The sequence below is a fragment of the Chenopodium quinoa genome, unplaced genomic scaffold (genome assembly GCF_001683475.1).
Source record: "Chenopodium quinoa cultivar QQ74 unplaced genomic scaffold, ASM168347v1, whole genome shotgun sequence".
Taxonomy (NCBI): domain Eukaryota; kingdom Viridiplantae; phylum Streptophyta; class Magnoliopsida; order Caryophyllales; family Amaranthaceae; genus Chenopodium; species Chenopodium quinoa.
In genome coordinates, this window is record NW_018744066.1 from 371,941 (window position 1) to 479,057 (window position 107,117).

At 35.7% G+C, this 107,117-nt stretch overlaps 9 protein-coding genes across 10 annotated transcripts; 4 read left to right on the top strand and 5 right to left on the bottom strand.

Annotated features, from left to right (window-relative positions):
- Positions 1-7,015: 7,015 nt before the first annotated feature.
- Positions 7,016-13,305, top strand: LOC110690856 (homogentisate phytyltransferase 1, chloroplastic-like). The gene is made up of 12 exons (XM_021867742.1): positions 7,016-7,375; positions 8,265-8,539; positions 8,669-8,752; positions 8,857-8,931; positions 9,426-9,509; positions 9,803-9,892; positions 10,460-10,561; positions 10,817-10,912; positions 11,231-11,302; positions 11,397-11,492; positions 12,392-12,496; positions 12,967-13,305. The coding sequence occupies exons 1-12, from the start codon at positions 7,291-7,293 to the stop codon at positions 13,006-13,008; spliced, it is 1,206 nt and encodes a 401-aa protein (XP_021723434.1). The 5' UTR covers positions 7,016-7,290; the 3' UTR covers positions 13,009-13,305.
- Positions 13,306-20,309: 7,004 nt separating this feature from the next.
- Positions 20,310-26,899, bottom strand: LOC110690857 (putative glucose-6-phosphate 1-epimerase). The gene is made up of 9 exons (XM_021867743.1): positions 26,149-26,899; positions 25,585-25,659; positions 23,903-23,959; positions 23,652-23,812; positions 23,356-23,490; positions 22,252-22,354; positions 22,078-22,177; positions 21,427-21,670; positions 20,310-20,856 (listed from the first exon to the last, which is right to left on the bottom strand). Exons 1-8 carry the CDS (start codon positions 26,263-26,265, stop codon positions 21,456-21,458), a joined length of 963 nt encoding a protein of 320 aa, XP_021723435.1. The 5' UTR covers positions 26,266-26,899; the 3' UTR covers positions 20,310-20,856; positions 21,427-21,455.
- A 3,674-nt stretch (positions 26,900-30,573) lies between these two features.
- Positions 30,574-49,879, top strand: LOC110690858 (probable plastidic glucose transporter 1). Its single transcript, XM_021867744.1, has 12 exons — positions 30,574-31,151; positions 31,614-31,743; positions 32,128-32,328; positions 34,847-34,946; positions 38,100-38,212; positions 40,172-40,265; positions 40,346-40,502; positions 41,179-41,325; positions 41,600-41,673; positions 41,933-42,018; positions 48,295-48,409; positions 49,257-49,879. The coding sequence occupies exons 1-12, from the start codon at positions 30,950-30,952 to the stop codon at positions 49,452-49,454; spliced, it is 1,617 nt and encodes a 538-aa protein (XP_021723436.1). The 5' UTR covers positions 30,574-30,949; the 3' UTR covers positions 49,455-49,879.
- Positions 49,880-50,166: 287 nt separating this feature from the next.
- On the bottom strand, positions 50,167-57,002 carry LOC110690859. Its single transcript, XM_021867745.1, has 14 exons — positions 56,753-57,002; positions 56,574-56,662; positions 56,390-56,477; positions 55,676-55,775; positions 55,506-55,579; positions 55,294-55,365; positions 55,076-55,153; positions 54,604-54,728; positions 54,078-54,150; positions 53,858-53,919; positions 53,164-53,541; positions 52,326-52,425; positions 51,516-51,731; positions 50,167-50,476 (listed from the first exon to the last, which is right to left on the bottom strand). The coding sequence occupies exons 2-13, from the start codon at positions 56,654-56,656 to the stop codon at positions 51,531-51,533; spliced, it is 1,434 nt and encodes a 477-aa protein (XP_021723437.1). The 5' UTR covers positions 56,657-56,662; positions 56,753-57,002; the 3' UTR covers positions 50,167-50,476; positions 51,516-51,530.
- Positions 57,003-58,393: 1,391 nt separating this feature from the next.
- On the bottom strand, positions 58,394-75,442 carry LOC110690860 (villin-4-like). Its single transcript, XM_021867746.1, has 25 exons — positions 75,301-75,442; positions 74,975-75,200; positions 71,914-72,039; positions 69,541-69,640; positions 69,299-69,367; positions 68,901-69,137; positions 68,611-68,788; positions 67,190-67,322; positions 66,927-67,089; positions 66,701-66,848; positions 66,430-66,530; positions 65,046-65,201; positions 63,957-64,025; positions 63,791-63,859; positions 63,562-63,699; positions 62,755-62,883; positions 62,309-62,456; positions 62,108-62,118; positions 61,308-61,448; positions 60,187-60,312; positions 60,032-60,097; positions 59,533-59,860; positions 59,252-59,442; positions 58,945-59,122; positions 58,394-58,849 (listed from the first exon to the last, which is right to left on the bottom strand). The coding sequence occupies exons 3-24, from the start codon at positions 71,967-71,969 to the stop codon at positions 59,009-59,011; spliced, it is 2,871 nt and encodes a 956-aa protein (XP_021723438.1). The 5' UTR covers positions 71,970-72,039; positions 74,975-75,200; positions 75,301-75,442; the 3' UTR covers positions 58,394-58,849; positions 58,945-59,008.
- A 5,732-nt stretch (positions 75,443-81,174) lies between these two features.
- On the bottom strand, positions 81,175-82,953 carry LOC110691062 (ribosomal RNA processing protein 1 homolog). The gene has a single exon (XM_021867999.1). The coding sequence runs from the start codon at positions 82,951-82,953 to the stop codon at positions 81,175-81,177; it is 1,779 nt and encodes a 592-aa protein (XP_021723691.1).
- A 1,855-nt stretch (positions 82,954-84,808) lies between these two features.
- LOC110690861 (extracellular ribonuclease-like) lies at positions 84,809-89,903 on the bottom strand. Of its 2 annotated transcripts, none has more exons than XM_021867747.1 (9): positions 89,662-89,903; positions 88,400-88,649; positions 88,263-88,327; positions 88,110-88,174; positions 87,714-87,800; positions 87,496-87,644; positions 87,049-87,154; positions 86,108-86,353; positions 84,809-85,310 (listed from the first exon to the last, which is right to left on the bottom strand). In XM_021867747.1, the coding sequence occupies exons 1-8, from the start codon at positions 89,787-89,789 to the stop codon at positions 86,127-86,129; spliced, it is 1,077 nt and encodes a 358-aa protein (XP_021723439.1). In that variant the 5' UTR covers positions 89,790-89,903; the 3' UTR covers positions 84,809-85,310; positions 86,108-86,126. The 2 variants fall into 2 exon arrangements, with proteins under 2 accessions (XP_021723439.1, XP_021723440.1); XM_021867748.1 differs by having other exon boundaries at positions 87,496-87,626; positions 89,662-89,901.
- A 3,978-nt stretch (positions 89,904-93,881) lies between these two features.
- LOC110691063 (RING-H2 finger protein ATL43-like) lies at positions 93,882-95,344 on the top strand (the record flags this gene model as incomplete). Its single annotated transcript, XM_021868000.1, has 1 exon — positions 93,882-95,344. A coding segment is annotated over one exon (996 nt), but the record flags the coding sequence as incomplete, so codon positions are not given.
- A 9,241-nt stretch (positions 95,345-104,585) lies between these two features.
- Positions 104,586-105,539, top strand: LOC110691065. The gene has a single exon (XM_021868001.1). It carries the CDS (start codon positions 104,586-104,588, stop codon positions 105,537-105,539), a length of 954 nt encoding a protein of 317 aa, XP_021723693.1.
- The last annotated feature ends 1,578 nt before the right edge of the window (positions 105,540-107,117 follow it).

Consider the following 107,117-nt stretch of genomic DNA (forward strand, 5'->3'; position numbering starts at 1 on the left):
GGCCAGGTCTTCACCGTCCAACAGGGCTACAGGGCGCGAGAAGCCATTTCTGAAATCTAGGTTTCACCGTCCGATAAGGCCTCCGCCGTCCGACCGGGCGCGTGAGGGTTCAGGGTTCATCTTCATATCTGCCTGGTCGGGCACGGGTGGTGCCTTGGGCTGATTAGACGGTTATTTCTTTGTTGTTGCTTGTTTATTGCTGCTAGTATATACTTCCTCCGTTTCTATTTAGTTGACTCGTTTGATTCAGGCACATAATATTAAGGAGAGGAGAAAGAGTGAGAGAGAATGAAAAAAAGCAAGTGGGGTACCTTGTAAATGCAAGGTAAAAAATTTACCCCAAAAATAGGAAACGTGTCGACTAAAAAAAACTTCTTAAAAAGGAATATGTGTCAATTAAAAAGAAACAGAGCTAGTATATGTTATTAGAACATATGATGAGGAAAGATTGAAGAAAAGTCGTTTATTTTTCTGCCTCTTGAAACATATTGCGACCCCAATTATCATCATCATAAATTACAAAAGTTTGATTATATTAGATCACAAACATATTACACACTATTTTGATTATATTCGTTGTATCTCCTAGTAATTTTGTGATACCCAGTGTGTATATTATGGTCGAAATATTACTTTAAGAAAGTGATTTTGTTCATGCCTCAAAATCTTAAATTTGTCCATTTTTATTGTATTTTTTTTGACTTTGTAAACCAAATTTCCCAATAACATTAATCTTACGATAATCAATATTTTCCCATTGTATTACACTCGTAAAATTCAAGCTAAATGGGAATTATATTGTAATGCGTTTTGAAAGTTGAAACTATATGCCCTTAGCCCCTTATGAATGACCAAGCACACTGTATGGGGTCAAAGTGTGACATGCCTTGAATAAGGGGCCCAAATTCATAATGTATGTTTGGGCTACAATTTTTATTTGGACATATTTTTTAGCCTATTCCGGTTCTGTTAGCCCCCTTGGTTAATATTCCTTATGTTCTAATACTTTAATCAATATTCCTCATAAATCATTATCGATATAAACTTTGACGCTATTCACTTCACCTTAAAAAAATAATATTCAGTAAAAATAATTTTAGTTTAATAAAATTAATTTCAGTTAAGTAAAAATAAGTTCAGTTAAGTAAAAATAAGTTCAGTTCAGCTAGAATTTGTTATATACACTCGGGTGTACCGTACACCCATCTAACCTAAGATTAGTTTTTGTTTTTCAATTGATGATAAAGTGAATAAAAATCATCAAAATGAGAATAAATATTGATGGGTGTGCGGTACACCATACTGATGGATGTGCGGTACACCCGGGTGTATATAACAATCTCTCAAATTCAACAAAAATGATTTCAGATAAGTAAAATTCAATAAACTTTAAGAAGAAATATAATAGAAAATCTATAAAAAAAAATTCAATTCAGCAAAAATAAGGTGAAGTAAACGGGAACTTCATCGTCCTGATTTTTAAACGTAGTTCACTCATTCTTAGTAAACCACATATATATATATATATTGTTTTATTATTTTTTGTTCACATTTCTTACATTTGTTATAGTCCGGAACATTTGAATATTGACAAACAAATTTATCTCCAATCTATAACTTCCAAAATGCACTAATCCGCAACGAAAATTGATTGGAATGTGAGAAAATCACAAGATTTGATTATGTAACTTTTTAAACAAGTGTTTTACCTTCTCTATTCTACCCAACAATCAATCTGTGACAGTAAAAAATCAATAGTGTTCGGGTGAGCTCCCATAACTGATGTATGGGATCGGTAAAGATTTATCGTCCAACCGGATACCTACACAGTCAACGCGACTAATTTAAGCTAACCCAGGGATAAATGCCCTGATGCCAAAGTCACTAACATGTTAAATATGAGTAAGAAAGGAGGTGAAAGAGAGTTTCGAGAGAGAGGGGGGTTTAGAGAGATAAAATCGTACCTTAGAAGTGAATTATGCGCGGATATTTATAAGAAGATAACCAAGTTGGTGCCACGTGTCAGTTCATGTAGCTGGCATAGTAAGTGTCAAGTGGGCAATGAATATCTACGTGGTCGGAAACAACTCTCTATGTGACTGACAAGAATAGGGAAATATGGTAGAAATAACGATATAGAACAAGATTTAAGGGGAAGTTTCGCTTTTATCGGTATTGATATCATCTCGTACAAATAGTCAATTACCAAACAAAGTTAGCCCATTAGCAAAATTAAAACGATAATATAAGAGGATCGGATAATCTCAAAAATACCATCATGCATATACAAACACAATAATGAAGGAATAATGCATACATCGGAGTACCAAAGTACTAGTACTAGTACTTTAAGTCTGAGATGCGTAGCCTATAATGTTGGCTTTATTGCCTTGGTACGATTACTTGATTGTGGTAAAGCTTCACACAAAAAAAACGGTTGTGCGATGTGTGGTTTTACTTGGGCAACTTGTACCATGTCCATAATATAAAGTATAACAATATTAATGTTGTTTGTTGCATTGAATTTGCAACTTTGGAACCATTCATTGTTAGTGGTATATGTACAAGTGTACAAGCTAGTTCTTGGCACTTTTTGTAGACTTGGGTTATTTCTTTAATTTAGGTTATTCCATGTTCGAAGAATCGATGCCACATTAACCATGTGTTTTTGCATACTTGATAACAATGACAGGTTTAGGATCTCAGGAGTAACACCAATCATCAATTATTTATAGAACAATAAACAATCTCCCCAACCCTCTCCTCCTTTCCGGCTTTCCCTCCTAAAAAAACTACTACTTGTATATTACATCTGTTATTTTGTTCTTTACAGTTTGCCTCATAACATAACTTTTACTTTTTTAGATATAAGTAACTGCAATTATGTAGTAATGTTTTACGATAGCAAAATTTATATTAGTGTAGTTGATTAAGGATCCACTTCCTAATTTTAAATCGCGAGTTTGAATCTTGTTGACCTGCATATACTTTAAGCTATCTAAGGTTCTAAGGTGGATATTCCTCCTTGCCCTCTATTATGATGGCTCCCAAGGTAGCACCCTAAACTCCTAGACCCTTTGTGTTTTAGATTTTTTACTTAGTATTTGTTACTGAATTTTGAACTTAACAGTTATCCACTTATCCACCAGCCTAATTTTATGCTTGCATTGAGTGAGATCTATATATTGCTAATTTTTTTTATTTTTTTTCTTTTTATTATATCATTGTTTGTTAGCAACCTATAAATCTTAATACTTCACCCTCTCTATCCACAAATTATATTCCATTTTTGGATATTGCAATGCACAAAATATGAGAGTAAATTGGTTTGTTACTTTTTTATTTTTTATTTTTAATTTGGGTATGGCAGTATGGGAGGGTATTACTTACAAAAAGATGCTACATAGGAGTACCATTTACGTGTTTTATAAATTTTTGTGTGTAATCTTTCGGATTAATGTATTATTTGACGATTGATATGCAATAATTTTGTAAAGGTAATAAATGGAGAAGTAAACCATTAATAATTTAATATGCTTCAATTTTTCCTAATTTAAAAATTAATATTTAAAAAAAACTGAGTTTTTTTTTCTTGTGTGGTTGGCAACACCGTGTGACCGGTTAATACTCGAGTAACTCCTCGAGTAACCCCTGACCGAGTAACTCCTGACTGAATCTCTAAAGTAACCCTTAACTGAGTAACTTTTGACCGAATCCCGCAAGTAACTCTTGACTGAGTAACTCGAGTAACCCCGGTCACATCATGAGTCCAACCACGTATAAAAATTTGTGTTAAAAAATACTCAGCAGTGAAATTGGATGTGCACTCGTACGAGTGTGATATATTTGAGCGATGTCCTTTACTTTTTTTCATTTTTTTTTTACAAGTGTGATGTTTTTGTTTGTACTTAATAACTTTTCTTATTTTTATGACTTAAAGTTTTCGACATACGAGTCTTTTTCTTTGGAGAAGCATACAATTCATCGAGTAAATTCTTTCGTTTTTGGACAATGAGAGAAAGTTAATGAAGTGATGATCATGTACAAAACAAAAAGTTCACAAAAAGAGGAAATTATGGAAAATTGAATATGTTAGAGAACCTTAGTAACTGATTTGTACTGTAGATTTTAAAAACTGATTCAATGAATCTTGTAAATTGAAACCTTGTTGAAGAAAATCTATAGTATGACTGACCATATGTACTATGAAAAAAAATTGTGTTGAACGGACTCATTGTGAGTCCGCCTCCACAAAATACACACCCCTTTCGCTACCTTCTTTCACCACCCACTTCCACTTTTTCAGCAACGAAGCTTTTAAATTGAAGAAAATATATGGTACGACCAACCATATATGTGCTCACATGTCTCATATACATTTGCCCGTCCAAAAAACTATTGTACAAGTACTTAAATACATTTATTTTTTGAACGGAAGTACTTGGTATACATTAAAAAAAAAATATTGTGGTGCTAAATTTGATTTTACTATAAATATACTCGTAATAAAAAAATTATTTAAGTACCCCACTTTTTCCCCTTAAGGTTATAATATCAAGATATTATTTTTATCTTAAGAGCTACGTACTCTATATATGTATATAATAATCTCAAATCTCTTAAATGTTGCGTCTTGTAATTGTTATCTCTTACAAATTATGAGTTACATCTCAATTGTCACTGTATTAAAATTTAGTCAAAGATGTGCATATTAAGAGAGATAAATAAAGAGAACTACTAAGATTAGATAAATAAAGAGAACTACTAAGATTAGAAAATCAGAGCTTTTTTGGTGCAACAGGCCACACCGTGTGGCCTGCTGCCAAATCAGTAAAAATAACGGATTACATAGTATAATGAGGTTACTATTCACTCGCATAACAGGGTTACTGGTTTTGTCAGGGTTACTTGTATTTTTTTAAGGGTTTACTTGTATTTTTTGTTTTTTTTTCAAGACTTGTATTTTTTTTTCAGAGGTTACTTGTATTTTTTCTTTCAAGGGTTACTTGTATGGATTATTTATTCAGGGGTTACTTGTATTTTTTTTTTCAAGGGTTACTTGTATTTTTTTTTTCAGGGGTTACTTGTACGGATTATTTATTCAGGGGTTACTTGTATTTTTTTTCAGATGTTACTTGTATTTTTTTTTCAGAGGTTACTTGTATGGATTACTTATTCAGGGGTTACTTGTATTTTTTTTTTCAGGGGTTACTTGTATTTCTTTTTTCAGGGGTTACTTGTATAGATTACTTATTCAGGGGTTACTTGTATTTTTTTTCAAGAGTTACTTGTATTTTTTTTCCAGGGGTTACTTGTATTTTTTTTTTCAAGATTTAGTTGTATTTTTTTTTTCAGGGGTTACTTGTATTATTTTTTTTCAGGGGTTACTTGTATGGGTTAATTCAAGGGTTACTTGTAGAGTTATTTATTCAAGGGTTACTTGAATGAGTTACTTATTCAGGGGTTACTTATATGAGTTACTTCAAAGGTTACTTGTATGAATTACTTATTCAAGGGTTACTTGTTACTTATTCAATGGTTACTTGTAAGCCCTATACCAAACCAATAACACACTACAAGTAACCCCTGAGCAAAACTAGTAACACTCTACAAGCAATCTCTAACCAAACCAGTAACACCCTACAAGTAACTCTTGAGCAAAACTAGTAACACCCTACAAGTAACCCCTAACCAAACCAGTAACACCCTACAAGTAACCCCTGACCAAAACCAGTAACACCCTACAAGTAACCTGACCAAATCAGTAACACCCTCACCAAACCACTAACACCCTATAAGTAACCCCTGACCAAACCAGTAACACCCTACATGTAACCCCTGACCAAACCGGTAACACCCTCACCGAACCAGTAACCCCTAACCAAACCAGTAACACCCTACATGTAACCCCTAACCAAACCGGTAACACCCTCACCAAACCAGTAACCCCTGACCAAACCAGTAACACCCTACATGTAACCCCTGACCAAACCAGTAACACCTACAATAACCAAACTAGTAACACCCTACAATTTTTGACGTAGAATATTTGATCTAAGATTCCACGAAGAAAACGAGCTCACATTTCTTTGGTTCTCATCAATTTCACTACTTCAAATGTTGTTGATGATTTTAAGGATAATTAATCACAATTTTTCACAGCAATTTAACACCCAATTTCTACAATTTTGGGCTTTAATTGCAGCAATTTGGCAAAGAGGAGAGAAAAAATGGGTGGAGTAGAGATATGGTTGTTGGTGATGTGTGGTTTGGCTTGAAGAAGAGGCTAAGAAAAGAGGAGAGTGAAAATGGGTGTAGTAGAGATATGGTTGTTGGTGATGTATGATTTGGAGAAGAAGATAAGAAAAGAAGAGAGAGAAGAGTTGTGGTATTTTTTTTTAAAATAATAATAATAATAATTGTGGCTGGCCACACAGTGTGGCTAGCCACATACAAAAATTTGTGTTAGAAAATTAATTGAAAGAGTAATAGGATAAACTCAAACTAACGCTTTTTCTCAAATAAAATGGAGCAATCTTTAAAAGATGAAAAAAATGTTAAAAAGAAGAACTCAAATGAACTGAGCTAGACTTATTTTAAGATTAGCTCTCTGTATTCCTTACTATTTAATTTTAATTCAACTCAAAAAAATAAGGCCTAATAGAGAGTGAGAGATTAATTAAATTAACGGTTTTTTTCACGAAATACCCCCGAGCTATTACTTTATTCACTATATACCCATCAAAAATTTTAAATTCACCATATATCAATGAATTTCACAAAAAATCACCAAATACCATGTTAGTCATTATGGTTAATCATGCCACGTGACAGTCTCTAATCGGTTCTTTTTTAAATTAATCAAAATTTAGAAGGTTAGGCGATCACCTCATTATGCCGTGCCGAAAAAATAATATCTATGCACGACCCATGACACACTGATGAGTTGTCATGTAGGGCTTGTAACGGGTTTGTGCCGAATCAAACCATGTCATACCTAACCTGCTTTCGTACGCCGACCTGACCAATATCCATCTCTAACTAGGTACGGACTATAGAGTACTCGTACATTAAAATCGTTAAAGAAAACACGAATTATATATTCTGCTATTTTCCCTCAAATTTTTTACAACAATTGGGTTTGTCAGTGTGTGTCATCTTCCTCACTGAGTACTGTCATAGAGTAGTTGCTACAACTGGAAGCGTCTTTCTGCTACCTGATTCACAAGCAATTTTCCTCCTTTTTTTTGGGTTATTCAACTGAGGAGAGAAAATTAGAGAGAGGGTACAATGGATTCATTAATAGTTGGGTCATTTACAAGGCCAAATTCACACAATTTATCAGCAGCTGTTCTTCTTCCTTCACTCAGAAATTGTAAGGTTTCTACTCCTTTGCTTTATTTTGAAGTTTATTGATTAGAAAGTTGCATTTTTTTGAATGATTCTTGATCTTTGATTTCTGGGTTTTGCTTAAAATAGAACTCCAAGAGATGGGTTTTGTTGGGATTTTGGAAAAAATTAACCCAGTTTTAGTAATGTTTTGTTTAACCCTACTTAAACTGTTGATTTCTTGTTCAAACCCAGTATTATTATTATTATTGTTATTTGAATGGTGGTTGTTGACTTGTTTTGATCAGTGTTTTGATTATTTATAGAATGTGGGCCTATAATTTTAGTATTGTTACTAGAATTAGTCAGGTAGAAGATGCATGTACGATATTATTGCTTGTTGTAAAATTCAACTCGTCTTTTCTGGTTATGTATTTGTGTGGTGTGTTGCAAACCTTGTAATAATCGTTGTAGTTTCAATTAATCGTAGACAAAGCGGATTCCTAAATGTTATGGGCTTTTGGTACTCTATTACATGTTTTTGAAGGTTGTAGTACACTATTAATGAATTTGGCAATGATAATTAATGCTGTATGATCAATTTATACCACTATGAGTTTGATGTTTAAGTTGATAGTTTCACTGTCATTTTTCTGCTCCAGGTAGAATTTTTCGTTTTTCACAAATGGTTCCTTGTGATGAAACATGTTAGCCGACCCCAAATCAATTTGGGACTAATGCTTTATTGTTGTTGAAAATTCAATTCCATATGGTTGTATGATATTAAAAACATAAACATGTGAATGCAGAAACGAATAAAAAAATAATACTAGCCATGAATGTATCTAAGGAGCCTTTTGTTGTCTGTCTGTCTGTCTGTCCTTTGCCATTGATATAGTGTTAGACTGATGTTATGGCTGATGTTTCTGATCTAGCAATCCAAGGCTCGAAGTTTAAAGAATGGAGTTTGATAGAGGGAATTTGCAATGTGAGGTACCAGCGACAGTTGGTGGAGAATCACACTATAACTGGTCAAAGGAAGCATATGCTGTCCCCGACATATAGTAGAAAACGCTTGGTAGTTGCGTGCCACGGACAGTCGCTTGAATCTGAACCAAACGCTTATGAACCTAAGAATATTTGGAATTCAATTATCAATTTTTTGGATGCCTTTTATAGGTTTTCAAGGCCTCACACAGTTATAGGAACAGTTAAGTTTTCTAAGGTTTCAACCTTTTGATTAATGTCACATCTCTTCATTCCTTCTGATTCTACTTGTATTCCTATGCTCTTGAAATTTATGATATATAACTTGGATGTTTTACTTTTTTTATGACAGGCATTGAGCATAGTTTCAGTTTCTCTACTTGCAGTGCAGAAGCTTTCAGATTTTTCTCCTATGTTTTTCACTGGAATGTTAGAGGTAATGCTGGATATATGTGCTCACTGTCCTCCTTACCTAGGTATATTTGAAGCGTTTTTTCTATCAATAAATGCTTCTCCTGATCAATCTATGACTCTTTACAGGCCATTATTGCTGCTCTTTTCATGAATATATACATCGTAGGTTTGAATCAGATATCTGACATAGAGATAGACAAGGTAAGGACTTGACATATCTTGCCTTCCATTTATTCACAAATTCACAATCCACATCATTTTATTCAAATACATATTGGCATATGTTGTTTATATTACTTTCTCTACAGTGAAATTAGTTGATATAGCTCCGAACAGAACCATGAGATGAGGCATCTAACTTGAAGCTGCTTAAGTATTTACCCTATCTCAAAATACATCATGTTTCTGCAACAAAATCAATTTACTAAGGAAAAATAAAAAAATAATAAAATCCAAAATCACTAAGGACTATATGTCTACATTTAACATTGCTAGACAATACTGTGTATTAGTTTGATACTCAGTTAACTTCGGTCAATAACCTTGTCACTAGTATACACTGGTTAGGTGTAAGGCAGAGTAAAGTAGTCCCTCTACAGAACCTGCTGTTGGTAAAATCCATATTGGATAGTTTTTGTTGTTCATGCTACATGGATCATGTTATCTAATGTGTGTACATCTTAATGTGGTTATAGGTCAACAAACCATATCTTCCTCTTGCATCCGGGGAATATTCTACTGGAACTGGTATCTTCATTGTTACGTCATTTGCCATATTGGTAAGGAGTTCTAAATGCGCTGCTGAGGATGACTACATAATTTTTGTTAGCTTATGAAATGCTTTCAGCTTTCGGGTTGTGCATTGCATACATCTATTTCAAGATTTGTATTTCACTATTTCCTATTACCAAATTGTTGGTTGCTCTTCCATCCTTTTGTTGACATTTATCATTCATGTCCATACATTGCATGTTCTTCATCCCAAATTGTTATCTCCATGTATGTTCATTCTGTCCTAGATTTCTTGGATTACCAAGTGTTATTCTCATTTATTTGTTTCTCTGTCATGCAGAGTTTTTGGCTGTGGTCAGTTGTTGGTTCATGGCCCTTATTCTGGGCTCTTTCTGTCAGCTTTGTGCTTGGTACAGCATATTCCATAAATGTAAGGTTTAATGCTCTAATGGTTTGTCAGAGACATGTATGTGATGCTTGGTTTACATTGTTCTTTGGTGGTTACTAATCAAACTATGGTCTTAAAGTTGAAATATTTTGAACAGAGACAGTAGTGAGTTTAGTGACCAACCAAATGTCTATGGCTGGTGAACATATTACGTAGCAGTATGTTACTTAGGTTTAAACTCTGCCCTGACTGAGAAACACCTTGATCACAGAGACAGGTGATCAAATTCCAAATTTAAGTTGTATTTTCTGTTATATATCCATTTAGTACAAGATTGTAGCCTCTTTGTGCTCTTTAACATCTGGATGCTATTTTCACTAGATTTTGGAAATCCAGCTGGTGTTTATTCCAAAGGGACTGAGTATCTAAAAGCTGCTCTTATAAATGAGGAAGTTTCTAGAAAAAATTCAATAGAATCTCTCAAACCCTTTTTTGCAAAGTTTGCTTTCTTTGCTGTAGTTTGACAAGTATGATGTCTTATTGCTTAAAAATTTAGAACTTTTGTATGAGGTGGTAAATTTTGCTTATTCTTTGCTCTTGGACTTTCAGCTGCCTATGTTGAGATGGAAGAGATCTGCTGTTGTTGCAGCAATGTGTATCCTCGCCGTTCGGGCTATAATTGTTCAAATTGCTTTTTTCCTGCACATGCAGGTGGTGTTCTGACCCTCGTCATGAATATTGTTGGTATTTGCATATCCATTTGGTTATTGAAACTTAGCATATACTACCAAAACTATTGATTTTATATAGTTATCCAGAAATTTGTTTGATTATTTCCTGTTGCTCATTCACCAATTGTGAACATACATTGCTATATTGTCTTCAAAAATTATGCATAAACTTCATTAAGTTTTGTTCATCTTTTACTCTCTCTAAAGGTGTTCAATTTGTGTGCAACTACTGCAGACACATGTCTTTGGACAACCAGCTATCTTTTCCAGGCCATTGATTTTTGCAACTGCATTTATGAGTTTCTTTTCGGTGGTTATAGCATTGTTTAAGGTAAAAACTCATTTCCATTTGAAATAGTGATCTGCTTGATAGATGACTGTTGTATTAAGCGCCATAGTAGAAAATGTTCTAAGTTTAGCAAAATTAATTTCAGTTTTTTCAGTTTGGTAAAAATAATTTCAATTCAGCAAAAATAAGGTGAAGTGAACCGGGCCATACTCTGCATCTGTCATTAGATTCAACTACAAATGATGTATTAAAGTAATAAGATACTCTTGTGCATTGTGATTAATTTATGTCCCATAAACATATTTCTTAATGTTGAATGCTCAAGTCCAGTAACTCATTTTGAACCACTCTTTTATGCAGGATATACCTGATATGGAAGGTGATAGGATATTTGGTATCCGGTCATTTACAGTACGACTGGGACAGAAGCGGGTTAGTTTTGATTAAGTAATAAACACAGGGAAAAAAAGGAGCATATGTGATTTACAGACTTCACGGCTTAATTCTATTATTGCAAATCTGGCAGGTATTTTGGATTTGTATTTCTCTACTTCAAATTGCTTATGCTGTTGCCATTTTAGTTGGGGCATCATCCTCCTTTCTTTGGAGCAAACTTATCACGGTATGTACAATGTGCTTCTATATTGACTTCGAAAAAAAGCATGTCAATTATTTCTGGAATTTAGATGCCTTTTAGAAGATTTACGGCCCATAGTTTCAAGAAAGTTTTTATTGATGTTACGAGATGCTGACACTAAGGTACCTAATACCTATTCTGCTATTCACAGTGGACAAACTTTTAAATAAAACGGATGTTCAGTAAATTACTGAACATCCGTTAATGCTTCATTGATAAATTTGACAAAAGTGACACTAAATCTGACAAAAGTGTGCTCGATGTACAGTAAATTACTGAAAACCGGGTGTATACAAAAGTTTTCCTTCACAGTGAGCCATCACATCTAAGATCGAGAATATCTGTGCAACATTGGTTGCTGTCACTGCTTAACCATTATGGACTGACAACTAGTGTATTCACCATAGATGAGTGAAACTCCCATGATAGAATACTGGCGAGGCCAATTAATACTTGGTATTTCTAGAAAATATTTCCACGTTGTTTTAGCTATTAAAAGTCACCCTAGATTGTTTATTATCATCTTTAAAAGAACAAGCTCTTTGGCTACTAGATTTCCCATCTTTAGGGTCATAAATGGAATTGAAATTCATGAGATACGCCCTGAAATAAAATTGTATTAAGTTTGCATGATCTCTGGAAAGGGTAGTATAATTACCCTACCTTCACCATGGTTTTGAGTTTTCCAACACTTTTTCATTGGATGATTGAATTTTGAGGATATACAAAAAAATTAAAAAAAATAAAAATAAATATTAGAAACGATCTGCCTTGGCCAAGCCTAATATCTGAGCCTAAATCTTATGAATCTTATTCAGTGTTGGAATATGGGGATTAAGGCTAGAAAAAGGTTTCACCTTGTTCCATTATTTCTTTTCTTGTAGGTTGTTGGTCATGGTATATTGGCTGCAATGCTGTGGAGAAGTGCCAAATCTACTGATCTTAGCAGCAAAGTTGCAATCACTTCTTTTTACATGTTCATCTGGAAGGTAAGACGGCACCCTATTTAATCTTACCCTTATTGTTGCTTCGTTAATGCCTGTTTCTATTCCAAAAGGTGGAGTAGCTTTATGTTTGTTCTGCTATGGTCTAGGTACTGCTGATATTGCTTATAGGAAATTTCAATTCAGTTCCTTTGACACTTAATAATAAGATTTTGGAACTAAAAATTATAAAAACGTAGAGTTATTGACTGTATTATGTCGAGTAATATTATACTGATGCCATATTACCCTTTGATGTCAGGACACTAGTACACTACATTATAATGTTCATTTGGTATTTTGTTGCTAGTCTTATTCCTTTGTCATTGTAAACACAAATTTTAAATCTGCAAAGTATAGATTCAACACAAATTATAATGCCTACATAAACTCGTTTGGTCTTGAATGATCATCTTCCATGACGGGATTTTAGTTATTGCATTGATAGTCATCTGAAAGGTCGTTTCTCCTTGCAGCTATTTTATGCAGAGTATTTGCTAATACCACTTGTAAGGTGATTTACAGAACGTGATGAAGATGATTTTGCTCCCCAGATTAGTGACAAAGTGTACATATAGGATTTTTCCTTATTGAGGGGAGGTACATTAAATATTGAGCTGAATTTGTGCAAGTATTGCTAAATATTCAGATATTTTTTTTCATAAAAAAATGTCAGCTTCAGTTAGTTGCTGTCATTTTCATCATCTTTACTTCTTTCTGTGGATCAGGTAATTTCAAGATTCATATCTGCTAAACTAGCTGACATTCTGTCTTGATTTTAGATAATTTTTTTTATAAAAATACCTTTTTACTTATTTTATTTATTTACTTTTTAATTTTGCTAAATAATCTTGAGGCTGAGACAAATAGAGGAAATAGGAAAACTTATGACAACATAAAATTGAGAGTAAGATAAGTTAATAAGGTTCACAATATTTGTTAGGTTTGTAGGCCTTGGTTGATTTTGTTCAGAGGCAGACAAAAGCATTCACTGAAATACAAAGTATTTCAATTGTGAAATCTGATATACTTGTATTTGAAAGCATGGCACGCGTGTGCGTGTCATTAAAATCAGGTCCACCTCGAGCCATATTTAGGTGATGAACAATTTGTAACCCTTTAAGTTTAATAAGGTACTCCGTACTTCTTTATGGGTCATATTTGGTTTTAATTCAAATCAAAATTGAATGTGATTAACTTATTCGAGTACAATTCAATCATTGTACTTCATGTAATTCATACTGTGTTTAACATAAGGTTTGCTTGGCATTAATTGAAGTGATAAAGATTTGGGTTTTGTTACTAGGTGTTTAGGTTATTCTAAAGATAGAATTATTATTACTTTTTATGGTAAGGCAAAAACAACAATACAACATACTTGTATAAGATAGTACTGATCTATCAAATCAAATAATCAAAGTTGATATTTGCCAGATCTTTTGTTTTTAGTGGAGGGAGACAAATTCCCAGAACACTAAATTGACTTGGAAATCACTCCCTAAAATATAAGTTGCCCTAGCTAGATTTAATTTGACTTGAATGATAAAAACTAGATTCAACGCGTATACATCCAATCAAATCTGGCCTAGTGACCCAAATTGACACCTAAGTAAGTTTCATCCTGTATCGAATAAATCACAATGATCTATTCATAACATCATCCCTTTGCTAGTTCGCCATAAAAATCCAGTTAAATAAAACAGCAAATAAGAGTTACTGTAATAAATTCACATGGAATATAATGATTGTATTAATAAAATTAAAAAATGTAAGTATTAACTTCCAAATGGATGAACTATAATTTGCTGTCTATTACATTTGTCATTTGCTGTCCAAAATATTTTGCTCACATGAAATCAAGGTATCATGGACATATAAGTTAGGGAGAATAATTGATTCCAGTCATTCCACATTATATTTTGATTTTCTATCTTAATTAATCTGATAATCTATCTTGCACCGAATCATATTCCAGATTATTACGTTGAATTATTGTATCATACTCCTGTTATCCTATCCGCAGGTTGTCAAGCCAGTTTTTTTTTTTTTTTTTTTTTTTTTTTTGGGGTGCAAATCAAGCTAGCTTATGATCTTAACTGTTGAGTTTTATACTAAAAAAATTAGTAGAATTTTTTTAACAAAAATTAAAAAAAATTACTATGTACTCTGTAATATTTTTCTAAGCAATCTCCGAGGATAACCGGAGATTTAGACTCTCTTTTGTTAGGTAAATCTGTAAATAACAAAAATATGGTCTTAGAGTGATTATATATAGAGCTGTCAATTCGGGTAACGGGTCGGGTTTGGGTCGGTAAGAGTGGGTCGGGTCAACTCGGGTCGGGTCAATTCAGATTAATTCCATAACCTATGCGGGTCAGGTTAGGGTTAGGTCATGTTTGAGTCGAGTCACGTCGGGTCATACTTCTTATCAGGTTTGGGTCGGGTTTAGGTCGGATTAATAACAGCTCGGGTTACATTCGGGTCGGGTATAATTCAGGTTTTCACGGGTTAAAACGGGTTAGGGTAATTCTCGGGTTCGAGTCAAATCAATAATTTGCGGGTTAGAATCAGGTCGGGTCATTCTCGAGTTTGAGTCACGTTCGGTTCAAGTCAATAATTTGCGGATTATAATCAGATCGAGTCATTTTCAAGTCGGGTCATTCTCGGATTCAAGTCGGGTTCGATTCAAGTCAATAATTTGCGGGTTATAAACAGATTAGGTCATTTCCGAATCGGGTCATTCTCGGATTCAAGTTGGGTTATGTTCAAGTCAATAATTTACAGGTTACAATCAGGTCGAGTCATTTTCAAGCCAGGTCATATTCGGGTTCAACTAACTATAAATAGATAATTATCATTTTTATCAAGCTAATTATTTCCTTTGACTATAATATATATGGCAATATACTAGGGAACTATAGTTTATAATTTAGGAAGATAATTATCTCCTTTGACCATACAACAAATATATATATTATATTTAACTCTTAAATTTGAGGATGATGCTCCTTTCTTTTGCTGCCTGGACCGACTTGGTCTCCTAAGACAAAATGCTTTGATCAACAATAATACAGTGGTCTAAATTTAGGTCGAGTCAATAACAAGTCGTGTTAATTTTGAATCGGGTTAGTAACAGATCGGGTTGAAATTTTGGGTTTGGTAAGTAATAGGTATGGTAAAATTCGGGTCGGGTCAATAACAGTCGGGTTGATTTCAGGTCGGGTTAGGAACAGGTCGGGTTGAATTCAGGTTAGGTTAGTAACAAGTCGGGTTAAATTCGGGTTTTGACGGGTTAAAACGGGTTTTGGTAAATTTCGGTTCAAGTCGGGTTCGGTGCAAGTTAATTTAATTGGCCGTTGTAAACCCGTAAATCGGTGCAAGTTGTAAACCGGTAAATTGGCCGTTTAAAAGCAAATTGAATGGTTCCACACACCCACTTGGACTCCCGGAGGGTATTAGGAGCCATGGTAAACAATTCGGCAATTTTTAATTCCGGGCGAAAAAAAGTCAAAAATTTCCAAAATTGAAGGCTAATATCCACGTTTTTTAAGAAATTTAAGAGGTTTCGGGGGCCCGGTGTAGAACGTCTTGATATTCTATGGGGTATATCTCGGAGTCATATAATGCCGTTTGGAACCATATATGATCATTATTTGTTGTCATAAATGTTCGTAGTAGGCTTGAGTTAATGAAATCCGTGCAAGTTGTAAAACAGTAAATTGGCCGTTTAAAGGCAAATTGGATGGTTCCACCCACCCAATTGGACTCCCGGAGGGAACTAGGGACCATGGTAAACCTTTCAGCAATTTATATTTCCGGGCGAAAAAAAAAATCAAAAATTTCAAAATTGAAGGCTAATATCCACGTTTTTTGAGAAATTTTGGAGGTTTCGGGGCCTGGTGTAGAAAAGTATTGATATTTAAGGGGATACATCTCGGGGTCATATAATGTCGTTTGGAACCATATATGAGCATTATATGTTGTCATTAATGTTCGTAGTAGGCTTGAGTTAATGAAATCCGTGCAAGTTGTAAACCGGTAATTAAATTGGCCATTTAAAGGCAAATTGGACGGTTCCACCCACCCAATTAGACTCTCAGAGGATATTAGAGATCATGGTAAACATTTCAGCAATTTTTATATTCGGACGAAAAAAAGTCAAAAATTTCCAAAATTGAAGGCTAATATCCACGCTTTTTGAGAAATTTCGAATGTTTCGGGGCCCGGTGTCGAAAAGTCTTGAAATTCTAGGGAATATATCTCGGGGTCATATAATGTCGTTTGGAAGAATATATGACAATATTTGTTGTCATAAATGTTCGTGGTAGGCTTGAATTAATGAAATCGGTGTAAGTTGTAAACCGGTAAATTAGCCGTTTAAAGGCAAATTGGATGGTTCCAGCCATCCAATTGGACTCCCGGAGGGTATATGGGACCATAGTAAACATTTCGGCAATTTTTATATCCGGGCGAAAAAAGTCAAAAAATTCTTAAATTGAAGGCTAATATCCACGCTTTTTGAGAAATTTCTAACGTTTTGGGGCCCGGTGTCAAAAAGTATTGAGATTTTAAGGGATACATCTCGGGGTCATATAATGCCGTTTGGATCCATATATTATCATTATATGTTGTCATAAATGTTTGTGGTAAGCTTGAGTTAATGAAATCGGTGCAAGTTGTAAACCAGCAAATTGGTTGTTTAAAAGAAAATTGGATGATTTCACCCGGCCAATCGGACTCGCGGAGGGTATTAGGGATCATGGTAAACATTTCGGCAATTTTTATTTCTGGGTGAAAAACAGTCAAAAATTTCTAAAATTGAAGGCTAATTATCCACGCTTTTTAAGAAATTTTGAAGGTTTCGGATTTATATATATATATGAGTGATTATATTTGCATAAACGTAGGTTTCTCTAACAAAGATTCTTTTACTAAATCATCGCGCCTATTTTTAGCCAAGTTTTTTTAAAAAGAAGAATTTTTAGCCAACTTTGACATTTTTGTTTGTTCTCCTTGCCTAATCTAAGCTTAGCAACAATGTATCATGTATGTGTAAACCTGTTGAAAATTTCTAACATAATACTGCGCAAATATGGGAACTAAGCTCCCACCTGCAATCCATGTATTAGTAGCAACCTTGCTAAATACAACCCTGAAGCAGGATTTCAAAGACTCTTCGGATTTTCGCGAGATTGGATTAAAGGAACCGATGGATGAATCAAGAACTTGAACAGCAGTAGTAAAAGAGATATATCAGGATGACAATATTGGTTCAGGATTGTATTTGCAAATTAGTCAGCAAGTATTGCTATAATTTATTTTTTTTATCTGGCAAATTAGTTCATATATTCTTCAATTTTATTCTTGTAAGGTGGTAATAACACAAAATCAATGTCATCCTGTCTTTATTCAACTTGTGAACACATATAAAGAGGGTGACAACTAGAACTGTCAAAAGTTGACCCGACCCGAAATACCGACCCTAACCCAACCCTAACCCTAACCCGTCTGAACCCGAAAAAATGGTGACCCAAACCCGACCTAAAACCAACCCTAGACCCGAGTTGACCCGAGTATTTGAGACCCGAACCCGACCATGACCCGACCTAGAGAGGACCCGACCCGAATGTGACCCGTAAATTATTGACCTGAACCGAACCCGACTCGAACCCGAGAATGACCCAAACCCGATTTAACTCGTCAAAACCCGAATTCAACCCGACTGGTTACTAACCCGACCCGAGGTCAACCCGACCCGTTCCTAACCCGACTCGAATTTAAACCCGACCTGAGGCTTGCAACCCGACTTGTTATTGACCCGACCCAAATTCAACCCGACTTCTTATTGACCTAATCCGAATTTAAACTCGACCTATTACTAATCCGAATTTTAGGACTTAGGAGTTTTTAGGATAAAAAGAGTACTCCGTATTGACTATTGAGTTTCAGGCTTTTTTTCAATTTATTAACATGGATTTCAATTATGAAACAAAAGTGGCCTTTCTCATCTTACTTGACTTATCTCTTACATAATCCTCGTCAAAGAAAAACTGAACTGGACAACAGCCACACAAAAAAAAAAAAAAAAAAGACTGAATCTTCGTATATTAAGGAAGGTTGCACTCTAATGGCGAGATTGACGAAATTTTCCACCATGAAATCTCTATTGTGATTGATTTTATTTTTCCTAATTATCTTCAACTTCCTATATGAGCAATGAGCTATATGAGGACATGAGGTGATAGAGTATTAGAATAGAGTTGTGACTCTATGAGCTATCAATGCATTTTAAACGTATTTGAGGCAATATGAGGTGAGTGAATTTTGTCTAATTTTTTTTTTTTTTTTTTTTTTGAAAGGTAGTGATTTTGTCTAATTAAATCAGCCAAATGTATTTTTTTTTTCTAAATTTATCTTATAAATAAACTTTTTTTTTTTTGAATAGCAAAAACATTTCATTAATTAAAAGTCATACGACATTTACAATAGAGATTCGACGTTAACAAATACATAAGATTATAACCCTTAAATAAACTTCCATATAACTACTTATATATTTTTTTCAAATGTTAGTATTCACTTGTTTATTTTAATATATTTTTAAATGTTTTAAATTATGCAATTTTATTTGGAGCTTTAAAAAAAAATTAAAAATTTATTGACTTGAACCGAACCCGACTCGAACCCGAGAATGACCCGACTTGAATATGAACCGACTTGATTATAACCCGCAAATTATTGACTTGAACCGAACCCGACTCGAACCCGAACAGAACCCTAACTCGTTTAAACCCGTAAAAACCCGAATGTAACTCGACCTGTTTTTCACCCGACCCGAATGCAACCCGACCTAAACCCGACCCAAACCCGATAAGATGTATGACCCGACGTGACCCGACTCAAGCATGACCCAACCCGAACTCGACCCGCATAGGTCCCGACATTATCCCGTATTGACCCGACCCGAGATGACCCGACCCACACTAACCCGACTCAAACCCGACCCATTTACCCGATAAGAATGTCACTACAATGCTATTTTCCAGTGATCCTAAACTATACACGTATTACATGACTATTAATTCCAAACAAAGTATCATCATATTCCTAGAGTACTCGGAAAGTGTAATTAGTCTGAAAAATAGTTGTGTCCGTGTGCCTTAGGCATAGGCAAATATCAAGCATGTGTTCCATTTTTTCCTGCAAATACAATTCTATGTAGGAAAACTTTTGTATACACCCGGTTTTCAGTAACTTACTATATATCGGGTACACTTTTGCCAGATTTAGTGTCACTTTTGTCAAATTTAGTGTCACTTTTGTCAAATTTATCAATAAAGCATAAATAACTCTTATATATGTCACGGTAACTTTTGTGCGTTGTAGTGTAACTTTTGCACATTTTATTGTAACTTTATAACGGATGTTCAGTAATTTACTGAACATCCGTTTTATTTAAAAGTTTGTGTTCTGGGTAACCTTTTTATATTATCTTAAGCAAAATGATAGGTCCCAAATTTTGAATTTTTTAAAGTAACACATACAAGTTGTAAAATAGTTTTAAACTGAAATTGTTCGTAAAACAACCAAGTATTAAAGAAGAAATCAAAATCTTCAACTAAAGATCCTTAGCAGTACCCTTAAATAAAGCAAGACTGCTAACTTATTAAGAATTAACATCATTTTTGTCTCAGGCAGATCACTGAACAAAAAGTTTTAAATACATTTAACCGAACAAAATATAGAGTATCAAAATACGTTGGAAAGTATCATCAAAAATTTAGAAACTAAAATCTTTAACCGAAGCAAAATCAGCAAGTCTTTCCCAGACAAATTTGATCACTGCAACATCTTTAAGAGTAATATCCATTCTTGAAAAAACTGAATGGTGCAATTTACAAGAAACAGACGACACTGTTTCAACTTATTACCCTGTTTCCTGCACTTAGGGATTATATCCCCAATAAGGCAATAATCCATTCCTGAACATCATAAACCATGCCCTGTGCAACTCAAATTAAAAAAATTATAGGTAATATTTGTAAAAGATCTATATGTCTCAAAATTCATGCTTTCAAAATTTAGGTCAAAAAGGAAAGCAAGAGCTTTGTCCATCTACTACAAAGATATTACATTATGCAAGTTCTGTAACCACAATTAGTGGTGTATTGATAGTCAGCGCAAGTGTTCCGCTTTGACATGCCACCAAAAATAGCCATCCAATTATAACGAAACATTATTTGACCAAGTTCTTGACTCAAAAATCCGCCATATACCCATTGTAGAAAAAACAGGAAAATAGAAACCTGATGAATTCCACCTCACTATTCCAACTTCAATATGCAAAGAGCTCCACAAAGACCCATCTGTCACCCATAAAGGAATAAATGATAAAAATTGGATCAGAAAACTCAGAAGATGAAAAGGAAATCCTATCATTAAAAAAAGCATACGGCCTAGTTTAGTCATTCTTCACATCTGATAAGAGATTAACTGGCACAGCAGCTATGGTTCAATAATGTCACAGCATTCAAAATTTTAAATACATTTGCAAAAGGCTGATGAGAAAAACAAGATGTCAGAGGCCACTAAGCCAGAGAATGCTTTGTGTTCCACGTATTGATACCAGGGGCTAAAAGAGGTGCACAAAAATCTGGTAGACAATTTCTTAATGAACTAATTTCTTGCGATGAACTGAAAAAATTAATCTAGGCTATTAAAATCATCATGCAAACAAAAAGGTAGCCAAACAAATGTAAGCACCACAATCTAGTTCCACTAGGAAGATAAGAATACAATTAACCTTACCTCTAACCAATCTTTGTGTTTCCATGAAATGCAAAAAACACGGTTTGGTTTATAGCCAAAGTCCTATTTCCTAACATACCTAGGGTTAACCACTTCAAGAATAAAGGGAACTAGATTCAGGAAATAACCTGTACAGGACGTTGACGACAACAAAACTTCAGCTTCCTCGTAGAACTCTCAGAGGATCAAGCTGCCCGCTACAATAGCTAGATGGAACGGCAGATAGTTCCTGCCTGCCTCTCCACTCCTCACCCGGCTTGAGCGTTATCTGCTTCTCAATTGCAGCAGGTTCCACACACAGCATATGCTTGTACTCATCATCTCCAAAATCAGCCAATGCCTTAGCTTTCTTGTTCCAGGGATTCCATACCACTACAAAAGAAAATAATATTTCTCAGTTACACTATGCCAGCCAGCCAGCCAGTTAGTAGGTCAAGAATTTCATCAAATTTGACACATGAAAAGGTAGAAGAGAAGTTGATATAACTCTCGCCTTTTAGAAAATATCTCAACAATCACAACTTCACAAAAAGGCACAATTATCCAGCCTTAAACAAGGTGAAAAAAGAAAAAAAGGAACGGAAATTTCTAAAAAAAGATTTGACAGCATTAAAATTTTCGCAGAAATATATCCTTAAGATAATGACAGCTTTCTCAGCACAGCCATCCAAGTGCTACATCTAGTCAGCTATGAATATTCACTAAAACAATGCAACATTTACACGTAATTATTCTTGGAATATATATATTTCATGAAAATTGACTAGGGATATTCTTACCAGCATCTGGTAGTCCATCTTTACGAATCACGAATGTCCTTTTCCTTTCATGATCCAGGATTGCAATCTTAGAGGGTGTGCTTAGATATATCTTGTCAATCTATTGATACACAGCAAATTTGGATAAATTTCATGTTGCACCAGGAGAGAAAGAAAGAAGAAAGCAACACTCACTTCTCCTTCAAATGTGATGGCATCCCCCTGTTCAGTAAAGCGCTCCCTGCCCTTCGTGTTGTCAAGGTAATCCAAAGTCTCCAATCCTTCTACCCGGACTTCACTGAGTAGATAACAAGCAAATTTGTAAGGTTCAAAACTAGCTGTAATAGATTGTAATATCTTAACAACTATATAAGGTCGACAGCTAAGTTTAGATGCATGCTTCATAGTGATGTTTATATCAGCTCTCCTTCAAACAAAATTTGTTCAAAACATAAATATGAATCATCAATTCACAACCAACAAGATATACAGCACCCATCTCTTAAACTAATTGGTCGTTAACCTAAAAGAACTTTCACCTTCACCTAGGAACACTAAGAAATTTCAACACAAAAGTGTACAAAATTGAGCCCCGCACTCTCACAAACTTGCAATCTGCTTCTTTTGTTCTCAAGCTGTAGGTCAGTAGACTTCCTAACCAACAGCCTACTCAATAAACATAAGTAAAAACATTTTTTGAGCCTCCAAACTTAGCAAGTCAGTAGGTTGTGACCTTCAAGACCAGAACATGCAACTAATACGTTTTCTTATTTTATAAGCTTGAAGCAAGCTCCTTGTGAAGCTAGGAGCCCAGGACCAACAAAAATTTTTAAATTGTTTCATCCAAATTTTCAACCAGTATAAACTTTCAACTATGTCTCATCATGCAAAGAACTGAAAATTACATAAAACCAGCCATTCATAACTTAAGGCATGAGTAAAGGACATAAAAAAAGACAACTGACTCCTAGTTTTAGAAACTAAGAACTCTTTAGCCCAGTCATCCTGCAACATGTAGACAGTTCTTCTGAAAGAATCAGAAGAATGTACATGCATGCCTGGTCAACAAAAGGCAGGACTCAAAATGAGTTTGACAACTTTCTCTACACCAGCTTATTAAATCATGTTTCTGTATCAGCATGAAAGATAAGGACAGTTCAAATACCCAAAAAAAAAAAAATTAAAAAAAAAAGGTACAAGAAGACATAACATGTGTGGTATTATACTGACTTATGACAAAATTGGAATTGAAAAAAACAATATTACAAAATAAACTATCAGCACAAAATGTTGTAATACCTGATATCAGAAACAGAGAAATAGGTGTGATAAGCAAATGAAAAGTTGAATGGCTTTGTATCAGTGTTTCTAACTCGTGATGTCAGCATCAGATCTCCTCCAGGGGCCAAGGTTACTCTCAGACGAAATTCAAAACTACAAAAGATATGAGTTGTTTCAATTCAATGTGTACAGCAATGTGACTGACAAACAAAAGGAAGGAAATACTCTCTAATATTATACTTAGAAAATATCAGGATCTACGTCAATATTCAAACATTCATACACCCCATCACTTCATCATAGGGAAAACCTACATGTGAGGCCAAATCTTCAGATCATCTTCAGAAGGTTTCAGCAGCAAATCAACGTAAGACTTGTTAGCTGTGTTTGCAGGAGAAGGTTGTGATTCAGGATCAACTTTCCAAACTCTATTTCTGGCAAATCCATGAGCTTCAAGCATTCCATGATTGCTGAACTGCACCATATGGTAAATATTTCACATGAGGGAAATGAAGATAAATAATAATGAAAGGGAGAGAAAAGGGTAGAGGCAGGGAGCATATACCTGAGGGAAACATATAGGTATGCCTCCACGAATTGGTTTGGGGGGCTTAAAGATAGCCTGGACAGCACAACAAATATCAGTAAAAGTAGATGGAAATAGAAATCTCAGATTCAGAAAATCGAATTGAATACTAGCATCCAACAAGAAATTTGAATTTCAAGATGTCATGTATAGGCTCTAACTAATCCAACATGTACAAGGACAATATGCACAAGACACTCCTATGAATTAGGACATCAATCTAGTAATAAAATTTGAAAATACTACCTCCGTTTCATATTATTCGCAACGATTTGACAAAAAGTGTTACTGTGTGAGTAGAAAGTGTCTAATTGTTGCAAATAATATGAAACGGAGGTATCAAAGATATGAGGGGAATAAATTGGTCAAAGATAAATTCAGGCTATATAAAAACAAGACCAGATATCAAATAACAAGAAAAACCATGCAGCTAAAACAAGCGTTCTTAAGAGCATCCAGGTCAAGGTACCTGGTACCTGTGGACTGGTGGTGGTTTCAAAAAAAAAAAAAAAAAAAAAAAAAAAAAAAAAAAAAAAAAAAAAGATACAAGGGTTAATAGATTAATACAGTGGGGGGTCAAATGTTGATTTTAGTAGAGTTAATTGCTTGAAGCACAAAAGTTAAGGGTGTGACTAATATCTGTTGATAAGTAAAATGAAAGTCCAGTAATTGATATTAATGCAGGCCAGTTGAAAGATAAGGCAGTTTCAAAGTGACGGTTTTGAGCAACCCGCCTTCTTTTACTAAGTTTCTCATGATAAAAGATCCTCACATATTTTTCCATCCAAGTGGGGTCATATGCACGATGCACCTCCTTATTACAAGGGTGAACCTGCCAGTATATGTCACTTACTTGACAAACGCTTGAATAGCCATCCAGGATTCCACTCATCCCTCAGTCCCTCGCACCCTAACCTTTCCTCCTTCCCTTCAACCTTTTTCACCTTCACCTCCCCCTTTGAGCATAAAAGACAAACAAGATTCCTCTCAACCCAAAGCAACCATCCAAGTCTAACAAGACTATTTTCTCTCTAATGGAGAAAAGTAGTACGATACACCGTCTTCTCAAAATCCTTGAGGTTCTTACATATTTTCTTCAAGAGTGTTTTCACTTTAATATTCTATCAATATTAGCCTTACAAGCTAATTTCCAATTCCATGAATCTACACCACAACCCTCTATAGATTCAGACAAGCACAAAACTAAGAACACGATCATTACACAAATTAAAAAGATTTAACAGTAAGTCACTGGCAGGAAATATCTACCTAGCAACCATTTCTAAATCACAAAAATTAAATGAACAGGTGTAGCTCTGACAGAGTGTGAGGCTGCGGTATTCAAATTCCATCAAGAAAGCTTATCTTATTTCTCATAAGACAAGGCAGCAAGTAAAAGTTGATGGTAAATCTTGGACGCATCATAAAAGGTTTTCAGCTTACTGCAACCTGTGATTTTAGGCCGAAGCAGCTGCAAACCATCTACATTGCTCGCAAAAGTGCTTCCATGACTAAAACAGCACACATTCTTATATAACATATTATCAACAACATTCTACATACAAGATTTAAAACCGTACACCGAACAAAAACAGCACACATTCTTATATAACATATTATTAACACATGATTACACGAAAAGTAAACAAAAATTAACTCACCTTGCTGCTTACGAAAAGTAATTCCTCCCTATTCTCATTCTTCCAAGAAGTGACATGAGCTCCATAGAGGTAAACCTTCATAAACAAGAAAGAAGAAGAAGAATATATAAGAATATCATGTAAAAGAAGAACCGATTACACAAATTCACAACTGAACTGAACAATTATACAACTAACTTGAACGATTATACAAATTTACAAATAGATTAAACGATTATACAGTTTGCGATTAGATTGAAGCATTTTCGAAAATCAAGTATGTAATAATATCGTCATTTTGCAGAAAATTCAAGAATCTGGCAAATAAACAACAATTTCAACAAACAACAACAAAATCAACAAACAGAATTTCGATTATTTTCAATCATCAAAATCAATCGAAAAACAACACGCAAATGTTCGATCAAACATACGCAAAATAGATCCGATTAAGAACAAAATGCCGCTAAAAAATCAAGCGGAAAATCAAGAAACCTGAAGAACAAAACAGATCAAAACGAAATCGCGAAGAATCGAGAAATCTGAAATGCAGCGAAAAAAAGGAGCGAAAGAGAGAGAGAAAACCTCGGCAGAGACGCCACTAGCTTCGCGAAGAATGACCTTGTCAAGGCCATTGGAGGCTTTGGTGAACTCGACTGGAAGAAGAGGAGGAATTTTGGGGTCGCTTGAAGAAGACGCCATGATTATCTTGACATACAAATGCTTCACTGCACCTTCACTCTATGATTTTCTCTCTCTTGTTCGTCAGTTAGTATTAAAATCTGTAAAGTTTTTTCGTACAGGATTCTATTTTCGCCATTTTGTCCGCTTTATATAGTACTGTACTACGTTTTAATAACAGCCAGATCTTCCTAAAAATTAAAATTAAAATTAATCAATGAAAAGGTGTGCCCATTGCAAAAAAAAAAAAAATCTCGTAACCAAAAAATTTGTTTCGTGTATCAATGAGGTTTTATAATGCACCGTGTATCCTTGAACACTTTTAAATGCACCATATACTTTTGAATTTAGATGTCGGTTTAAAAATGCACCAAATACACTGATCATTTATTATATATTATTATTCCCTGCGTCCAATCTAAACTTTTCGAGAGTGTTTTCTAATCCAATTGCTAAAAAAAATGTAAAGTCGACTTTACGCATAATGAGAGCACTATCAACCATGAGCAAAAATTGATTTCCTCATTCTTTCTCTACCCACTTTCTCTCTCTTCCAACTCATGAGCATTTTTGTGATCATATTTTTATCCCACCAATGATAAAAAAAAAATAAAAAAATAAATAAAAATTCTTCACTATTCTCTCTCTACTACATTTTCTCTCTTACTTTTACTAATACCCTCTTACATTTCTTTCTACTTATTATTTTATTTTTATTATTTAACTTGACTTGTGGACCCCATGCAGTTACTATTCATCTTGAAAAAATGTTCATCCTACGAGCAATTTTCATTTTGCTCATGAGCATTTTTGCTTTTGCTCATTAATGTAAGTCAATTTTATTTTAATTTTACCTAAAGTTTTGCTCATGAGCATTTTTTTTGCTCGTTATTGGGAATGCGTTGATTTTTTTATTTTTATTTTTTGAAAAAAAAACCAAGTTAATCTCCTTAATAAATATTTCAAGTTTAGCATTATTATTATACTAAAATGCCTCAGGTCCCATGAAATCCCATTAAAAAATTATTTTATAAGCCTTTTGTATACGGTATACCTAGCATACCATAAGGCATTTGACGGAGCTAACAAACATGGTTACTGAAAATCGTTATAGTTGTACATGACTTGACTCACGGTGAGTTATGTAAATTTTGAGTTCAGTAATGAAGTGCTTATAAGGCAAGGGTTAAATGATATTGCAATAGTACTGGGTTTAATCAATAGTTGTTTAGCAAAATGTCATGTTTGGTAATTAGTTGATAGCTGTTTGGTATATTTGATTGTATTAACTGATTTGATAAATTAGTTACATTAGATATTTTGACTAAGACCCCGTTCACTTCACCTTATTTTTGCCGAACTAAAATCATTTTTTATTAATATGAAATTATTTTTGAATTAACTTTACTGAACTGAAATTATTTTTATTGATTTTCTATTATATTTCTTCTTTAAAATTATCGATTTTTTATTGAATTGGACTTATTTTTACAGAACTAAAATTATTTTTAGTGAATATTTTTTAAGGCGAAATGAACAAGGCCTAACACTTATATAGGTAATACTAGTTATTTACCCGAGCAACTGTCGGATATTCACAGGAAAAAAAATATTTTATAAATTATTATAAGTTTGTATTTGTTTATATATTGTGTATACATCTAAATACCTAATTATGTTATCAAAATATGATGAGATACGTTAATGTATAATATCTCTATTTTGTAGTTTGCTTAAAAATTAGTTATTTAAAATTAAGTTAAAATTTTTATCAGTAGAAAACGAATAATACATTTATAGATTAACAATTAAAGATTAAAGGGAATATATATTTTATAAATTAACGATTTAATAAATATTTTAATTATTTAGAGTTGTTGTTATTGTTCAATTTTTTAAGCTGCATATTATTTCTCTTTTTTTTTAATCAAATTATCTTATTATTTTTGAAGGAAATTAAAAGGAAAAAAAATTGGCGGGAATTTTTTTGGTATGGAAATGACACATGTACATTTGGGATAATGTTGGTGATTACTTTAGTAAAAAAATAATACTTCCTCCGTCCCCAAAACTTTGAACATTTTGGGTTACTTTCGCGGTTATTAAGAAACTTAAATAAAAAGAAATAAAAACATATTGAAAAGATAAATTTACATGAGGTTTGTCAAAAAGTAGAGATATAAAATATTAAAAATACATGAAAAAACAAAATTTTATATGGGGAAGCTAATTTCGCACAAACATTGTTGTAGATTGGTAGGTATTTTAATGCAAATGAGTCGATAATTTTGGGACTAAAATTAGGCCAAAAGGGTCGAAGTTTTGGGGACGGGGGGAGTACGATTATTTAGATAGCTCTTACTGAATGTCAAGCTGTGCAATTTTACAAATTAATCCCTCCGCTCACTTTTATAATTCTCATTTGGACTTGCACGTTTGCCAATGAAACATTTTAACCATAAATATTGTTAGTGGCTTATTAGTAAAAAATATGACAATTGAATATTATTAGTATGTTCATCGAGACGAATCAAATAACACCCATAATGAATTCATGACTATGTTTTGTCTTATATATCTATATCTATATCTATATCTATATCTATATCTATATCTATATCTATACTTAGTATTTAAAAACTGTAACCAAGAAACTAAGAAAGACACATGTCCCCATCCATTCTATTACACGTCTCTAATCATAGTGCCACATGTCATCTTACACTATTAATTTTTTAGGGTTTTCTAAGCTATACCCTTAAGGTATTCGAGTTTCAAAGGTATACCCATGCTTTTTCAAGTTTCTAAGTTGTGCCCTTCAACTCCTTATCAATACTAAAATGTACCCTTATAGTTATTTAAAAGTTAATTAAGAGTGTGATTTCGTGGCTTCAGTTTTCATTATTAGGGTTGCGGTGGCTAAGATTTCTTTCTCCTACCATTTCCTTACCTTTTATCATCTTTCTATTAAATTTATAGTTAACTTTAGGTGACGTGGAAGTCCCAAAGAGGATACCATTCATTAATGGTAGTGAGTTGAGGGGCACAACTTAGAAACTTGAAAAAGTATGGGTACACCTTAGAAACTCGAATACCTTAGGGGTATAGCTTAGAAAAACCTAATTTTTTATTACACCATTTTTTTTAATTCTTTCATTAAACTTATACTCCCTCCGTCCCTAAATTACATTCCTCCTTTCTATTTTTGGTAAGTGTTTTTTAGTAAATTAACTCTCTTTTTCTGTTTTATACTTAATGCTTTCTCACTCATCCTTACCTAATCTCACTCATAATCCTTGTGCCAAATTACAATGAATATGATTGGTTAAAAATTTTCAATTAGGAACATGTGATTGGTCCTTTTTTTTGCAAAGGATTGATGACATGTCATGAGTAATAACTAATCTATCTTTGTGCTTCCTATTGCATTATCTAATTATTGTTATTTGTCTTATTCTTCCCTCCTTAATTCCCGTGTAAATTTCCAAAGAAGAATGTAATTTAGGAACGGAGGGAGTACTTCATCTTTCATACACATTTCATCTCTCCCCTTTAATTTAACCTTTTCTTATTCTCTCTTTAATTTTAGCCCTTCCACCTTCTATTTAAGCCTCTTTTTCGATTAAAGTTCCAAAATTTTTATTTCTTTAATCATATTTCCGATTACATATTTTACCCTATAATGATTTACTGATATTTCCTCACTTATCTCTCAATACAATTTTTTTCGATTACATATTATACCCTATAATGACTTACTGATATTTCCTCACTTATCTCTCAATACAATTTTATATGGATAACTCGTGCATTGCACGGGCCAGAAGGCTAGTTAAGAGTAATTTAGGACATTCTCTCACATCATGAATAGTGTCAAGATTCTAAATGAGAAATTGAGAATTATAAAAAAGGGGCAGAGAGAGTAGTTGATTATAACTCCAATAACTTTTAGAAAAATTTGCGAATTACCACGCAAGTTAATACCACTTTGTAAATTACTACTGCAAATTAAAAAAGTTGTGAATTACTACCGCAAAAATTTTTAAGATGTTGCGATTACTACCAAACCCCCATTAAACCCAACTATGACGTCATTATATCACTTTAACCCATGTTGACCATGGTTAAGGGCTTTAACCAGCAAAAAAAAAGGGTTAGGGATATAATGATGTCATGGTTAAGGGATTTAACCCATGTTTTACCATGGTTAAGGGTTTTAACCATGGGTTAAAGAGCTATAATGACGTCATAGTTGGGTTTAACGGGAATTTGGTAGTAATCGCAACATCTTAAAAAATTTTGCGGTAGTAATTCATAACTTTTTTAATTTGCGGTAGTAATTTACAAAGTGGTATTAACTTGCGGTAGTAATTGACAAATATTTCTAACTTTTAAAATCATCAATTGTTCAAATACCAAAAATTGTTTACTCTATAGTCTATAATTTGGGATCAAATCTTCTAATGACACCTAAAAAAACTAAAATCTCATATGTTATCTCTTTACCAAACAAGGCCTAGACGTTTCTTATTCCCGCTTCCCAATTCGCGTATATCACACTTCCCTATGAACACTTTTTAATTGAATTCTCTAATGATAGAGCTGAGCAAGTACATAGTAACACAATCAATCAAACAATTGAAAAAAAATAAATAAAAAAAAATCTCCCTCCCTTAACAGTACTACAGTAGTAGGAGTTGCTAGAATGGAGACAATAACAGCGTTTCATCCTCCCTTCAGCGGTTTACCATCGAAACCCACCTCAATTTCCACCAAAATCATGTATTTCTCTCTCCATAATTCTATGCGTTTTCGTCACTTTAAACCCCAGAAACAGTTTTCTGTTTGTGCCTCTGAAAAGCGCCAGTTTCAGGAGGAGGGTACTTCTAGTTCAACCCAATTACCAGGTTTGGGTTGATCCATTTGTAATTCTTTTAATGGTTTTTTTTTTTTTTTGTTATTATTCGCTTTGTCCGTCCCACTTTAATAGACCACATTTGATTGATATACTACTACATAGTTTTTGTTGTGTATCATGAAATTGTTGAGGACAAATATATTATTATTATGATACTAATGATCACATCCTAAAATAGAGATGTGGCATACTGAAGTGAGATAGTAAGATTTAATTCTATGTTTTTCAATGAATTTTGTTTGATGAATGAGTAAAAGGTTGAATAATCTTCAGACCCATTTGTGAAAAATGATTAGTTTTTAATTTGGTTGATGAGCACTGTTAATTCTAAATGAAGGCTGATAAATATAAACCTTAAACTCATAATTGGTGCCAGAAATGAAAGCAGTTGAATTTTTTCATTTGCTTGTGTTTGATGGATATTGTAAAATTTGATTTGAGATGTATGTAGATGGTAAAGCGGAGGAGATATTGAAAGGGAATGATGATCCTGCAAAACAGATTGATTTGGGATGGTTGCCTGCATTGCCCCATGCTTTGACAGCATCCATGGCTAATTTTCTATTTGGGTATCATATTGGGTAAGTTCTTGATGAGGAAGTATTTTGTTTTTAATGTCAACTTGTCAAGTGGCTAATTTTGTTTTAGTTCTATGAAATCCCTAAGACATGCTTACTATTAAAGTAAAGAAGGCAAGTAACAGATGTATTTATTAAAGCAATGGTCTCCTTGATCGTAATTTAAGGGTTTGAAGTAACAGGCCAGGAAGAAGAATCAAGAATGTTAACTTGTTTCTTTCATCAGATACCTTTCTCTTGAATGGCAGTAAATTGTTCCGTTGCTAGTTGATTTTCCAACATCTAATGCTTTTTTCGTGAATCTGCTTATCTTTTGTCTGCCATGATTTTGTTTGTTATGAGTTTATGATGTGAGCCTTAAGCAGTGTATGCTTTTGTTTTTTGCAGAGTCATGAATGGCCCTATAGCGTCAGTGGCACGAGAACTTGGTTTTGAGGGGAACTCTATACTAGAGGGCCTTGTAGTGAGCATATTTATTGTTGGTGCCTTCATTGGGAGTCTAATTTCAGGCACCTTGGCTGACAAATTTGGCTGTAGGCGCATACTTCAAATCGACTCTATCCCATTAATAATTGGTGCTATTTTGAGGTAATTGCTGAACAAACTTGTTTTGTTTTTATATAAAAGCATCACGTCTTTGTTATGGCGGTAGAAGTATGATTGTTATTGCAATATGACTATCGTTCTACTATGTTCCTTACATCACCAACGCATGGCTTATGTGAACATGTTTTGTTTTGTTTTTTTTTTTTTTTAGCTGGTAAATTTATAACTTTCTTTGTTTCTTTCGTTAGTCATTTTTACAATTACAATTGCAGACTAAACCAGTAGTTCTTCCTCTTTGTGTTTCTTTTGATCCTGTAAGGTTTACTTCTGAATATATGAGGGCTGCTCCCTTCATTGGTCATTGAGATGATTTGATTGTGATTATAATGATGAGTGTTGGGACTTGGGATTTGGTAAAAAGGTTTATGGTCTTGTGGTTGGTTTGTTATCTATGGGTTTGAAGAAGGGGCAATCGCAAATTTGACATAAGGTTTAGTTTAGGGATGAAGTGGATGACTTGGATCATTTCTATTTTCTTTTCTATGGTATTCTTAATTTGGGTTTTTCTTACTTGCGTCTTTTGGCAAAAGTCAAATCTCTTTTCTCTAATATTTTTTGCTCCATTTTATGCTTGATTCATGATTCAGTCTGCCTTTTAGAGTCTTATGCTACTAATGTCTCTTACCTTTTTCTTTATTTCATTTGGTGGGACTTCAAGACGCTGTTGTCATGATCTTGGATTCTTGGTTGCAATATAGTTGCCATGTCTTCTTATCACTGTTGCATTCTTTGCGTTGAATTATTATTAAATGATTATATTGATTAACATCATATTTTTGTTGTACCTTCTTCCTTATCTTGAGAGGACAACTGAATTCTTTATGATTAACTTTCTTCATTGTACTGCGACCATTAATTATTCATTCTTCTCCTTGGAAGTTTGGAAGCTGTACTTGTTTTTAAATCATTCTATGTGTTCTTCATTTTCGATTTTTGTGAGCAATAACCCACAATTTCTTGTTTGCCAGGTATAGTTTCTGGAGGAAAATGTTTTGAGGTTTTGTGAACTTGTTATTTTGAACTTACATACTTCCTCCGTTCTTTTTTTTTTTTTTTTATTGCACCATGAGGGATTTCATGCTTGCCAATGCATCTTTTTAGCTATTAATATCTTCAATTATACTTTTGTAAAAATTATAAAAAATTGATATTTGAAAAGAAGATTTCGAGACGAATCTAACTAGCTAAATCACACATGACTATATTTTTCCAAATGGATAAATCACAAATGATGGTCAAAGAAGATTAAGTGAATAGTGTAAAAGTCCTTATGGTGCAATAAAATAAAAACGGAGGAAGAATATGCTGCGCTTCAAGTTTAGTTGTCAAGAAGACTATTAATCTCAGTGAGTTGGGATTTGAAGATTACATGTGACTTCCTATGAGACAACTAGGAACCTCCGAACCTGATAGTGATAAGTGCTTTATTTGTGTTATTGGGAATATGTATATCACTCTAGCAAGATTGTGTGGTCTTGGAAGTCTATCATAAATAAAGAAGTCAAGCCAAGGCAAAGTCGCTCTGGAGGCTTGCAAACAAGGAAGAGGCGCTGTAAGAGAAGGTTAGGGGGTGTTTGGAGTGAGAAGGGTTATTGCTCATTAGTTATTTCTCTCATAAAGTAGGCATTTGGAAACCCATCTTAGGTGGGTTGCTCATTATTAAACTTTTTGTTCCTTCTAAAAATCCGAAGTAAGGATTGGATCAAGGTTTTGTTTGGCATGAGCTTTGGACTTATGGTATCCAAAACAACATTTAAAGGTTTACATTTCAGATAATTCTGGAATTGTCTCACTTATTGACTTATAGAGGCTATTATTGATTAGGCTATAGCATGGACTGGTATCCAGATTCCAGAATCATAAGTGTGTTTCTTTTTCAAGACTTCCTAATGGTTAAAAAAAAAGTTGTGTACTCATTTATATTAAGAAGTTATGGCGAGTTAATTTGGCTGGTTGACAAGGGAGGGTCCATTTCACTATTAATATTTGTAAAATTGAATTCTTGAAGAGAAATAGAATCAGTTTTGATTTTCTCCAATGATAATTGGTGGACAAAGGTTCCTCCTAGAGCATTTTTAACCTGCATGGGCATTAGTAAAGAGAAGATTCAATGGAAGATGCTGTGAAGAAAAGTTTATTTTGCAAGTTGTTGAATATAATCTCAACAGAAGAATTTTTGTTAGTAGAATACTAAACAATAGCCTTGTAGGCATGATATTGTTGGCTATAACTTTCTTTTTTCCATGGTTGAACCCTCCTTTGGTGTTTCTCATATATAGTTTAATATCTTCTTGTTGCATTCTCCCTTAATTTGATGAATCTTTTAATTTAAAATTTCAAACTTCGAATATTTGACAAGCTTAGAAGATATCTCATTTGTGTATGAATTTATTTGTTTCAATTGTTAGATTCGTATATAAGCTGCATAGCTTATAATGATTTCTAAAGCAATTTTGATTTCTTGTTTACTTATTGAGGTGTCTGCTTCATATCCTGACAGTGCACAAGCACACTCTGTTAATGAAGTACTTTTGGGAAGATTTCTTGTGGGGCTTGGTATTGGGGTGAACACAGTTCTAGTACCAATTTACATATCAGAGGTACTGCAGAATTAGTTACAATCCATTTTTTATTATGGAATATTCATCATAAAGGCCTTTTTCTTTTTCTGGTTGAATTATTCCCGTTTTTATAATGTTCCAATTGTTTTTATTTCCTCTTCTTTACAGTGTGCTGTATAGTTGACTAGCCTTATATATTTTTAAGCAAGTTATTGGTTAGTGAGAATGAACTAATGAAGTGTATTGTTAAAAAACAGATAGTACCTATCATTTTTTTACTTCTCGGGTGCGATCACATTACCACTTTCGCGGGCAATCTGGATGGAATAAAGTTGTTGCCGGCCTAATTTTTAGGCCGCGATAAGCTCAAAATTCTGTACAATGCAGTTGTTATGCAGTGATGCGGCCTAGATTTAATACATTCTCTCTGTAAACTAATACTCTATTTATATGATTTATTGATATTGCTGGGCCCTAATTGATGTTGGTGAGGTATAAGAGCTAAAGTAACTCCATACTTAGGCTAATCAATTGGATCCTTCCATTCTTGTTCACTTATCACCCTTTCTTTTCTCTGCATAGGACTCCATTGTACTATCTCAAATATACAGAGTTTCCAAAAATCCCGCTTCATTGTGCTACTGTGCTCCACTTGGCCGTTGTACCTCTTCTTGTCTTCATGAGGGTTTAAGAAAAATGGTATTAGGTGGGCCAAGGCTTTAGGTGTAGACGTGTAGTGAGGCAGCAGCCTATTTTTCGTACATCTTGGATGCTGCCTTGACGATGGGAAATTTGGGGTTGAGGATTCAGATCAACCTGCTAGGTTAGTGATTTCTATCGCCCTTTGCCCCTTTCTTTAATCTTTCCTCTATACTTATCTCTCCCACTTTTCTCAGTTCTTTTTACTTGTACAACTGTCTTTTTTTTCCTTTCAATTTGGCTTTAGATCAGACATTGTTAGCAATCTCGTCTTTCCCTGTGTGGAAGGATCAGATAGGAGGCTTGAGAGTGTAAAAATTGGGTGCTGATTGGTTGATTTGTCATGTAAGTCTTTTGCTTAAACATAAACAATTCTTGAACCAGGCATTCTTAGTTTTGGAGGCCAAATTTCACTTCAGCACAACGAAAAGAAAATAGAGATGCAAGACTGTGATACTCGTATCTTACTCCATTTTTCATGTTAGGCTATTGTTTGGAACATAATCTATTCTTGAACTAGGCAATCTTAGTATAATTTGATTCATGGTGGATCTAGTTGTTCCCTCGCTTTATACCCCTATGCCTACTCTTTTTAATTGTGTAGAGAATTGAGGACTGAGGTCTGAGAACATTTGGGTGCAAGTATATATATCACCCTGGGGGAAAGAGATCCTAGCCATTCCCTCTTGTATACTCTTTTTCCATTTTCTTGTTTCTGGTGGATGAGGACTGGTGGGTGCAATTATATTTTAACATTCAGGGGCCAATAGATGAAAGATCATTTGGTAGTGATGTACAATTTTATATGACAATAATTCACCAGAGCCGCTACTTGCTATGTGTGATTTGAGTATTGGAGTGTACCTGGCTTGGTGATTGTGCAGTAGAGCTCAGCACTACTGTTTAATGAGTTCATCACTTTGAATTTGTGAAATCTTTGTTTAGGCTCTACAAGGTTAATTGGTGTTGTGTATGAAAGTATTTTGGGTGCTGTGTGTAAAGCAGAACATATAAATGTATATTACTAATTCGAAAGTATTTTTAACTTTTCTAATCTTCAACAAATTCCTCCTCCTATAATAGGAAAATCATTATGTCAAAAAAAAAAAAGGAAAATTGGAAAAGAAAAATCCAACCTTTGCACTTTTTCCTTACAAAAATCCAACCTTTATTTTATTCCTCAAAAATCCAACCTTTATATCCCTCCTTCTCCAACAGGTGCATTTTATCTGTGACCTGATAACAGGTTAAATTTTTTTTTAATTTTTTTTATTCTCTCATTTTTCCATCTCACTCCTCTTTTTTCTCTCTCCTCTCACCTCAAACACTGAAACCACCAACCCCACATCCGCCACCACCACTCATCACCGCCGTTTCACCTCTCCTCCCCTTCCTCACTCTCACTCTCATCCTCCTTCTCTATCTCTCTCTCACTTCTTCCTCTATGGATCAACCCTCACCCTCGGCTCGTGGAATTTGGGGTAGGTTTTTTCGGGCTGTGTTTCAGGCAGATCGGGGAGGTTTTTAGGGGCTAGGTTTCAGGCAGGGAGGGTTTCGAGGTTAAGGGAATCGAAGGTGGGTGATTTGGGTGGCTGACGTGACGGAAAAGGGGGGTTTTCTGATTTTTTTTTGGCGGCTAGGCGGTTTGCGGGGTTTGGGTTTGGAGGTGGTGGCTGGGCGGTGGAGTTGGTGGCTGTGCGTTTTTGTTGGTGGCTGGGTGTGTGTGTTGGTGGCACGGGAAGGTGGTGGTGGTGCGTGTTGGGTTTTGGTGGGCTGTGCTTTGGTTCTAGAGGGCGGTGGGCGCGCAGGGGAGGGAGGGGGAGAGGGAGTGGTGGCAGGGTGGTGGTGGTGGTAAAGGGATTCTGATTTTTTTTTTTTTTTTAATTTTTCTTTTAATTATTTTTGTTTTTTTTAATAATTAAAAAAAAATTTAACCTATTAATAGCTGACACGTGGCATATAACTTAGAAAAACCGGTGACCTGTTGGAGAAGGAGGGGTATAAAGGTTGGATTTTTGAGGAATAAAATGAAGGTTGGACTTTCGTAAGGAAAAAGTGCAAAGGTTGGATTTTTCTTTTCCATTTTTTCAAAAAAAAAAAAAATCTTCAACAAGTTCATAGGCCGGACTACATGACTGGGATTAGGGCTGTCTTTCTCCCCTCTTTGGATAGGCTAAGATTAGGATTATGTATTATGTTCAGTTGGCCACTTAGCCTGACCTATCTGTTATAAACTCTAGCTGGTTTTTCCTTATATGATTTTGATTATCATTAACCACATATGTACTTTGACTTTTATTACTGTTATTCAGTATAATTTTTATTGTCAGTATTGTTCAGAAGTATTCTTTGAAATTAAGCACTCAAATGCTACAGTGATAAAATAAATTGTACAGAACATAGCATAGAATCCATACTTAATTGTGAAAACAGAGTGGTTTCTCCACAATTATCTTTACTGGTATTTATCAATTTACTATTGTTATTGTGTAGGTTGCACCGACAAAATACAGGGGATCTTTGGGATCATTGTGCCAGATAGGTACTTGTATTGGGATCATAGCCTCTTTGTTAATTGCGATTCCAGCAGAAAATGATCCACATTGGTAAGTTCTAATAAAAAATGGTATCCATTATCTACTGAAGAAATGTGTTTTGTTAGACAGATAACTGAGATAATACTCACCCTTACTTATTGTTGCAGTAATTTCATAATTTTTTGATGGGAATTTCTTATTTTATTGTTATAGTACTCCACTACGAACAATTTATGTTTAGAATCCCTCCAGGTTAGGATCTTGCTTTTGCTATGAGGCATCATGCAGGATAATATGATATTATTATGTTAGTTATAAAAATGCTCTCCTTGCACTTGATAGAGGGGCATGGAGGGAGAGAATCTTGGTTGATGTGATCAACCCCATCATGGGGGTATAGCTTTTTTTGTACCATTGTCATCCTGTAACATTACACGAATGTAATATTTGCTCTGTTTTTAATTGTTTGTTTTATGTTATAGCACGCTGCACATTACACATAGGAGGTAGGAACCCTTTCAACTGAAAAGCATTGTGACTTGATTAAGATACCTGTCTTCTTATTCCACTATAGTTGGAATACCACATCAAATATATCATTGTTTCACTAATACTTCACACACACACACACACACGCACACACACACATTCACATACATGTTACATGTATAAGCATGTGTGTTTGTATACATCTACATATATGCTGATATGCATATTTATTTTGTTTTTGGGTTTCAGTGGTTTATACTTGAGAATTAATGTGTAGGGTTTGTGACTGACTGGAGCTTATAATTTTTGCTTAAGACACTATATTATCCTAAATTACAATTCTTTCCATTATGTGAATTGATGAACCATAATTTTTGTGATCAACTGCGGTATGGTGGTGTTCAAACTGGGTGGATGGACGGCAAGGTTTAGCTTTGTGAAAGAAAAAATAAAATGAAATATTGCAAGCAAAGCTGGAGTTAATTCGAGGTTTTAGGGATGTAAAAGTTTAAATTGGAGGACACTTGAAGACGTTGAAAAGTTTTGAGCGATAAGCATCCTAATCAAATGAGCTTTAAAGCAGAAAAAGTTTTATTAGTTTGATTGGAATTTGGAAGGGTCATATTTTAATGAAGAGCCAAATTCGTTGAATAGGCTGTAGGTGACATGGGCCAATGGAGGTGTTACTGTACTAGTTATTTGGAGTTAAATCTGTATATAGTTTGAAGTTGTTTTTTGATGGAGTGCGTGAGACAGCTGCTTGTGTCAAGGGTAGTTAACTTTTTTTGTCGAAGGGAACAGAACAAATGTTCTTCTTTAAGTCTCATGTAAAGGTGGAGTTGTGCTGGATTCCTAGGTGCTCTGGGTAACTTCTATGTTGATGTTACTGCATGATTTCTAGCTCAGGTAAGATATCTGGACATTGTATCATATATCTCATTATGATGTTATTTTTCATAGACCAGCAATTCCCAAATATGAATCTCGCCCTTGAAAGAGTTAGAGCCTTAGACGTCACTATTACCCCATATCCTTTACCGGCAGCATCATAAGACTGTCAAAGATTCATATTCATTTTACACAATGGGGAGGTTTTAATTTTATTTTTTTTGATCAAGAGTGTCTCTTGACACCCACCCTCCCCACAAATACTGCCTAATAGCAGGAATATTGGTTGAAAGACTTGGAACAATAATATACGAAGTATTTACTAAGATAGCAGTAGACATAATAGGTGTTAGCAGTAATTTTCAATATTTTTAGCCTCCCCCCCCCTCCCCCCCAACACACACACACCCTCCCTTAGAAAGTGCTTAAGTAGATTGATAGATATGCTGCACTGGCAATGAGGTAGGATGAGCTGTTGCAACTTATTTGCATGTAGCTTTTTCTTGATGATATGTACTATTAATCAACCTGGCATGAGGTGAAAGATATTCTATCTTATGCTATTTTGAAAATGGTTTCACATACTTGATTTACGTGCCAGCCCTCTGATTTCTGAATCTTTATTTCATTAACCCTACAATTTGTTTCTAGGTGGAGGACATTGCTATACATTGCGAGCACCCCTGGATTTCTTCTTATGATTGGTATGCAGTTTGCAGTGGACAGCCCTCGATGGCTATGTAAAGTATGTCTTCTACATATAGAATTTTTTTTTTTCTTGGTTGTCTTATCCATTTTGATCCTGTGACTGCAATGTGTATGCAGACAGGGAGACTTGACGATGCTAAATCTATTCTTTGTAACCTTTTGGGCCCTTCAGAAGTTGATACTGCTATAGAAGAGTTTCAGTTAGTATTTAATGGAACTGACGGAGATACCGACTCGAACTGGTTGGAACTCTTCAAGGAGCCAAACTATAAAGGTTGTATTAGTATTAATTTGCATGTTTGGGCTTCTGCTAAAGTTAGATGCTCTTGTATTTTTAATATATGTGTGAAGTAGCTTAGCTACTTTCAATCTCTTACAAAGTAGCTACCACATCGTACAATCTCACTATACCAAGGCCTCTAATAAAACTTCGACCTATTAACACTTGTAATCATAAGGAGAGATGTAACCATTAACTTAAGCTTCTTTTGCTGTGCTGGCTCTTTCATATCCTTCAACACAATAAGGACCAAGTGATGATCTATGAGTTTGAGTCCTATGCTCCTAGAGCCCTTTAACAGTGGGTAATGGAGCACCGGTATTTTTAGACCCAAGTATTTTCATGAGAGGGAGTTGTGGGGATGAAACCATAGGCTACACCTCCCACCAGCTTTAGATTTTTGTGTTTGTTACTTCATTGATTAACTCTGGGGCTCTGGGCAGGGTAGGGGGTCCTTGCTTTATCATGCAATTAAAATTCAAAGTAGCCTTTTAAAAAATTATTAATGTACATACTAAGTAGAATTTTGCTATTAGCATTATATATGAATGGGAAGTTAATAATTGTTCCCGCACTCTATGCTCTCAACTTCTTTTCTCTTGGTTTGGAAGAGGATATGATGATGTTTATTATTAGCAAAAGTCTGATGCATTATTTTTAATTATTGCAGTGGCACTTGTAGGAGGTTCTCTTTTTCTACTGCAACAATTTGCAGGGATAAATGGTGTTCTTTATTTTTCATCTCTGACCTTTCAAGAGGTTGGGATTACAAGTGCTGCTTTAGCAAGTCTGTATGTCGGGCTCACCAACTTTGCAGGTGCAGTAACACTATATGTGCCTCTTTGCTTCGATGCATTTTTAGTTATATAATATAAAGTAGTTTATATTCTCAACTTGCCCATCTATTCTCAACAGTCTAATTCCTTGTTACCATCTTAGCAAGGTCAAATTTTAGGCTGAAAAGGATTTGGTTATCCTTGTATTCTGTGCACAGTAGAGTTTTTAATTATAGGATATCATCAATCAGTTTACCTATAACAATTAATTTTTATAACTTGATCACTGAGAGCCACTCTTTATGTGAACTTTAGGGGCTCTTTCTGCATTGTACTTGATTGATAAGCAAGGAAGGAGAAGACTTCTCATTGGAAGTTATTTGGGAATGGTGAGTTTTTTTTTAATGGAAATGGGTGCCCACAGGGAGAGAGTAAATTACACTGCTATGTCAGACTTTGCAGGATCAAGGAGGATTGTGTGGAGAAATATGAAGGAAACACAGAATTACTCTCTACAAAACTTTTTACTACATTCGGGAAAAAGAAAGGGGGGGGGGATTGGAATGTGGAAAGGATAATGAAATTATTTTATCAGCTTGTCATACCTTTATGAGTTTCTAGATAATGTAACCTTACTAAATTTTGCAGGCTGTGTCGATGTTTCTTGCAGCATATGCCATCAGCTTCCCAGATGAAGATGTCAGTCACAACTTATCAATACTGGGTACATTAGGGTATGCTTTTTGTTAACTCAAATTTGCGACTTTCTTTTGTTGAGGATTGATGGCGTCTGCCAATCTGTTCCAAGCCTATAATCTTCTTAATTGTGCTTGAACCTTCACGACCGTAAGAGTGGGTCGGGTCAACTCGGGTTTGGTCTATTCAGATTAATTCCATAACCTTTGCGGGTCGGGTTTGGGTTGGGTCATGTTGGAGTCTGGTCACGTCGGGTCATACTTATCGGGTTTGGGTCGGGTTACATTCGTGGGGTTTCCTTAGGCGTGGGGTCCCTCTATAAGCGTGGGGTTTCCTTGGGCGTTGGCCCCGCCCCTATATAAGCGTGGTGTCCCTCGGGCATGGGGTCCTCCCTAAGGCGTGGGGCTTATTAGTTGGGCGTGGGGTTGGTCCTAGGGCATGGGGTTGGTTTGTTTAGGGTTTCTCCTTGGTCGTGGGGTTCTTCCTTGTGCGTGGGGTTTCAAGATGGGCGTGGGGTTTCTTCCTTGGGAGTGGGGTTCTTCCTTGGTCGTGGGGTCCCTCTTTAAGCGTGGGTTTTGAGCTTATGCGTGGGGTTTCAGAATGGGCATAGGGTTGATACATTAGGCGTGGGGTATCAAGATGGGCGTGGGGTTATTCCTTGGGCGTGGGGTCCCTCTTAGGCGTGGGGTTCTTCCTTGGGCGTGGGGTCCTTTCTTTAGGCTTGGGATTTGAGTAACGGCGTGGGGTTTCTTCCTAGGGCGTGGGGTATGAGATTAGGCGTGGGGTTGGAGTTTGGGCGTGGGGTTTCATCTTGGGCGTAGGGTTTCATCTTGGGTGTGGAGTTTGAGCTTGGGCGTGGAGTTTGAGCTTGGGCGTGGGGTTTGACCTCGGGCGTGGAGTTTCTTCATTGGGCGTGGGGTTTCTTTCTAGGGCGTGAGGTTCTTCATTGGGCGTGGGGTTTAAGTTTTGGGCGTAGGGTTGATACAGTAGGCGTGGGGTTTCTCCTAGGGCGTGGGGTTTCATGATGGGCGTGGGGTTCTTCCTTGGGCGTAGGGTTTGAGCTTCGGCGTGGGGTTTCTCCTAGGGCATGGGGTTTCATGATGGGCGTGGGGTTTCTCCTAGGGCGTTGGGTTTCTTCCTTGGGCGTGGGCAAGGGGCCGTGTGGCGCATGCGTCGCCTGGTTGAAAAGCCAGTGGCGCGAAACTACCGTGTGCTGGATTATGACTGAACGCCTCTAAGTCAAAATCCGGGCCAGAAGCGACGCGTGCGCCCATCGCCCGATGCCGTCCTACAGTAGGGGTTTCGGCACATGTCGTAGGCTAAGCTCGCGCGGTGGATACTGAGATTCAGCCCTATGTCACTTCGATTCGTCCTTCCCCCACCCTATTCCCTAAAAACACATATATTTTAGAAAACGAAGTTAGCGATGCATCTCGTATGCTAAAAAAGGCTAAGTACGGGATTAAGAGGTGTCATAAAGCCTAAGTGTTGGGATGTTGGATGGTACAAGTGGGCAAGGGGCCGTGTGGCATGTGCATAAGACATGTGCACCCAAGGACAAGGCATACCGGGTTTCGAGCACTATTTACGACTCCTAAGGCCCTTAAGACATGAAGTTTAAGGATGAATTAGATGGTTCCGGACACTGTTTATGACTCTCAAGGGCCTTTGGGAACCAAGGAAGTACTTAGATGCATAATCTCGCTGGGTGAAAAAATGATATACGGAAGCCAAATATGAAGGCTATAAAACACGAAATCGGAACAAATTAGGATGTGTCGGGACCTGGTGTGGGAATTTCACGGAACATTACGGAATGCATCCCGGGGACATAATAATATTGTTTCGACCCATATATGACCATTATTCGACTACGTACAAGCCTCGTGAAAGCTTATAGCCAATACAGGAGTGTACGAAAACGTGTAAATTGATCGTGTTAAGGCAAATTGGATTTTTCCACCCACCCAATTGGATTCCCGGAGGGTATTAGGGACCATTATAAACATCTCGGTAATTTTCATTTTCAGGGGAAAAAATGTAAAAAATTTCCAAAATTGAAAGCTATTATCCACGATTTTTAAGGAATTTTTGGGGTTACGGGGCCCGGTTTCAAAAAGTGTTGAGAACCTAGGGGATACATCTTAGGGTCATATAATGCCGTTTAGAACCATATATAACCATTAAATGATGTCATAAATGTCCGTGGTAGGCTTGAGTTCACAAAATCGGTGCAAGTTGCGAATTAATAAATTGACCGTTTTAAGGCAAATTGGATGGTTCCACCCACTCAATTGGAATCCCGGAGGGTATTAGAGACCATGGTAAACAACTCGGCAATTTTTATTTCCGGGCAAAAAAAGGTCAAAAAAAATTCCAAAATTGAAGGCTATTTTATCCACGCTTTTTGAGGAAATTTTGAGGTTAAGGGGCCCGGTGGCAAAAAGTATTAAGACCCTAGGGGATACATCTTAGGGTCATATAATGCCGTTTGAAACCATATATGACCATTATATGATGTCTTAAATGTCCGTGGTAAGCTTGTGTTCACAAAATCGGTGAGAGTTGCAAATTGGTAAATTGACCGTTTTAAGGCAAATTGGATGGTTCCACCCACTTAATTGGACTACTAGAGGATATTAGGGACCATAGTAAACATCTCGGCAATTTTTATTTCTGGGCGAAAATAGGTCAAAAAATTCCAAAATTGAAGGCTATTATCCACGTTTTTTGAGGAATATTTGAGGTTATTAGGGCCGGTGGCGAAAAATGTTGAGACCCTAGGGGATACATTTTAGGGTCATATAATGCTGTTTGGAACCATATATGACCATTAAATGATGTCATAAATGTCCGAGGAAGGCTTGAGTTCACAAAATCGATGCAAGTTGCGAATTGGTAAATTGACCGTTTTAAGGCAAATTGGATGGTTCCACCCACCTAATTGGACTCCCGGAGGGTATTAGGGACCATGGTTAACATCTCGGAAAATTTTATTTCTAGGCAAAAAAAGGTCAAAAAATTCCAAAATTGAAGGCTATATAATCCACGCTTTTTTTAGGAATTTTTAAGGTTACGGGGCCCGGTGGCGAAAAATCTTGAGACTCCAGGGAATACATCTTAGAGTCATATAATGCAGTTTGGAACCATATATAACCATTAATTGATGTCATAAATATCCGTAGTAGGCTTAAGTTCACAAAATCGGTGCAAGTTGCGAATTGGTAAATTGACTGTTTTAAGGCAAATTGGATGGTTCCACCCACCTAATTGGACTCCCGGAGGGTATTAGGGACCATGGTAAACATCTCAGTTATTTTTGATTCCGGGCGAAAAAAGTCAAAAAAATTCAAAATTGAAGGCTATTATCCACATTTTTTGTGGAATTTTTGACGTTACGGGCCCTGTGGCGAAATCTTTTAAGACCCTATGGGATACATCATTGGCTCATGTAATGCCGTTTTGAACTATATTTGACCATTTAATGATGTCATAAATGTCCGTGGTAGGCTTGAGTTCACAAAATCGGTGCAAGTTGCGAATTGGTAAATTGACCGTTTTAAGGCAATTGGATGGTTCCACCCACCTAATTGGACTCCCGGAGGGTATTAGGGATCATGGTAAACATCTCGGAAATTTTTATTTCAGGGCAAAAAAAGGTCAAAAAATTCCAAAATTGAAGGCTATTATCCACGTTTTTTGAGGAATTTTTGAGTTTACGGGGCCCGGTGGCGAAAAGTGATGAGACTTTAGGGAATACATCTTAGGGTCATATAATGTCGTTTGAAACCATATATGACCATTTAATAATGTCATAAATGTCCATGGTAGGCTTGAGTTCACAAAATCGGTGCAAGTTGCGAATTGGTAAATTGACTGTTTTAAGGCAAATTGGATGGTTCCACCTACCTAATTGGACTCCCGGAGGGTATTAGGGACCATGGTAAACAGCTCGGCAATTTTTTATTCCGGGCGAAAAAAGTCAAAAAATTTCAAAATTGAAGGCTATTATCCACGTTTTTTTTGGAAATTTTGACGTTACGGGACCTGGTGGCGAAAAGTTTCGAGACCCTAGGGGATACATCATTAGGTCATATAATGCCGTTTGGAACCATATATGACCATTAATTGATGTCATAAATATCCGCGGTAGTCTTGAGTTCACAAAATCAGTGTAAGTTGCGAATTGGTAAATTGACCGTTTTAAGGCAATTGGATGGTTCCACTCACCTAATTGGACTCCCTGAGGGTATTAGGGACCATGGTAAACATCTTAGTTATTTTTAATTCCGGAAGAAAAAAGTCAAAAAATTCAAAAATTGAAGGCAATTATCCACATTTTTTTGTGGAATTTTTGACGTTACAGTCCCCGTGGCGAAAAGTTTTAAGATCCTATGGGGTACATCATTGGCTCATGTAATGCCGTTTGGAAATATATATGACCATTAAATGATGTCATAAATATCCGTGATAGGATTGAGTTTACAAAATTGGTGCAAGTTGCGAATTGGTAAACTGACCGTTTTAAGGCAAATTGAATGGTTCCACCCACCCAATTGGAGTCCCAGAGGGTATTAGGGACCATGGTAAACATCTCGGAAATTTTTTTTTCCGGGCAAAAAAAGTTCAAAAAATTCCAAAATTGAAGGTTATTATCCACGTTTTTTGAGGAATTTTTGAAGTTACAGGGCCCGTTGGTGAAAAGTGTTGAGACCTTAGGGTATCCATCTTAGGGTCATATAATGCCGTTTGAAACCATATATGACCATTATATAATGTCTTAAATGTCCATGGTAGGTTTGAGTTCACAAAATCGGTGCAAGTTGCGAATTGGTAAATTGATCGTTTAAGGCCAACTGGGTGGTTAGACCCACCTAATTGGACTCTCGGAGGGTATTAGGGACCATGGTAAACAGCTCGGCAATTTTTTATTCCGGGCGAAAAAAGTAAAAAAATTCCAAAACTGAAGGCTATTATCCACGTTTTTTTTTGGAAATTTTGACGTTACGGGACCTGGTGGCGAAAAGTTTTGAGACCCTAGGGGATATATCATTAGGTCATATAATGCCGTTTGGAACCATATATGACCATTAATTGATGTCATAAATATCCGCGGTAGTCTTGAGTTCACAAAATCAGTGTAAGTTGCGAATTGGTAAATTGACTGTTTTAAGGCAAATTGGATGGTTCCACCCACCTAATTGGATCCCGGAGGGTATTAGGGACCATGGTAAACATCTCGGCAATTTTTTATTCATGCGAATACTTAAGTCTATTCAGTCATTGGTTTATGGAAAGACTAAGTTTATCCCAATTTTGTTGTAAATTATCTTGAAAATAGTTTAGTGAATTGGGATGGGGCAACTGTGTGCCCCGAAAATTGTACTGTTATCTGAAATTGCTGCTTTGAACGCTGGGCTAGGCTGGTTCTACCGTAAGATAGTACATGGCCCAGCATGAATTGGGTATCTGGGTTAGACTGACTCATTGATGTGGTTATGAATAAAAAAACAAAAAAATCTTGCTTGGTGGTACTTGGTAGAGATGCACTAGACATGTAGTCATTCACGGATGGTTTCCCATTTATAAAATACCTGTGTATTCATTACCATTCTTTAATATCTAACCTGACACCAAACAAGTTCTAGGGTTTATGGGATGCATTTGAGCATTTTTTGTATCAAAGCACCTTAGTGTTTAACTGATATTGTGACTCCTTTTCTGCTCTTTATGTTATGTGTCTTCAACACTAAACTAGACTTAGTTTTCTAGAGGAAGCAAAAGAGCGGTTGCTTTTTGTTTGCAAGCTTGTAGGCTTAGTGGGCATATAATTCGAGTATTTGGCTAGGGACTCTGAGATGTTGAATACCTTTCAATTCTGCATGGAATTTGAGTCTCATAAACTTCTATCTTATAAGTGCTATACTTATCACGAGCACTAGATCAACCATTCATTTGAATGTCATATACTTTTTCTTCAGTTTTTTAATTCCTTTAGTAGAGAGAAAGGTGTATCAGACTATCAGCTAGTGATTGAGAGGCCCCAATTATTTTCTGAATGAGACTCTTGGATAGCTGCTGAGCTTTGGTGCTGATTAATTAACCTCGGGAGCTGCAATTAATGAAGCTTGTTGTATGTTACTTATTTTATATGGAGCTTCTAGGTGTTTGTCAGTTTCCCCATTAAGCAATTTTAGCTTGATTCGTTAGTTTTATCCTATATTGTTGGTAATCCAATGTCCCCCACCTCCTAAAATTTCATTTTACATACCTTCCATAAGAAAATATACTAAATGTGCTCTTCTCTATTTTAGGTACATGTACTCCTTTGCGATTGGAGCTGGCCCAGTGACTGGCATTATTATTCCAGAGCTCAGCGGCAGTAGGATGCGAGGAAAAATTATGAGTTTCAGTTTCTCTGTCCACTGGGTATGTCTGAATTTATTTTTAACATGGAAACGGTTTTTAAAAAGCACTGTGAATTTATTTATTTTTATGTTTTTTTGACATGATAGGAAGTGGAAAAAAGTGGTAATTCCAAGAGTATCATTATTTTTGTGATCTCAAGTATATTTATTAGGGTGGAGTTTGAAGTATGAATATAACTTGATATGCCTTCTCTTTTAATGCTATGTTTTGATACTTAGTATCAACTACAGGTCTCAAGTTAAATTCCTCATGCTCATTAAAATAATTGTCATATTTTCCCCAAGTTCTCTCAGGAGTTTTTATTTATTTATTTATTTTTTTTTTTATTGGTGTACATATCATCTTTACAGCTGATGAGATGATTTGATGAGTCTTGTGGGACACATTTCCTCTAATCCAGCACCTGTTATTTGTTTGTACGGACATCAAAAAGCAATAGCTTCTGCTTCCTTTTGTACTGAATAGGAAGAGTACATGTTTTGGCCATTTCATTTTGGTTTATTGGAAAACTGGTTTAGGTACTTATTTGCTGTGCTAAGCGTGCTACGTATTCTGGATTCAAACAGTTTTTGTGGTCCTCGGCAGTGTGAACAAGAAAATGATTGGTGGAAGTTGTTCTATATCTTTATTTCCTGTATCCTGTATGCCTGAACATTCTTTCCATTCTTTACCATCAGGTTTCTTTCCATTTCCAGATGAAAATGTCAAATGAAATTCATAGTTCCCTAGTTGGATATTAAAAAAAAAAAACCCTCTTTTTTGTTTGTATTTGGAAAGTGTGCGTCACCTTTATAGATTTTTTTTTTGACAATTTCATTATTGTATCTGCGCATTTGCTGTTTATCAGGTCTGCAACTTCTTGGTGGGTCTATTTTTTCTTGAATTACAAAGGATCTTTGGTGTTGCTCCAATCTACACAAGTTTTGGTGGAGTTTCCTTGTTATCTGCAATGTTTTGTTATACCTTCATAATAGAAACAAAAGGCCGGTCACTTGAGGAGATTGAGATGTCACTTCGGTCTAAGCTCCCAGGACATGACAATTGATTGCTGATATATGCATAAGAGCTTGTTTGAGATCTGCAAATTTCATCAGATTGCTAGAAATGCGTCATCACCAACTAGCTTTGCCAAAGAGGGTGGAGATGAGTCGCCATGATTAGCAAGGAGATTCTGGTTCCCACTATCAACATTTTGGATATCTATTCGTTTATCTGCAATAGTCAGTAACTTCTGTTCTGAAAGCAATTTCAGTACCAAGTTTGGTTATAGATTTAAAGAAAGGAAAATCATTCTGTATATCTCGTGTAAATATACATGTATTTTGCAAATTTCATGTTTGATTCTACATTCCAAAAATAATGTAAGCGTTTTTAGTTCAGCTGCATAGTAGTATTAGATAATTTTTTCTGACACTATGGATCTGTTTTGTGCAAGCCAATATATGATTCCAAATTTCCAACATATATCAGAGAGTCTCAATCTACCCATGGTTAATTAAAGCGAGCTAATCTAAGACATGAGCAAGCAAATTTGCCTTGGATTTTGTTGTGGGTGATCTACCCTGAATTTCTTAGAAGGATTTGAACATAATTGATACCAGCAGGGGGCTTAAGAGAGTGTCGATAATTTTTGACTATGATGGCCAAAAGCTGACTAATGATTGCCTCTTGAGGAATCAATCTAAGAAAATTTTGAAAAAAAAACAGTGATTTTAAAGAATTTTAGCTACAGAAATTTGCATACAATTACATAAATGTGTACGAAAATAGATTTTGATTATCAGAGTATTTGTGTAACTCGCACTTCTGTATATACAACCAAAAACCTTACATTATTTTCTTTTTCCCACATTAATCAGTCATAAACTCAATAAATGTGATAAACTGATTACACTGTTAGTATAATATCATGGTCTACCTCATCCCTATAATTACTATATCACCTAAAACACTTCCGCATTTACATGGGTCAGATAAGCTGGAGATTACGTATTTACAGCTAAACAGGTCGAGCTCAAATTTCTTCAATTGCCACAACTCAAGCCTAACATTGATGACATTATTTACCTGCAATAGAAACAAAGGATAGTATTTGGTTCAGAATTCATTCTGGGAAAACAAATTGCAGCAAAAGAGATATCTGCTGCTTGGAATATAGGTTGACAAACAGGAATATAGATATGCACGGTGGCACTTAAAACAACCGAAACCTCAATCTTACTTAGGTATAGCATAATTTTGCTACCCTGTTTATCAAGCATTATGATGATCAAATGAGCCCTAAATCAACAGAGTTTTAGCACAAAAAATAACAATGTGCAGAATAATTATTATAATTTCACCTGACTGGGTTGACTCATGGCCTAAAGCGCCAGAAAAAAAGGGGTGTTTTCACATAAGGCTTTCATGACGAAAAAGTTGCAAATTAGTATTTGGCATGAATAACAAGTTGAAGGCTAAAGTACAAGTTGTTTAAAATATTTTCCATGCATACTGCATACAAGATCTAACAGTGGAAAAAAACATAGGCAAGAGATTAAAAAAGGTAAGTTGAGCTACCCCAGCAGCTATTCACTCATCTAGATCCAATAAATTTGTTTATGGGAAACCACTTGGCAGTTGCGTAGTATGAAAATGTCCAGACTCCAGATAAATGAAGATCACAAAGATAACATTGAAAGGCAGATCAAGCCCTGGAGTCGGGGAATTTGAAGAGTACAGAGTATTTAGAATGATAGGCATTGAAAGGCAGATCAAGCCCTGGAGTCGGGGAATACATGACCAGGAAAGTCACAAAAGTCAAGTTCAAGAAAAAGAGACTAAAATGGAATGTCAGTGGACTAATGGGCTACTGCCAAAAATTCTTTTTATTACTCCGTATTAATCTTTTACCAAAAGGTTTTCTAAACCCAAATGAGGCTCTGTACAAAATTACAAATGAAGCGAAATGGCTGTAAAAAAACTGTCTTTTAACAATTGCCAGGAGAAGAGGGAGCAACATCAAAGATTTTTTTAATCAAACAAAAAGCAGGGTAGAACTAAATCTTCTCATAACAGCATGCAAAAAAGAATTAATCTGAGTTCTTTGTTGTTAAGGAATACTTACATGATTTGGTTTCAATTACTTTTTTGTGGCATCAGTGAACATGGCTCGAGTCCAGTGCTCAATATCTTCAGTTTCAGATGGCGGTGGAGGAAATTTTGGATACTCCACTAGGTCCCATCCATCAAAGACGCTCTCATTCTTACTAGCATCAGCACTTTCATTGGCATATAGAAAATTGGGAGCAAAATTTGGAAGGTTTTTATCCCACATATTTCTCTGCATGAGAAAATTAAAATGAGTATAACAATACAGAGTCTATAAACATAGAAATACTACCATGCAATTAAACAGAAAAACAACAATCATTCAGGAGAGAAAATAAGACCAACATAAAAACTAGCTCATATTTGACGTAAATAAAATAAATGACAAATCAAGCATATGCGGTAATGCAAAACACTGCTGATTTTAAAGATGCATACAGACTAATGATTCTGGATTTCTGGAAAGAGAGGGGGGGGGGGGATTGAGGGTGCCAGGCTCATATATCCTCCGTGCAACATGAAGTTTTAAGGCAACGTTTCCATATACAGCATCTATGATGCATTCTTTGCACGTAACACTTAAACTTGATTTCAGAAATTCGAGTGCCACACTGCACGACTGATGAAGCATCAACAATCAACATATATCAATTGAAATCAAAATGTTCAAATGGGAAGACGGCGACATAATACAAAATCAAGACCAAGATACATAAAATCGCACACATACTTTTTTGGGGGAGGGGGTGGTTGGGGAGGGTAGGAGGCTTTGCCATGCTTAGTAGTCCAAAAAGAAATACAGCAGAGTTGTAGCTGGAAGACATACCATTGCAGGTTGTGCATGAGCACTTTCCAGCATTGTGCTTGACATCATTGAATTCACATTCCACACAGATTTGTTCAACTGCTGAACTTGCTTACATGATCTAAAAAAAGAGAGAGTGGGAGAGGATGGTAAGAAATAGTCAGGTTTGTTAAACTTGGTTATGATATAAATGAAAAGGCAATAAGGAAGAAGCAAAGAAACTAATAAGAACTAGAAATTGAAACTTGGTAAAACAAACCCAGGAAAGATTTGATTACTTAATAAGCCTTCATGTATGGCAACTGTGTTCTCCCACTTGTGTGAGCCCGACGCTCTTCAATCTAAATCAGAAATGTCTTACATAATTCAAAAGTTTTTTTCTTTTTCATTTTGTTGGGTGGGGGGAGAGTAGAGCTAAAAAAAATCATCACAATTCTCCAGACAGAGATACAGGGGGAGGAGGGAGGGGGATGTCTAGTATCTTAAATTATCTTTTTCACTAAACTACACATTTCACAAATCACACACATCTAAACTAATAATGAGCAGTGAATATCGTGCAACCCTATGTATGCAGAAAAGTCCAAAAAAAAGTGACATGGCAGGACTAGGAATACCAAAAAAAATAATACTATAATTTCCAACAAGTTCACTACAGTATCACAATCATATTGTATATCTGTAATGCTGTATTAATGGTTGAGGTAGATAGGCTAATAATCTCTGCTCCCTTCACATGCTGAAAATGCATCAACATAGGCTGATTCTAGAAATGATGCATATTATAGTCTATTACAGCAAACATTAAAAAAAGACTTATGCAATAATTTTTTGGGTTAGGATAGTATTGCTAGATAACCTTGAACACGCCATTTTCAGGGAGAAAACAGAACGGACTTCCTTGGAAGACGAAAGAGTTGCAAGCAAGTTTGCAAATGCTTCAAAAGTAGAAGCATCAGTGGGAACATCCAGGCACAGAGAATTATAACAGTATGCTGTCACACAAGCCACACTTTTCTTAAGAAGAGCAATCCCTTTCTGCAAATCATTGTGGGTCTCCAACGAATGAGGTGATGCACAAGAATAATTGAAACTAATACTTTCAGAAGGATCCAATTTGGGTTTCCTCTCAGATTCTACTGATGCCACTTCAAAATGGCTTGATCTCTCAGACCATGAGTTTTCTCCACCAGTAGTGCAACAATTTTGTCTGGGAATGAAAAGAGGATACTCATTGCTGCAGATAACAGAAAAAAAAAATATCACAGTTGAGATGATTTATTAAGAAGAAAAAGCAACAATCAGGATATAACTCAAGCATACCAGCTAGAGTAACACCAACTGTCCCTTTTTGTCATTTGGGGTTTGGAATGCTTTTTTACGAGTGAAAAAATAGAGATAAAAAGAGAAAGTAGAAAAATAAACTTAGTGGTCACATAAAGAATGGTCCACATACTTTGGGTCATCCCAATGAAGGAAAGTCGGGTAAACAAAAAGGAATAGAGGGAGTTATAAACTAATAATAGATTCAAAGCTAGATATTAAATTGATACCTTCGAGAGGATGGACGAGCATCCCAGTAAGAATCCCGTTGCCATATTCGAGAGCAAGAACCCTGAAGAGAGAATTAGGAATGTTGAATAGCAGCAAAAATGATAACAACAGAAGAATCAAACTTATATGTGAAACACAGATAATAGATTCCCAACTATTAAATAGGACAGCTAAAATATAAGGTTTCTAAGACAATCAAGCATCTGAATGAGAACTTACAGCAAAACCAGAGTTGTGAAGTGCGGGCAGACACAGGACATTATTAACAAGATTCAGCAGTTGCACCATATACCTGTTTTGTTTATTGATTAGTATTTCATATTTAGACATTCCGAGAATGTACAACATCAATATATGCATTAAATAATTTCACTGCATAAAACAGAATTCCATCTGACAAAGCAGGAACACCACTTCTCATTGAAACTCGTTTGTGCTCTCATTGAAACATTACACTTGCCACTTTACTTTTATTGCTTACATATTCACTTAAGTTATCTTGATACACGGGACAAAAAATTATAATTTCTCCACCCAATCACATCCAATGATAAAAATGAGATTCATAAAAAGTCATCCTATATACATAGACAACATGGTCACAATCCCTGTTATAGTTAGTAAAATCATAAAGTGTTACCCGCGATACATAAATATTAATGATGATGACATTTCTAACCAGCAAAGAAACATAACCCCCCCCCCCCCCCCACCCCAACCAAAAAAAAAAAAGTAATGTGTATACCCCAGAGATGCTGCTAGCTCCTCCGATGGAACAGAATGAGGATTCAAACCCCGTGGTAAACGAGCATTGCAAATTACATCATATTGGCCATTAAAGCCATCCTTCTTCTCATTATCCAACTTTACCTGAGAAAATCAGAAGGGAGTTCAGAGCACAGATTTAAGTATCACTAAATCTGTTTAAAGCAACATTCATAAGAAGCAAACCAAAATTTCAGCTTTCAGTAGAAACAGAATTGCTCGGACATTATAAATACAGAGAAAAAAAAAATAGGAAACTAAAAAAATAGCAACATATAGGCAATTAGGCATACATATTTAATCATAAGTAAAACTGAAAAGGTGAAAGAAATGCAAAGAGCTTTAACAATTATGTCCCTGGGCACAGTTAAAAGTACCCATGATATAATATCCAACTTGAAAATATTAAAGATGCCAAAACTGAAGAAAACAAAAGGGTTTATGGAACCTACCAGACGTTGTGGAAACAATTTGCAGATTTGTTTTATAATAACCGATTGTTTATGTAAACGCTCTGAAGTTATTGCCATCTACATTCATCAGAGAGAGCCATATGAACATAAGCCATTAAAATAAAAAAAATAAAAAAAAACCCTATTAGCTGGCCTATATCATCTACTGCAAAATACAAAAGAAGCCTAGTTAAGGGCATACATAACAAAATACTTACATGCCCCAAACTCTGAGTACATATCCAATTAGGATAAGACTTCTCCAGCTGTTCAACGCGGTGTTTTTCTAACTAAACAAAAAATAAAGAAAATAAGAACGTTTAAATATATATCTGAAAGATTTTGAAACATACAAATTAAACTCTAAACCATGACACATCAAGGAACAATATGGAAGGAAGAGAAGGAGAGTGGGGGGCAAAGTGAGTACCAAATTTTTAGAAAAATCAAGCAACCCATATGTCACTTTAAGATCACTAGACACCTTCTCCAATTTAGACTTCCCTGCCATTCATAATTTCATAAACTATTGTTACATATTCATGCCATGGTTAGCCAACAAAACCATAAGAAGTATGGAACAAGAACAAATCTCCAAACCATGCAGAAGTTGTTCTCTCGATTTACGTAGCTTCTCTTTAAGCCCAGCAATCTTCTCATTTTGCGCTATCTTCCAATTAATCTGCTCATCAGTCTTTCCCTATTGGACAAAAACAAAACATATAAGTTTCCTTTTCACTATTTTCTTCTCTTATTTTTTTCAGTTAGACCACTCATACATACATGGATTCCACAATAAAAGTAATATGATGCTAAAAGAGCATGAATTACAACAAAATACGACTATCTCAATCATTAAAAACAATACTGCAGCTATATCTTGAAAGCGCAATAGTACAAATGATGTCCAAACCAGACAAAGGTGCAGCATCAGAGATCAGACTGATTTACGCGCCATTATGTCATGGAATTACCTTATGTAAACTGATTTTTTGTTTCTTTTTAGTTGATTTTGCTGCATTTGAAAAAATATTATCAAATACCCTACATACTCTACATTATGCTTCCTTCGTTCTTTAATAATTGCAATGGTTTCCTATTTGCGAAGATGCAAAAATCATTATTTTAATTGGCCAATGGTTCCCTCTATCTCTCTCGTAATCACACGATTCTCTATCTAAATCTCTCTCCTATCCTTAAGAACTATGCATCCAAGTTTCAATCCCTAGAAAATTGCGATTATTGAAAAAACTTATACAGAAGCATTGGTGATCAAAATTATCAGAATTTTTGCAATGTAATAAGAAATCAAACCTTAGCAACTAACTTATCAGTTAGCCTCGAGTATAGCTGATCACGGCGACTTCGTAACGATTTCAGCAAAGTGTAATACTCATTCAATCTGAACTCAATTCAATCAACCAAATTTAGTACATAAGAGACGAGATTTTTCAAGCTTAAACACTCAAAATCACAGAAATTTGGACTTCAATTTTACCTGTAATTCACACAAACAGTACAAATTGAAGCAAGATTTGAGCTTTCACAAATTCCACAGCAACAGGATTTACGATTCGTCATATAAACCTTCAAAATTAATCATAATCAAACATCAATTATGAAATATATAACCTTTATAAACCCTAAATCAACAAATTACGACTAAGTTCGTCAAACCTTTTTGGAAATTCAAATTCCGGAAGAATTTTGAGGAGTAATTGAATTCCAGAATTGATGAGATGATGATTAAAATATGAGATTAAAGAATTAAGATTGATGAAGAATTAATTGAAATTGGGGGAAATTAAGGAAGAAAATTTGAAAGAGGTTTAGAAGTGGAATTGCAATGGAGTTTGTTTTTACAAGCAAAGGTAGAGACGAAGGAGTTGGGTCGGGGTGAATTAATAAACAATCCTTTTAAAATTACTTTTGTTTGGAATTTTGGATAGGGTCACAAACTTCCCGGTATATAGGTATCAATTCAGGTAATTAAGTCGGGTTTGATTTGGTCTAATTGAGTCCGATCTATATATTTGACTAATGATAAATTATTATGCTCACGTTAATTGTAATCTGAATCGGATTATTATTGGATTGTGTCGGATTGAGTCAGATCGAATTAAAAATTATTTGATTAAATACTAATATAGATTATATTAGTTAAATTTGTTTACGTACTTGTACTATTAAAAAAATATTTTTTTTCAATTATTATTGAACATCATATTATCCGAAATTTTAGGTTTGTATCCTAAAATTATTAGGTTACTACATTCTTTAATTGTTAGGGAAAAAAAATAGCTTAAAAAAAATTCAATATATATTTTGGGTTACATATTTAAAATAGCTATAGCCTATAGGTGTTATGTATGAGCAAATAAAATAAAATGAGATTATTTTTTGTTATTATAGAGTGTTGTTAAATAGACTTGTATAAAATTAAACATTAAACCTTCAAGTTTATGAATATGGTAACATTTTTTAACAAATATTTTAAACATAAGACGTACCATTGGAGTAGTGGACCAGTGGTTGAAGTTTAAGTATAATGAGCAGAGGATAGATTAATCTGATCTTTGTGCACCTCTTGCCCTTCTATGTTTTTTTTTTTTTTTTTTTAATTACTCTCATGATCTTCTTTCTTCACTCCAAAGAGTGTTCAAATACTTTCTTAAATTGTTTGAATTTGTTTTACAACAACGGATGAATTAGTTTCTCTATTAGAATAAGTTTAAAATGGTTGTACTAAAAACTTACAACAAATAAAATAAGCAATAGTATGAATCATCTTATTCTTACGGTTGAATTCTGTCAAAGTTTATTGAAACATATCATCATATTAAATGGCCATATTTTAATAAGTTATACGAGTAGCTTCTTTTTTTCCTATTTATTTAAAAGACTATTCAAATTCCTGAGGATTCAAATAATAGTAAAAAAAATTAGACTTCAAACTTTCTTTTGCAGGGTGGATTTTTAAATACTTTGATTGTTTGATTAATCTTGACTTTGAAACCTTTTATTAAAAATAAGATGAGATTCGCATTTTCATTTAAACATATTTATTCCACACTGATATCATGCGTAGTAATAGCTTTTATAACCTAATAGCAAACTCGAAGGACTTATTTATACATTGTAAAGAGTAATATATAATGCCCTTGAAGCTCATTCGAACTATAGAATGCATCAAGTATTGTGTACCAACCACACCTCGAATGGTGTCAGGAAAACTCATCGCCACATACATGCATCAGTTATTTATTTATTTATTTTTTAAAATCAAACAATCAATTATTTAACCAAACCATAACAATTATAAGTGAAATATTATAAAAGAAAAATACACACCTTATTATTATTTTTATATAAAAAAAAATGATTTAACTCTTGACTAGATTTTTACACTCTTCTGTACAAACCTTAACCCCTTGGCTCTTCAGTAATCAGTACAACCTAAATGGCACTGACTTTAAAAATCCTATAATTCCTCAATTAATCTTCAACAAAGACTCGAATGGAATCAAAACAAAAATGCAAGCTCACAACCATGCTGTGACCTAAAGAATATGACTTCGCTAAATTGAACCAAAACTACGTACCAAACCACCTGCTCCGGTGCAGGGATCGGGGAAAAAAAATGTTCATCAAATAAATTTCTAATAACCCATCTATTACAAAAAAAAATAAAAATAAAAAGGGCAAGTTATTGGGAGCAGAAGCAGCCTAAAAACACTGATGCTGTCCCTTCACACCAAGATGAATGAAGTATCACTGCAGAAAAACACAGGATAGTCAGAATTGCTGTAAAGCAGTGAGATGAATCAGAAGATACCAAGAACTGTAGATGGAGTTCATAGAGTTCATACAGATTCATAAGGCAAGATCCTTCAATATGCAATTCCAAAGAAAACTGAGACCTGCTGACGATGCTCAAAACAAGTGCAGGGCCATTTTTAGCTTATTCTGCTTCCACTTAGGTAGTTTATAGAAAGCTTCTTTTGCCATCCCGAATTTTTCCTTGAACTCCGCTGCAGAGAGGTAAGTCTGCACAAACATAGCAAGTTTAATAAGAAGCTCGAACTTGGTACAACCACGCTATGTGCTTTTTTTTTTTTTTTTTGGTATAGGGGGGTGGAAGCTCAAACAAGCAATAAGGAAACAGAAGAGACAGACCTCTCGCTTAGTGACATCAATATCAGAAATAGGATCAGTTGATATTGTCTTCAAACGTTCATATGGGTATATAGTGAGTCCATCCTCATCTTCAGCCTCATCCTCCTTGGAATCCTCTTGTATGCTACCCATGGAATTCTCCTTGGAAATTGATTCCGGCTTTGGTGTTTCTTTAGGAGATTCTGTATTCACTTTAGCATAGAACAAAGGATTCTTATAAGTTTGATACAGAGGAATAAAATTCTACTATATATCAACACAGAAACTTCAAGGATGCTCACCTTTACGAGAGCGGGGTATAATAACAGGTTCTCGTGGAGTTTGCTCAAAAGTTGAAGTAAGTGCTAAAATAGCAGCAGCTTTTGGAGCTGAATTGGCGGAATCTGGGGTGACTGATTTTGGATAAAGCTTTCTAACAACAGGAGGTGGTGTTGAAAGATTCCTGGTATTTTGGCTCTCAAAAGTAGCAGCAAGTGCATTAAATGCAGGAGACCTGCCTCTCACCCGCACACGGTCTGGGCTGAAAGACATACTCCTTGAACGGCCCTGTGATTTATCTGGCACACTGGACCTTCCCCCATATGATACAGGTGTTCTCCTCTTTGGTTTCTGGATACACATCGAATAATCAATCAGACAATACATAAAACAGAATCACAAGATAAAACTGTTAGCCTTTTCAACTATATCAAGCATACAACATTGACAATTGTGATACAAGTTAAATGAAATATAACAAGGATGGATATGCAACTGCAGTAGTTACTGAAGTGCACTTACATTCACTGAGGGGGTCCCTCCATTCTTTAGTGATGATAATTTTCTCTGGAATGAGTTACCATGAATCTGTCCGACAATAAAAAAATAAAATGTAAATTCAGTTTGAAATGATGCTTTCAATCATGAAATCATGCAAAAAATACTGGAATACTAACAGTTGATCTTTCCGCGTCCCATGTAAAAAAGCGAGTGAAGAAAGGGGGTTCGCCCCCTTCCATGACCACGTATATAGGCACTTTAGGGGAGAGCTTTTCTAGAAGAAAATCACGTTCCACAAATTTCTGTCACAAAACAAGATCACAGTTCAGAATTATCACAAGGGAACACATCCTGATAAAATAAAAATGTTAAAAGATTAGATTAATAGAAATCATGACGAGTACAAGAGTGGTGTTGGCTCTACTAACTAGAAACCAAGTTATAAGAGGAATAACTAAATTCTTTGCTTTAAAAGTACAGGCGTACAGCACAATCTGTGGAAGGTTTTATGTTAAGTCATCCTTCAGTGAAATTGAATAAACGAATGAATGATACGGTATTCACTCCAAAGCTCCACTAACATAAATAAATAAATAACTGTCACACAGCCCACTCTAGCAGTAAAGGTTCATTTAATCAACTGTTCTCTTTTCATGAAAGTCTAGAAATGGATGGTGTGAGAAAGTGGGCCTCGAAGAATATTAGATAACTCAATTATGATTCAGCATTTTAGTAAGATTTTATTTCACCTCAAACCAAAAAAAAAAAAATAGATCTTTAGAAGATAGCTAGATAAATTCCAATAAGTGAAAAGGACGGCAAGTAAAGTGAAACTCGCATCTATAATAACAAATGAAAAGTTGCAGTAAGCTCAGATAAAACCCAAATTCCCAATGAATAAAAAGAATCAGGTTAAGTAATTAATTACCAAGTGAAAACAATGAAACCCTAGAGTAGATATCATGAAGCTAATAAGTAAAATTAAAATAACAAATGTTAAATCATCAGTCTTCTGATTGTATTTTTATACTCTTTATAGTTCTTTGGAGGATGTCCCTTTATTTTAGAGTGTTTTTTAAATGATTTATAGTATGACTGATAAACTGGCAGACAACTTTTCATTACTAGCTATCAGTGGTGTATATGTCCTCTTCTGCTGCATTACAAGTTCTCAATACTCTGATCCAATGATATATTTCTGTCTTAAATATTAATATAAAACAGCATTGCAATATTTCAAGACAATCTGCAGTGAAGTCTGAAGCAAAATATAGCTCCCTACAAAGTAAAAAGTTACCTCCCCGATAGTCAAAGCTTGCATTTTGGTCTTGGAATCCACTTGTTGTCCAACCCACACAAATATATCCGAGTGACAATCCAATATAAAAATATCTTCAGTCATTAGATCATCCTGAGAGAAGTTATATATTTCTGCCACCTGTGATTAACATTGAATTAGCTGATATTTAATTGAAAAAACTAAAACCAAATATTAAAATATGAAAAATTTCACAGTTATGCATCGTAAAGTGATCAATACTACCAAATATTCAGAGGTAACTCAACAAAGTCCATTTCTTAACTTTCAATCGCAGATATTGTCATGGAATTAACTATGAGAGAAGTGAGTCTGCACTCATAAAGAAATTAAAATCCCCTATCGTAAAGTTATTTGGTATTAGTTACTCCATTATGAGTCCAAGACAATCAACAACAGTCACAAAATATGTATTCACATAGTATTGTAGTCAGACTAGTTGATAACTTTTGCAGGGCAAAGTGATTGTACCACCACATCAAGTTCTCTCAGATTTTGGGTTTTAGAACTGCAGCCTACCAGTGTTTCTATAGTTGACTACTAGTAATATTGCTTCGAATGAAATAGAAAAAGCCCACGAATTAAAAAGTTTTATGAAAAGTCATCCCACTTTCCTTGTAAAGGACTGAAGGTGCAGAAGACGACTCCAGTACGATACATAAAAATGCTCTTGTCCAAAATTGCACACCACTAGTCTAATCAGGAAAAATGAACTATAACAGGAGTGTATCGAAGATAATAGTGCTTAAACGTAAGAGAAACTTGCATAATTTACACACCTTCAAAACTCCTGGGGACCAACAGCAATTCATCAACCAGCAATAAAAGAGAAAAGAAAACAGGAAAATGTCAGCGGATATATATATATATTAAAAAATAAAATTTAAAAAAAAAAAAAAAAAAGTCATATAAGATAGAATACATAATTCTTTCAAAAAAAAAAAGATAGAATACATAATACTAATAATAATGCTTAAGACCTTTAGAAAAGTGGACAGAAAATAAATGAGGATCATTTTCAGGTTCTCTAGCAATCTTCTGGCTTGGGTATTCAGATTTCTCTCCTAGCAACTGCCAGAACAGTTCAGATTCTGCTCCTTCTTTTTGTGTTTTGCACTGCAAGTTTGGCTGCAGAAAGACATGTAGACTAGAATAAATTATTGGTTCTATCAATACTAAGCTAGAACTCCCCACAACCCAGATAGTATAAAGTATTAAGTGGTGAGCACCCCAGAATCCAGATGGTGCCAGAAAATAATCTTACAAATGTAAAAAATAAACTTCAATAATAATAAAAATAACAACTAAAAAATTAATGAGCAACACAAACTAAACAACAACTTAACAAGGGATCACCACAAATGAAAGAAACAAGTGATCTCTCCTTGTCTTAAGGGGTTAGAGTGGAAGAGAAAGATTTCCCAACCTTGATGATATCCAACTGCCTCTCAACAAGTTCCTGGTCCTCTGCTGACGTGAGATTTCCAGACCATGAAAATACAGTGGAGCCACTATGCAATATGTAACAGTATGAAGAATTTAAAGATGATGGTACCTGATGCAATTAACCATGATTAGATAAATGCAAGTAATATGAATAAGCAGATGATGATGAAAAATGAATCTCATGATAAAAAATAAAATAAAAATAAAAAAAAAAACACAGATTATAATCGTTGAGAGCTTGAACACAACCCAAGCATCACCTCACATCCTTCCCCCTTGCCCCAACAAAAATAATAGGCCTATTTTAAGGAGCCTTTGACAATTTCAGAAGATCTAAACTAGAATTAGAACTTTTAATCCTCCTTCCTGATGCATTAATACCTCAGAAAATAAGTTCTTGTCAACCTTTCAAACACAATCTTCCACTCATATTTAGGGGTGGGACAAAAAGGTATATCTCAATGCCTTTGATTACTATTCCAAGCCGCCATCTTTAGACAGAAACATCCATTTATTGAGGACATCCTAGAAATTGATTTTATTTCAAAGGTTGGGCTAACACCAAAGAACATGCCAATTTAGATTTAAAATACATACGTTAATTATGTGGAGGAATAAGAGCCAGATTGCCCATTTAAGTTTCCTAGGAACATCATAGTTGCTAAGGTCAAATTACACTTTGAAGACTTTCACAAAGAGATTTTGCTGGAGAAAGGCTATAGTCTTAACTATTTCCATAAATACGCCATAACTATGCAAGTGTAAAAAATACAGTAAACATACACACCGGATCTACTTGAATAGCTTGCATATTCTCAGGTCCAGAACCCTGAACTCGAAACAAAGCAAGTCCATCTTCTGTGTATGTGTCATCAGTAACCTCCTTCTCAGCAATGTAATTTTTGTATCCTTCACTTAGTCCACCCTGAATTTTCATGAAATTTCATCCACAATCAAAGTTGAGATACTAATGAATATTTTACTGGTAAGATTGAAAATTTTGAGTAAATACACACCTTGAAAACAATAAAACTTTGAAAGATGGCAAAGAACTGGATTGGCTCACTTCCTTCGTAAAATCGAGCCTTACAAAAAAGAGTATTGAATATTAGTTCCAGGTTATAAAAACAAGCCTCGTCAGAGAAATGTGGAAATGCTTGTGTAACAGTAATGATATGGTACCTGAGTTGGCACAAACTTCATGTTTTCTACAATCTTGGTAGCCAGAGTTGTGGCTGATATTTGTTCCTCCTGTATGCATAAACAACATGCACGATCAGTGCAAAGCAAGGAGGCCATCACATATTCACGTGACCACAAATTATTTGAAACTGTCTGTATGTGTGTATTTGTGTGGATATAAAAATAGAAACGTAATACAAATAAATGAATAATACATTCATACATGAAAAGGATATGAAAAGGCACCAGGATTAAGAGCACTATTTCATATTTGTTCAGATAAAAATCATTTTCACCTTGCCGAACTTTATTTTTTTGATGATTAATCAGTGCATGTGACAAGTTCACGATGATTATGGGCATTATTGCCTCACACTGATCGAAGCAAGGGAATTACTGCCGTCACAAAGGGTTATTGGGCAGTTTTCTATTCAGACTTGATTTTGATATTTAAGTCCGAGATGGCTACAGCTTACTGTTTTAGATATTCTATATGGTTCTGGGAATTAAAGGGATGTTAAGGGTTTATATGTCTTATAAAAAGGTGTCATTAAAAGCTATCAACCTCCCAACTTTGGACCAAGTCAAATACTCTGAATCATGTAAATCTGTGGGTTCCTGATTCTTTTTTTTGTTTTCTCAACAAATGTTTATTGTTGCCTGTGTTCCACATATATCAAACACCAAAGTCGTGTCCTCTACACCTGACTATCTTATTTACCAGCCTAAAATTATCTGTACTTGTTTGCACCTATGACCTATTAGAACTTATTGTAATGGTTTTATTGGCCCAAAGCTTAATTTGTATGCACTTATATTGCCTGACATAAGTTAAAATAAGGTTATATTGCCTGACATGAGTTAAAATAAGGTGAGAAGAGAGCTTACGCCTATCCTCAAATTCATAACAGCAATGCTACTCAATAATCAGTCATCTTTTGGAATTTCACATCAAATTTTGATTCTAAGTCGTAAATGCATTGGTGGTCGAACAATTGCAATTTCATTTCATTTTCCAAAATATACTTCTGATCCAAGCAAGTCTTTGACTGCTAACTGTGCTAAGAAACAGAAACTTTAAATACTAACCTCAATGCTTTGCTTCCCAATCCATATTCCAATAAGTTGTTCCTCCTTATCTTCTCCAGGGTAAGAGTACTGAAAGATGTAGCAGTCTCCACTGTAGAACTTTGACTGATCAGAAGCAGAGAGGAGACTCTTCTTACTACCATTGACACGCCAAACCTGTACAACCATTGTAAACAAAAACATTAGAAGCTATAACAAGATTGTTACGCCACTCATGGGATTTACAGCAGAAGCAGCATCTGTGAGTGTGGGCAAAAACATTAGAAGCTATAACAAGATTGTTACGCCACTCGTGGGATTTACAGCAGAAGCAGCATCTATGAGTGCAGGAAAAGTAATGTGGTAGCAATTGCTGTATTTGGTGCAATGTTGGAGAAGAGCGTCAATGTAGGTGATAAAGTTGCACACTGATACCAGAACAGTAAGAATTCAAAAGTTGGAAATATATCACACTTCATGTTTGCATTTAAATAGAAAATCAACTGTTGCTCATCTGTCCTTAGGTTCTTTCTCTTTGGCACTCACCTTTATCCTAGTTTGGGTTAAGCTAGGTCCATCTTTATTCTGTAAGTAATGTTCTTGTAGCTTGGAAAAGAAGGATGAAGATTGGCCTGCTGAATAATGGAAGATGGTTCTGCTAGAAATTTGGTAATATGCTTTAAAAGAATTCAAGTACCCATTTCAAGGAAGCTTTTGTATAGCTGAAGTCAAGGTATAGCATCTAAACACTACTTGACAGATTTTGATTTTAAAGATAATTAATATCACAATAGCTTGAGAGCTTTTTCAAATCAGACCTCCTTTGGTGTAAGGGTCACATCTCTCTTAGGGCCTGTTCTCTTACGTTGAAATTCAGCTCAGCTCAGCTCAGCTCAGCTCCGCTCCTAATTTCCTTCTCTTATAAAATATTCAGTTTAGTTTAGTTCAGTTCAGTTCAGCTGAGTTCAGTCAATGAGAACAGGCCCTTAGTCTTTCTACTACACATGTTTTTATCAACTATATAAAATAAATAAAATAAAATAAAAAAAGTAGTTGAAGCGATTAGATATAACAAAATATTCTTTTTTGAACATGTTCCCAAGATAAGAAGAATAAAAACAAGCAAACAAGTCAGCCTGAACTAATTGTTTGCTTGCAAACAATTTAAATGAAAAAGGTACATGCAAAAGTCTTTTGGAACCAGAAATGTATTTCATAAGTGCTTCATACCCACATTTGCGAAAATAAAAATTGACAAGTCCCTATGTCAATAAAATAATTGAGTAATGACATGTCAAAGTCAGAAATTCAAGCTCTGGCACCCAGAACTAGGAACTTGTCTGGATAACATAAATCTGACTGACAAATAAAGATAATGGCATCCATACATAGTTACATACTATACCTGCAAATTTCCTGTGCAGTCAATGTAAACTTGAGGCACATCCTTTGCAGGTTCAGCTTTCACAAGGCCCTTTACATTGACACCCTGGCGTTTGAGAAGAGCTGGATAGACAAAAAAAGAGTTGAAAGATTCAAATGCAAAAGCATATGAAAGGTAAATTCTGAATAGAATCATGATCCAAAAAAGAAGTGAAATAAGGGCTAACTTGTGGCACAAGAGTCCGACTTTCAATACTTTTCAAAAACTACATCAGAAAATCCCAATCACTTACCAGCAACCTTGCCTCTTCCATCTTCAGATACAGCAACCTCAGCAGTTGGAGGCCATGAATCAAAATTTGTTTTGAAGGCCACTGTCTCAAATCCCTCAATTACACGGATTATATGAGACTTTGATCGGTCAAGGCTCCGAAGCAATTCCTGTTCATAAACGACACGAGAAATAAGAAGGTATCCCATATCAACATAGAAAGAGATAAAATAAGGATCAAAACTTACTTCTGCTGCCCCACTTGCACTTTTTCTCTCATCAAGAGTGGTACTTCTTCCTATCCATACAAAAACCTCAGTGCCACAGTCCAGAATATAGCATTTATTCGTATTTAACATATCCCTTGTTAATGAATCAGATTCTTCTGGTTCTGCCTGTCCCTTCTCAACGCTTAAAAGACAAAAATAAAACACGAGCAGAATCAATTGGTTGTTTTAAAGCCAAAACATTAATATAAGAGCCAAAAGTAACAATAACGAATAAACCTTACCGGAAAAGCTTGGCAGGAGTAGGATCAGCACTCTTGGGACCTTCACTAGCTGTTTTCCTTGGTAGCGGAGCAAACCCGCCAAAAAAACCCCAAAATTCACCAGATTCAGCATCAGCCATCAGTTTCCCATCCTCTGTAAAAGCATTGAAGCACATAAATCTAAAAGCAACCACTAGTTACAAACTTAATTTTTAGATGACTAGATTTTTCAAATACAAGAAAAGTATCGTTGGATAGGCATCATCCAATAAAAAATATATATATATATAAAATAAAAAAATAAAATAAATAATAAAAAAACTTCAATTATATCTTACATTAGTAACCGACATTCCAGGAAAAACCCAGGAAGCATAACTTCAAAGAGAAAGGAAAAAGGAGTTTCTACTCTATCGTCTCTATGCCAAATAACCGGACAAAAGTTTATTAAGAAACTTGATTTCAGAAGACATTATCATTCCTCACTACCCACCACATTACAAATAACCAAGAACCTGAAAGGCAGAGGACTTATTACCATCTATGCCTATTTAAACTCACGAGAAGAACCTGCAAGGCTGCAACTGCTACTCTGCTAGTACTCCAAACATAGCAGGACATATCCCTTGTAAAAGCTGATGCCACTAGCGGCACTAGGTAGCAAGCTTGCAATACTTTACACACACACTTGAGATTTACTTCATTAACAAGATACATCACAGTATCACACAGAGGCATCATTGGCTCTTTGAGCCATTAACCCTTCATGGCTTCAACTGTTGCAGGCCTTTAAGTAGCAACTTTAGGCAGAGACAAGGAAAAAGGCAAGACTTAGGAGACTTATGAGTTAGGAGTACTTTGTAGGAATCTGCAGAAAAGATGGAAAAATTTGCCCCCTCACGCTCTCAGGTCCATAAAATCCAACAAAGAACAACAAATTAACGATAAAGAAGGCCTAGGCCAAATAGATTATATATTTTCCTATTGTCGACATTCCAGGGAAGGAATACCACCATTTACCATCAGAAAAGATTGGACAGAATGACAAATAAAAAAAAAAAAAAAAGACGACAAAAATGAGAATGGAGAAGACCTGATCCCATGCTCATACTCCAATATACCATCCCCTACATTAACTCCTTAAAATTGGACCTAATATAAGAGGCAATACAAACAACCTAGGTTCACTTTAGAAAAGCCTAATTTCGTATAAGCTTGTAATAACTTCGTGCAGAGAGGGACTGAATTTCAAAGCAATATTCCACTAAAGAGATTATTATTGTCACCCATCATTGCTAAACTAGACCACACTCTTTGATTTGCAGCGGAAGTATAATAGTGAGATGTTTTAGACAAAGAGATTGCAACAAATTAGTCACCTGATGTTGTCTTTTTATAGATATAAGCTCGTAGAGTTCATCCATCTAAGAAGATACACTTACCAATTGCAGCTATATCACATTTTCCATGATGATTGTTGTCTTTAATATACTGAACAACTTCCAATGCTTTAGCTCTCTCTTGAATGGAAGAGTTGGAGCCATTGAATTGAAAAATTTTAGATTCAGTGTCCAAAATGAATATATCATCGTGATTTAAAGAGGATCGAGCGCAAGGAACCTGCAAGCACAATATCATGCCATTAGACAAAAACAATGACGCAGGTCAAAGGCACATATAAAACCAGTGGCCCATGAATCCATCATCATATCAGTGAAGGTCATTAACTTGCCTCGTTTACATGAACTACATGTTTCCCTCGGCAGACATAAAGGCGTGACTTATATTCTTCAGCTTCATGATGCTTGAAACCAGATGCAACTCCCCCTTCCAGGGGGATAATACATGGTTTAAAATATGAAAGAAACTTCTCAGTTTCATGGCCCTGCACTTCTCTATATTGAACAGCGCGACCTCCCAAAGCGGCATCTAACTCCACAGTTTTTACAGCAGCAGCACCAGCTTCATCCTATTTGATGAAAATCAATGTTTATAACTTTAAATATGTAACTCATCCCACAAAAGTCTCTGTATTAGAAATTTTAGCAATTAACAAGGTCAAAAATTTCTACTATTCTTGTCAACAGTTGTTCCATACAACAGTTGTGAACAAATTGTATATAGACTTACTTGAGAAGTATCTTTACCAAGCCAATAATGTATATCTTGACGCAATGCACCACTCTTTAATGCTGTTGTCTAATAAAGCAAATAAAAAAAATAACATTAGAGTTTGTAAACTACAAAAATTTCCAGGAAAAGAGATGCAGCTAAGTCCAAGCCACTCAAAACAAAGTAACAGGACAACTTTAACAGTACCAGGATGAAGGAGGGAAAATTAAGCACAAGGCAAAGTTCCAAACAATATTTACCTTCAAAACAATGTAAGAATCTCCCGTATAAAACTTTCCATAGGATGAGCTCGGGACACGTACAGGTCGAAAATTCTCAATGCGCCATATTTCCAATCCTCTACAAGTTGTCAAGGAAATAAAAGTGTTGTGCATCATAAAAATGTACTTCATAACTTTTATACGGCATAAGCATCTTGTCTTTGTTACCCACATCATAGTTACAGACTTACAGATTCTAGTTCGTAGACCATATAGACCTTATAATATCACTGATTGCTAAACAAAATGATAAGGCCAGAGTATTCAATGTCATTATGTTTAAATTAGTTTGTGCAAAAAACAAATATAAATGGTCCTGAAAACCAAGATTAGGATGGCAGCAGGACTACATGGTCCTGAAAACCAAAAAAGGTTGCTCCTACAACATTCACTTGAGAGAGTTGAGACTATATATGGATGGCTACTATTAGAGTACATATTTAGAAGAATTTCACAAAGACCTCTTTGGCTGATCCGAAAAGGATTGTGAATATTCGCTAAGCAAGTTGTTTGCTTAATTTTGAACACAATTTCCCTCTCCTATGATAATCTCATCCAGTAAATAACCTGTTTGAAACAAACTATAATCACTACTCCCTCCGTCCATATATAAATGGTTCACTTTCCGTCTTAAACTTTGATGATGAATTGCTCTCAAACAAGGTTGATAAATTCATAAATAGTATGCTGCTAAAATTATACTTTGTAACTTTCATAATATAATCTTTTATAACTTTCATCATTACACTTTAAGAGGAATATGTAGTCGGAGTTTGATCTCCAGCAACAAAACATAACGTGTTCAATATGTAGGGAGTATAAACATTCTTCCATCATTTTGTTTCTTAATTAAGATGTTGCTTGTTAAAATTTTAGTTCAGACCACTTGTTTTATGAAGCACATCTTTCATTCTTGACTTCAAGGAATACAAAGAGTCCCAATACTTTCTTCAGACTAACCATAATCACATTATTCACATGATTATTGCAGGTCAAATGACATTAGCATCATTTTTTATGTTAGGTACATCTTGATCATGATTTATGAGTATAATAGTTTTAGATTTCTGCATATGTTTATGCAACAGTTTCCTCAAAAAAAAAAATGTTTTTGCAACAGGAGATGTAAGATAATACTACAACTAATAAATAATAGGAAAAATTAATATGAATATTCCCACTATTGCATCTCTTCTCATTTTAATACCTACTACATTTTACCAAAATAATCCAAACATTAGGCATACTCTTCTCCAAAGATCCAAAATGACTTGCAACCTGTAAAACAAGTACTAGTTTATTTTTTATTTTTTGTTATCACTATTCTTCTCCCTCCTATCTTTCCTCTCTCCATCCTACCTGACCACCCACAATTCCACTATACCCACCACCCAACTTCTTTCTCCTCCTTAAGCCACGGTTCATCACTCAAATTCTCTCTTATGTTTTCCCTCCAACCACCATAGTCACGTTCATCACCACCACTCAACAACTCTCTCAGTCTCTCCTCATCTGCTACCCTTCATAGATGCCGACCAAAACCACATTCACCATCACCATTTTACAACACATCAATCATCAATTAACAGCCAAAACCATGCCCACCACCTACTACCCACGTTTGTCTATCCACATAACAAAAACTACCACCACCATCCCATATTCCCGTGACCTAACATCCACATAAACACTTTTGTCATTATCATCATCATCAAGTAGACGGTGTGGGAGGCCGCAAAGTGATAAGGATTGAGCTAATCAAGGTCAAAATTATTAATATTTTGGTGAATATATTATGCCCACTAGTTTAGGGATTTATGTTTGTCAATTATTCTGTAAATCACAGCCTAATTATTCTCATCGTAAATAAATACTTGTGTAAATTGAATGGAATAATCATCCCCATCTATTCAACCAGTTCGAAAAACAATAAGTTCAGTTGAGCAAAAATAAGATCAAGGCAGCAAGAATAAGATGAAAAGAGAATGCCCTAAAATGGTAAAATAAGTAATACTTCCTCCGTTCTTTTTTACTTGACCCGCTTTGACTTTTACACTATTCACCACCTCTCCGTACACTTGTAAGGAAAAACATATTCATGTTGGATCATTTTGAATCCGTCTCAATAAGAACTATCATAATATATAACTTTTATATTTTTTAATTATGGAGAATTAAAGTTATTGACCGTTAAAGTTTTGCATTGGCAAGCGTGATAAAAGAAACAGGTCAAGTAAAAAAGAACAGAGGAAGTATACAAAGTAGTTGAATATATGCGTAACATATTAATGCAAAAAAGAAGGAAAATAAACTGAAGCAGATACTCAAATATATTAATAGAATAAAGGATACGCCTTTTGACCGGCTCCCTGGAATGCTGGATCAAGATCTCTCAGGGAAACAGACATACTGTAGGAATTAAGATATTTTCGAATAGATCAACAACAGAACTTTTGAATCAAGTAGCAGAAAAAAAACCTGGGAAAAAATACAAAGAATGCATCAGAAAAAGTTTAAACTGCTTTGCATTTCATGTCACATTTCTCCCTAAGAAGGAAGAGGAAAAAGACAGAAATGCCAATAAAAATAAAGCACAAAACAAATGATAGAATTTTTTGACAATTAAAACAGATAATCAATACTGTAAATTGGAATGCTGGTTATCAAAAGAAGCATCAACATTTCTAGCTGCTTGGAAAAAAACCAAAGAAAAAGTATAAACAACAAAGATATGCTTCAATAGCTACGGTACTTTTAAGACCTGTAAATGAATCTTCTTAACTATAGGACAGTCCACTATAATCAAATTAATGGGAAGCTTTTAATCTTTTATCACCAAATTCTGAGGATATATCTCTTGTATCCAATATAAATGTTAATTATATAAAGAAGAGATCTTTATATGCAATGCTAATTAACTACTGAATTTGTGCATGCTCTCATAGCTTGCATCATAAAATTAGGTGACAGTTGTGTTCCAAACTATCATTATAATGCTCTCTTCAAGAAGTAAGGAACTAATTTCAATTATGAGATTGAAGTCAACCAATATATAACGGCATTTGGCCCTTTGGCAGTTTGGTGGCCTTGGTGCTAACTTCATTCAGTTAAATCAAAGCAGGTGAAGTTACTATACGTTCAATGAGTAAATCCTTAAAATGAGAAAGATGAGAAGGATTCTATATGCATATATGTTTGATTGAATGTGCATATATTTTGAACCAAATGTGCAACTTCTATCCACTCAAATATGATTTATCTTTCTTCTCCTTGGATCCCAATGTGTGAGTCTGTGTGTGTGTTAAAAATCTTAATCCTTCTCCTTGGATCCCAATATGTTTGACAGTGTGTGTTAAATTCTTCTCCTTGGATCCCAATATGAGTGTCAGTGTGTGTTAAAAATCTTCTCCTTGGATCCCTGTGTGTGTGTGTGTGTGTGTGTGTGTGTGTCACAGCATAGCACAATAATAAAAGAAATTGTGATCGGTAATCCATATATCCTCTCTCCTTGCACCTTCAGGCACCCCCTACTCCACTAGGATATAAAGTTTTGCTTATTAGCAAGGCAGGCATACTCCCTTGACAGTTTGTGACTAAATTTTGGATAATAAAATATTTCATCCTGAATCTAAGTGATACAGCATTGGTTAGAAAAATGAAGTTGGAGATTCTTCAGGCAACTAGCCTGTAGCGCCATTCCAATTGGTTTATATATAAAGCTACAAGTATCTTTCATGTAGACATAGGTGTACTAAAACCCCCTCAATAAACACAGATGGACAACCTATCCAAAGATATTGTTACCCATCAAGGGGCAATACATTTAAAAGTATTGATAACAGGCACCATCTTCCAGCTGCAAAACCCAATACCAAAATTATTTCCTTCACCAGAAACATTGGACAGATCTACAGTTTAGCCATTCTAAATGATATCAAATCAACGAGCCTATGGGAAGGGGAAAGATAAGTCATTTAACAATCTTTGTATGCTGATAATAGATCACAATATCCACCTTGGGGCATGTATGGTTTCTGAACAAGCAGACCTCTGCTTTTCTAACAGATTCAACTCCACACAATGTTTGTCCATGCTAATTGATACCCTACTTGCAATCTACATTGAACAACAAGCTTGGATGTTTGTGCTCCAGCCATATGCACAGCAAAGGTGCCTATAACTCAATGCAGCGCTTCTCATGACTTCAACAAAGTATCAACAAGTCATAAAGGCACGAAAGAGAAACCCAAAACGAGTGTTACTATTACGCAGACACCTCATTACTATTGACCTTGTCTTCTCACAAACTCCTTATTTAAAATGCTTTCTAGTTTCCACAGAAATAGCCCCAGTAGATAGCACAGAACCTTTGATACCAGCCCCAATCTATTACTGACCTCTGATCCAAATGTACAGCATAGAGTCTGGTAAAAGCTCAAACTAATCCTCTGAAGCTTCAGGATAATGGTGAAACTAACATCCTCATCCCCAACAACCACCCCCCCCCCCCCTTCATCCCCCGCAGGACCAAAAGATCGATTCAATAAGCCATGCAATACACTCTATTACATCAACAAGTTCAAGAAAATTTTTTGAAGCATTAGGCCAAAGTTGACAGTTAACAACATAAAACGTGATGAGAAGCGAGGCATGGCAGACAGCAATATGTGGATAGACTACCAAATCCACGAGGCATTCAGTTACAGTAAAAGGCCGAGGCAGCAAACACCCAATCCAATGGTCTTGGAACTTGCAAAGGAAAGGATATGACGGCATTTGGTAGATACTCATCCAAAAACAAAACCCTTTGGGAATGGAAACCAAGTAGACAATTCATGCCATCCAAATCTAAAAGATAATGTCATTAGCCGGTGCCGTCACGCAGCTTGGCTCTCAATCAGACACAAGGAATGGAAATTGGAACATACATTTTTGTTCGATCTCGAAAATGCCAAAAACTCCACAACCATCCAATCTAAACAGACAACATTTCTTTCAAGACACTGAAATCCACCCCTCTTCCACCTTATTAAAATTCAACAAAACCCAACCAATACCATTGAAATCCACACCCAACACACCCATCAAACAAAATGAGCTAAATTACATTCACCCAAAAAATACCCCTTTATCAATCTAACCCGTTTCTCTAGATCAACATTACTCAAACAGATCAAAAAAACCCAAATTCAACAAGAACCCACCTCACCCCACCCCAGAAAAAAGTAGTCAATAGATTAAAAACAAATAAAAATAACAAAACAATATTAATTCTAACACACCCAAGTTCTCAAAATTAACAATAAATAGAACAAATCTATCAACTAAAAACCAAAAATTCTCAAAATTAAACAAAATAAATAAATATAGCTTGCAGCAAAACAAATTAAAAGAAATAAGTCAATAAATTTACCTTATTACAAGAAGACGGTAGAAATCCAAAGCTAAAAAAACAGCAACAGTTCAAAAAGATTCAACCTTTGATGATGAAATTGTGAAATGAAGACCCTTGAATGGATTTGGGAAGAGAGAGAAAGTAAGGAAAGAGAAAGAGAGGAAGAGAGAGAAAGGCGTTTGGAGGGAATTATGAGAGTGCCAGGCGTGCTTATCACTAACGGCCCCCACAATACAGAGATGATCTGTTGCAAAAACAAAAATTATATTTAATTAATTATGCCAATAATTTTGGGGGTAATTTAATCTTGATTAATCATAAATTAATCAGAAAATCAAACATACTTTTGGAAATTAAAATCAATGAAATGTGCCCAGATTTAGAGAGAGAAAGAGAGGTTAAAGATGAAGAAAATTAATTAAGGAAAGTGACATGGAAAAACATCAAATAATGTAAAGTTAATTAATGGGTAATTTGCCAATTTGGGACTCTTTTACATCGAATCATTTACAGGTGGGAAATTGTTGATTTTTTTTATTTTTCTTTTCTTATTCAACGTAAAGACAAGATAAAAATCATAATTTTTTTTTTAAAAGAAGACAAGGGAAACAAAAAAAAAACAGAATATGACATCGTACTAGGAGGTAAATAAATTATTTTTGAGCATTTTGTGACCATAAACTCGATTTTGTTTGATATTGTCAAACTGAATCCTAAGTGATATTAGATCAAACTCGACCCGATGCGAATCTGTTAGATTTCAGTTAATGATATGAAATTGCTACATTCCTAAGTAAATAAAATTAATCACTTATAATATTACTAGGGGGTCCGACGCGCGCGAAACGGCTAGCCTTGTTTGTGTGGGTGTTATGGGTAGTTATAACGCTCTTAAGGCTCGTGATAATTTGTATTATAATGTTAAAAATCCTTATTAATTAGAGCTCTATTGGACTAATTCGAAGTGTATGTCAGTATATGTATATATATATATATGGTTATGCATACTAAATGTTGAAGAATTAGATAGTAAAAGCCTCACAGAAGAACATTAGTTAGAATGAAAGTAGAATATACTTGTGTAATTAATATATGAGATTGATGTGCTTGTCATATATATGGGCTTAAAAATCTACATACATATTCATGATACATCTTTAGAATTGAAAAAAATGCAAAATAATTCATAATCAGAAAAGAAAATGACTGAAATGATCTTGTGTACAACATAAATATATGACTCCCTCCCTAGTCCCTACCCATTTTTTAACAACTAAAGAATAATGTTCCATAAAATTTGTTTAGCGCCTGGTGAGATTTGCCACCTTCAACCATCAAAGTACTTAGTTTGTTGATCACTCTTTTGTAGCTAGGCTTCTGTTGTACCATCTTTTGTTAAGATGAGCTTAGAATATTTCATGGTAAACTCTTCTCCAATAAGTAAGAAGTATTGTTCAATTATGTCATCAAGAAACAATAATACCACGAGTACCAACTGTTATCTCTGCATATACATCCACAAATATATATGTATAAGATAGCCAATCCACAGGACCAATATACCAGATAAAAATTAAGTTATTTTTTATATATTGACTCTTAATCTTATTGTCACAGTATATTTTTTTAGAAATAATGTTTTACAAAACTAAAAAGACTTGTAAAAACTAAACAAAATTATACCAATAAAGAGCAAATTATTGATAAGGGAGATTAGAGCCAAAGTTCCATGAGCTTCATATCCCACCTTTTCCATTGAGGCATCCCACAAGTCATTGACAATTTACTTGTTGACCAAAGGGCATTATCATGGCAGGGGAAGTTAAAACCAGTCCATATTCACAGTACAAAAAAAATCTCACATAATTACACTAATTTTACTCTGAACAAGTATAATAATTTCCATTTCAGTGTTAACCGTGAGGTTTGAGCATGCTGATCGTCCGAGAATTTCGGCAACCATACTTTGCTCTTCGGTGATTTAGGAGTCTACAAAATAAAATCAATAAATCAATCAAATTCTATACAAAAACATCAAAATTGAGAGGAGGTTTTGTCATGGGATTGAATTCTTCCATATATTTTCATCCCTTTCTAAGAAACATCATATTAGGATTAGGTGATATATGGACTGTTGATTGGGAACTATTATTTGACACGGAGTATTATATAATAATTGTGTTTTATACGCACCAAGTCCGGTGATGTGTATGGACATCTACTTTGGCACTACTTAATTGTAGAATTGCTAGAATGATTATTGCTTTATTAGCCTCTTATATTGACTAATTGAATTGGCTGGCTATATTAGATAACAATGCTAGTCTCCTAATCAAACTCCTTTCTACAATTAATTCGTATCAATTCAATAATTAATCGAGGGTTGTAAAATTCAATCAAACCAAAATCAAGAGAACAGAAATTATGGAATTTAAATTGAGATTGCCAATATATTTAAAACATAAATTTCAAAATACATGCTACAATTGATTCAGATGCATGCGTATCAGTGTTCTTTGCTACTAAAATTGATGAGAAAAAAAAACGTAGACAATAAACTTAACAAACCTAGATTGTGAACTTGATATTCAATAATTTAAATAAAAAAAAAATTGAATAAAAAAATTTGCCTCACCACATAAACTATTTCAATGGAGGAGAGAAAGCTCGCTAAGTGCTTCAATAGAGTACTCACAAGTCACTTCAATAGAGGAGGAAGGAGGAGCGTTTTTTTTTTTTTTTAAATTGAATGCAGGTGGAGCGTTTAAGAGAAAGAAAAGAGCAAATAATAAAAGGGTAATTAATCTAATATCAATTGAGGGCATATACTCACAAGTCACTTCAATAGAGGAGGAAGGAGGAGCGTTTTTTTTGTTTTTTTATTTTTTTTTTTTATTTAAATTGAATGCAGGAGGAGCAAATAATAAAAGGGTAATTAATCTAATATCAATTGAGGGCATATATGTAAAATAACATTTTGAGGATATTATTGTCTTCACACTATTCATAAGAGATTTTTCCCACTTTTTATAAAGTAGGGATTAGAAGAAAGAAATTTGGTATCACTCACGACTTATCTCTAAAATTCATGTTGTTTGGTTTCAAAAAAAAAAATAAATGCATGTTGTTTAAGCGTCTTATATTAACCTAAAGTTTAAACTTTTAAGGCTCGAGATATACATCACCATCATACGTAATTTAGAATTGTTGATAGCACATTGTTATGTCACCTACCGATATAGATGCATGCTAAATAATGATATTTGTCGAGTCAAGTTTTACTTCAAATTGTCTTGGATTCCTGGGCATATAATCTTACATGTAGTGAATATAGGATTGTGCACTGGTCCAAAATCTAACTAGATCAAAACCAATAAGACTAAAATTGTCTCTATTAGTGAATCAAATATCGAATTGGAATTGTTAGTTATGGTCTAATTTTGAGCCGGGTTCTTATACAAAAAATGCAATTTTTATTTTTACAAAAAATTTACTAGTATTTTCCAATATCCTAATCACAATGCATGAGTACAAAATATAAATGAGTTTTAATATTTTCACTATAGAATTACAATTACATAAGTTTCTATCATATGTAAACCTTCTTTAAATAATGTATAATCTAAAGGACCTTGAATTACCAATTTGAATCGATTTTTTTCCAAGTTTTGGACCAAATCAAGCAGAAGAAGAAATAGACTGGTAGCGCTAACGACCTCCATAGCATAAGGGGGAAGATGTAAAACTGAAACTAAGGATTCTTTGAAATTTGCACGAGAGTATGAGCTAACCGACCAGTTCGATGACCCACTTGACTAGTCTACAAGTATTAAAAATCAGAATTCTTTATTGAGTTCACATAATCCTATTATTAAGCTAATTAAATTAATCAGTTTATGAAAAACTAAAATATGGAGTAATGATATTGGTAGTACAAGAATATTTATTTAGGGCAAAAAAAGATGCAAGAAGAATAAAACTTTAAGGCTGGTAATGTTGCTGACTTCCGCTTTGTGAGGAGAGAGAATGAGAGGTGGGCGGTGACCGGCCAATAGAATCAAAGCCCATGAAAGTGACCCTTCATTTCTTAAAAAATAAAACAACAAAAGCCCAAGAAAAAGTGACTTAGTTGTGGGGTATAACTATTTCATTCTTTTGCCCTTTTTTAACACCCTTTTAGCCTTTAGATTAGGCCCCTTCTAATAACACCTTGTTGTACTAATTAATCTCAATTATTACATAGGGTAGAATTTACAATTTTTGTAAGGAAAGTGGTAAATAATTAAGAAAATTGAGTTTTTACTAAGCTATATGCACATGGGTTTATTAGTACTATTTTGTATGGGATGAAAAAAAGGTAGGACTTCCCATTATTTTACCAAGTATTTGTCCTCTCCTTAAAAGGGTTTAGAAAAGCCTCTAATAAACAAATGAGTATTGCTATGCTTTACAAAGATCAAATAGTATAGGATGTTAATTGCTTGGAAATTAATTTTGGCACTTCTCGTTATGAGTAGAGCATTAAAAAAAAAATTGTGCTCGTACAAACGATAGTATAACAATCAATTTATAGAATGTCAGAATCATCACTTATTTACAAAGTAATATCCATTAGACAAAAGAGAGAAATTAAGGTATTGTTAAAAAGATTTAACCAAGTATTCCACAAGAGTGTTAATTGAATGTAAATGGATTTTATCTACTCCTATTATTAATGTTAATTGAATGTAGAAAGCATTAGACTTTGAACAGATATTTGGTCCTTAGAAAAATACAACGATGACTAAGGCACTAAACAAGATGATTCATCCATCCTTATTTATTTATTTCGTGACTATGTTGTTAGTCTTGCTGCCCACTTACTAGTCATCACCATGATGCACGACATTGCCATTTTCCCTTTGAGGTATTATTTATAAAATCTAATATATATATATATATATATATATATATATATATATATATATATATATAAAAAAGAGGAGTTTTTTCCCGATTTTTTAGAGAGCCACTTAGGACTTAATTTTTTCAGTGTGCCACGTAAGATAATAAATTTTATTTTAGAATTAAATAATTTAAATGACACATAAGCAAAATTGGCGAATGAGATTTTCCAATTTAAATTAATTAAATATAAAATATTATCTTTTGATATCAGGAATTTTATCTAAATATATAACAAATTTTAGCACATAAATATATATATATAAAAAAAAATTACGAGTATTTAAAAAATTAACAAACCGTGCCTCGCACGGGCTTCATCTAGTATAAAATATTCCAAAGTTGCAACAAAAAAAATCGGAGGTAGTAATATATCTCTATGTACAGAAATAAAAACGTGCATTTCTGCAAAAAAATAAATAAATAAACAAAAAAAATCATGAATTTACTGAGTTATGAGCTTAGTAGCTATGCTAGAGGGTTAGCGAGACTAATCTCATACTCAGTGACTAGGAACGTGAAATGGATATGCATATGTAACAGGACAATTCATGATTTCATAAGCCAACAAATGCATTAACAAACTCAATTAGTAAACAAAACTGCAAAACACAATTGGGGAAGTTGCAGCATTGCTTGCATACTTTGTAACAAAAGGCAGAGGCACAGAGCGGATATATGAAGCAGGTCGCGGATCCAAACCCCTCTTCATCTGAGATTTTTTACCAAGCAAAGGGAAATTCGTTTTGCAAAGAACAGCATTTTTGAAAGGATTTACTTCCTAAATATAACAGCTTCTATTTCTAAGCTAACCACACATCTTTGGGTTAGACTGTAAGAAAACAAAGTTAACATGTTGCAAACTACAATGTCCTAGAAAAACAAAAACAAAAAAGTTACAAAGTTGCAAAATTGAAGTAGAATCTGGGGAAAAAAAAATTTGAATACAAAACTTATGGTTGATTCACCTGAAACTTAGTATCAGTCTGATCAAAGCCGAGTATTTCACATCACGAAATATGTCGCATAAGTATAGGCAAAGAATTAATTCAATAATCTACCTTTCCATATGATCAAACGGCAATCATAGATTCATGGTATTATAGAAAATCCAAATATATAAGCATACTCTCTGTGCCTCATTCATCAGTCTACTATCTGGCTCATAACAAGACAGAAATCCACAAAGCACAATACAGTCATCTCTTCGATTTCACACCATATAACACGGGGGGCTTCTAACTTCTGCACCCAAAAGTAAGATGGAGAAGCAACTAGGCAGATAATGACTTGACCTTCTTCTTCTTGATACGTTTGACTGAGGGGGATATGCTCTTCACCTTCCTAGATTTCTTCAGTGGACTAGGTTTCCTCTTCTTCTTCTTGGCATCTAGAGACGAATCTCTAATGGGTCCGGGGGACACACCCTTCTTAAGGGCACTCCCTCTAGGTGTGGAAGACGGAGGTATCCTCACATTTTGGGGTGGTAAAGGATTATGAGGTTTCCAAACAATATTATTCTTCATAGCAAATCTAACTCTCTTTCCACTCTTCTCCTCTGTGTTCATCATAACTCCCTTTTCTATATCGTCCTGGCCAATTGTATCGGCATTAGCCACTGACTTTGATCTCTTACGCTTCTTACCAGGCTTGCCACTGACTTGCACAGGTTTCGGAGAATCAAGTGCACTCAAACCATCACCATCTAATCCAGACTCAGCAGCAATCTTCTCAAACTGCTTTTGGAGATTGGACATCATGTCCTCATTTAGTTCTAGTTCTAGTGCATTGCCTCCATCTTCAGCTTTTGCATTCAAATTCTCACTCATGTTAACCATATCAGTATCGCCGTTAGAATCATTCCCACTAGCTCCACCTTGATTCTTCTTCTTTTTCTTCTTTGACTTCTTCTCCTCCAGTTCATTCCCTACACTCATTCTCACACTCAAACTCATATCAGTATCGCCGTTAGAATCATTCCCACTTACACCACCATGATTAGCAACCTCATTCTTCTTCTTTTTCTTCTTAGACTTCTTCTCTTTGAAAGCTTCTTTCTTAGGCAATTCAACCTCTACAACCCCATTTACATCACCATTACTAGAAACCACAAGGGGCACCTCACCATCAAACTCAGGAAGCGAAAAATCGATACCCAAAGCCGCCTTCTCCTTCTCTAACTTCGAAAACTCCTCTTGTAAACCAAATATTACCTTCCTATTCCCCTGAAGACAATCAGGAGACGAACCTAATTCGTACAACCTCGTCCCATATCCCATTGCTAAACCAATTGTTCCAAACAACATCATCTCACCCTTCTCATCAACCTCGGCATCACCCGACTTCTTCGCCGCCAACAAACCCTTTGCATTCTTAATCAAATTACCAAAAACATTACTCTTAACTTTACCCACTAACACCTTATTATCACTCTTACTCAAAACACCAACAAAGGGTCGAAACAACAAGTTCAAAACCTCCAAATTCAATGGCAAAAATGGCTTAATTTCATCACAAAAAACCGAAACAACATGATAAGTAACCCCATTTCCCAACCCATTATCCCCTTTCCCTTCATCATCAACAAAGAAGAAAGCCTTGTTCTCCAAAACCCCAACAAATTCCCCCAAAACAGACAAATCCCAGTTCAATTCCTTCAACAAAACAAACAAATTCCTAACAAAAAAACGAATCAAAAGATAGAATTTGTCTAACCTGAGATGATCAATGCCGGGCCACTCCTTCCGCATAGTAAGCAGGAAGTGAGAGAAGTAAGAGAGAGAAAGCGGGTAAGGGAGTTTAGGGAGAAGACTAGAAAGACGATTGATAAGCTGGGTTTGATTTTCAATCATGTCGCAATGCCACATACAGTAGAATAGAGCTTTCCAGAGCTTCTTGAATTCATCGTCGGAAACTAGGGTTTGCGCAGAAAGCCAATGGAGAATGGTTTTTAGGGATTTGGATCGAACAGAAGTGTCGCAGGAGGCTAAACCCTTAATTAGGGAAATAGATATGGTGGTTTCTGAGACGGCTGAGGGTTCTTCGGCCGCCATTGATGACGGAGAAAGGAGGACAGAGAAAGAGGAAGAAGCCGTAGAAATTGGGTGTTGTGTTTTCTGTAGAGAGGAGGGAAAGATAGAGAGTTCGAGTGACTTTATTTTTAGGGTGGAAACCCTAACACTATCAAACACGGGCTCGGGTTGCACGGCCGTGTGAATGTTTGGGGCTAAGGGTCGGGCGGTAAAACCCGGCGGTCTAAATGTCATTTGAGATAAAAAAAACAAAAACAAAAACTAAATTGTCCTTTGGTGTTAACTTTTTTTTATCAAATTGTTGCTAGTAGTCTTTTTTATTTACCAATTTGGTAAATTAGGCCGAGTAACAAGAGTAAAATTAGGCTATGCTATGATGGGTTGGATGGGTTTGTAGACAAAATAGCTTTAAGCTCATTTGGGTTGGAAAAAATATCAATTTGAAATCCGAATAATCGAATATAGGTCATTGATGTCTAGTCTGAAAAAATTGTCAGATTGATAGAATTTAGGGATGACAAGTGAGTATAATTATGTGGATTTTGTACTGCACAAATCCCAATTGGAGTGAGTATGGGTATGGCACTAGGTTAATAGTGAGTGAGTATGGATATTAAAATGTCATACCCGTCAAGGGCAATAGGTAGGTTTGAGATCATTTCCGCCTAATCCACCTCGCATTCACTCACTCGTCAAATCTCCATCTTGATTTCACAACTATATGCTCCATACATGTACTTTATATACTACCTTCGTTAATGGTTATCTGCAACTTTAGAATATTTTATATCTAACAAATAATACCCTAGAGTTACAGATAACCATTAACGAAGGTAGTATTTTTTAAAATAAACACTTGGTAGTTCCAAGTAGGTATAATTGGGTAGTAGCTAGATAATAGATGAGCATATGCAGGTTTTACCTAGGTAGTGGAGATCTAAGTGGTGGAGCCGGCATGGATTTAGATTTATACACACTTGGAAGGTTTGGATGTAGAAAATGTACCCATTATGGATGATTGGTATAGAAATTTTAGGTGGTTGTAGACTTGTAGATATGGGGGAAGAGATATACACATCCACACGGCCGACGTTCTTTCCATCGATAGTCACTACTTTGATATGGCTCCAAAGGAATGCTAGTTAGGCCGTAGCTAGATGTCGCAAGTGGTGTTTAAAGGGTTGATTAAGATGACATTGGATTATGATAGACCCGAGTGTCTAAGGGTTGATTAAGCTCAGGTAGGTGGCCTGCCAATATGCGTACTCATGAGCTCATCGTGTCAAGTTTAGTTATGCTCATACTTCATGAGTTTGATTGGGCTGCTTCAACTAAAAAATCCAATATAATTTTGAGTGTTTAACACTTCATTTGTGTAACTCATATGACCTTCACCTTCCAAGCTGATGTTCCTGCCATATAGACAATACACTAGTGGAGAAGTGAGGTGTTGTCGCCGCCCCTTCATCGCCGCCATCATTGACATCCTTGCTCCCACCGAGGGGAGAGATTGATGTTTTGGTTAGAGTTGCACTGGTGAAATAGACCTTCAAAAGTTCATGTTTCAATTTGGACCATTATAGATTACAAGAAATGATGAGAGATTTCTTATGGTATCATACTTTCATTAAACTCATATGGGTTTCATTATTACAACTTCATAAGTAATACAACTACACAAATACGTAGTAGTTTGCATCATTCTTAATTTGAAGTGAAGCATTTTCAGCTTTCATTTTAAGTAAACATGTTACAGCACTAAATAAATTAAGCTTATGATGACTCTCGTTTGTTTTACAAGTAATCGATTACGTTTAAATGCCAATTTCAACCATGATCAGTGCCATGCTTGTATTCTACCTAAAGTCTAAACTAATCATCAAAAGGGAGTGCATCTTCAAATTCGGCACCCTCTGAACTCCAACTGACATAACACCAATTACAGATATATAACTCACACAATCATAATGATCAAATACAACTATACAAGCATAAGTTGGTCGAATGATGGTGAAAAACCAGCCTGAAGCAATAGTTTGGGTATAAGTTGGACAATCCTAAACAAATTTCAAAGATGGATTCCTAAGAAATCTGCAACCTTACTGAAATTGGATACGAAATATATAGTTGCTGCTGAAACACAGGATGGGAGTTCTCAGTTCTGGCTCTCAGCTGCGCAACATCTTCTGAAATTCTGACATGAGCGCGGTTGACAGATGATAGAATAACACCTTTCATCAGCAGAGTACAAGGAGATTTTCATACAAATTGTCATCGCTTCCATAATCTAGGCATAGCTCTACACACGAACTCTGGATTTCCATCTTGATAATGCTCGTAAACATGATCAGAACTTCAAAGGACAAGTATATTTTTAACTGCATAGTAGGCAATCCTAATTAGTAAAGAAATAAGTTTGGCCACACTTTACTTTTGGAGGCTGGAAAGAATGATTATGTCTCATACATAAATACATTAATACATGTAATGTTATACAATTCTAGTTTTCAGTATCAAATAATAACACAATCTACTATGTAACAATGTCTACAATTTTATTCGAGTGCTTGGCGCTGCTTGCACTCAGATGCCAAGCCAAGCCAAGCCAAGCTGAGACGAGAAATAGTGTAGGAAACAGCATCAATGAATAGTATAATTATTAATTTTCTTACATGTGACTGAGTACATAAGAAACTGACCCCAACAAATTAAGAATAGAACCTACCAAGAAGATAGAGATAAAAAATCATTGATAAATCATAAAGCTTCTAAGAAGATATTAGTAAATATCACTACATGTAATACCTATCCATTAATTGACATGTTTGTTGGACTATTCTATGATCTTGCAGTAAGAGGCATACGGGCCAATATGGCTCCCTATTCCTACTGTGAGAACAGAATTGTCAGAAGTGAATTATTCAAAATCAAGCGATACCTGATATGAGTATATGAATACAGCAATGCACTGTTAAATTACTCAAGAGAGGACATAAGGAAATATAAAAGAAATCATCAAGGATAAAAGGTGAATGGGAAAAAATTATCTAATATATTCCCATGTTGCACTCCTACTGTCGTACATAGGGAACACAAAATGTAAGCCGTGATTTAAGATTTGATGATTGTTGGCTACTTGTTGTAAAAGCAACACAGCGATATCAGTGTTACATACCTCACGTTTTTCAGAATCCTTATTTCTGGATGATTGACAACAGCGTCAAGGTGCTAGAAGACTTTTGGTGATTTGAAACAACATGTTTCCATATCAGATTGGCATACTCCGGATGATCTACAAATGGGTTTCTATTGTGTTGGTAAAACCTGCATACTCTTTCATTTCTCAACTTTTCCTCTGTGGACGGAGGGTCTAACTCATTCCATTTTAACAAAACAGAGAGAAGTCCCATCTTCTTCTTCACTGCAAAAAGTCAAAAGCTTCGGTAACTCATAATATCATAAAATGCAGAGTTAATATAATCTTCGATAACTCATGATCATATCATGGAATGCAGAGTTAATATAGTTTCAAGTTCAAATTCTGGACATCTAATTACAAAAACTTTCAGCTGTTATCTCTATAAGTTATCTTATACATTAATTCATGGACAATTCAGAAGAAACAAATATATATGTATAGTAGGAATAATTGTCCTAGTAGTTTGGTGGGTTACAATTATATGGAAAGTAATCAAGAAAACGTTGTATGATCAAGTCTATAATCAAATTTGGAATTCTATTTTCTAAACCATTACGAGCATCATAGCTTAGCTCCAGGGAAGGAGCTTGTCTAGCAAAGCCCACTATCTCTACTTCTGATAAAATTGTTGCAAGCCAAGTCCTCAAGAAATACCAACAACTATATATTAAGTGCAGAATAAAATATGTTTCATGTTGAAGGATGTTACACAAGGAGTCCAAGACCATAGACCGACAAATAGCAATGGTAATAGCATGTCAATAAGATAGTGAGAACTGAGAAGAGTATTCCAAGAGCTGAATGTGTCAGTTGACAGCAGCCTTTGGAGAAAGTTTCACTGCCCCTTCAGACAATTCCATTTTGCAGCATTCTATCAGCTAGATTACATTAACTTTTCAACTCAACTTTCGACCTACCCACGCTTGGTGAATCTGACAGGCGAAGAACAGGACCTTCACCAGGTTGATGAAACCCATAACGAATAGCCATGTACATCAATGCTCGTGCAACATCTCCTCTAACCTGGAGGCATTGGAGAAAAACAGAAATACATCAACTTACCTATAATTCTGTATATTTGCAACATTAACAATTACCCAGTATGAATCGATGATATAGCCTTAAGGAAAGTGAAATTAATAGCATTAAGCAAGTTCTCAGATACAAAAACTACTACAAAATGTTACCATTAACCATCAAGAAATCAAGAATGAAGATAATTTCAGAAAGTTTACATTGTTGAAACTACTTTTATTGATCTTTGCCTTATTTACCCATTGCTTGGAATTATAGCAGACACTGTTTACTGTGACTAAAGCAGGAGCAGCAGCTCCAAAACCCCTATAGAATGTACAGGAACGTACCCGTTGTGGGGGTGCCCATATCTTCATATCTGTTTCTGTGTCAGAAGCAGCTTCCTTATTTGCAGGCTTCATACAGTGAGTAAACCCAACTTGGCATTCTCCAAAATACTTATTCCCCCTTGATGAATTCACTGGAAAAAAAAAAAACCCTAAAAACCTCAATTAATTAAACAGGTATTGCCTCACAAGCATAAAAGAATGAGATTAAAGCGTATTACCATTTGCATCTGCTGGACGGATGTTATGCAAATCAGTTAAAGATGGACTACGCATTAGCCCATAAGAACGAGGCCAGAGATGTTCTCCTAAATAAGCACCAGACAGACTAAATGTCAAAAGCAATCAAATAACATGGGAAATTGCATTAAACCACGGTGGGGAAATTAAAGTTGGTGTCATGTTCTTAGGCCAGTGTAAAGCAATGGATTTCTACAGAAACATGTGCATCTAAAATCTGTGGTAGAAACTAGAAAATGTTACAAATTCAATAACTAAACTTCAAGTGCACAGAGCTGCACCAAAAGATGATGTATTTTAACATTTGACATTGTATCAAGCACGATGGGTTACAAAGAAGCAAAAGCTGCACCAAAAGAGCCAGGGGAATCACTCACTGTTCCAGCCTTCAGGTTTTCCAGCTAAACGCTTTGGCGCAACTCTGGACGAGTAGATTTCAACTCTGTATAGGAAAAGTCAACAATAACTTCATTGAAAATTGTATATTTCAACTATATAACATTCAGAAAAATACTAATAAGGGAACTTACATCCCAGATGATGCTTCTGGCTTATCAATATCAGCTGCATCAAGAATCTTAAGAGCATCCCATACCTAATTTAAGGCTGACAATCTTCAGTTCCGCAGATATTCATACATAAACAAATAGCACAGACACATAACCACCTCTTTATATGACAATGAGTGATGCCCTGCTATGATGGAGTTCAGTTTTCTGCTTAAGGCTTTACCTTTCAGATGGCCGATGCTAGAGTAATAAGTTTTAACATCTTCACAAGCGTACCTAACCAGATATGGTGAATGGTCTTGGGCATTAACTTCTGGGCTAAGGGAAAGTAAGTATATGGTGACAATCCAGGAAGCCAATCTCGGCATATTGTCATGGATGCAAGAAAATGTCCACTTCAAAAACACCCTGATGATAATAATAAATTTTCAAATCGATAACATACCATGTGCTCCATCAACAACTAACACAACATCATGAATCCAGTAGCATTTTACATTTCAATAAAGCAAAATTCAGTTCAGAATTACATTTGGCAAATCATTATAAGTTCTAATTAACTTGTTAAACTTTGATTTTTCAACAGCAACCAATGCATACAATATCAAGAGTCCAATCCCATATTAACATTTCATTAAAGCACAACTCTATATTTACATTAGGCAAATCTTTATAAAGTCTCACAACTTGTTAAACTTTGAAATCCCCACTTGCACAAAGCTCCTCGCATTCGAATTAGTGAAAAGCACTAACCTTGATCAATCAAACAAAATCACATTCCAGATTTCACATGTGTTCAATGACTTTTATCACAATAACTTCTAACTTAGGTTCAAATGATCAATCATCATTTCTAGTTTTCTACCACCTATACCTAAAAAACCTACATGTACAAGATGCTCATTCCATACCCTAAGCTGTCCTTTTGACGAAATCAATACAATATAGTAATCAATTCCATACCCTATAATGGAGGTTCTTTACTGCCCATTAAACAGCTGATTGCACACTTTCTTCATACAACTTTTAGGGCAGAATTAATCTCAATATCAGCCTCTTCTTTTTAGTAATTAAAACTTAAAATTCCAAAAGCTGTTGTCACAAATCAACTTACAGGACAAAATCCCTTAAATCCTGAATTTTATGACCCACCATTTACACTAAAATTTCTTAGAAATAGACTAATAATACTTCTAAAAATAATTGCTTTATGATAAAATTGATAGTTCAAAAAATAATTGCTTTTTATGATAAACTTGATAGTTCTATTATAATCATCAAACATTAATTAGTGGGTAATCGGAAATGTGTTGGATTGATACAATTATATATTCATGGTGTATAAAATATAATCATTGACAAGAAAAAGGGAAAGAAAATAAAATTAAACAATGAACTGCATAAAAATATTATATCTAACCTGGGTTTGGGATTGAATTTGACTTTGTTGGTGGAATAAAAACTGAAAATTCTACAATTTGTAAAATTTATTTGCTGAAAATGGGTCGTTTTGCAACTGGGAAAGGTTAAGAGTGGGGTACTAAGCATTCTTCAATCTTCGGTTATCTATTGTTTTTGTTGTTGCAATTTTTGCAAAAAAGAAAGGGATAATGGTTGGTTTTATTACTCTACCCGCTCATTTACAATCTTTAAATTGACTCGCATACCAGTACTTACGATCAAATATATCAAATACGATGTATTAAGTTTACAATAGCCATATGAGATTTTATTAAAATTATTAGTATAATTTTATAAAGGAGAATTCAAGTAAAGATAATCTCTGAGATTGATATGAAAATTTAATCTCCTCTAGCAATATATTATGTTACTTTTATTTTTTAAATAATAAAAGTGAAATAGTAAAGTGACACTAAAACAAATGCATAAAGTTGTGAGAGGAGATTAACTTGGAATGTTAATTTCGGAGATTAACTGAGGCTCCCTCATTTTATAATATCAACTTTTTTACTATCATTCTTCAATCTTTTGGGCCTGTTCTCATATGATTATTTTCAATTCAGTTCAGTTCAGCTCTAATAAGTTTAGTTCAACTCTAATAAGTTAAGTTCAGTTCAGTTCAGTTCAGTTCAGTTCAGCTCATAATTTTCTTCTCTTATAAAATATCCATTTCAGTTCAGTTCAGTTCAGCTCTAATAAGTTAAGTTCAGTTCAGTTCAGCTCTAATAAGTTCAGTTCAGCTCATTTCGGTCAATGAGAACAGACTCTTAGTCATTAAAACGTGAAAAATACCACCATCTAAAGTAGCCAATTTTTATGATACCCCTCAAGTTTTTTTTTTTTTTTAACCACCTAGTTTTTTCCAAATGCTAAAACTATCGCCTCTTTTTTTTTAGTGACATTATCATGGATTCCATAAACGGTCTTCCTTTCATTTTCACTCTATTTTCTCTCGATTTCCATTATTCTTCCCTCATTTATCGCTTTTTTGCAAATTAGGGTATTAAATTATGCAATTAAACCTTAAACGAATTGAAATTTCAAAATCAAGGGGTTGAACGAGTGTAATTAGGGTAAGTGAAATCAATTTGAGGGTTTTCTTAATTCAAAAAATTAGGGTTTAAGTTATGTAATCTTAAAATTTCATTATATTTAATTAACGATGTACATGTCTTATCTGATACTAATATACAATAATAAACTCGACAAGCTTGGGTTTGGCTCAAGTTATCCGTAGCCGGTGCTAATTAAAATGCTAACCTTAGGCCCTTAGCTTGAGTTCTTTCACTAAACTTGTCATCATCCCTACTTACCATACCGAACATTGCTGCTCGAGTTCTTTCACTAAATTTTCTATTTATCAACCCTACTTACCATACCAAGTGTTGCTCGAGGCCTCGAGTTCCACTAAACTTTATTATTATTATTATTATTATTATTATTATTATTATTATTATTATTATTATTATCTAACTCTACTTACTATACCGAATTGATTGTTTAATAATCCGTGTAGGAGATAAGTAAAAGAACGTACATACAACATTATATTAGTCCAATTAAGTGATCCTTGAAACACAAGAAGAAGATGAAGAAAAGGGCCAATGAATAGGTTTTGATGTCGTTTGAATCAATATTTATCGAACACATAACAAAATGACAACCACATCCTTGTTGCTCATACAATGGTGAGTTTTCGATCATCACCAACAGACAAATGCATGTTTAAATTTCTTACAGACTATCACTATTTTGATAATGACGTTTCTATGTCACAAACTGGCGGCTTAAGTGCAACGTCGTAGACTCGTTACTCGTAGTACATCTTGATCTAATTCACGGAGATCATGTTGCACTCTTTCTACTATTCATTATATCTCGCCCTCTTGTCTGAATATAAAAGTTCGAATCACTTTTTACTTACACGGGGTATATTTTGTAAAAAATTTGACTTATTTTTGTTGAATTTTATTCTTTATTTTTAGTTGACACCGTTTGATTTTTACATTATTACTCAACACTCTTTGAATCACTTTTGTGGTCTATAGATACAATAAAACATATTCATGTAGGATCTTACACGGTGTATTGTTCAATGTTGTAATAAGTTTGACTTATTTGTAGTTAATTTTAAATTTAACAACGTAAATTACAGATGGAATTATTAATAATGGAGAGTGGCCCCACTAACGGAATTTTTTAACGGCAGGATAACAGCAAGGTTAGCGTATGGAAACAAAAAATATATTGGGGTTACAGTGTAGAAAGTGATATATGTTGGGGCACAACTTAGAAAAGTGAAAAAAAAAACAGGATTACTATATAGAAAAACCCCAAAAAAATTTCCTTTACAAAAGTACAAAAATAATGGAAAGCTACATTTTACTCCCTCCTTCTCACCTCCTTTTTACTCCGTACTTCTCGTCAATTCTCACATTTTCACTCCTATTTTTTTTTATTTTTCTAAAACTTTTCTTGTATGCAACCAAACAATGGATTTTTTTTTACCGGGAAAAGAAAAACTAATTTTCTATTGAAAAAGTTTTACATCAAACAAAACAGCACCTAACCTTCACATTTTTTTCACTCGTTCTCTTACATTATTCATTTTGTATATTTACGCTATCTCTCAAACTAATTTAACATTTTATTTTTTTATATACTTTCACTCACTTTTTCAAACTTTTTAAAAACAAAACTATTTAGTAAATGAGTGTGAACATTTTTGAAACGACGGGTGTACAATTCAATGTATGAGTGCATAACATTTTTGAAACGATTGGTGTACAATTCAATGTATGAGTGTATGACATAGCTTAACATCACTCAAGGGGTGGTAATTGATAAAAAAAAATAAAAAAATAAATAAATAAATAAAATTACCTTACTCCAACTATGAACTACCCATTAGATTTCCTTCCCTTTGTCTCAATTTTCTAGTCCTTGTGTTCCGTAATTTCCTTCTCTTGCACTTTATGTTTGTTTTTACCTTAACTCCAAACATTGTCCAATTTTTTCCCCTAATTTTTTTTTATTACTTACATTACTCAATAACCAAAACATGTCTTGCTGGCCTTGTATTCACTTGTTTCCAAAACTAATTGTTCTCATCCCCTTGTCCTTTCCTTGTTACTTGATTGTACTCTCTTTTCCTTTTCCACCATTTTTTGTTTCACCAAAGATGAAGATCCCCTTGTCTTCACTAATCCTTTTTTATTTCCATTAATATTACCTAATTGTTAAGAGGTAGACAATACGTATGGGTTGCTTAGATTCTGTTCGGTTCTAGACATTGTACAAGTATCCAAACTAGATTTATGCTTATAGTTCTATATCAACCACGTTAATATTGGACCTTAGTTAAACTAAGACCCTATTCTTTTGAGTTGTTCTATTCAGCTCAGAAGCTCAAAAAAACATGACCTAAATTAACTACGTACTCATCCGACTTACCTTTGAACTCGTAATCATCTCAACTTAAATACTAAACCTTGATTTAAAATCACACACTCTATTACATTTCAAAACAAACCGAATAAATGCTCACCGATATCAATTTTTTCTTAACACACACGTTGTACTCCGAAATCGCCAACTCTAATGCAATCAATAGAGTTGGCAAACATTATAACAAGATTCACAAAAAGACATATCACCCATACACTCTACTTAAAAAAAAAAAAAAAAAAACTCCACACATGACATCCCATGCAAACAAAACCAAACCCCTTCTTTATTTAATTAATTTCACCTCTATTATTAAATTTTCCCTCCTTTTCATTCCCATTTAAAACAAATAAATAAAAAAAAAAAAGTGTATATAAATTAGAAAATAGAACATTCCCCAGACAATGAATGCCACTCTAACAACCTTCTCTTCTTCTGCTACTCCTATTTTCCATTAACGACTTTCCCCTTTTTATATATCAACAATCCCTTCACTTCACTTCACTTCACCTCACTTCACCCCCATAACTACCCACTTTCTCTCTCCTCACTTTCCTCTACTTTCTCTCTCCTCTCCTTCAATGGCGTTCACACCTCCATAACCACCATGAAAACCCATCTTCTCACTTTCATACTATTATCCCTTTTATCTCTGGTGAATTCCCGTCAAATCTCACCCTCGCCGGAAAACCCACCTCTACCACCATCTTCGGCGACATTCTCCTCGTTTAAAACTTTAAACCCAGTATCGCCGTCATCGTAGGCGTACTAACCACGTTATTCTCCATCACCTTCCTCCTCCTCATGTACGCCAAACACTGCAAACAGAGAGTCGACTCGTCGTCGGAACCCGGGTATTATTACAACAACAATCGCGGTTTTCCGGCGACCGGAAGGAAGAATTCCGGTATTGACCCGGTAATCATCGAGAGTTTACCGGTTTTCCGGTTCGGTTCATTGCAAGGAGAAAAAGATGGGTTAGAATGCGCGGTTTGTTTAAACCGGTTTGAACCGGAAGAGATTCTTCGGTTATTACCCAAATGTAAGCATGCGTTTCACGTGGAGTGTGTTGACACGTGGCTCGACTCTCATTCCACGTGTCCTCTTTGCCGGTTTCGGGTCGACCCGGAAGATGTGCTCTTAGTGGACCGAGTTAACCCGGTTGAGCATGAACCGATTGAAGCCGGGTTACCCGAGTCAACTCGGCGGGTTTCGGGTCGTCACTCGTCTGCTGGAGAAAAAGGGCGAGTTAGTAATGGACCTAAAACGACGTCGTCAAGGAGGTCATTAGACGGGTCAATCACAGCCGTTGATCGGAGGAAAGACGGGATGTTACTAACCGTTGATAAAGACAGGCGAGTAGAACATAAAATAATAATAAATCCAAGTGCGGCCCATTACGAGAGATGGAGTGATGTACAGCCGTACGATCTGTTCTATCTACGGTCAGAGATGTTGATGAATGAGGGCCGTCGATCATCAACATCAAAGCGGGTGTATGGTAAGTATGATGGGGTGAGGATGCAGGGGATAATTAATAATGGCAGAAGTGTAATTAATGAGAGAAGTGTGTCGGAAATCACGGGGTTAAGCAGGTTTTCGAGCAGAAATACAGGAAATGGTGGTGGTGGTAATGAGGAGAGAGAAAGAGAGAGACATAATGGGGCGATTGCCAGGTGGATGGCTTGGATTTCTCAATCTAGGCCAGCTGTACGGTCGGGAGCTTAGCTTGTTCATAAATTTTAGGACCTTCGATAAATTTATTTATTTATTTATTTTTCTCAAAATTTTGAGGTAATAGATTTTAGTTTGGGTCCCACGTATTAAATTATCTTATTAATTGGTTTAGGGTAAAAAAAAAAAAAATTAAGAGTATTTTTTAAAAAAAACTTTTTTACCCTGTCTATTGGAGAGGAGAGGGTTAAATTTTCAAGAGGGAAATTTATTATGGAGAAGTTTTTACTGTAATTGAAAGGAAATATTGGATAGAAAATATTTTGATCAATTGTACTAATTTTTAAGAGGATAAATTTGACTACTGGTTTAAAATAAAACTAAACGTAAAGTTTATGAGATGATTACTCGTAAAGTTTTACATTTTACACTTGTGACTTCGTGAGAGTGTAGTGTTGTAAACTTGTAATGAACATGTTACAATGAGAAGTGTTAATAATCTTACTATTGATTACGATATGAATGTGAATATAAATTTTAGCAATCACTGTGATTGAAGTTGTTTTTCTTTGATAGGCACTCTTGTTGAAGTTATAATTAATGTGAGAAATCTAATTTTTATATGTGTTGTTAATATAGTACGAATTGGAGGGAAAAAAAAACTTCATTATCTTAAACAATTTAGATGATTATATTGTGTAAAAAAAAAATGTTAAGGGTCTATTCTCATTGACTGAACTCAGCTGAACTGAACTGAATATTTTATAAGAGAAGGAAATTAGGAGCTGAACTGAACTGAATTGAATTTCAACGTAAGAGAACATGCCCTAACTTGTGTGTGTTATTACCCTCTTTCTATTTTGATATAAGAATGGATGATTGAATTAATAAATCAAATTACTTATTTTTTTAATCACTTACCACTAGATTTGATAAGTAAATAAGTACGTAAACTAATTTAAGCCTTCATTATACTCGTATCTATTTTGTTTCTTTATAATAAGAGCACAATTTTCAAAGCATTAGTTACAAATAGGGTTGTACACAGTTTGGTCTGGACCGTAACCAAACCAGATCAAACCGTATTTTAGCGATTTGGTTTGGTTTACGGTTTATAAAATTACGGGTTGGTCTCGATTTTTTTGTAAATATGGTTTATGGTTTGGTTTGGTTTTGCAAAAATTATAAACCAAACCAAACCGTAAACCAATAAACCGTATTTTAATATTTATATAATTTTTCAATAATTTTTTTTTTAATATTATATAAAAAATAAAGAATAAATAAAAAAAATGAAAAATAGATAAAAACTATACCGTCAATACTCTATAATTAATGACTATAAATCTATAATGTAGTACTCATATGAATATCTTTTATTGTTATGTATTATTTTTATTATATGTTAGCACTTGATATTTTTATTGTAACTTTGTAGTACAATTTAATCCGTTAGGGCTACTTATTTAAACATTATTATAAATTAGTGAAGTATTATTTGACAATTTTTGGAAAAAAAAATATCATCTCATCATAAACCGCAAACCAAACCGTATTACGGTTTGGTTTGGTTTGGTTTCAATACTATTATGGTTTGGTTTGGTTTGGTTTGAAAAATTTACCAAACCGTATTTTGCGGTTTGGTTTGGTTTGGACTCAAACCGCACTAAACCAAACCATGTTTACCCCTAGTTACAAAGGCTATTGCAAAATCACTTTTCCTTATATCATTCCTATACGCCACCTAATTAAAATTGAAAGTGTGTTGTACTTGATTTTGCGTCGAAGTGTCACGGTCCGAGTGATTCAACACCAGATCGTGCGGCGCGCTCTCGTCTTTTGGCGACAAGGGCGCAAGCCTAAAGCAAGGAGGTTCGTGAGCACACAGCAACACGGACCTACGGTGTCTCAAGAGGGCACACGAGAACAACGAGTGCGGAGTCGGGGCTTGTGACGGCCGATACTTCGAAGCGGGCACAAGCGGAACCGACGAAAATGAGGACGTCTCTAGGGTCTCTTGGTTTGGTGGGGGATGCTTTAAAACAAGGCAAGCACAATATCTATAAAGGCTTAAACAACACACAAGTCTTAAAGCAATAACAACGGGGTAGAGAGCTTTGATTGAATAACCATTCGCTCCCTAAAGAGCTTTATATTGCATTAGTAGAGAATTACAAGTGAACGTTGAAATGACAGTAACACAATAATTCTCCCTAGGGTCTAGAAAAATAAAAAGAAATACTAAAGAGACATTACATAAGGAAAATAAAGAAGAATACATAACAAAGAGGTTGGATTCTAACATCCTCCCCCACTTAAGTCGTCGACGTCCTCGTCGACTTACAAAATCTACACTAAGATCTTAGCAGCTTCAGTCTTCTGTTGTAGGGGTGGCTCTTGTCCTGGTTCTAATGTTGGCGCGGTAGCTGACGTTGCGGTTGCTGTCGTCGGGATCTGGATGGTAGGGTTTTAGACGACTAACGTGGAAGACGGGGTGAATCCTCATCCACGCAGGCGGTTCTACCTTGTATGCGTTCTTCCCAATCCGTTTAGTGATGCGGATGGGGCCTTCATATTTCCGAATGAGGCGACGATCTCTCCCTCTGAGAAACTTCAGCTGTTCTGGTAAGACCTTCACCATCACCATGTCCCCAATAGCAAAATCAACTGGCCTTCTGTTTTGATCAGCCCATTTCTTCATCCGGCGCGATGCTCGCTCTAGGTAGGCTTTTGCAATGTCGGTGTTTTGCCTCCACTCTCTTGTAAAATCTCGAGCCTGAGCACTCCTACCACCCTCCCAATCAGCCACTGTGTGCGGGAGGAGAGGTTGTTGACCCATGACCAACTCAAAGGGGCTTTTGTTGGAAGAAGAACTCCTTTGAGCGTTGAAGCAAAGTTGTGCGACGTCCAAGAGTCTCACCCAATCTTTCTGGTTGGCGCTCACAAAGTGACGTAAGTATTCCTCGAGAAGCCCATTGAATCTCTCTGTCTGCCCATCAGATTGAGGGTGGTGGCTTGACGACATGTTGAGGTCAGACCCCATCATTTGGAATAGCTCAGACCAGAATATGCTCGTGAATCTGGTATCCCCGTCGCTTACTATGCTCTTTGGCAATCCCCAGTACTTCACAATATGCTTAAAGAAGAGAGATGTCGTTTCTTCTGCTCCGCAAGCCTTCTGCAAGGGTACAAACGTTGCGTATTTTGAGAACCTGTCTATCACCACCATGATAGAAGAGAACTGGCCAACCTTCGGGAGGCCACTAATGAAGTCCATCGACACACTCTCCCACGGTCGAGTTGGTACAGGAAGAGGTTTAAGGAGGCCCCCGGGCTTCTGTCTGTCAACCTTGTCTTGCTGGCACACAAGGCAGGTTTTGGTGTAGCTCATCACATCTTCCTTCATTCCTGGCCAGTAGTACCCCATCACGAGTAGACTGAGGGTTCTCTGCCAACCAGGATGTCCCGCCCACAGCGTATCATGGCATTCCTTCAACAACATTTTCCTCAATCCCCCTGCTTTGGGGATGAACAGCTTTGTACCTTTGGTGAAGATGAGGCCATCTTCCAACCAAAAGCGTCTAGTCTTCCCTTCTTCAATCATCCTTGTTATGGTTTTTGTCATCGGATCATCTGAGAGATAAGCACGAACTTGATCTCTAACGGATGTGGCAATGCTGCTTGCAGTCATTGGCGCTAACTTGTACATCGCAGCAAGATCGGCCCGCCTACTCAGGGCATCGGCAACTCTATTGCTGGATCCCGTTCTATAGGTGAACTCCACGTCGAACTCAGCTAAGTCCTCCTGCCACCGAGCTTGTTTTCCTGTCAGCTTGGGTTGGGTGAGAAAGTGACTCGCCGCGGTGTTGTCTGTGCGGACGGTAAACTTTGACCCCAACAAGTAGTGCCTCCATCCTCTTAGGCAGTGCACAATGGCTAGTAGCTCCTTTTCTTGTGCCGCATACCTTCTCTCCGCATTATTCAGCTTCCTACTTTTGAATGCAATAGGATGTCCTTCTTGGAGGAGCACTCCTCCTAAAGCAAAATCCGAAGCATCCGTCTCGACCACGAATGGTTTGGTGATGTCTGGAAGGGCAAGGACCGGCTCCTTCACCATTGCTTCTTTCAACTTCTGGAAAGCTTCCTTCTGGGGCCCTGACCATTCCCAACGACAATCTTTCCTCAATAGGTCGGTGAGGGGACTTGCGATCTCTGAGTATCCCTTAATGAATCTTCTATAATAGTTCTCCAGTCCTAGAAAGGATCGCAGCTCAGAGGGGTTCATGGGATCCCGCCAATCGCGAACAACACATATCTTCTTTGGGTCCATCCTCAATCAACCCTTCCCCACAAAGTGTCCAAGAAATCCGACTTCTTCCTGCGCAAAGGCACACTTTTCTCGTTTCACAAAAAGGTGATGTTCTCTCAGCTTCTCGAAGACCAATCTTAGGTGCTCGAGGTGCTCCTCCAAAGTCTTGTTGTAGACAACGATGTCATCGAGGTACACGACCACAAACTTGTCTAAGTACTCTCGAAATACTTGGTTCATCAGAGTACAGAACGTAGCAGGTGCATTCGTCAAGCCGAAGGGCATGACTAGCCATTCGTATGCCCCGTATCTCGTCACACAAGCAGTTTTTGGTTCATCTCCTTCGGCGATACGAACTTGGTGATAGCCAGACTTCAAGTCTAGCTTTGTAAAGTACACTGCATCCCCTAACTGATCGAACAAATCCGCCACCAAAGGGATAGGGTAGTGATTGCGCACCGTAACCTTATTTAATGCTCGGTAGTCGATACACAATCGAAGACTTCCATCTTGTTTTTTCTGAAAAAGCACAGGAGCCCCATAAGGAGCCTTTGATGGGCGGATGAAGCCTGCCTCAAGCAAGTCCTCCAATTTTTTCCGGAGTTCAGCCAGTTCTGGGGGAGCCATGCGATAAGGGCTTCGTGCTGGGGGTTTCGCCCCTGGAACCAGCTCAATCTCATGGTTCACTGTCCTTCTAGGTGGGAGAACTTTTGGTAGGTCTTTCAGGAGGAGATCCTGGAACTCTAATAGTAGCTCGGCAACTGCAGGCGGAAAGTCTCCACTTGCTTCATCTTCCTTCGTGGAAAGTGTTGCTAGGAACGTGGGCTCGTTCCTCTTCAACCCCTTCTCCAATTGCATTGCTGAAAGGAGGGGCCCTTTCGGCCCTTTTCCCGATTCGCAAGTTCGGAGGAGACATGGTTGCTGCCCGGGCACCAGAATAGATCTAAGATGCGGCATCGGGACTGCCTTACTAAAGTGTAAGAAGTCCATGCCGAGCACCAAGCTGAAGTCGTCCATTGGCGCAACAGTAAAGTCCACCTGTCCGCTCCAATCTCCCAGCTTCATTGTTACTTTCTTGGCAACGCCGTGGATCGGTTTGGCAACTGAATTCACCGCTTTCATACTGCCTCCTTCTGGTAGGAGCTTCAACCCAAGTCTTTTTGCCTCCTTTTCTGAAATGAAGTTGTGGGTAGCACCGATATCCACCATGGCACGAGTTTCCTTTTCGTTTACCAACGCATTCACATACATCAATCCAGAGTTTTTGGGTTGGCCCTCAGAGCCTTCTTTTCCCATAGCGCACATCATGCGAATGGCCCCCAGCCTGGAATGTTCTCCTTCACTAGGTTCTACCTCATCGGCTTCTTCACCCTCGGGGTTTTCTAAGGACATGGAGGACAGTTTCTTTTGGAGATTGTCAATTTCTCCCTTGTGTCGACATTCAAACCACTTGTGCGGTCCTCTGCAAAGGATACACGTCAATGGCCTGGCTGCCGAAGATGAACTAGGGGTGCTTCCTCTACTAGAGAAGGAAGAAGCTCCACTCTTCCGAGAGTCTTCTCCCCCACTCCTATTGTATCTATTGTTCGAGTTGTTGGAGCTCACTTGCGAGCCATGTCCGGAGTTCCTAGGAGGGTTCGGTGTCGGCCCGCTATTCCCTTTCTTCAAACCTTGTCCTTTCTCTGAAGAGTAGTCCATCAACCTTTCGGCTGCAGCGATGGCTCCCGATAAAGTATCAATCTTTTGGCGCCAAATTTCTCTTTGGGCCCATTCCTTAAGACCACTCACAAAGTTGAATAGGCGATCTTCCTCGGACATGTTGTGGATCTCCAACATGCACGCTGAAAACTCTTTGACATACTCCCGGATGGAATCCTTATGCTGCAAAGCAGCGAGCTTGGTGCGAGCAACAAACTCGGTATTCTCGGGATAAAATTGGGCCATCAGCTCTTTCTTCAGATCCTCCCAAGTATCCATCGACGTCCTCTTAGCTTGGATGTCGGTGTACTTGGTGCGCCACCAAAGCTTTGCATCATCCACCAAATACATAGTGGCGGTATCAACTTTTAACTCATTCTCCAACTGTCAGACCCGAAAGTATTGCTCCATGTCGAAAATGAAGTTATCGACTTCTTTTGAATCTCTCGTGCCATTGAAGGTCCGAGGCTTGGGAGGTTTTATCTTGGCACCTCCACTTCCCCCGAGCCCTCTCTGGGCATGCATTAAGGTTGCACATTTATCTTGTGCTTCATCAGCGACGCCTTGCACGAAGTTAAGTTGCTCCGTTAACCCATCCACAGTAGCGGCAAGCCTCTCTATTTGGTCGGCTTGTTTTATTACAGTATCTTCGAGTTTGGGCAGCCTTTCTTCAAGCATAGCCCACTGTTCGGACTTGCCTTCAAGCCAAGCAAGTCTTTCCTCGAATGTGTATTCATGCATCTCTCCTTCTTCTGCCATCTCTACGGCAAACCTGGCTCTGATACCAAACTGTCACGGTCCGAGTGATTCAACACCAGATCGTGCGGCGCGCTCTCGTCTTTTGGCGACAAGGGCGCAAGCCTAAAGCAAGGAGGTTCGTGAGCACACAGCAACACGGACCTACGGTGTCTCAAGAGGGCACACGAGAACAACGAGTGCGGAGTCGGGGCTTGTGACGGCCGATACTTTGAAGCGGGCACAAGCGGAACCGACGAAAATGAGGACGTCTCTAGGGTCTCTTGGTTTGGTGGGGGATGCTTTAAAACAAGGCAAGCACAATATCTATAAAGGCTTAAACAACACACAAGTCTTAAAGCAATAACAACGGGGTAGAGAGCTTTGATTGAATAACCATTCGCTCCCTAAAGAGCTTTATATTGCATTAGTAGAGAATTACAAGTGAACGTTGAAATGACAGTAACACAATAATTCTCCCTAGGGTCTAGAAAAATAAAAAGAAAGACTAAAGAGACATTACATAAGGAAAATATAAGGAAAATAAAGAAGAATACATAACAAAGAGGCTGGATTCTAACACGAAGGCGCATAACCTCGCATTGACATAGACACGACTTGTTTGCTTCTTGCATTATGGTTAGCATTGTCAAAACGGTTTGACAGTTTAGGTTCGGTTCGGTATTAAATCGGGTCGGTTTGAAATCGGTTTAAGCGTCTCGCGGGTCGGTTTCGGTTCGGTTTAAATAGTTATCGGTTCGATTCAGTTTCGGTTTATTCTTGAGCGGTATTAATTCGTTGTAAATGGTTCGGAAAGTAAACGGTTTGGTGCAGCCGGGTTGCAGTTTGTTAATGGTTCGGTGTAAACGGTTTTTATACTGGTTCAAACAGTTTCGGGTTGGAAACGGTTTCGAGTTAGAAACGGTTCGGTTCTTTTTCGGTTCAGTTTTATTTTGGTTCGGTTCGTTAACGGGTTTGCCTTTTATACAATTTAACGTTATTCGGATCAGTTCCATTTCACGTTTACTAAATTATGGTTCGGAACGGTTTTTTATTTCAAAAAGTCGGTTTTTAATCGGGTCGTTTGGATTCGGGCAGTTAAACGATTTTGGTTTGAAGTTTCATAGTACTTGCTAACCTTTTGCTGGTTAACAAGTTTGATATGAAGCCGAGACTTCATCACTTCATATTTAGGCATTAAGCATTATATTATATACAAATTCTCATCGATTTCAAAAATACATATCATGTTATTTCAAGTTTAGTCATACTGATCTTACTAGTTTATTACGAAGTAACGTAGATTATAAAAGTTTAGTGTATTAATGAATTATTATTGTTTTACTATCACATTATTAGCTGCTTCTTATCCAAACAACTAATTGATGTGTCATAATCATGATTTGATGAGTTATTGTGACGTCGAAATTACAGTTTGATTTATAGACGGTTCGGTTTGTAAGTGGTTCGGTTTATAAACGGTTCGGTGCAAACGGGTTGCAGTTTGTTAACGGTTCGGTGTAAACGGTTTTTACCTCGGTTCAAACGGTTTCGGGTTGGAAACAGTTTTGGGTTAGAAACGGTTCGGTTCTTTTTCGATTTGGTTTGATTACAGTTCGGTTTAGAACTGGTTCGGTTTGTTAACGGGTTCGGTTCTTATACGGTTTGACATTATTCGGATCGGTTCGGTTTCGGGTTTACTTAAATACGGTTTAGGTCGGTTTTCGGTTTTACAAAATCGGTTTTTAATCGGTTCGGTTCTTATTTAGGTCGGTCGGTTTCGGGCAGTTAAACGGTTTTGGTTTGAAATTTTACAGCACTAATTATGGTACAACAATGTCATTCAAAGCCAAACATATTATTCTAAATATTAAAGAGTCATTAACTTATACTTTGAATTTGATTTTATCCAAGTAAGCATTCAATGAAAAAAACAAAGTCCCTAGTCATAGTCCTCGCAATTTCGGACGCTATAATAAAAAGACTTAGAGATCGTTTCGCATTGTTGTAGTTTTTTTTTTTTTTGGTTTTATGATTTTTAAAATCTTATGATAGATGTCATATAATGAATAAATATAGTCAAATTTATCAAAATTATGATAATTTTAAAAATTGACTACCGAAAAGTGAAAATATTTTTTTTATCCTATTTTTTATTTTAAAAAAAACGATAACAAACAAGACTCGTTAAAATCATAATTTTGAAAGTCAAATGATATAATTCTTACGGAGTAAAAAAAAATCAAACTTATTAAAATCATGATAACCGACAACAACAATATCCAAACTAAAACAGGCGAAAAAAAATCCAAACCTGATTCAACTTAACCTAATACTCCGTAATTAAAAATCAAAACCCGACCTGCACCCGACCCGAAGTACTACTACCTCAGGTCCACTTTACCCGCAACTTTGAGGGGGTTTGCGGAGGCCGAGGCAAAACTTTTAAGGGGGATTTAAAAAAAGTAAGGGTATGTAATTAGGAGTTAAAATTGGAGGGAATTCTTGTGGTCCCCTTTTATTGACTTTTTTTAGGGGTTGTACTTTAGTGAAAAGAGTGGGAAATTCCCACCTTTTTTTTCCTGGCAGCTTAAGGACTAAGGGGCGAAATTTTTTGGGAAGGTTTTTTCCCTCCCAAATTTTCCCCAAAATTCAAATGGGCAGCAAAATTCCCCCAAGTTTCAAATTTTACCATTAATTTCAAACAAAAGGCCCTATATAAAAGCAGGGCATCCCTTCCAATTCTCCATTTTCAAAAGCCAAGTTTTAGGAGAATTGGGGAGGGGGATGAATAATTCAAGTACCAACATCACATAAATTAGTTAATTAAGTACAAAATACAGGCAGCCCTAAAAAATTACAAGCCATCTAAACTTAGATTAGTTTAATCCTAAATCCTAGAGCAACGTTAGTAGATGCAGCTTCAATAATAGGCTCCGTTGACTACCGTCCAAAAACCACCAGCCGCCACTTCATCACCAAAAAGCATTCCTAAAATTTTTTCAAAAGAGAAGGGACTCATGGGAGAGTTTATACATGAACTTATGGATGAGTTAATTCAACAAGACCAGCTCATGGAAGATGAATTCATCGAACAACAATTCAACCAAGAAGAGTATGAAGGGTCATCTGATTCAGAGCATGAACAACAACAATATGATGAAGGTAATGATGCTGATGGGTATGATGCAGATGATGATGCAAACCAAGAAGAGTCACAACACAATTGCAGACCAACAAGAGAGATGACAGTGGAACAGAAAAGAGCAATTGTTGAGGAGATTATGTTGCACATGGAGGGGGACTCACTGCCAAGAGGCATTTTAGCCAATTCGGCAAGAAAACATTCAGTGCACAAATCTACAACAACAAGATGGTTTCAGGTAATTAAACATTCTCTAGCTGAAGGTATTGTTGTTGATGTTAATACCAAAAAATTAGGCAGGGTAGGATGCAAAGCAAAACAATACACAGATGAGTTTATGACATCTGTACCATTGTACAAAAGAACAACTGAAAGGGGATATGCTGGAGCACTGAAAATACCTAAAACAGCATTGCATAGGCTAAGGCAGCAAGGCAGGCTGAGAACACACACAAGCACAAATCATCCAGCATTGACAGAGAAGCACAAAGTGGCTAGACTTAAATGGGTTTTAAGTCTAATTAATCCTGTTCCAGCAATTGGGGACCCAACATTTACTGATATGCAGCAATGGATACATTTAGATGAGAAATGGTTCTACATCAATCCAGAAACAAGAACCTTCTACCTACTTCCAACAGAAGATGATCCATACAGGGCTCAACAATCAAGGAAGTTCAAAATCAAAGCAATGTTTATGGGAATGATAGGTAAACCATTGTTTGATGCTCAAAACAACATGATACATGATGGAAAGTATGGCCTTTTTCCTTTTGTAAAGTATGAAAGGGCCAAAAAGAAAACAAGAACAGAGATGCAGGGACTCTAGAGACAAAGGCAATTCAAAGTGTCACAAAAGAATGCATAAAAGAGATGCTGCTAACACATGTTATCCCAACAATCCATGCAAAATGGCCAGAGCAGTTACCAAAGGACATAATCATCCAATGGGATAATGCTAGGCCTCATCAGGTACCAAAGGATGAAGAATTTCAAGCAGCTTGTCATGCACATGGATTCAACATTCAATTCATATTCCAACCAGCTCAGTCACCAGAAACAAATGTTTTAGATTTAGGGTTGTTTAGTGTCATTCAATCATTACAATATCAATCTTTTCCAAGGAATCTAGATGACTTAATCAAGGAAGTGGCAAGAGCATTTCAAGAATTTGATCCTACACTAAACAAGTACACATGGATCACACTTCAATCCTGCCTTATTAAGATTCTGGAAAAGCAAGGGGGTAATAACTTCTCTCCCCCACACATGAAGAAGAGAAGCTTGGACAGCCAAGGACTACTACCTCAACTACTTCCAGTAGACAGGGAGCTAATAGGTCAAGTTGTTCATTTTTTGGACACAGTCACAATTACAGGAGATGATGAAGGCCACATGGAAGTAGATGCAGAGTGATGACTATATCTTAGTTTTGGAAGGCAACTATTAAGGGACTCATAATTGAGTGCCACATATAACCTTCTCCTATTCAAACAACTTTTTGTGTTAGATTATGTGTACTTTTGGTGGATACAACTTGTTTATTTTTTAGGCAGCCATGTAATCAATCAAGTACAAATATTTTGATTAACAAAAAGTTACATGTTTCACTCTATTTGTGTTTCATTTTTAGAGCCTATTATTTCCATAAGAAGGGTTGTGATTTCAGTCAAAGCTTTAGTGAGTGTTGGTACCTCAACACAAACCTTTTTGACAAGGTTTATGGAGCATCCAAACCACCCAAGTAGCTATCAGATGAGTCCATCATCATATGGAAAACCAAAAGGGGTGTGCATTATCAAAAAAGGGACTCAATGCATGAAAGGCACAAGACAAGGGTCACAGCAGGGGACTCATTCTCAACAACCAAAAACAACCAAACAACTGTGAATTCATGCATTAACTAATGAACTAATCCAACAACTGCAAAACGCATCAAATCTAGTGCTACCAAACAACATCCCATAACATAAATCAAATGGGTCCAAACAACAAACTTGCCCCAAAACACCAGTCTTTTAACAACCACATACAACCATCTATCAACCACCATCATCCCAAAACAGAGCTGCTAACACAATTACTACACAATTACTCCAACATTCATGCATCAACTAATCATGTCAATCAAATCACAGTGATTATCCGTAATTAACAACTCACACAATCATCAACAACAACCCGCAACATCATATTGTAAACGATTAATTGCACATCACAAGCACAAACACAGAGAATCAGAAAACAATAAATTAGGGTTTATAGAGTATACGCTGCGCATTCAATTACGAGGGGGGGTTGAACTGAGGGTAGTAGATCTGCAAATAAGCGTCAATCACTTCCTCCCTCGACATGCCATCTGGAGGACCAGATTTGATGCTTTTTGCGCCAGAGGAAGGGCCATCGT

What these genes read in the sequence shown, in the direction of transcription:
- LOC110690856 (XM_021867742.1), top strand. Translation starts at nt 7,291, where the DNA reads ATGGATTCATTAATAGTTGGGTCATTTACAAGGCCAAATTCACACAAT. An exon ending in CTGACATAGAGATAGACAAG is followed by an intron (nt 8,932 to 9,425) that starts GTAAGGACTTGA and finishes ATGTGGTTATAG; the next exon opens with GTCAACAAACCATATCTTCC. An exon ending in TGGTTATAGCATTGTTTAAG is followed by an intron (nt 10,913 to 11,230) that starts GTAAAAACTCAT and finishes TCTTTTATGCAG; the next exon opens with GATATACCTGATATGGAAGG.
- LOC110690857 (XM_021867743.1), bottom strand. Translation starts at nt 26,265, where the DNA reads ATGGCGTCTTCTTCAAGCGACCCCAAAATTCCTCCTCTTCTTCCAGTC. An exon ending in CTAGTGGCGTCTCTGCCGAG is followed by an intron (nt 25,660 to 26,148) that starts GTTTTCTCTCTC and finishes TTGTTTATGAAG; the next exon opens with GTTTACCTCTATGGAGCTCA. An exon ending in CCATCACATTTGAAGGAGAA is followed by an intron (nt 22,178 to 22,251) that starts GTGAGTGTTGCT and finishes GTGTATCAATAG; the next exon opens with ATTGACAAGATATATCTAAG.
- LOC110690858 (XM_021867744.1), top strand. Translation starts at nt 30,950, where the DNA reads ATGGAGACAATAACAGCGTTTCATCCTCCCTTCAGCGGTTTACCATCG. An exon ending in GCAGAAAATGATCCACATTG is followed by an intron (nt 38,213 to 40,171) that starts GTAAGTTCTAAT and finishes ATTTGTTTCTAG; the next exon opens with GTGGAGGACATTGCTATACA. An exon ending in TTGGAAGTTATTTGGGAATG is followed by an intron (nt 41,674 to 41,932) that starts GTGAGTTTTTTT and finishes TAAATTTTGCAG; the next exon opens with GCTGTGTCGATGTTTCTTGC.
- LOC110690859 (XM_021867745.1), bottom strand. Translation starts at nt 56,656, where the DNA reads ATGACGAATCGTAAATCCTGTTGCTGTGGAATTTGTGAAAGCTCAAAT. An exon ending in CTGATAAGTTAGTTGCTAAG is followed by an intron (nt 55,776 to 56,389) that starts GTTTGATTTCTT and finishes TTTGTCCAATAG; the next exon opens with GGAAAGACTGATGAGCAGAT. An exon ending in CTGAAAATGGCGTGTTCAAG is followed by an intron (nt 52,426 to 53,163) that starts GTTATCTAGCAA and finishes CTCTTTTTTTAG; the next exon opens with ATCATGTAAGCAAGTTCAGC.
- LOC110690860 (XM_021867746.1), bottom strand. Translation starts at nt 71,969, where the DNA reads ATGTCTGTTTCCCTGAGAGATCTTGATCCAGCATTCCAGGGAGCCGGT. An exon ending in ATGTGATATAGCTGCAATTG is followed by an intron (nt 67,323 to 68,610) that starts GTAAGTGTATCT and finishes ATGCTTTTACAG; the next exon opens with AGGATGGGAAACTGATGGCT. An exon ending in AAGCTATTCAAGTAGATCCG is followed by an intron (nt 62,884 to 63,561) that starts GTGTGTATGTTT and finishes TAATTGCATCAG; the next exon opens with GTACCATCATCTTTAAATTC.
- LOC110691062 (XM_021867999.1), bottom strand. Translation starts at nt 82,953, where the DNA reads ATGGCGGCCGAAGAACCCTCAGCCGTCTCAGAAACCACCATATCTATT.
- LOC110690861 (XM_021867747.1), bottom strand. Translation starts at nt 89,789, where the DNA reads ATGCTTAGTACCCCACTCTTAACCTTTCCCAGTTGCAAAACGACCCAT. An exon ending in ACTCATTGTCATATAAAGAG is followed by an intron (nt 88,328 to 88,399) that starts GTGGTTATGTGT and finishes GCCTTAAATTAG; the next exon opens with GTATGGGATGCTCTTAAGAT. An exon ending in CCAGAAGCATCATCTGGGAT is followed by an intron (nt 88,175 to 88,262) that starts GTAAGTTCCCTT and finishes TTTCCTATACAG; the next exon opens with AGTTGAAATCTACTCGTCCA.
- LOC110691065 (XM_021868001.1), top strand. Translation starts at nt 104,586, where the DNA reads ATGGGAGAGTTTATACATGAACTTATGGATGAGTTAATTCAACAAGAC.